General features: G+C 38.8%; 6 protein-coding genes across 8 annotated transcripts in view; 2 read left to right on the top strand and 4 right to left on the bottom strand.

The window, feature by feature from the left end:
- Nucleotides 1-142: 142 nt before the first annotated feature.
- OR10W1 (olfactory receptor family 10 subfamily W member 1) lies at nt 143-5141 on the bottom strand (the record flags this gene model as incomplete). Its single annotated transcript, XM_079709410.1, is given in 5 exon segments — nt 143-244; nt 248-496; nt 500-840; nt 843-1102; nt 5065-5141. Coding segments are annotated over 5 exon segments (1029 nt in total).
- A 13648-nt stretch (nt 5142-18789) lies between these two features.
- On the bottom strand, nt 18790-19733 carry LOC307055736 (olfactory receptor 5B2-like; the record flags this gene model as incomplete). Its single annotated transcript, XM_079707936.1, is given in 2 exon segments — nt 18790-19031; nt 19034-19733. Coding segments are annotated over 2 exon segments (942 nt in total).
- A 21799-nt stretch (nt 19734-41532) lies between these two features.
- LOC307055514 (olfactory receptor 5B21-like) lies at nt 41533-42375 on the bottom strand (the record flags this gene model as incomplete). The annotated part of the gene is given in 2 exon segments (XM_079707749.1): nt 41533-41811; nt 41815-42375. Coding segments are annotated over 2 exon segments (840 nt in total).
- Nucleotides 42376-61546: 19171 nt separating this feature from the next.
- On the bottom strand, nt 61547-106932 carry LPXN (leupaxin; the record flags this gene model as incomplete). 2 transcript variants are annotated; one of them, XM_079707933.1, is made up of 9 exons in its annotated part: nt 61547-61816; nt 62141-62289; nt 71632-71713; nt 71829-72002; nt 72927-73094; nt 76727-76826; nt 92057-92103; nt 97252-97409; nt 106893-106932. In XM_079707933.1, 9 exons carry the CDS (start codon nt 106930-106932, stop codon nt 61547-61549), a joined length of 1188 nt encoding a protein of 395 aa, XP_079564059.1. The 2 variants fall into 2 exon arrangements, with proteins under 2 accessions (XP_079564059.1, XP_079564060.1); XM_079707934.1 differs by lacking the exons at nt 92057-92103; nt 106893-106932.
- ZFP91 (ZFP91 zinc finger protein, atypical E3 ubiquitin ligase) lies at nt 106268-138427 on the top strand. 2 transcript variants are annotated; one of them, XM_079707931.1, is made up of 11 exons: nt 106268-106626; nt 111639-111667; nt 129994-130203; nt 130459-130495; nt 130862-130963; nt 131850-131984; nt 132765-132815; nt 133240-133318; nt 134887-135001; nt 137203-137302; nt 137661-138427. In XM_079707931.1, the coding sequence occupies exons 1-11, from the start codon at nt 106283-106285 to the stop codon at nt 138169-138171; spliced, it is 1713 nt and encodes a 570-aa protein (XP_079564057.1). In that variant the 5' UTR covers nt 106268-106282; the 3' UTR covers nt 138172-138427. The 2 variants fall into 2 exon arrangements, with proteins under 2 accessions (XP_079564057.1, XP_079564056.1); XM_079707930.1 differs by having other exon boundaries at nt 130859-130963; nt 137661-138424.
- A 4845-nt stretch (nt 138428-143272) lies between these two features.
- The window catches only part of CNTF (ciliary neurotrophic factor), a gene marked incomplete at its 5' end in the record, with an annotated part of 1917 nt that continues 1010 nt past the window's right edge, over nt 143273-144179 (top strand). Inside the window, one exon of the mRNA XM_079707940.1 lies at nt 143273-143386. Coding sequence (XP_079564066.1) covers nt 143273-143386 — 114 coding nt within the window. The remainder of the gene's footprint in view (nt 143387-144179) is intronic.

Genomic DNA, 144179 nt, shown 5'->3' with positions numbered 1-144179 from the left:
TCTGGTACACATAGCTAAATAGTATCCACATCATTTATACCATTTTTAAGGTAAGTTTTAACATCCACTGAGAGAAATTCTAGTTGCATGAGAATGTGCACAAGCTGGAACCAAACCCTTGCCTGAGAGGTCATGCCCTCCCCTAGCTTTTCTGGAAGAGGCAATTCCTGGTAAGAACTCCTCCTATGGTCCCCTTCATCCCACTGCTCCTCGGGGTGTAGACAAATGGGTTGAGAACTGGGATTCACAATGTGTACACCAGTGAGACAAACTGATCTCGTTTGGGGTGGTAGCTGGAGCTTGGGCACAGGTACATGAAGGCACAGCAGCCACACTGCAGCAGGACCACAGTGAGGCGGGAAGAGCAGGTGGGGAAAGCCCAGTGGCGGCCAGCTGCTGAGTGAATCCTGAGCACAGCGGCCACAGTGAAGGCGTAGGAGGTGGTGCTAAAGAAGAAAGGCACAGCTATGGCTAGTGTGGCTGCCACCAGCACTGACTACTCACGGATGAGGCTGTTGGCAGAAGCAAGACGCATCACTAGCTGTGTGTCACAAAAGAAGTGCTCTATATTCTGAGCCGGGCAGAATGGCAGAGAGAAGATGAAGACCACTAGCTGTAATGACAGGAATAAGCCAATGACCACAGAGGCCGCAACCAAGCGGACACAAAGAGTTAAAGTCAGGATGAGAGGGTATTGCAAGGGGTGGCAAATGGCAACATACCGGTCATAGGCCATGATAGCCAAGAGGAAGCGATCGGCCCTGCCAAATCCAATGAGAAAAACCAGCTGAGTGGCACAGCCCAGGAGGGTGATGATTTTCACTGACGGTAGGATGTTGCCAGGATGTGGGGCACCGCCACAGCAGTGTAGCATATTTCTACTCCCAGGAGGCTGCTCAGGAAATAGTACATGGGTTTGTGTAGGCAGGCTTCTGTCTGGATGGCCACCAAAATGAGGACATTCCCAATGACGAGCAATGTATAAACCAGGCTGATCCCAAGGAAAGACAAGACATGCAGCTCTGAGTGGGAGGGATAAGCCAGGAACACAAATGCCGTTAACACTGAGCGATTTTCCCAGGTCACTGAGCTAACAGCTTTTCTTTGTCGAGAGTTACAAAGAAAGAGTAAAGAATCAGACTGATAGTAAATTAGTTCATACTTCGAGCTATGATCTAAATCAGGGCTGGAGTTAAAAACTAGAAGAATTAGGACTAATTCTCTTTTTTCATCCCCTTTTACTAAGTTTCTTCATATAAATATCTACAACTTGGGCTTCACTGGTGGCGCAGTGGTTGAGGGTCCGCCTGCCGATGCAGGGGACGCGGGTTCGCGCCCCGGTCCGGGAAGATCCCACATGCTGCGGAGCGGCTGGGCCCGTGAGCCATGGCTGCTGAGCCCGTGCGTCCGGAGCCTGTGCTCCGCAATGGGAGAGGCCACAACGGTGAGAGGCCTGCGTACCGCACAAAAAAAAAAAAAAAATATATATATATATATATATATATATACATATATATATATATATATATATATATATATATATATATATATATGTACAACTTATAGTCTAACTTCCAAAAGTTGGTCTAAATTATATAAGATTTTTTTGAGGAAAAGAGGCAGAGGAAGTTTGTGGAATTCCAAATTTGTGTTTTCAATAGAAGTGGAATGAAAATTAAATTGTTTCAGTAAATTCACAAGAAAGTGTTGAGGAATTCTTGAGAGCAGGGTTGTTAAGTTGAGAGCAGGAAGTTATTCATTTATTCATTCATTCATATATTTATTTACACACAATGCCTCCTGAGGCATTGACTCAGGGATATATGAATGTAACACTGAAATGCTAGTGATATGATGGAAAATGAAGAAAAAAAACCAAACCCTATGCCTGTGGGCAAAGATCTGACATAGGCCTGAGACCCACAATGTCAGGCATAAGCCTCAGAAGGCAAAGCCCTCCCAACTCTTAGTTTCTCTATCCATATCCAATCAGGGAGTTTTATCATCGGCCTCCTCCTGGCTTGTGGTGGTATGGGAACATATGTGATCATAAGCTGTTGGAGAACTAAGAATCCTTTCTGTGAGTTTAGGGATGACTAGGAAAGACCATGGAAAGACTTGGACTGATATGTAACTCTCTGGATGTTAAAACTCTAAACATTTTTTTTTCATTCAGAAAAGCAGAACATTCTCCATCACTTTTTTAACATTGGTCCATAGCTTTAATCTGTTGAGACTGACATTTAAAAAAAATCCTCAGTCTGTGACTCCACATCTTAAGGTATCCTTCCTACAGTCATTCACATTTTTTTTTATTAATTAAGTGCCAAGCCCATATACAATGGTGATCAAAATGGCACAATTGTGTCCATGTGGTTATATATCTTAATGAGTGAGGCAGACACTGTTAAAGAATCTTGCATATACATATATAAAAGTATATATTTACATATTACATGTTATATATATATGCCATATATATCTATATAAATAAAACTGTCATTAAATGTTGTAAAGAAAAATAGTGTGTTATAAGATTGTGCAACCTGGGGCTCTGGCACAGCTGTGATTAAGGGTTTCTTAAAAGGCTTCCTAGAGGAAGTAATATTTAATCTTAGATCTGAAAAAATAGAAATTAAGAGAAGTAGGTAGAGTAGTGGAGTTCATATTGTGGACAGATGAAATAGTGAATTTTGTGGTTCAAAGACAGTGAAATGTATTATATCAACATATCGTCAACTTGCTACTCCAGGTTGAAAGTAAATATATTGCATAGGACAGAGGCAAGATAACAGCACTTTGGCATCATCCCCAGAAGTCTGCCCCAGGCTGGCATCTATTCATTAATCCACACCCATCTCAGGGCCTCCAAGTCACACCCCACATTACATTCTCATCTTCCTTCTTACTTCTTCAGCAAGAGCATCTGGAGTTGGCAGAAGTGTCATGAGAAACGTTGTCTATGTGCATTCTGGAAATACAGAAAATGTAGGCTGGAGCAGCTTTCCAGTTGTCTAGTTAGCACCGTGCAAAAAGTGGTTACTGGATTTAGCAATACCAGACCTGCAGTAGAATCTCCATCTATTATTCTAGCCTGGGCAGCTCATCTTACTTTAATTTCTCTTTTCTCATGTTTAAAAGATGTAAATAATAATACTTACCTAATGGATGAGATAATGTATTTAGAACTCTTGGCTTGGTGTATGAAACCTTTTAAATTGCATAATAAATGTTAATTCTTCTCTCCTTTAAATCTTTTAAGGGGATGGTAATAATAGCTGCTTCATAGCAGGGAATTAAATGAGGTACCTTGTGAGGAAAAGGTTTTTATAAATCCTTAAACCTTAAATGTATATTAGTCATTCCCCCAATATTTCTTGGACTGAGATTAGTAATTATCATTTTAAACAGAAGAATAAGCTTTCCAAGTGAATTCAGAGAAACACTGTTAAGTCATGGGCTGAACTAGTTCTGAAATCCTGAAGTATCTACTTGTAGAGCCATTACGTGCTTTTCTAGCCAGCATCAGCAAGTGCCTGGTATGTTGCAAATCTACAAGGAGGTAGAAAAAGACTTTCCCTTACCTTTAGCATGAGAAGGGAGAGGAGTTTACTGAGCCAGTATTCTTGGTTACATTCATAAAAGACAGGACCTAGCAGGTGATATCTGACCACTCTGATGGATAGAGAAACGAGGACCATGAGCCTGGAGAGACTACCCAGTTGGACTGAGACTTCAGTGACCTTCCTAAATTAAAAACCACGGCAGGAGTAAATTGCTTTGCTATCTAGGGTCTTGTCTCATAAATTCCATCTCCCAGAAGAAGGTGGTGTACTGATTGCTGATCTCCTCCCCTGTTACAAGATAATTAGTCCAACTGAAACTGTCTCTCCACTTGGGATAACCCGGTCAATGGAAGGTCTGGGGTATGTTTGTCATAGTAAGAGCCAGTATTAAACCCTTTGTCAACATTTTCAGTGTTCAAAATAATTTTCTGAGAAATAGGAAGTCACCTAATCAAGGTCATTTGGACATCCTGTTCCAAGAAGTTTATACCTACCAGATGACCAGAGCTAAGTTCAGCTCAAATTATTATCACCCTGGAGAATTGAGACCATATTTTATATTTTATGTGGCTTCCATGCAACCTAGCATAGCGCTATATATTTAATAGATCCTCAGTGAATATTTATCAAATGTTTCACCTTTTCCATGGTATCTTTCTTTGTTTAACTCTCCATGAGTGGCGACATTCCCCTAGGTTGTAGCATATTCCTTGAAAAATTGTTGCCCGGTCATGTGTTTATAGATGTTTATATGTCTGTGTGTGAATGTATGATCCCACGTGCCCCATATATTCAAAGGCAAGTCCTCTGCATGGGTCTAGAGTGATTAATGTAGTACTTTGATGTGTGTGCATGTGCATGTCTTACATTGCACTAACTATATTTCACACACTTTGCATATATTAACTCATTTCGTCCTTACAACCATTCTAAGAAGGAAGTACTATTGGTATCCCATTTACACATTTTATTATTATGTTATTTAATCTTTACAAGAACTCAGCAAAGTGAGAGATCTTTCTATTTACAAGTGTAAGTCAAAGGTAAAAGGTTGATAGAATTTGAATAATTTGACCAAGAATAGATGCAGCAAGTAGCTGAGATGGAGTTTGCTTGACTCTAAAGCATATTCTTATTCCTCTACAGCAAGCTTCATCCAGCCACATTGCTCTCAATTACTTTTTTTTTTTTTTTTGTGGTACGTGGGCCTCTCACTGTTGTGGCCTCTCCCGTTGCGGAGCACAGGCTCTGGATGCGCAGGCTCAGAGGCCATGGCTCACGGGCCCAGCTGCTCCCTGGCATGTAGGACCTTCCCGGACCAGGGCACGAACCCATGTCCCCTGCATCGGCAGGCGGCCTCTCAACCACTGTGCCACCAGGGAAGCCCTCAATTACTTTTTAGTGGAAGTAAAGTCTGGCTCTTTTGTCACAGACGGAATGTAATATTGCTTACAGGTCATATAAAGGCTGAACCTACTAACTTCTATCCCCTTCTTACTTCTTTGCTCCAGAGACCATGTGTTTCTTGCAGTCCCTTCTCACCATCCTTTTTCCCACCACCAGGCCTTTGCACATGTTGTTCACTCTGCTGAGACTGCCCCTCCTCTTTTCTTTTTACCGAAGTAGCTCCTACTTATCCTTTGTCCCGGTTCCATTACAATTTCCTCAGGCAAGTTTTCCCTGACTTTGGTCACGTCAGGGTCAAAAGCACTTTTGGGAACTTTCTTTTTGGAATCTCATGTATCCCTGCATCATTGCAACTGTCGCTGCTGTAATTTTACATGTTTGATTAATTTCCATCTCCATTAGCCATGTGTAAGCTTAGTGAGGACAAAGACTGTCTCCTTCTCTTCAACTTTTATGTATATTGTACGTGTAACAAAAGGTGCTTCCAACTGGGCACTGTTGACATTTGGGGCTGGACAATTCTGTTGTGAGGGGCTGTCCTGCACACTGTAGAATATTTCACAGTATCCTTGATACTACTCACTAGATGACAGTAGCACCAGCTCCTACCCACTGTTTATGATAACCCAAAATTTCTCCAGACATTAAAAATGTTTCCCTGGGAGGCTAAATTCCCCTCAGTTGAGAACCACTGGGCTGGACATATAGAAGTTGCTCAAAACTATTTGTTGAATAATTGAATAAATAGCTTAAGACTCAGGTCTGGAACTCTATGGGAATGAATTATTCAACTCAAGATAAAGATTGAGAAGTTGGTACATGAACACAGAATTGAGGCTAATGGGGCTGTACGTGTTTAAAGCTTCTTTCTATCCATCTAAGGTTGTCTGATGCATTTTCCTCACTGTTGTAAAGATATTTCAGTTAAATGAATTAGGGATGGTTATCTAAAATCAGAGCATCCGTTTCTCTGTTTATTTCTAAGGAAATATCGATTCTTTCTTACCAACTCTTCATTTTGAATAATATAGATTAACTCCTGTCTGAAAGATTTCTTCAGAAGCAAGTTGTCTGTGTGGATCCTTGTTTGGGGGAATGAGGGAACAAGTGAATGGTCCTACATCTAAGAAACCAAGACACATCTGGGGTAACGGGAGCTTGGAAAGGGCACTTATGACTGTGAAAACACACACACACACACACACACACACTTGTTCATGCAAAATAGCTGACCACAGCAAAATAGAAAGTGATTAGACTTTGGGATTGTCTTGACCTGGGTTTGCATCCTGGTTCAGCCATTGGTTGCCTGTAAGAGCATGGGTGCATTGTTAGAGCCACTGTTCCCAATTCCACCTGTATCCCCATTCCCATTCATTATCCCTCAGGGGAAAAATACTTGGAGAATTGGATGAAGGTAACTCAGATATTTGATTAACCAAGAATGTGTTTCTCATGTGCCATATTTTATTTTAAAAACTATTAGGAAATACTGTAGTGATGAACCCAGCACTTCATGGAATGAGTAATTTGTTGCTGCAATAACTCTACTTTTCTTCCCTGATTTACAGGGACTGGATTTAACTAATCCCAAAGGGAATTTGGGTGAAAGAAGTAAAGCCTACTGGCATACTTTCCTTCAAAAAACTATTTTTAAAGAGCAAACTTAAAAACAAAAGAAATTAAAGAATATGAGTGGTAATATCAATTGTCAATGCAGAAAAATTCCTTGTGGAGTTCTTATACATGCCATCTTCTCAGGAGCTTTCATGTCCTAGTTTAGACAAGCACAAAACAAAATAAAGACTTTAGAGAGAGGCTTAGCAGAGGGTCACTGGGGATGTGACCTCAACTGCTGAACCCTAAGGATTATCAACATTCACCGAGGAACATCAGTAAAAATGAAGATAAGTAGGCTCTGGTATCTTAATGTGGGTCAATGTTAAAAGAAGATTTGACTTGCATATCCTTAATATATAAACTTTAGTTTACATAGAGTCACTGGATGTTTGTTTCAAAAGGATATTTCTCCATTCTTCATAGAAGTTCTGGTTGGGTGGTACTGGGTACAGGACCTTGGGAGCAACAATTTCTCCAATTACTGCCGGTGATTCTGATGCAGGAATCCAGCTGGCAGCCCTTACTGCTCTAGAGGAATTCAGGTTTGCACCAGAACCTGTGTTTGCTTATTCCATTATTTTGTATTAGGCATTTTTAGAGCTTTCTGATCACCCAAATACCTGTTCTTATTCTAGGAATTCTCTGTCCAAGACAGCTAATACAGTGGGTACTTTACTGGGACAAGGCAGGACATGTCCATCTATGTATTCCATGCTCACATGGCTCACAAGCAAATTAATATAAGGTATCACATAAATTTTAAAAAATAGTTAAATAATTAGAAGTCTACTCTGTAGTACACTCAGGCATAAATTATATTTATTAAGCTGGCATTCCATAAGATTTTCAGTTCACATTGTTGGGATGTCTATAAGGCCCAAACTGTTAGTTATGCCTCTTACTCTCTTTATGGATCTCTATCTTTATTTCTGTCATCTCTGTATCTCTGTATCTCTATATCTACCTGTTGATCTATCATCTATCATTATCTGTCAGTGTGTGCGTGTGTGTGTGTGTGTGTGTAGTTGGAGAGGTTATTTATCAAATAATTTTATTGGGGGGGAAAATATCTAACTAGAAAATAATGAATTCACATCCTGATAAGACTCTATACACTTTACTGAAGAGTTATCTTACGCCTAATTAAAATACAGACAACATAATATAACATTTTAGAAGGTTTGCTATGAGCTGCCAGTTACTTATTATTAAGTGCATTGATCTGGATACTCAGAGAAGCAGATACCAAGGCAAGATTAGATATGTGAGAGATATTGGGGTAAAAGCTCATCTGAGAAAAGGGGGATGGAGCCAGCAGAGGCAGGGAGAGATGTTGGACTGTGATGTAGATCTGATACTTATGGAGGAGGAAGAGAGGGAAGGAGGGAAGGATGGGCAGAGTCTCAGACTGCAGTGTAGTTCTAAGAGAGTTTTAACCAGGCCAATGTCATCTCCTCAGGCACAGTCCCTAGCCATAGGAGCCCTGCATCTTGCAGGAATAGAGTTGCTTTAGTATTGCTAACACAGTCAAACATTAGCTAAAAGCAGGCTGTGGGCAGTACGGCCATGGCATGGACACAGTGGTGGATTCAACTCAGCATCTTGGGCAATCCTTCCTGAAGGAGGAGATCTGAGTGGCACATTTTTATGGTCACCTAATTAAGAAACACTTACTAGGAGAAAGTTACTACTCTGATCAACAGGTTCCTCTTGTTCTTGCTTTGTGAAGGTTCTAGACTCCAAACCCATTGTTGTTCTGTATGGAATTGGTTACTTCCCGTTTACAGAAAGTTCTTTACTTGGACTTCGATTTCTGTAGGTACAATAGGTTTATCACAATATCTCTAAGGAGAGAAATTTCCTTCAATAAGCTCTGAAATAAGTTGACATTTTCTTGTTTTTATTAATCTGGGAAAGATGCTGGTTTGGTGGTGATAAAGGTGGTAATATCTCTAAATATTTACTGACTACATTTAATTCTTTTTTTAATTTCAAATTTTTATTATCTTAAATTAATTCTTATGGGAGTAGAGTGGATTTACAATGTTGTGTTTGTTTCTGCTGTACAGCAAAGTGAATCAGTTACACATATACATATATCCACTATTTCTTAGATTTTATTCCCATATAGGTCATTACAGAGTACTGGGTAGTGTTCCCTGTGCTATAGAGCAGGGTCTTATTAGTTATCTATATTATATATAGTAGTGTGTATATGTCAAACCCAGTCTCCCAATTTATTCCTGCCCCTTTCCCCCTTGGTAAACACAAGTTTGTTTTCTACATTTGTGACTCTATCTCTGTTTTGTAAATAGGTTCATTTGAACCTTTTTTTTTTTTTTAGATTCCACATATAAGCGATATCTTATGTTATTTGTCTTTCTGTGTCTGACTTACTTCGCTCAGTATGACAATCTCTAGGTCCATCCATGTCACTGCAAATGGCATTATTTGGTTCTTTTTTATGGTTGAGTAATATTCCATTATATGTATGTACCACATACATTTACTTCTATGATGAATGACAGGAACATGCACAACAAACAACTTTAAAAGGAAAGTGTAGGGTGGAAGGGGAAGGCAGCACATCCAAAGGAGGGCCTCGGGAGTGTGGAGTTCTTGGGTTTGGAGCTGTATGGCTGACAGGGTCTTCGTGCTCTGGCTGGGTGTCAGACCTGTGGCTCTGAGGTGGAAGAGCCAAGTGCAGGACATTGATCCACCAGAGACCTCCCGGCTCCATGTAATATCAAATGGTGAAAGGTTTCACAGAGATGTCCATCTCAATGCTAATACCCAGCTCCACTCAATGACCAGCAAGCTACAGTGCTGGACACCCCATGACAAACTACTAGCAAGACAGGAGCACAACCCCACCCATTAGCAGAGAGGCTGACTAAACTCATAATAAGGTCACAGACACCCCAAAACACACCACTGGACGTGGTCCTGCCCACCAGAAAGACAATATCCAGCCTCATCCACCAGAACACAGGCACCAGTCCTCTCCATCAGGAAGGCTACACAACCCACTGAACAAGCCTCACCTACTGGGAGCAGATACAAAAACAATGTGAATTACGAACATGCAGCCTGTGAAAAGGAGACCCCAAACACAGTAAGTTAAGCAAAATGAAAAGACAGAGAAACACACAGCAGATGAAGGAGCAAGGTAAAAGCCCACCAATCCAAACAAATGAAGAGGAAATAGGCAGTCAACCTGAAAAAGAATTCAGAGTAATAATAGTAAAGATGATCAAAATCTTGGAAGTAGAATGGATAAAATACAAGAAACATTTAACAAGGACCAAGAAGAACTAAAGAGCAAACAATGATGAGCAACACACTAAATGAAATCAAAGATTCTCTAGAAGGAATCAATAGCAGAATAACTGAGGCAGAAGAACGGATAAGTGACCTGGAAGATAAAATAGTGGAAATAACTACCACAGAGCAGAATAAAGAAAAAAGAATGAAAAGAATTAATGACAGTCTCAGAAACCTCTGGGACAACATTAAACGCACCAATATTCAAATTATAGGGGTCCCAGAAGAAGAAGAGAAAAAGAAAGGGACTGAGAAAATATTTGAAGAGATTATAGTTGAGAACTTCCTTAATATGGGAAAGGGAATAGTCAATCAAGTCCAGGAAGTGCAGAGAGTCCCATACAGGATAAATCCAAGGAGAAACACGCTAAGACACATATTAATCAAACTATCAAAAAACAAATACAAAGAAAAAATAGTAAAAGCAGCAAGGGAAAATAACAGATAACATACAAAGGAATTACCATAGGGTTAACAGCTGATCTTTCAGCAGAAACTCTGCAAGCCAGAAGGGAATTGCAGGACATATTGACAGTGATGAAAGGGAAAAACTTACAACAAAGATCACTCTACCCAGCAAGGATCTCATTCAGATTCGATGGAGAAATTAAAACCTATACAGACAAGCAAAAGCTAAGAGGATTCAGCACCACCAAACTACCTTTACAACAAATCTTAAAGGAACTTCTCTGGCAGGAAACACAAAAGAAGGAAAAGACCTACAATAACAAACCCAAAACAATTAAGAAAATGGTAATAGGAACATATATATCAAGAACTACATTAAATATAAATGGATTAAATGCTCCAGCCAAAACATGTAGACTGGTTGAGTGGATACAAAAACAAGACCCATATATATGCTGTCTACAAGAGACACACTTCAGAGCTAGGGACACATACAGACTGAAAGTGAGGGGATGGAAAAAGATATTCCATGCAAATGGAAAACAAAAGAAAGCTGGAATAGCAATTCTCATATCAGACAAAATAGACTTTAAAGTAAAGACTATTAAAAGAGACAAAGAAGGACACTACATAATGATCAAGGGATCAATCCAAGATGAAGATATAACAATTGTAAATATTTATGCACCCAACATAGGAGCACCTCAATACATAAGGCAAATGCTAACAGCCATAAAAGGGGAAATCAACAGTCACACAATAATAGTAAGGGACTTTAACACACCACTTTCACCAATGGACAGATGATCCAAAACGAAAATAAATAAGGAAACACAAGCATTAAATGACACATTAAGCAAGATGGACTTAAATGATATTTATAAGACATGCCATCCAAAAACAACAGAATACACTTTCTTCTCAAGTGCTCATGGAACATTCTTCAGGATAGATTATATCTTGGGTCACAAATCAAGCCTTGGTAAATTTAACAAAATTGAAATCATATCAAGTATCTTTTCTGACCACAACACTATGAGACTAGATATCAATTACAGGAAAAAAAATGGTAAAAAATACAAAAATTCAAATGGAAGGTAAAAAATACACCACTAAATAACCAAGAAATCACTGAAGAAATCAAAGAGGAAATCAAAAAATACCTAGAAACAAATGAGAATGAAAACACGACCATGCAAAACCTATGGGATGCAGCAAAAGCAATTCAAAGAGGGAAGTATATAGCAATACAATCCTACCTCAAGAAACAAGAAACACCTCAAAACAACCAAACCTTACACCTAAAGCAATTAGAGAAGAACAAAAAAAAAACCCCCAAAGTTAGCGGAAAGAAGAAATCATAGAGATCAGATCAGAAATAAATTAAAAAGAAATGAAGGAAACAATAGCAGAGATCAATAAAACTAAAAGCTGGTTCCTTGAGAAGATAAACAAAATTGATAAACCATTAGCCAGACTCATCAAGAAAAAAAGGGAGAAGACGCAAGTCAATAGAATTAGAAATGAAAAAGGAGAAGTAACAACTGACGCTGCAGGAATACAATGGTTCATGAGAGATTACTACAAGCAACTATATGCCAATAAAATGGACAACCTGGAAGAAATGGACAAATTCTTAGAAAAGCACAACCTTCCGAGACTGAACCAGGAAGAAATAGAAAATATAAACAGACCAATCACAAGCACTGAAATTGAAGCTGTGATTAAAAATCTTCCAACAAACAAAAGCCCAGGACGAGATGGCTTCACAGGCGAATTCTATCAAACATTTAGAGAAAGGCTAACACCTATCCTTCTCAAACTCTTCCAAAATATAGCAGAGGGAGGAACACTCCCAAACTCATTCTACAAGGCCAACTTCACCCTGATACCAAAACCAGACAAGGATGTCACAAAGAAAGAAAACTACAGGCCAATATCACTGATGAACATAGATGCAAAAATCCTCAACAAAATACTAGCAAACAGAATCCAACAGCATGTTAAAAGGATCATACACCATGATCAAGTGGGTTTATTCCAGGAATGCAAGGATTCTTCAATATACGCAAATCGATCAACGTGATACACCATATTAACAAATTGAAAGAGAAAAACCATATGATCATCTCAATAGATGCAGAGAAAGCTTTCGACAAAATTCAACACCCATTTATGATAAAAACCCTGCAGAAAGTAGGCATAGAGGGAACTTTCCTCAACATAATAAAGGCCATATATGACAAACCCACAGCCAACATCGTCCTCAATGATGAAAAAATGAAACCATTTCCACTAAGGTCAAGAACAAGACAAGGTTGCCCACTCTCACCACTATTATTCAACATAGTTTTGGAAGTTTTAGCCACAGCAATCAGAGAAGAAAAAGTAATAAAAGGAATCCAAATATGAAAAGAAGAAGTAAAGCTGTCACTGTTTGCAGATGACATGATACTCTACATAGAGAATCCTAAAGATGCTACCAGAAAACTACTGGAGCTAATCCATGAATTTGGTAAAGTAGCAGAATACAAAATTAATGCACAGAAATCTGTGGCATTCCTATACACTAAAGATGAAAAATCTGAAAGTGAAATTAAGAAAACACTCCCATTTACCATTGCAGCAAAAACAATAAAATATCTAGGAATAAACCTACCCAAGGAGACAAAAGACCTGTATGCACAAAACTATAAGACACTGATGAAAGAAATTAAAGATGATACAAATAGATGGAGAGATATACCATGTTCTTGGATTGGAAGAATCAACATTGTGAAAATGACTCTACTACCCAAAGCAATCTACAGATTCAATGCAATCCCTATCAAACTACCACTGGCATATTTCACAGAACTAGAACAAAAAATTTCACAATTTGTATGGAAACACAAAAGACCCTGAATAGCCAAAGCAATCTTGAGAACAAAAAACGGAGCTGGAGGAATCAGGCTCCCTGACTTCAGACTATACTACAAAGCTACAGTAATCAAGACAGTATCATACTGGGACAAAAACAGAAATATAGATCAATGGAACAGGATAGAAAGCCCAGAGATAAACCCACGTGCATATGGTCACCTTATCTTTGATAAAGGAGGCAAGAATATACAGTGGAGAAAAGACAGCCTCTTCAATAAGTGGTGCTGGGAAAACTGGACAGGTACATGTAAAAGTATGAAATTAGAACACTCCTAACACCATACACAAAAATAAACTCAAAATGGATTAAAGACCTAAATGTAAGGCCAGACACTATCAAAATCTTAGAGGAAAACATAGGCTGAACACTCTATGACATAAATCACAGCAAGATCCTTTTTGACCCACTTCCTAGAGAAATGGAGATAAAAAGAAAAATAAACAAATGGGACCTAATGAAACTTCAAAGCTTTTGCACAGCAAAGGAAACCATAAACAAGACCAAAAGACAACCCTCAGAATGGGAGAAAATATTTGCAAATGAAGCAACTGACAAAGGATTAATTTCCTAAATTTATAAGCAGCTCATGCAGCTCAATATCCAAAAAGCAAACAACCCAATCCAAAAATGTGCAGAAGACCTAAACAGGCATTTCTCCAAAGAAGATATACAGGTTGCCAACAAACACATGAAAGAATGCTCAACATCATTAATCATTAGAGAAATGCAAATCAAAACTACAACGAGATATCATCTCACAACGGTCAGAATGGCCATCATCAAAAAATCTAGAAACAATAAATGCTGGAGAGGGTGTGGAGAAAAGGGAACCCTCTTGCATTGTTGGTGGCAATGTAAATTGGTACAGCTACTATGGAGAACAGTATGGAGGTTCCTTAAAAAGTAAAAATAGAACTACCAAAAGACCCAGCAATCCCACTACTGGACATATACCCTGAGAAAACCATAATTCAAAAAGAGTCATGTACCAAAATGTTCATTGCAGCTCTATTTACAATAGCCAGGACATGGAAGCAACCTAAGTGTCCATCGACAGATGAATGGATAAAGATGTGGCACATATATACAATGGAATATTACTAAGCCATAAAAAGAAACAAAATTGAGATATTTGTAGTGAGGTAGATGGACCTGGAGTCTGTCATACAGAGTGAAGTAAGTCAGAAAGAGAAAAACAAATACTGTATGCTAGCACATATATATGGAATCTAAGAAGAAGAAGAAAAAAAAGGTCATGAAGAACCTAGGGGTAAGACGGGAATAAAGACACAGACCTACTTGAGAATGGACTTGAGGATATGGGGAGGGGGAAGGGTAAGCTGTGACAAAGTGAGAGAGTGGCATGGACATATATACACTACCAAATGTAAAATGTTAGTGGGAAGCAGCTGCATAGAGCAGGCAGATCAACTCGGTGCTTTTTGACCACTTAGAGGGGTGGGATAGGGAGGGTGGGAGGGAGATGCAAGAGGGAGGAGATATGGGGATATATGTATATGCATAGCTGATTCACTTTGTTATAAAGCAAAAACTAACACACCATTGTAAAGCAATTATACTACAATAAAGATGTAAAAAAACAAAAAATCAGAGCAGAGAAAAGGAAAAGGACAGAAAGAATATTTTAAGAAAATTCACAGTTTTGAATTAAAAATCATGCTTTATACAACCAATGGGTTAAAGAAGAAAACAGAAGAGAAATAAAAAATACATTAAGACAAATATAAATGAAAACACTACACATCAAATATTGAATAGTTAACAAAAACAGTGCTCATAGAGATCCTTACAGCTGTGAGTGTTCATTTTAAAAATGAGGAAAGATCTCAAATCAATAACTAATTTTACACTTTAAGGGAAAAGAAGTGCTCACTAATACCAAAGCTTAAAGATGGAAGGAAATAATACAGATTAGAGTGGAGATAAGTGAAATAGACAATAAAAACAATAGAGGAGACAACAAAGCTAAAGTTGATTCTTTTAAAAAACAACAAAAACTGCAAACCTTTGTAGGCTGACTATGAAAAAAAAGAGCAAAGACTCAAATTACTAAAATGAGAAATAAAAAGCGGGACATTACTACCAGTCTTACAGAAATGAAAAAGATTATAATACTATACTATTAACAACTGTACAACTATCGGTAGTCAAGATGAAATACACAAATTCTTAGAAAAACCCAAATTACCAATATTGTGTCAAAATATAAAATCTGAGCAGTCATATAACAGGAAAAGATTAAATCAATGTGAACTTTTCAACAACAAAAGCAAAAGCAGGAAAAGATGGCATCACTGGTGAATTCCAAAAGTATTTTAAAAACAATAAATATCAGTGTTTCTGAAACTCAGAAAACAGTACAGAAGGGAACTCTTCCTAAGTCATTCTGTGAGGGCAGCATTACCATGATGGCAAAATGTGTCAAAAACATCAGCAAAAAAAACCACCCCAAAAACGCTATAGACCAATATCTTTCATGAATATAGATGCTACAATAGTCAACAAAATGTTAGCAAAATAAATCAGTGAACATATTAAAAAGGTTATAAACCATGACTAAGTAGGATTTATCCCAGGAATGCAAGAATGGTTCAATATATGAAGACCAATAAGTGAAGTAAACCATTTCAATATAATGAAGGATAAACATAATCGTCTTATTGATTCAAAAAAATCATTTAAGGGACTTCCCTGGCTGTCCAATGGTTAAGACCCCATGCTTCCAATGTAGGGGGTGCGAGTTCAATCCCTGGTTGGGGAACTAAGATCCCATATGCCACTCGGCGCGGCCAAAACCAAAAAGCATTTGACAAAATCTTATATGCCTTCATGCAAAATAACACTCAGAAAAGTAGGAATAGAAGTGAACTTCCTCAACCTGACAAAGTGCATTTATGAAAACCCACAACTAACAATTTTCAAAAGTGAAAAACTGTCCCCCCACCTAACATCAGGTACAAGTAGCCTTTTTTTGTGTTCCAAGATGGCTACATAGGAAGATCCTGACCTCACTTACTTCCATGGACACACTGAATCTATGCCTACACATACTACAATTCCCTCTGAAAAAGTTCTGAGAACAGATAATCAGTTCTGCATCAGACAATAGCAGGGTCACACTGAAGTGGATAGGAGAGGATAAGACATAAACCCCACCCCTGGCAGAGCAACCCACAATTGGGAGGGAACTCGTTACTCTGGAGCTTCTCTCTGAGGAAAAAAGTGTTTGTACACCACATCTGGCACCCCACCTCTTTAGACCTGCACCTGAGAGATGCGCCCCCAAAACATCTGGCTTTGAAAACAAATGGGGCTCAAATCTGTGAGCCCCAAAGTGCTATAGCAAACTGAGAAACTGCTCTCAAAGGGCTCATGCACAGATTCCCTCACCCCAGGGTCCAGGGCAGAACCAGCAGTTTGAAAAGCTCCCAGACTCTATGTGGTGGAGGTTTATTTGCTATTCTTAAAGTGTCCACCAGAGGTGCTGGCAGGTGCCATTTTCTTGCTCTCTCTCTACCTTGCTAAAGTATGTAAATTTTTGTTGGTACATTTTATCTATAAACATAGCATTTTCATAGAATTATCATTTATGTTAGCACTGATTTATTTGTTCAAAACAACATGTTCTCATAATAATTTTTTTAAAATGGCAGCGTACAAGAGGAGAGAAAATAAAGGCTGCTTTAATTTATGCACATATTACCACCAACTCTTCACATTGCGTTAAATAAATATAACGAGAATAACAATAATGTTACACGTTGTTCTGTCCTTAAATGCTTTTAAACGGTTATTGCAATTCATTCACTCGTACTTTAGTTGAGTTATATCATTTGTCATCATTCCTCTACTCATTCAGCTAGCTGTATAAACTCTGATTTTTTCTACTCTATGACAATTCAAAACATACTTTTAGCACAGGACATTTTACTACCTGTTTCCTCTACCTAGGATGTCCCCTTATTTCATTATGTGCTTGATTAAATGATACCATATCATAGATACAATCACTTACCTCCTTCATAAAATTCCTCCTTTTCATGCACCCTTATTTATCACTCTGCTTTATTTTACATAGCCTTTATTAACACTCATTGTATATTTATTTATTTATTTTTCCTCCAATGGACTTTTTTTTTTTTTAAATTAATTAATTAATTTATTTATTTTTGTGGTACGCGGGCCTCTCACTGTTGTGGCCTCTCCCGTTGCGGAGCACAGGCTCCGGACATGCAGGCTCAGCGGCCATGGCTCACAGGCCCAGCCGCTCCACAGCATGTGGGATCTTCCCGGACCGGGGCACGAACCTGTGTCCCTTGCATCAGCAGGCAGACTCTCAACCACTGCGCCACCAGGGAAGCCCTGGACTTTTTTTTTTTAACATCTTTATTGGAGTATAATTGCTTTACAATGGTGTGTTAGTTTCTGCTTTACAACAAAGCATTGTATATTTATATGTCCACTTGTAAGTATTTTCCCCCAATTAGAATGTAAACCCCATGAGTGTATTACTGACTTCATCTGCTTTTTTCACAACTCTAGCCTTAGTACCTAAAAGGGAGTCTGGTTCAAAAGTCATATATGGGGCTTCCCTGGTGGCGCAGTGGTTGGGAGTCCGCCTGCCGATGCAGGGGATGCGGGTTCGTGCCCCGGTCTGGGAGGATCCCACATGCCGCGGAGCGGCTGGGCCCGTGAGCCATGGCCGCTGGGCCTGCGCGTCCGGAGCCTGTGCTCCGCAGCGGGAGAGGCTGCAGCAGTGAGAGGCCCGCGTACCGAAAAAAAAAAAAAAAAAAAGTCATATATGAAAAATTGAAATGCTTTTATTTTCCTCCATTTTTTTTTCTATTCTAGCTCTTTCATCCTTTCAAAAAATTTAATGTGAACATTTGGTTCTACAAAATGACTCAGTCAAGACAGAAACATAACTCCATTTAAAAGTAATATTTATGTGTCTTTCCATAATGTGTGCCAATAAAGCACATACTGTCATTTAGAATTACATAATATTTTTTCTAATTAAGACTCTTAGAAGAGATAGTCAACTAAATAAATAAGATTAGACATAAATTTATATTCTAATAACCCAAAAGTTATCTTAAATTATTTTATTAAAAACTACCTACACTTTATTTATTGCTTAAATTTATACCACTGTCATGTGTATGTGACCACATGTCCACATAGAGAACACGTGTGTGTTTCCATTCATAGCCTTGTTTGTTCCACTGATTTACATGTATGTTTCCCCTGGCATGTGGTAGAGAAAATGCCTGTGTAACAAGTGAATAAATCAAATTGCCAGGAGTAATGTTTTTGAGAAGCAGGACGCAAAACATCTTATTCTTTCCTTGAACCATACTAGCCCAAATATTACATGTCTGGACATATTTTATTATCCCTAAATAACATATTTTGAAGTGGTAAGGATAAAACTTTAGGAATTGAATGCATTTTAGGGCTGAAAAAGAGAATGGGATGACCTGAGAGAAATGAAACTAGATTATTGTACATCACACAACATTAAAATCCAAAGGCTAGAGAGAATTTTGCGTTCCCCAAAACCTCCTTGAATGCACCTTTAACCTCTTTGTTCCTCAGGCTGTAGACTATAGGGTTCAGCATGGGAATGACCATAGCATAGAACACAGACGCCACTTTGTCTGTGTCCATGGAATGATTGGAGCTGGGTTGTAAGTACATAAAGACGACTGTCCCATAGAAGATGGAAACTACAGAGAGGTGACTAGCGCAGGTGGACAAACCTTTTGGTATCCCTTAGTTGAGTGCCTCTTCAAGACGGTGATCGATATGAAAAGGTAGGAAATCAATATTACCAGAAGAGCAAAAAAGACATTAAAGCTTGAAATTAAAACAAGAACCACCTCACTAATGTGTTTATTTGAGCAAGAGAGAGCCATGACAGCTGGAATGTCACAGAAAAAGTGCTGGACCACATTGGACTTACAGAAAGAAAGACTGAATGTGCCTCCAACATGGATGGAAGCATTCAAGAAACCACATGCATAGGAGCCTATGGCCAGACATGTACACACACTTGTCGTCATGGTGATGGTGTAATGTAGGGGTTTACAGACTGCTGCATAGTGGTCATAGGCCATTGAGGCTAAGAGGAAATTTTCCACACTGGCAAAGGCTGAAAATAAGTATATCTGAGCAGCACATGCATTGTAGGAGATGACCTTGTCTCCTCTAAGGAACCCAGCCATCACTTTAGGTGTGACAGCTGAGGAGTAGCCAAAGTCCACCAAAGACAGATTAATGATGAAAAGGTACATTGGGGTGTGGAGACAGGAATCCAACAGGATCAATGTGATCATCCCCAGGTTTCCAAAAGCACTGATGAGGAAAATGAGGGTGAACACAATAAAGAAGGGAATCTGAAGTTCTGCGGCATTGGTTAGACCCGCCAGGATAAAATCCGTCTCATTTGTACCATTCTCCATGTGTATTACTAAATTCTCTGTAGTAATGGGAAAGCAAGGAGCATCTGGTAAACAGCAAAGAGATTGCACTGATATTTAAATATATAAACACTCCATTATTTTTCCATTTTACAATGGCAATAAATTATTCTTCATGATTCTCTTATCTAAAGCATTGATTGAAAAAAACCTTAGTAAATAAATTATCTTATAGTTACATACTGTTGAAGCTGAAAGATCCATAAGGATTATATGGCCAACTTCCCATTTGTGCAAATGAATAACCTGAGGTGCAGAAAGAGATTATTATTTGTCTTAGGTCACATATTTGTCATAAATACATGTCCCAAATCAGATCACTTCAATCTATTCACAGCTTACGTTTATACAGTGCTCAGTCCAAGTACACATTTATGTTTAATTTGTTTAAATATGGTTAATCTTCTAACAAATCTACAAAAGGTTAAGTATTTTGAGCAAGTTTACACATGTACCAGCTGACAGAGTCAAGCTTTGGACCCAGGCAGAGTGACTTCCAAGACACATGATCCTAACTGAAGTTTAATTGAATTTATTTTAACTAAATTCATATTTGTTCATTGCATACACTAGACCAAACTCAATGCTTGTGGGTGCACAGTGCAGAAACTAAGATATATATGTAAACTAGATATAGTGGGGAAACTAGCACAGCGGCAGTACAGGCATGTACAACCAGAAAGGCAATTATAAAGAGAAATAGTGTCAGAGCTTGGGCTCTGGAAAGAGGGGCCTATGTGTTCAAAAGCAGCCCCACCATTTACTACCTGGGAGATATTATTACTGAAATAACGTCTTGAGCCTCATTTTCTCTTATCTATAAAATGAAGATAGTAATAGAATCTTTCAAAAGGAATTATTATAATAGGTAAAAGAGATAATCCATTGTTTTAAAAGCACAACTTGGGTGTTAGCACAATCCTGATGAACTGTTATGTTATCGTTAGGATGAAATGATGGTCTCCATCTTGGTTTAGGAAAGGTGGGTGGTGATATGCAGGGCCTCAATGTGTGGGTGAGTTTGAAGTCCTGTACACTCACTTCTCAATTTGCCTTTCCTTACACATTATGTTCATTTAGCCTTTTCTGTGCCCTCCGGGATTTCTAACTCTAAATCAGCCATTCCTTATGAAAATTCAGGGACATTCAGCCTAGCTTGCTTTATTTTCCTTCTGATCCATATGTCAAGGAGTTTTCTTCTCTAAAACTCATTTTTACTCATTTCACTCTCATTCCTTAGCTGAATCACAGAAATAAAGGATTGATAAATCATGGACCAGGAGTTTAATTCTAGCCTGCACATCTGTTCTGGGGCAAGCTCCATGTTTTTATTTCTATTTCTTAACTGGAATTTGGAGCCTTTGGAAGTACATTTATTCTCTGGCATTTACTTTTCTCTAAAATCTTTCTCTTGCCATGCTGCCAGTTCACTTTACATTCCTAGTCTCTAAAGGCATTTGTGTTTAAAAACTTCTGACAAACATGATAAAATAACCTATAACAATTTATAGCATATGCTGTTTCCTATGATCTTTAATAAGAGAATTATATATTCAGATATAGATATGTCTCAATCTTCACAGTAAAAGTTAACACTATTATCAATATTTTTAAATAATTAAACAGACTTTGAGAAGTTATTTCCTAAATTACATGTGTAATATGTAGTAAATTCAAGATTTAAATGAATATATGATTCATTTTACAACCTATGCTCTGAATGACTGCTCTGTCAACTTTTCTAGATGTCGTGAAAAGAGTGAGATTATGAGGTAAAGAATAGTGAATGGGATACAGATCTACATAATCTCATGAGGACCCTTCTGGAATCTAAACAACAGTCAATTCAAACTTTTCTTGTGAGCTTCCCCTACGGTAACAGGGGAAGATAGTAAACAGCATGAAATAACCATCTACTGAATCAGAGAATCCTCTGTCTTATGATTTTGCCCATCCTCTTTAGAAATATAACATAGTGTCTCATAAGTATAACCGAACTTCCTACTAACAGAAGTATTTTGTAATTTGACTCCCAATTTCTTTCAGAAAAATGTTTATGACATTCTATTTTGAGCTCAAACAATTCATAGTATCAGTTTCATGACTGCTTTTACATGTATTACACTTCTCACTCAAAATGTGTATGGAATATAGAAGCTTACCTGTCTCTTGAAAGAAAGTTCTGGAAATCCTCAATTTTTAGTCTGATCTGAAAAATCTGCCAGGGTAGAATGTATAAATTCTGTTGAGGAAGCTCTCTCTGTGGCACTAATCAAAAGTGCCCTTATAGGGCTTCCCTGGTGGTGCAGTGGTTGAGAGTCCGCCTGCCGATGCAGGGGACACGGGTTCATGCCCCGGTCCGGGAAGATCCCACATGCCACGGAGCGGCTGGGCCCGTGAGCCATGGCCACCGAGCCTGCACGTCCGGAGTCTGTGCCCCGCAACGGGAGAGGCCACAACAGTAAGAGGCCCGCGAACCGCGAAAAAAAAAAAAAAAATTTCCGTCCTCCAAAAGAGAAAACTGATATTAAGATAGATTTAACAACTTGTCCAAGTTATGCAATCTCATATGTGGCAAAGCAGGGATTCAAGACCCTCTTGTTCCTTTAATTTTTTTTACTAGATAAATATGTATGTTCCTTAAGAACTTCCACAGTGTTTGTAACATATTCTCTTGTTAAAAGTCACAGACACATAATAACATTCAAAACGTTCAATATTGAGTTAAGTATAAATCAAACGGGAAACTGGAGTCTTGATGTATTTTCCTAGAAAAATCTGTCCCTGCAAATTTATACAGAATGTAGATTGATCAGAGGCGTATCTGGCTCCCTGAACAATGAACAGGAAATTCAGCACATTCACATGTGAGTCTCAAATCAGAAATTCAGTCAGTGGAAGAAAGGAAACATTCTACTGAGATGTTCTTCTAAGTCTTTGATCAAAAGGGAAAAAGTCCTCTGGAGCAAGCTGATATTGAGAAAAAAAAATACTTAATTGCATAGGAAGTAGCTAACATGAATTCTATGGTAAGATCTACTGATCTCTCTTCTCAGATAAGTCACTTAATTGCTTTGAGATTCTATATCTTCGTCTGTAAAATGAAGATATTAGAAAGGTAGCCCCCAGCAACATCCTCCCTAAAAGACTGCCACTGTCATGAGAAAATAAGAGAATCCCTGTAATGTCCTAAGAAAGGGCAATCATCATAATCATAATCAAAGTCTGATTATTTGCAGGTATTTTCCCTGGACATTACTGCAGGCTCTCAGAGAACACCAGTTTGCGGGAAGGCCATTGTAGGTATTACACAACTATTGACAATCGGGTGAATGGATGAACGGTCAAGGGACTCTGGCACTTGGTCTGTTACCTATAATATAAGGTCCAATGGAGTCATATGAGAACTTGAAGAGTGAAAGTGTTACACACCCATGGAACCCCCAGGGGACAAAGCCCCCATGAGAGCAACAACAGGTCTTTATCTCACACTACTGGAGAACAAGCAGTGAATGTGTCTATAGGAATCCAGCTCTGCTTGTTGAGGGAGAACATGAGTGCATTAACATAACTTGTATTAATTCTCTTTGAATGCTAAAATCAAGTTACATCATTACTTCTGAAATTAAGATCGATGTAACAACTGAAGTTAAGGGCCCCATATTGACATAAACACGGAGGAACAGGGACAGAGGTCTGTCATTAAGCCAAATGGATCCCAGAAAGAACTGCATCCCTTAATTCACTTGAAATATTTGTATCATTGATAAGAATTAATTATTCATTCAACTCTTTTTTGATCCCAAATGAGTTCGGCCATAGTCCTGGCCCTGTGGGTACATATCCATGCAAAACAAACATGGTTCTTAGTTTCCTGTTTAAGTTTATATTGGAGAAGACAAACATGAAACAAACACACAAATAAGAATATAATAAAAATAGAACGAGGTGCCTATATGAGAGTGAACAGTAAAAATCTACTTTGAATTGATTGGTCAGAATGCTTTTCTCAGGAGAATTAACACCTTAGCCAATACATAAAAGATGAATAAAGGTAGCATGGATGATTGCCCCAAATGACATGAAGAGTTATGGTAAGACCTCAAGTTGTCAAAGAAGTTGGCAGAATCTAAAGAAGCCAAGTAACTGCAGTAGAGTAAGCAAGACCTCTTCCTTGTGTTCTTTACAGAACAAAATCTGTAAACAAATCCAAACAAACAAAAATGCTCATCCCAAACACAGAAATTATCAGGAGGAATGACTGGTATGTATCATAGGACCAGCACGGACAGCTGGTAAGAATAACTCAAATCTTGTCCTGCCTAAAGCAAAAACCATTGGGACTGGCATTTAGCTTTAGACTGGAGTTCACTTCATTCCAACTGATTTGGGAACCTGCATTATTGTAAGCCAAGTGATAACCTATTTCTCAAGGCGAATCCATCATACCTAAAAAGTATTCCTTACAACCTATGAGCTTTAAAAGCCCCAGTGCAGTAATTCCTAGGATTTACTTTGTGATTTTTGAGTAATTAATGTCTACTATATCAAGGCATGACTGAACGGAATTCTCACACCAAGGTATTTAGACTCTGCATATATCATTAATCACCATCTTATACTGCTAATGTTTTGAGTTTTTTTAAATTTTTTTTTTGCTTGTCCTGGTAGAAACAGCTGCTGCTCTTATTACTGGAAATGCATTAGAATCTTTCTTTCCTCTAAGTTCGTGCTTTTACCAGTATCTATATAGTGTGAGAGATATGCAGACAGACACATCGAGATTTAAATACCAGACTCTCCATTTAGTACTTATGAAACCTTTAGCAAGCACTTGAAATAAGATTGGCATGATGGTACTGTAGACATCATCACATCATAATATAGTTGGAAGGAGATTATATATATATATATATCATATATATATATCATATATATATATTGTAGCCACTATGCCTAAGGTGATAATCACTCAAAAATTTTATTATGATTATTGTTATTCTTTTATTAGTTCACAAACATGTCTTGAGAACACGTGTATTAAACCCTTTTTTTCCCAAGAAATACAGACGCTTAACTTAAAATTGGAATATAAAATATGCACACAAATATTATGCTACAAATAATAAGTGATGATTATGGTCAGTGAAGTACAGGTCAGTTACTATTAGCATTTACAATGACTCTGATGTTAATTTCATTAATAGTATAATGTACATATATAATATATAGATTTATATGTTACACATATAACATATATAGTATAACATATGGCTGCTAAACATGTTATATGCTAGGCACTATCTAATATAGTACTCATAAAAACCCTGTGTAGAGGTTATTACTATTCTCTTTTAAAAATGTAAAAAGAACACACTTGGAGAAAATAAGGAACTTGCAAAGGACACACAGCAGGTATGTGTGAGAATTCAGGCTACAGAAATCCTAAGCATTACATTTAAGTTCTATGCTGTGATGCTAAGAAGGGTGCTACATACACAGTACAGAAGACCTGGTTTATGGTAGAAAGTAGATCACAATAAGGCTGCCTGTCTCAAAAAGTGCTCCACAGAATTCTATTTCCTCAAGATGGTAATATTTATTCAAATATTTGTGATATGCTGCACAACCCTTTCATGGAGATTTACTTATGTGTGAATTTAAAGTTAAATTCATATTTGACAAATCCAGTGTTTCCTCAACTATATTTAATCCTGGACCTACTTTTTTAAGGAAACTCTACTAACTTTTTACAAAAAGGAGTGTGAGTAAAAAAAGTAGTAAAGTCATTCAAACAACTGGCTTGTTCCTCACATTTGGAATCATATTTTAATTTAATGGAAGTCAAAAAGGAAATCTTAAAAGCAGCCAGAGGAAAAAAAGAAGCATTATTTTCAAACTTGCAAAAGTGAGACTGACCAAATTTCTCAAAATAAATAATAAATTCAGGATGGAGTGGAGTGATGTCTTTAAAAGTACTAAGGATAAGTAACTCACAATCTAGAATTTTATAATCAGATATCCTATTTTTCAAAAATGAAACAAAATGATAACCTTTTCAGACAACAGATTAAGGGATCCAGTTGCCCACAAACCTGTACTGAAAGAAATACTAAAGGAGGTTCTTTGAAAAACAACAACAAAAACATCCAAAATGAAAATACAGGAAATTAGAATAAGCTCTGGAAAGACTAATATGTGAGTAATACAAATAAATTTATTAACTTTAAAAAATAATGTTGAAAAAAATCTTCTAAAGTTTAAATTATATTTAAAGTTAGAATATATGACAATAAAAGCAAAAAGGGGTGAGAGGCAATCAGAATCAAAATGTTGTACTGTTCTTTCCTGGTGAGGGAAAAATAAAAATATTAAGGTACAACTTAATAAGTGAAGGATGAAAGTTGCAATAATAGGGGACAAAAAAGCAAAAGTAGTTAATTACTTAATCTGAGATAACCTTATTCCAAAAGGAAGGAAAAAAATGAAACAAAGAACAGGTGGGCTGAATAGAAAACAAGAGGCAGATTGAAACCCAACTGTATCAGTTATTACTTTGAGTGTTAAAGTTCAACAATTTCATGCAAAGATAAAAGCTTTTTGAACTGAAGTATATTGAACTGAATATATGTATTTGAGTATCAAAAATGTGATAATATAAAACACTTGTTTCCTAATTGTTAAGGAAAAAGAAAGACTAGATGGCTTCTGCTACCCTTTAAGTTATGCTAACATCAACATTTCCTAAAGCTGCCCAAAGATGTAATCCCAATTCCTTTTCTACTAATTTTCCCTCTCTGGTTACAGCACCATAACCACCAACATCCTTACAAGATGAAGTCCGATGATAACTTAATAGGAGAAGCAGGTTATGGCTTCCCCTTGGCACTGAGATCTAAATTATCTCTGTTTTTGAGGTATAATTGGCATGTAACAATATGTTAGTTTCGGGTGTACAACACAATGACTTGATATTTGTATGTATTACAAAATGATCACCACACTAAGTCTAGTTAACATCCATTCCCATACATAGTTACAAAAATTTTTCTTGTGATGAGGACTTTTAAGATCTACTCTCTTGGCAACTTTCAAATATGCAATACAGGATTACTAACTATAGTCACCATGCTGTACATTATACCCCCATGACATTCATTGTATAACTGTAAGTTTGTACCTTCTGAATTATCTTATCTCATCCATCTGAATTCAGCTTTTTTTTTTTTTTTTGCGGTAGGTAGGCCTCTCACTGTTGTGGCCTCTCCCGTTGCGGAGCACAGGCTCCAGACGCGCAGGCTAAGCGGCCATGGCTCACGGGCCCAGCCGCTCCACGGCATGTGGGATCCTCCCGGACCGGGGCACGAACCCGCGTCCCCTGCATCGGCAGGAGGACTCTCAACCACTGCGCCACCAGGGAAGCCCTGAATACAGCTTTTTGACCATGAGCGGATTCCTTGGCACTACATGTCAAACCTCAAAAGTCCTAAATACTAGATTTCTCGTTTCAGAGGGGAACAAAATGAATTCCTTCACTTCGCTTAGTCTCACTTTCTACAACTTTTTAATGGAATTACTAATAACCACCCTTGATGTTTTACAGAGTGCTTTGAGGATGAAATAAGACAAAGGATGTGAAATCCTTGGTAAATCACTCAGTCTAGATAAAAGATTCCTCTTGTTATCAGAGGGCTATCCAAGGTCATTCTGACTAATGTATCACAGCAATATCACTGTGAAGGAAACGGCTTCCAGCAGTGAGACCCTGAGGACTCCCTTGTAACAAAATAAAATCAAGTGAACAAGGTTGCTCTGGGCACAGGTTGATCTCACGATAGTGAGTCTGAATAAAGCCAGATTGGGATTTAAGGGTCCAGTGACTGATGTCTTGAAGGGGATTATTCTGACATGAAGCTCTCAGGGAACAAGTACTCCTGTGATCCATCCACAGCTCCATGCCTCATGTACTGAATATTTTAATTAAAATCTTGCCTGTAGGGACCAAGTACTTAGGGAACTTGCTAAGCAAAGTCATGGATGTATGAATTGTTATTTCTTCTCCAGCATACCCATCTGTGCTCAAAAATACAGAAAAAGAGGTTATTAACATTCCTAGAAGCAGCTGATATGGACATCAGAGCAGGAAATGAAACACAGGCTGGGGCATCCAACCAGTCACAAAGACCTCAGACAACATTACTTCCATAAGTCATGTGGGATTTTTTTGCTTTTTTTTCCCTTTGGAAGTAAATATCCTCCTGTGTCTATTGTGCCCCTTGACGTCTGAAGTTATAGCCTGACTGGGAGTAAAATCCAGCAAATGGCTGGTACTCCAACTTTATTCTCTTCCAACACTAATCTTTGTTTCATTTTATAAATCTTGTGATGAAATTTTTATTTCTTGGATTTCTTACAATTAGATATGGGTTGTATGGTTTTGGAAGTGATTTATTTCTAAGTGGTAGAGACCTAAGCTTCTTGCATTTGTAATACTGACATTTGCACAAGTAACTCCAGAGTTTCCTGTGGGTTGGAGGAGAGAGCACAGATAAAAAGAATGAGGAATACATATATATTTTTAAATTTTAGAAGCCACAGCTTAAACTACCATGATAAACTACCTTCTGATTAAATAAGGTAATGCATGTCATAGCAAGCATTCAATATATAAAAATAGGGCTTCCCTGGTGGTGCAGTTGGTTGAGAGTCCGCCTGCCGATGCAGGGGACACGGGTTCGTGCCCCGGTCCGGGAAGATCCCACATGCCGCAGAGCAGCTGGGCCCGTGAGTCATGGCTGCTGAGCATGCGTGTCCAGAGCCTGTGCTCCGCAACGGGAGAGGCCATAACAGTGAGAGGCCCGCGTACCGCAAAAAAACCCCCAAAACAACAAAAACAAACAAACAAACAAAATATATATATATATAATTACTATTATTTGTCTAAGTACTACTTTTGGGCATGCCACACTATTCTTCATGCTTGACTACACTTGAGTATTCTATCTTGTGTCAGAATTTATTTCAGTCCTTGCAGGGTTTTTTTTTTTTTTTTTTTTTTTCCATCTCTGCTGTTATAAAGGCCCAAAATTCTCTTAGGGAACAAGATTTTTCAATTCCTCAGGAGATATATCATCTCTCCAGTATGCTCTGCAAAGTTCAAGCCTCTAGTTTGGGGCCTTTTTCCTCTGTGCATATGCATTCATCAAATTCTGAAAGGAGGTTCATGAACCAAAAAAAGGTTAAGAACCACAGCTCAGACTGTTATGACTGAAGCACAGCTGCTCTATTTATGAGGAGCTGGGGTTTGGCACTTTTCTCCCTAGTCCTAGTTTTGTACGTCCAGTGCCAGATAACACCTAGATTTTCTTTTTGTCAAAGCCCCGTGGAACGCTGGTATCATTCCATAAACCCTACAAATAATTCTGTGTTGTCAAAATTCTTAAAGTTTGGAAACAATTCTTAAAACACCCCCATCCTAGAGATTCAAATGCTCACTAGCCTATTAAAAATGCTGAGAAGTACTGCAGTAAAGAAAGCTGTTTAACTTACCTCCTCGTGGAAATGCTTTCTCCTGTGTAAACCTATTAACTCCCTGACAGCATTAATATCTGGAGAAAAAAAAATTCCTTATTAGACAGAAGTGTGCAATCCATGAAATTCATACAAAGTATCCCCCAGGAGCAACGCATTTCAGAGTTCTACTCTTTGAACATTTCATGCCAGCTTTCGGAAGGACTGTATATAGTTTGCCATGTATAATTCATGATTCTCTCTCATTATGCTGAGCATTTTGTAAGGACTCAGTTTTTGGTCATGCTTACCTTTCAAATGCCATCAAAATGTCTGAAATGTTTTAGTTATCAATAAAAGCTTCATGAATAAATGAATAACTCAGAACATTTTGTTTGTTTCATTGAGGGGGAATTGAGTAACCAATTGTTCCAATTTTCCCAGGACTGAGAGGTTTCCCAAGACTGGAGTCTTTCGGTACTAAAGCTGGAAAGTCCCAGGCAAACTGGAATGAGCTGGTCATGCTAAGTGGTGGTGATTTTTTGTTTTGTTGATTTTTGTTTTCAGTAGTTCTATTTGTGCACTCTGTGTGTGTGTGTGTGTGTGTGTGTGTGTGTGTGTGTGGTATGTGTTGGGAATTGAGCTAAACATTGACCATGAATTTATTGTTGTTGTTTAATCCTCACAACAGTCCCAGGAAATAGGAGGTATTATTTTGTCTCCATTTCAATGACAAGGAAACTAAGACAAAGGTTTCATGCCTGGCTCAAGAATACATAGACTTTCTCTGAAGAAAACCATAATTTGAAAGGATACATGCACCACAATATTCATTGCAGCACTGTTTAGAATAGCTAAGATATGGAAGCAACCTAAATGTCCATCAACAGATGAATGGATAAAGAAGATGTGGTACATATATACACTGGAATATTACTCAGCCATAAAAAAGAATGAAATAATGCCATTTGCAGCAACATGGATAGACCTAGAGATTATCATACTAAGTGAAGTCAAATATCACATGATATTGAGAAAGACAAATATCACATGATATCACTTATATGTGGAATCTAAAAAAAAAGATGCAAATGAACTTATTTATAAAATAGAAACAGACTTACAAACTTCAGAAACACACTTATGGTTCCCAAAGGGGAAATGTGAGGGAGAGAGATAAATTAGGGTTTGGGGATTAACATATACACACTACTATATATAAAATAGATAATCAACAAGGACCTACTGTATAACACAGGGAACTCTACTCAATATTCTGTAATAACCTATATGGGAAAAGAATCTGAAAAAGAATGGATATATATATATATATATATATATATGCATATATAACTGAATTACTGAGCTGTACACCTGAAACACAACATTGTAAATCAACTATACTCCAATATAAAATAAAAATTAAATTAAAAAGAAAAAAGAATACACAGCCTTGACCTCCCTCCAGCCCTGGAGCCTGTGCCCTTAACCACCTCTTTCCTGCGTTCCAAAATGGATTCTGCAGGTACAGTAAAGACAATAAGGTCACAAAATTCCTCTTTGAAAATAAGCACGCAGTGATTCATGTGGAAAATAACGTGGACAAGGATAATCCACTCCCTGCTGGGTGAGATAGAGATGGGAAGAGAAAGAAACCTGGAAAGTCATAATCTTGACATTAATCCAAGAGGCGAGTGAATTTGAATATGAGGTTTTAATATGTTATAAACAGGCCAAGCAAGCTGAGAGCTATTTTTAGCTCTGAGTTATGAAATACAATCACATGGGCAAGTGGCCTACATTTTCAGTTTTATATTTGGTGAGGAGTTTTGCCATCTAAGTGAGAATGACATTTTGCCGACTCCATTTGGAAAAGGCAGCTGGAGTCCTATGGAGGCTGGCGTGCCCAGCGGGGGACCTACTGATGTTGAGTATTGGGAAACAGAAAATCTGGGACCGCTCTCTAGCAGTATGACTGGGGTAGAGCCACTTACAGATTTTGTACCTCAACTTCCTCATCTGAGAAACAGGAGATGGTGGGAAGGTCAAGATAGAGTAGAAGGCATGGAGAGCCAACAAACAGAGTGGATTAGAATCCTGGTTCTACCCCTTAGCACCTGTGTATCTGAACCTCAGTTTCACCATCTGGAAAATGAAAAAGATTAATTCACCTCTCACAGATGTACTGTGAATTTTAAAGAGGTACTGTACATTAAAATATAGAAAACATATCTGGCATGATAAAAGTGATCAATAAAATTATAATTCCCTTTCCTTGAAGGTTTAATCATTAATCCTTTCAGGAAGATGCATTGATTTAGATTCTGCATATAAGCGATATCATACGATATTTCTCTAAAAAAATTTTTTTTTAAATGATGATACACATGAACTTACATAAAAAACAGAAACAGACTCGTGAACTTAGAGAACGAACTTATGGTTACTGTGGGGAAGGGTGTGGGGGAGGGACAGTTAGGGAGTTTGGGATGGACATGTACACACTGCTGTATTTAAAATAGATAACTAATAAGGACCTACTGTATAGCACAGGGAACTCTGCTCAATATTCTGTAACAACCCCATTGGGAAAAGAATTTGAAAAAGAATAGATACATGTATATGTATAACTGAATCACTTTTCTGTACACCTGAAACTAATACAACATTGTTAATCAGTTATACTCCAGTACAAAATTAAAAGTTAAAAAAATAAAAATAAAGGAAGATGCATTGAACACCTGCTACGTGCCAGGTACTAAGTTAGGTGCCAGGGATTCAAAAGTAAAGATGACAGAGTGCCTGTCCTCAAACCACTTACCATTTAGTAGAATATGGTGACACTTCTCCAGCTTTTCGTCCTTCAGGAAGTTACTCCACAGCTCTAAGCCTTGGTTTTATCAATTATAAAACTAGGGGTGGAGTAGGAGTTTGGAGTCAGCAGATGGAAACTATCATATGTAGAATGAATAAACAACAAGGTCCTGCTGTACAGCCCAGAGAACTATATTCAATATCCTATGATAAACCGTAATGGAAAAGAATATGAAAAAGAACATATATATGCATAACTGAATCACTTTGCTGTATAGCAGAAATTAACGTTGTAACAGTGTAAATCAACTATACTTCAATTAAAAAATAAATAAAAATAAATAAAAAATAAAACTAGGATAATAAAGTAAATGCTAATAGAGTAATTGTGAGAAATAAAAGTGTTCAGCAGAGCTTTTAGCACACAGAAAACACTCAGAAAATATTTAAGGAAGTGGGGGTGGTCTCTAAGCCTATTTACATCTGTAGGGTGTATGAGTATTGTGTGCACTAACCTCAGGGCTACTATTTTCTGCTTTCTTCAGAAAACAAGTCTGGAGATTTAGGATTCTATCTCTGCGATTGTTGGCAACAGAAATCACGATCCTGAGGAATGTGAAACAGTATTACTCGACCCTCAGAAACTATCACAGAATTTAGAGTGTGTGAGGAGACTTCTTAGATCATATTTGCTGGGAATGGGCTCTGAGACTGAGATTTGCATGCAGGTGGCTCCCTGGGGAATGTTCTTAGGAACAGCACCTATGAGGGAGAGATGGCAGTGGGACCAGAGCGAGAAGTTGGACTGTGGTGAAGTTGCAACAAAGGCCTCAGCCAATCCCTTGGGGATCTCTGGGGCTGGGATGGCCCTTAGGAAATGTCTCAAGGAGATAAGGGGCCAGGCCTTTGTATCCCTCACTGACCAGTCTTGGATATGGGTTACCTTGAGTGAGGTGTCTCCCTTCAGCTGAAGGCAATTCCTGGAGGGAGTTCAAATACGAGGTCCAATTAGAGAAATGCAAATCAAAACTACAGTGAGGTACCTCCTCACACCGGTCAGAATGGCCATGACTAAAACTCTACAAATAACAAATGCTGGAGAGGGTGTGGAGAAAAGGGAACCCTCCTGCTCTGTTGGTGGGAATGTAAGCTGGTGCAGCCACTATGGAAAACAGCATGGAGGTTCCTCAGAAAACTAAACATCGAGCTACCATATGATCCAGAAATCCCATTCCTGGGCATATATCCAGACAAAACTCTAATTCAAAAAGACACATGCACCCCTATGTTCATAGCAGCACTATTTACAATAGCCAAGACATGGAAACAACCTAAATGTCCATTGACAGAGGAATGGATAAAGAAGATGTGGTACATATATACAATGGAATACCACTCAGACATGAAAATGAACAAAATAATGCCATTTGCAGCTACATGGTTGTAACTAGAATTTATCATACTAAGTAAAATAGGTGAGAAACAGAAAGACAAGTACCATATGATATCACTAAAATATGGCACAAATGAACCTATCCACAAAACAGAAACAGACTCACAGACACAGAAAACAGACCTGTTGCCAAGGGGGAGGGGGGAGGGGGAGGGATAGACTGGGAGTTTGGGTTTGGTAGACGCAAACTATTGCATTTAGAATGGATAAACAACAAGGTCCTACTGTATAGCACAGGGAACTATATCCAATCTCCTGGGATAAACCAAAATGGAAAAAAATATAAAAAAAGCATGCATATATGTGTGTATATATATATATATATATATATATATATATATTTACTATTATTGACATAAGGGGTGCTTGGAACTGAAGAGAGGAAATGTAAAGAGTAGCCAACTAGGGACCCAAAGAGAAGATGCTACTATGAACTTGAAAGGCACAGGTTGGCTCTTGGATATGACTTTCTGTCCAGCTCTAGCCAGGCCCACATGTCATGCAGAAAGTGACATTATCTGAGGAGGGAACCAGTAATGTGTTTATAAGAGCAAAGAGTGATTCTACCAGAAACATCCCAGGAGAAGCAAAAGTGAGTGTTCTCAAGCATAGAGTGGGTTGCAGCCACCAGCCAGGAGCACTGTGGTGTGTGTGGCGTCTGCAGTGATGGAATATGTCACAGGATCTGGCTCTGCCACTTTCTGGATGTGAGACCACTTCCCCTCCCTGGGCCTCAACTTCCTTGTCTAAAACATGCAACGGTGGTATCTTTTATTCCTATGTACCAATAACTCCAGATCTTAATCAACATTGTCAGCATGAAAAATTGGTTAAAAAATGGATGATTTGGTAATTACTTAGCTTTCTGAAGTAAGTTAAATTTTGTGGAATGCTTTCTCGGCATTATTCATTTTCCTAATGAAATGCCCATTGAAGTATTTATGGGCTCATATTATTGAGGGGTTTTTTCCCTATTCTTTTAACATTTTACATTTCTACTCTATTTTTCAATTTCTTGAGGCTGGGAGCTTGTCTCTTGTGCACTGTACAGTCCCTGGAGGAGTGTCTTTCACATGCTAGATATATCAGTTATCTTTTTTTACAGAGACCAACTCAGGCTAATATAAAGGAAAAAATGGGGATGATTGAAAGAATATCAAGACATTCACAGAATCAAAGGGAAACTAGACCAAAGGTAGGAACCAAGGGCATTTCAGAGGCTAAGGAACAGAAGTCAGCAGCCAAGAAACCATGTCCTGGCTAGAATGGCCCAATGAGAATCCCACTAAAGGGGCAAATGCCTCCAAGCCTACATGCTGCCCTTGCATCACTTGCTTCAGATTTAAATGGGGGGAAATGAGAACTTGTTACTGGCTGAGCTTAGGACTCATGCTTGCCTCTCTATATCTCTAATGCATTACAATTCAGGGTTCTCTCTCTAGGGGGGCAGGGAAGGAAAGACTCTCCTTGCCTCAGTTTCCATAAACTTGGGTGGGCACAGGGAATTCTTCCTCCATCAACCCAATAATTAAGAGACCATTCTCCAAGAAAGTCAGAACGTTTTTAAGAAGGAAAGTGGATTCTGGATATATCAAAAAAAAAAAAAAATGACCAATTTCTGTTCCAACACGTGCTGGAATAACTTTTTAGGTGGATATGTGCTCACACATAAAATGCTGAACAATTGCCTAAAGCAAACAAAAGCTTTGTTTGAACACAGTTGCATAAGCAAACCTGTTTTAAATGTTTTCCTACAGTAGTTGGGATTTTGCCTTTAGCTCTGACATCTGCACAATATCTAAACTTTCTTTAGTGGAGTCAGAATCTATAGTATAAACTTGAAAATCTTAATCTGAAAGAGAATAGCCTCTACAGTTGGGCACCAATTTACAGCATCCCAAACTTATTTTCTATTATTTCTCTTCATGAATATTACATTCCAGACAAACAGAATACTGTTTGCTGAATACATCTGCATACCGTCCTTCCCATTTCACTGTATCTCTTGTCCAGAACAAATGTTATGTTCTTCAAGTCCCCACTCCGGGATCTATCCTTCCTTTATTCTACCATAGCATTTTTTTAAAACATCTTTTTTGGAGTATAATTGCTTTACAATGGTGTGTTAGTTTCTGCTTTATAACAAAGTGAATCAGCTATACATACACATATATCCCCATATCTCTTCCCTCTTGCATCTCCCTCCCTCCCACCCTCCGTATCCCACCCCTCTAGGTGGTCACAAACCACTGAGCTGATCTCCCTGTGCTATGCGGCTGCTTCCCACTAGCTATCTATTTTACATTTAGTAGTGTGTATATGTCCATGACACTCTCTCACTTTGTCCCAGCTTACCCTTCCCCCTCCCCGTGTCCTCAAGCCCATTCTCTAGTAGGTCTGCATCTTTATTCCCATCCTGCCCCTAGGTTCTTCATAACCTTTTTTTTTTTTTTTTTTTTTGGATTCCGTATAGTCAGAAAGAGAAAAACAAATACCATAGCATTTTATGTGTATCTCTCGTAGTTGTTTATAATTTTCCACATAGAATTAAAGTTACTTATATGTAGATATTGTCCTCACTTTAGTTTATACTATAAACTTCTTGAATATAGGAGCTCTGTTTGATATACCTTTTTTAACATTTCTATTGTGAAATATATCTTATACAGAAAAGTGCATAACAGAAAAGTACATGAACCCTTTGATTTTAGGAGCTATGTTTGACTTACCTTTTTTAACATTTTTACTGTGAGACAGGCATATATATTTTTAAGTGCATAAAACATCTAGTCTTAGTTTAATAATAACAAATTCCAATATATCCACCACCTAAGTCAAGAATAGAGCAGCAGCCTCTGTACTTCCATTCCCATACATTTGTATCTGTTTGTGGCGTGCTTTCTTTTTACACAACAATAGAAAAATGGCTGAAAGATTTGAAAAAAAAAGAAACATGTGTGTTTAGTTTCATCAGTAATCAAGGAAATGCAAATTAAGACAACAATAAGAAAACACTGACCTCTCTCCAAATTGGCATAATTTAAAACCCAGTTATACCAAGTGTTGGCAGTGGGAATTCACACACTGTTTATGGGAGTATAAATTGGCACAATTACTTTGGAAAATAACACATTTTATTCAGTAAAGTTGAAACTGTATATAGCCTATGATTCAGCAATTACACTTTAAAATAGATACACTCTAGAGAACTGAAGGCATATGTGCACTGACATACATGACAAAAATGTTCACATCAGCCTTATTCATCTTTACCTCAAACCAGAGATAAACCAAATTAACATGAACAATAGACTGGAAAATTAAATTTTGTATTTTTCTATTGGGTTGTCTGACTTTTCTCACTGATTTGTAGAAAGTTTAAAGCAAAAGCATTTTATACAAACACATGCACACTAACTTTTTGCTGATTAAATACACTACAGTAATCTTATCCATCCCCACCCCCCTCAACTAACACACAAACATACCTTGCTTGTGAAATAATCACAGACCAACCACTGAGAAATCCCATGTTATAAACAGGAGGTAGGAATCTAGGGCTTGGATCTGCATAGCTGAGTGGTGGTATCCTACAGAAGTCTCTCTGTAGAAGCATGATTTCTCTGTGGGGACACAGTTGTTCCCATAAGCCCAGGCTCTTCATCCAGTTTGATGGGAAGGAGTCTTAATTGACTAGAAGTAATGGACTGAGGAGTTGGTGATTTACCTACTTCTAATCTGAATAGTTTATTTTCTTACAAGTTCCTGCCAACAGAAGATTCTGCCATATGCAATGCCATCTCCACACCTGAGTTCAGATGGGTCCCTATAGGTCGGGAACTCCCCCATTCAGCTCTGCTTATAATAGAATTACCAGCAGCAATAATGCCCTTAGAACAAGGGTGGCAATTTTTAAAATGCTTTCCTGCCCATTATTTCATTTGACCCTCATAACACCCTTGAGGAAGGCATGGCTGGTGCTTTTATCTCCACTTTGATGAGGAGGAACTTGGCTCAAAGCTAAGTGGCTTATGCCAATCTCAGAACCAGTAAGTGGTAGAGTTTTGACTAGAATCCAGATCTCCTGTCTTGGACTTCTGGACTCTCTGTATCATCTCTTCAGATTCTGGCTCAAGTTCCACCTCCTCCAGGGAGCTTTTTCCACCCACAGGATTCTTTCCCATCTCTGAAGAGTTCAAATCTTATTTTCTATACTACTCACTTGACAATAACCACAAATGCCTTTAGTGGTCATCTATCTTGAAGTATGTGCCTTGTTCCACTGCACTATTTGCAAGCTTCTCCTGAAGCAGGAACAATGTAGTCTATTACTGGTTCCTTCACAAACCTCACACCATGTCTTTCCTGCAGCTTGTGCCCAGTAAGTATTGGCTGGGGCTTGGCTATCGCCGTGGGATGCAGCATTCAAAGAGCCAATTCCGACTCTCAAGTCTGATATGCCCTGATTGATGCATATTTCATAGAATATAGGAAAAATTCCTGCCAACAAAGTTGTTGAACACTGAGTCATGAATCTCAAAGTGCATTACATCGGTCACCATATATGCAGGAAGATGTGCTTTGTTGAAGTAGGAATTATATCTTATATTCTTAAATGTGTTTGTATTCTCCAGCATGCCTTTCCACACAGCAGGGACATATCATGAAAGCCTGTCTTTAAATGATTTATACATCAAATAAGTCGTCTATTGACATTTACTGAAATACAAGGCTACTTTTTTTTCTCAGAGAATTGGGCAGGAAAGCAAGACTTATGTTCAAATCTGGGCTCCTCTTGTTACTGCTAGGCAAGTAAGCTTTTCAAAGAGTTGATTTCTTCAACTGCAAAACTGAAGCACAAAAGTCTGTCTCCTAGTGAACAAATGAAAGTAAAAATGTCTTTTGATACATCAAGAACTTTATAGAAAGTAGAGGATGAATAAGAGTCAAGGAAGATTTGGTTCTTGGGAGGTTAAGCAAGTTAAACTGTGGGAATCAGGGTTTTCAATTGTAAAATGAGAGAAACTGGTATAGATTATTTTTAAAGACTCTTTCGTGGCTAAAGAGTCTATGACCTCTGTAATGTTGGCTTCAATCGTCCAGGACTCTTGATATTTTAATTTTTCTTTCCATATACATAAAAGCTAAACAAATTATTTCATGCACAAAGGGAGACTCCTATTTAAAATAATTCAATCATGAATCCTTTTTCAAAAGGATAATCTACCCTGATGTAAATAATTGTCCTTATATATGTGTTTTCACATTCTGTTTTTGGACGTTTCAGGAAGGAAATCTTCCTGTGCCTTTACTGTGCTAACTTGAGCTTCAGGTCTTACTCACAGTGTCTTTCCTTCATGAGGACATTCATGCAGGGAGAGGGTGGGTGTTGTTAAAAACCAAATGAGCATTTTGTCTCCATTTGAGAGATTTCCCATGTGGACGTGAAAAGTTCCCCATGGTAATCTGTATTCTGTAAATTGATGTCTTACTGGCAACAAGACATCTCCTTCTGAGTAGCTTATGTAAATGAATACTCACGTGATGTCAGATTGAAATGTGTCTGCTGTAAGCCTGGGAGGTTGGAGGACAGGAAATTAAACAATGAATGGACATAAAGGCTTGGACGTGGATGGGGTGGACAGAGTGGGGAGCTCAGGAGCCAAAAGTGGGAAGTACAAGAACAGAGAAGTGAGAGCTATTGCAGGACTCTCAGCTGTATAAATCATGCATGCATTATGACGGGCATGTTTGCATACTTTATTTCATGGTATCTTCACAGTTTATCCTGTATGTTGGGTTCAAAGAGATCAAATGACTTTCTCAAGGTCATACAACTGATAAGAAGGGTAAGAATCTTCATCCAGCTCTTGATACTAGAACTAGGACCTTGATACCCATTTGCAGTCAACTCTAGTGCTAGTTTGAGATGACTTCAATAGAAAATGTAATATGTAGTCATTAGGCCTTTAACTCTTAGAAGATCCACATACTTTTCTGCCTAAACTGGGATATAGAGGCAGAAAGAAACATGCCCAGAAACACACCTTACTAGGTACTGTAACAGTTTTCATATAAAAACTGTAGACTTTAATTTTTCACAGGGATCTAACTGCTTAGTGGTGAGGGAAGTTCTTGCTTGGGCTGAAGATGGAAAGAGGTTGAGGAAAAAAGGAAGAAAAAGAGGAAGAGGAGAAGGGAAAAGAGGAAGCAGGAAAAGAGGAACAGGAAGAAGAGGAAAAGGAGTTAATGATATCTATCAAGTAGGAAAAGAAGCTGAGCTCTGAGTGGAACACACTCAATGCTCGTATAGATGCTTCCCAGACTCATCTCCAAATCTGGGTACCTTGAGCTCTGTAACTTCTATAAGTCACTGAGAAGGACTACTTGGTGAAGTGGATCCTGGCCATTCAAGGTTGTTCTTCTGTGTGTTACTGGAAAATCCTCACTGCTAAGGCAGGGAGGTGGGAGGATGGATGAGGCAAGTCTAGGTTGTCAAGGCCTTGGATCCAGAAGAAGCTCCCAATCCCTTTAGGTGATGGTGACCATGTGCTTGAGAAAGTTTTTCCTACAGGTCAGCCTAATGTCCCTCTTTGCTTCTCTCTCCACAAGACCCATGATCAACCCTCTTCAGACCAAGGCTGTCCTGTGCATAATGGAGTTTGATCATCTCAAAACTAACATGACCTTCTAAGCTCCCTGATTTAGCCCACCAAGATTTCTGGTTTTCACATTTAAGATTTAAAAAAAAATTTTTTTTGGAGATCTTGAAATCATGAAATATGTGGCAGCTTAGACTAATCGTAGCTATAAACGTCAAGCAGTTGATATGTGAGAAGTGAAATTAATCACCGCTCCCTTCCCACCCACACACATCCGCTCACACCAGTTAGCTCAGGAAACAAGACCTGAAGGTAGACTTGTGCTGTGCATCATCAGGCCATTCCCATCTTAAGAAGTACATTAACACAGGCTTTTTAATTTTTGCTGCATCTAATTACAGAACATCTGAATAGAACAGGGATCCAGAGGCAAACTGAATTATTGAAAAAACAGATGCAATGAGGGCACAAAAATCTATTGTGTGAATTCATAATAGATTCACCAAACTTAAGGATGACGAGAAATGCAAGCATTTAATTCAGAAGACAAATATCCCTTCTCAAGGCCCTTGGAAAAAAATTGTTTTCTTTAAACCTTCTGTAAGTTTTGGTTATTATGTTAGATTAGACCAAGGCCAAAAGCATAGAACAGAGTGCAGGAACTCTAAAAAGAGATATACTTATTCAGGTTAAAGTTTAAACAATTTATCTACTGAAACATACATACACAAGGTGGCTTATTGTTTTCTACCAAAGTTGTCCTAACACTTTAACAGAAGGAGATGGAGAATACAAAAGTACACAGTCTATGAGTGAGGATGGGAATGAGAGTGGGCGCAGAAGGATCGGGGTTAGAAGGATTTCATACTGGGTCACCTGACTCTTGGTCCAGTGCCTTGTCCTTTCAGTTACAAGCTTCTTTGAGACGTTATTAAAAATATTGAAACATCCTTTGTCAGCATTAGACACTTTAACTTTCAAACTCATGGATCAAAGAAATGGAAAGCATAAGGCTGTGCCTTCCAGTTGACAACTATTAGTCAATGAAGATGAAGTCCTTACACCACGTTTTAATAACACATGGAAAATTTCTCCCAATTAAAATAGGGAGAGGGAAAGTCAGTGCATTCACTTTATGCTTTGATCTTCTGCTTCAAACCGTGTCGGGAAACTAATGCAGGAAAGATTTTAAACATCCCAGGGTGTTGTTCACTAAATATAAGGTTATTTTTCTGAGTGAGACATTTCAAAGGGCTGCTTTTTTTTTTTTTTTTTTTTACCACTTTTACTAACAGCAGAAGTAACCACTGTTCTTGGAGAAGAAAGAACTGAAATCTGCCAAACCTCAAAAGTTGAGGTGGCATCTAGGTCTGGGGGGAAGGTTTATCCCTTAGTTACCTGCCTACTTCCTACTCACACTTAAAGACAGGGAATTAAGTTTGTTGAGTATTTTCCAGAGAGCATGTTTCACTTCTTTGTCCCTAAGACTGTAGATCAAGAGGTTCAGCATGGGAATCACCACCGTGTAAAACACAGATGCTATTTTGTCCATGTCCATGGACTGGGTGGAGCTGGGCTGTAAGTACATGAAGATGATTGTTCCATAGAAAATGGAGATGGCCGTGAGATGGGACGCGCAGGTGGAGAAGGCTTTCTTCCTTCCTTCCGCAGAATGCCTCCGTCAAACGGCAATGTATGTGAAGAAATAAGAGATGAGGATGACCAGGAGGGTGAAAAAGACATTGAAGCCCACGACAAAGAAGACCACCAGCTTGCTCATGCATGTGTTGGAGCACAAGAGAGCCAGGAGTGGAGGGTCTTCACAGAAAAAGTGATTCATCTCATTTGAACCACAGAAGGAGAGTCTGAAGGTGTCTGCTGTGTGGATGCAGGCATTGAGGAAGCCACGGGCATTGAGGAAGCCACAGACATAGGAGCCCATCATCAGGAGGGCACACACACCTGCTATCATGGTGGTGGTGTAATGAAGGGGCCTACACAGCACTGCATGGCGGTCACAGGCCATGGAGGCCAGGAGGTAGCACTCGACGGTGGCAAAACCCACAGAGAAGAAGGCCTGAGCAGCACATCCATTGTGGGAGATGAGTTTGTTTCCTGAGTGCGGTGCAGCCACCGTCTTGGGTGCTACGGCTGATGAGTAACCCGGATCGACAAAGGAAAGGTTGCTGAGGAAGAAGTACATTGGAGTGTGGAGATGGGAGTCTGAGCAGATGACCAGCATCATCCCCCCGCCATTCCCAACCAAAGTGATGAGGTAGGTGAACAAAAATACCAGGAGAAGGGGAACCTGGAGGTTGGGGTCATCTGTTAATCCCAAGAGGATGAACTCTGTTGCTTCTGTGCTATTCTCCACTGAGGTTAACTTCAATTTAGCCTGGCAATTAAAGAAGAGGAGCCAGTGAAACAGATGAAAGTATAGAGGGATGATATAAAAAAAGAAAACTAATATATATTGAGAAAGTACTCTGTGTAAGGCACCTGCTAGACCCTTCTATTACATTACAGCATTTAATCCCGTGAGATAAGTACTATTATGCCTACTTTCTTGGGAGCTTAATATTGACGAGAATGACCTAATTAGTAGGGGTCAGAGTTAAATTCACATCTTTATACTTCTGAACCCAATGTCCATACACTCAGAGCTTGAGCTAGTCTACCTGTTTACATCATATGAAACAAAATATGATATGTCTTGTAGCCTAACTTTTAAGATTTTGTTTATTCAGTTTTTAAAAAATCAAAAAGAGAATAGTATGAAGTACAAAGTATAAATCCCTCATTCCTTTTTTTTTTATTCCACTCCTAAGAGTATAGCCTCTACAGAGATTTCCTGATGTTTTGTATGCCAATAGAATTATATGGTATTAAGCACAGTAAGAGCTTACTGTATGCCAGGCACTGCTCCAAGAGCTTTCCTTGAAGTTAACTTATTTAATCCTCAAACCAACTCTTTGGGGTTGATCATATTATTTTCCTCATTTTACACAAGGAGAAACTGTATAAATGTGTAAACTGTGCAAAATATACCCAAGGAGTATATATGATAATACTCTTATTTCAAAATGTTCACCTTTTTCAACAATGCTCCATGATATAAAATATGCAAATAGAGCATTTTGCTTTTTACTTAGATTATTTCCAGTTATCAGTATATTTTATACTTGGTCTCTTTTTTCTGGCTACTATCTGCTCCTAAAATCTAGTAGCTTTTAGATAAAGACTGGAGAGCTATTATTATGAAATAATAGTAATAATAAGAAGATGAAGAAGAAGGAGGGGGTGTAGGAGGAGGAAGGGGGGAGGAGGAAGAAGAGGATGAAGGAGAAGAAGAGAAGAAGAGAAAAATATCGCCCAAAGTCACATAACTGGTAAGTCTTGAAAGTGGACTTAAAACCTTGGTCTCTCTGATATCAAATCCAAAGCTCTTAACTACAATTTTAATGTCTTTATAAGTTTATCCCTCAACAGTAATCCAATTGTATTTTATATTTATATACTTAAATTGAGATTATACCTCGCCACTTCCTATCAGAAGTCTTTGTTATTGATCCTGATTACAATTAAGTTCTCCCTTCTCTGCTCTCCCAAAGCACTTGAGACTTGAGTGATTCACACAATTAGTTGAGCAACCACCCAGCCTACCATGAACCCTTGATCACATACCTAAATATTTGGTGAATTAATTAGAACATCAATAGCAAAGTGTTTAAACATTTTTCAGGCTAACTAACCCCACAACAAACAGCTTCTTGTTCTCTAGCTGGGTCCACCTTTTCTGCCAACATATTAGCTAAGACTCGTAGTATAAAAAATATTCAGAATTAACAGTGAGACTGGGGATGGGCAGGCCTGGAGAAAGACTTGTGTCCTAATTCTAGTGACCTGTCTCTCTCTCCTATTGTTTTCCCTCAGTCTGACGTGCTTCTAGGTTTTTCCTGTCCCTGGTGGCAGAATGGGTGGCAACAGGCTCAGACAGAGGAAGAGAGAAAGGGAAAAAGAAGGGATTTAAGGGAGAAAGGGCTTCAGCTCTGCTTGACCTTGGTTATCTGCAACTGCAGTGATCAGATTGGTAAGGAGCCTTTTTTATACCACAAAAGGAGACAGCCCAGCCTGTCCTGTTCAGATGACGATTACACACACGAGTGTCACAGCTGGTATCACAAGGCTGGCTCAGCCAGTTTGGAAATGCTATTGGTCAGGAACCATGATAGAACTCCAGTCCTGGTTTCCACTTTCCACCTTTATAAACAGTGCTCCAGGGAATACCCTTGTAGATGTCCTCTCATGCCCCTTTCTTTTTCCTTAAGATAAATTCCTAGAATTTTATATTTTTATCCTTCTTTTGCTTATTGACAGATTTCCATTCAGTAATGTGTCAATTAACTTTCCAACCAGCAGCACTTTCATTACATTTAGCCAGTCCTTCTTTTTTTCCTTTCGACTTTTGTCATGTGTGTGTACTCTATAATTTAACAGACACAATATCCTATCATCGATGACAGGCAGTTTCCTGATATTATATATTAGGAACCTGGGGCCTCTTAACTGCAATATCTGTACAAAGCCCCAGAGCAGGATCTATCAACCTCATCACTATTAACATTATGTGCTGGATTAAAAAAAGAATGAGGGGCTTCTCTGGTGGCACAGTGGTTGAGAGTCTGCCTGCCGACGCAGGGGACACGGGTTCGTGCCCCGGTCCGGGAGGATCCCACATGCCGCAGAGCGGCTGGGCCCGTGAGCCATGGCCGCTGAGCCTGAGCGTCCGGAGCCTGTGCTCCGCAACAGGAGAGGCCACAACAGTGAGGCCTGCGTACCGCAAAAAAAATAAATAAATAAAAAAGAATGAAATAATGCCATTTGCAGCAACACGGATGGACCTAGAGCTTGTCATACTGAGTGAAGAAAGTCAGACAGAAAAAGACAAATATCATATGGTATTGCTTATATGTGGAATCTTTAAAAACGGTACAAATGAACTTATTTACAAAACAGAATTAGAGTCACAAATGTAGAAAGCAAACTTATGGTTACCAAGGTGGAAACAGGGAGGGGGAGGGATAAATTGGGAGATTGGGATTGACATATACATGCTACTATATATAAAATAGATAACTAAATAAGGACCAACTGTATAACAGGGAACTCTATTCAATACTCTGTAATGACCTATATGAGAAAAGAACCTAAAAAAGAGTGGATATATGTATATGTATAACTGATTCACCTTGCTATACAGCAGAAACTAACACAACATTGTAAATCAACTATACTCCAATAGAAATTAATTTAAAAAAAACATTCTGGGCTGGACAGTTCTTTGGTTGCAGGCGGGGGTGAGGCAGGGGAAAGGCTGTCCAGTGCATTGTAGGAGCTTCAGCAGTATCCCTGGCCTCCATCCACTAGATGCCAGGAGCTTGCTCCCTTCCCCAGCTGTGACAAACGACAATGTCTCCAGGTACTGCCAAATGTCCCAAACATCCACAGGGTCATCCCTGGTGGAGAACCACTGTTCTAGAGATTGTAAAACTCTATTTGTGTTCACAGTTTACTAAATCACAATTCCATGAGTTATGTATATTATATATTTTACAGCATACACATATATTACAGACCCATATTCATGTATAGATGTATATATATGAAGAAGCTGAGACTTGGTGAGATAAAGCAGTTAGTTCAAGATCCAGCACTCCAGCCAAATATTGCTGCTCATTGGTGGGGTAGTCTAGGAAGGGAAGACTGCTTGCCAAGTACTGTGGTCCTTCAACTAAAGAGATACTCACCTTCCTATTTCATAAACCAACCTCTTCCCCAACACAAGGTAGGGTAAACGATGCAGAAAAACTCCAAAAATGAAAGGCAGCTGACTTAGTGTGGATTCTGAATTCTATTCCAAAACACCTTCTCAAATGCTTATTTAATCAATTTTCATGGTTAATACTGACCACCCAATTATACGTACCTAAGCTGTAGGTCTGATTTCTAACAGTTATCATGCACTCGCTATATTGAATTGCCCCAGACTGCCATCTTCATATATTATCAATTAACATTCAAAGTATTTCTATGTTCTCTTGATGGACAACACTTTCTAGTATGCATTATGTCACTATTAATAAATGTGTCTGGATCCAGAGCGGCAAAGAGAATTTGGAGTCAGGGCAGAGAGAGGAAAGCCTTGCTTTGCCCGGCACCATCCCTGAAGGCCTGAATCTAAATCCCATTGCTGCTACTGCTGCTGTGTTCCCTCCCACCAAAGTCCTACAAAGGCCAAGCTTTTCTGCATAGGCCTAAAATAAATATCAGAAGGAGCCTAGGAAAAGTAAGTACATTAAAAAAAATATTTAAAGGTAGCCTGTGATCAACTGCTTTATTTAATAAATAACAAATATGAGGGAATTCCCTGGCGGTTCAGTGGTTAAGACTCTGCACTTTTACTGCTGAGGGCCTGGGTTCGATCCCTGGTCAGGGAATTAAGATCCCACAAGCCTTGTGGCATGGCTAAATAAATAAATAACAAATAAGAAAGTGTGTTGAAAACTGCAAACCATTAAAACTTCAAGGATTAAGGGATTATAAAAGTAGAAACCACCAAGACAAATAATCTGAAAATAAAAGTGTTATCAAAATTGTTTCTAAAGGTGTTTGAAGAATCACCCTCAGCCATCACATCCCACTGGGGGATTTCCAAAAGAAGATTCTCAACGGAAAACCATAAGACTAAATTCCACGAAGAAAGAGACAATAAAGGATTAAGGAAGATAAAATATGAGAAAATCTAGCCACTGTGTGGTCTATGGTGGGTGCTCAATACAAACTAATTTATCTTTTCATTAAACTATCTGTCAATCAATAGAAAACAAACTTATGGTTACCAAAGGGGAAAGGAGGTGGGAGAGGGATAAATTAGGAGTTTGGGATTAACAGATACAAAATATAAAATATTTATCTCTATATAAAATAGATAAATGACAAGGTCATATATATTTATAGGGATTAACAGATACAAAATATAAAATATTTATCTCTATATAAAATAGATAAATGACAAGGTCATGTATATTTATATATTATATATACATCTATAACTGAATCACTTTGCTGTATACCAGAAACTAGCACAACATTGTAAATCAACTATACTTCAACAAAAAAATATTTTGAAAAACTATTGGTCAATCATATGAACTTGAGTCCCAGATTTTATTAACACCAGCTGGTAGCAGCATTCTACCTAGAAATGACTATGTCAGTTTCTGTTTAAGAAAAGATGACCCAAAAATTACCTAGGAGAGGTTCATTGTCTCAGTTTTTCATGTGGCAGAGGAAAGTGGGGAAAATGGATTTGAGTCCTTTTTTTATACCTACTTCTGAGCCCCTTTCTCCTAAAAAAACCCATTATTTTTACCCACAGTACAAAAAATGTTGAAAAAAAAAAGTCAGGGAAAACATACCTAGTTCCTTGGGAATTCTGAGACCTTAATTCAGAACTGCCTTCAACTACAGGGGTTTTTGAAGCCTGCAAAAGAAAAGAAAAGCTGTTCAGTCTCAGAAGACCTCAGATTTCAAAGTGTAAAAGATTTCCTGAGGCTACGAAGTAGGTGTAAAAGCAGTTCAGCTGCGGATGCAGCTTGTTTCAGAGCTTGAGAGGTACTAAACTGTATGAGAGGCCTGGGATCAGCCAGAAGCTGGCATCTATGTAGATGTGGGAGCCTCTGGAGGGACTCAACCCCAATCCAGAGCTCAGTAACATGCAAACGAGTAATCAAAACACCAACACCACTTTCTTAGATTCCATATATATATGTTAGCATACGGTATTTGTTTTTCTCTTTCTGACTTACTGCACTCTGTATGACAGACTCTAGGTCCATCCATCTCATTACAAATAACTCAGTTTCGTTTCTTTTTATGGCTGAGTAATATTGCGCCACATCTTCTTTATCCATTCATCTGTCGATGGACACTTAGGTTGCTTCCACGTCCTGGCTATTGTAAATAGAGCTGCAATGAACATTTTGGTACATGACTCTTTTTGAATTATGGTTTTCTCAGGGTATATGCCTAGTAGTGGGATTGCTGGGTCATATGGTAGTTCTATTTTTAGTTTTTTAAGGAACCTCCATACTGTTCTCCATAGTGGCTGTATCAATTTACATTCCCACCTAGGGGCAAGACTGGAATAAAGATGCAGACCTACTAGAGAATGGACTTGAGGATATGGGGAGGGGGAAGGGTAAGCTGGGAGAAAGTGAGAGAGTGGCATGGACATATATACACTACCAAACGTAAAATAGATACCTAGTGGGAAGCAGCCACATAGCATAGGGAGATACGCTCAGTGCTTTGTGACCACCCAGAGGGGTGGGATAGGGAGGGTGAGAGGGAGGGAGATGCAAGAGGGAGGAGATATGGGGATATATGTATATGTATAATTGTTTCACTTTGTTTTAAAGCAAAAACTAACACACCATTGTAAAGCAATTATACTCCAATAAAGATGTTAAAAAAAAAAGACAACTGAAAAAAACAAACAAACAAAAAAACACCACTTTCCTGAGGGAATGAAAGATTATTGTGATGTGGAAAGGCTTAAAAGCCCAGGGGGAGCTCCAGGCCTTCAAGCAAGGGATAAAATGATTGGTGATCAAGTTCCATCAAAAATGCCTTCAAAGGAGCTGCAGGGTCCAACCATCCCCACTCAGCCTATAGAAGACGTCCTGTGAGAATTTGGGATTTGGCACTTTCTCTAAGACTAAACGGGGAGAAATTTTCATTTTAATTTCATCTTTATTTAAAATTAGAAATTAAAATTTCTAATTTTAAATGTAGATGATAGACTTCATCAAATTTTCCATTTGCCTAAATCCAGCTCTAAGGAACCTCAAGTTACAAGGACTTTTATGGATCAAAACAGTTTCATGAAATTTTTTTCCAATCAATTGATTTTAAATGAGCTTTAGCATGGAGTTTACAGGAAGCAGTCTTCTATTCCAGCCCCTACTGAATGATCACATATTGGATGATTCCTATGTTTCAGGCCCTTGCTAAGTACTATATGAGTGTGTTTTTTCACTTACTGTTCACCCAACTCTACGAGAAATGTATTGATATTATCTTTCCAGTTTTACAGTTGTGAAAACTTCAGTATATACCTAACACCCTAATCTTGGTTTCTAATAATAATCTCCAATAAAAGGAACTCCTTGGAGAACTGACTGATTCCAAGACTAGAGCAAGGGATACAACCCACCAACTTGGAGCAGCTTGTCACTCCAGGAAGTAAGGAGATGCTCAAGTCTGTCTGACTTGAAGTCTACATAGTTTTACACTGTGCTCTACTGCTCCTTTTGGGAATCAGTGTAGAAGAACAGGGCTGCTCTCAGAATCCAGAAAAAGGTCCTGCTTCCCACAGGGACTCACAAATGCATGTTCCAATAGAGTCAGCTACAAAAGTGAAGCTTATTTACATTTTTTTCTTTTCCTTTTATAAAAAAATTTCTGTTAGAATAAATTTAAATTGTTTTGATAAAATAAGAAGTGGTCAAGTAAGTGGCAAGCTAGGTGTTAAGAGGCCAAGGATGTTTTTGCACCACTCTTCAAATTTTGTAGGATCTAATCTTCTGACCCACACATTCAACCTGAAGACTAGATTTTCCTCATTGTTATTTTATTTGATCACTACAACAACCAAAGGGAGGATGGAGAGAGAAAGAGGGAGAGAAAGAGGGAGAGAGATTAAAAAGAGAGAAGAAGAAGAAGAAGAAGAAGAAGAAGAAGAAGAAGAAGAAGAAGAAGAAGAAGAAGGAGAAGAAGGAGAAGAAGGAGAAGAAGGAGAAGAAGGAGAAGAAGGAGAAGAAGGAGAAGAAGGAGAAGAAGGAGAAGAAGGAGAAGAAGGAGAAGAAGGAGAAGAAGGAGAAGAAGAAGAAGAAGAAGAAGAAGAAGAAGAAGAAGAAGAAGAAGAAGAAGAAGAAGAAGAAGAAAGAAGAAGAAGAAGAAGGAAAAGGGAAGAGAAGAGGGAAGGGGATGGGGGAGAAAGGAAAGAGAGGAGGAAAGAGAAAACTTCACCTTGTAGGTCCAACATCTAACAACTGAGACAATCTAGCCAAAACGTCGGACTCTATAAAATAATTTAGTACTCTCCTTTATCTGCGTTTAATATTCTAAAAACATTAAACTGCTTAAAATGAAGACTATTAACATGGTAAAATAGAATAGTACTGGCTCTTGGCGAGTGAGAGACCCAGAATCCGCTGCTTACTAAACGGATAACTCATCATTTCCTCGTGCTCCTGGATTTATCTTCTTCCTCTTCCCTCTCAAAGGCTCTTCATTCTTATGGGGATACTTCTGCTTTGACTTCTGTGGCTCCTTCACTGTCGGGCTCCTCACAAGATCAAGCTGTGACTTCACCTTCAAATAAGTATACTTTGGGGCTTGAGAAAAATAAAGGGGAAGAAAGGGGCCAATTCTGACTTCGGGGTTAGTTCAAGGCCAGGTATCTCTGAGTTAATGCTGCCACCTTGCGGTCATTGCAAGCCTTTCCTGAGAGGATTACAAGAAGAGTGAAGAAGCTACCAGTCCATCTAAAAAAGTTAGTTTTAGGGACACATGGGATGTCAGCACCTTTTAAGACTTAAGAGATTACTAGGTGTTAAGGTACCCAAGACACCATGGCTCAGAGGTGATAAGTACAGTCCCTAGAGCTAGATGCACGGGTTCAAACCCCAGCTCTCCCACCAGTGCCTGGATGGCTCAGACAAGTCACTTAGCCTCTCCATTCCTCTCTTTCTCATTATGGGATCGTTGTGAGAATTAAGTGAACAGATGTAAAGTACTTAGAATACTGAACGCTGTATAACTATGTGTTATCTTGTAAATATCTAACTTTATCGAGGAATAAACAGGTTCATAGAGATGAAGTGATCAGCCTAAAGCCACGCCGCTGATTAACAGCATGATTGAAACCCGTGCTCTAAGACTCCTGACTCATTTCCATCTATCAGTTTCCCCAGAATTTCCCGAGCTTCTCTTGAGTCCTCAGCCCCACTGAGGTATCTGCACTCTCCGCGGATGACATCATCTTCTTTACTAAGTTTGGGGCCAGCTGATGTTAATGTCACATCAGCCACTCCATCTAAATTCAGGCTGTCGGGCTTCCCTGGTGGCGCAGTGGTTGAGTGTCCGCCTGCCGATGCAGGGGACACGGGTCTGTGCCCTGGTCCGGGAAGATCCCACACGCCGTGGAGCGGCTGGGCCCGTGAGCCATGGCCCCTGAGCCTGCGCGTCCGGAGCCTGTGCTCCGCAACGGGAGAGGCCACAACAGTGAGAGGCCCGCGTACCGCAAAAATAAATAAATAAAAAAAAATAAATTCAGGCTGTCTTCTGCCTTCCTAGCTCGGACCGTGCCCTCTTCTTTTCCCACCCCCTCCATCTATACCGTTGATCCAATCTCTACTTACTCTTGTGAGATCTTTACTGTAACAATTAGTCCCATCCTTCATACCTTCTCTTACTTGCTCTTACCCCATGTGTCCACAAGCATGCTTAATTTACCCATCCTTTCCCCAAAACTCTCAAAAGGCTTTCTCCCACCCTAATAGACCTTTATGCTCTATGAATATCTCTCCTTCTACCCTTACCGTTATCATCCACATCATCTCCCATCCTATCCTCAGTCTACTGCACCATAGCCTCAACTATTTCCACCTCCATTCTATTGAAACAATATTCTTAAAGGCCACTCCAGAGCCTGCTTCACAGACATGCATCTAGTGTAGTCACGTGCGGACCCATGCTCAGAAGGGCCCCATCCTTGGGCTTTAATGCTCTGCAGTTGTCATCTTCAAATTATTAATAATTTTCTCTTCAAATATGTATTTTGTAGACAAAATCTGATGGGACAATGGAGCGTGCGTGAGAAGCTTGGAACCTCACCTCATGCGTGGTCCCACCTCCCTCTGCCTTGCACTCTCCCTTCAATCCACCATGTTCAAAACTTCGATGACTTGCATGTTGCCTACAGATTAATGTGCAGCCTCTCCAGCCTGACATTCAAAGCAAACTAGCCCCAACCAACCTTTGCAGTTTTATTTCTCTTCCTTTTTTTAGTTTAATTTTTATTTTATATTGGAGTAGAGTTGATTTAAAATGTTGTGTTAGTTTCAGGTGTACAGCAAAGTGATTCAGTTATAAGTATACATATATTCATTCTTTTTCAGGTTCTTTTCCCATATAGGTTATTACAGAATATTGAGGAGAGTACCCTGTGCTCTACAGTAGGTCCTTGTTGATTATCTGTTTTATATAGAGTAGTGTGATTATGTTCATTCTCTTTATTACTACCAAGTATCCTACTTTATCCGCGCACACCCGGAAAGGCACACCTTAGATCCTCAATAAAGGAGCTCCTTTCTCCACCTACCATATCAGGCACATTTTCCCCTTTGCCTTACTTCATGCTTCTCCGCCCTGCCCCACACCCCTGCCCCAGGTTGGAATGCCCCAGTTTTCTTTTCCTGCTTCCACGTGAAGATTCAAATTAAAGCCTTCTCTACCATGAAGTTTTTCTCTGAGGTTCTGAGAAATATGTGTGCCTCCTTCTCTTTATATCACTTTTCCAAATTGCCTCCTTTTGTTTCCTTTCCCAGAACTGAATACTTCCACGTTTCCCACCTGCAGGTCCTTCGTCTTTCACTGCCCTGACCTCTGCTGCCAAGGAAGAAACCCTCCTGTATGGACAAGCTCGTATTAGGGCTGAATGTGTGGCTCTTCCTAGACTGTAAGCTCCTTGAAGACAGAGACTAAGTCTTACTATCTTAGGTTTTCCCCTGGAACCTAGAACAGTCCTGTAAACAGTAATTGCCTACCAAATTATGCAAGTCCTACCTGATTTTCTATTTAAGAAATTGGACTAGGAACAGGGATGTCATGTGAGGAGCTCACTTAAGGCAAATTTATTTGTCTTTAACTCACCAAGCTAACATTCAGATCACCAGACGTGGTAATGTTAAAAAGCACTGTATGCTTCTCATTAAGAATAAAAATGGAAAGAATACAAATGGAAAATTATCTATTTGTAGATTTGCAAATCCTGAGGGCTTCTTTGTTAGTGAAAAATAAAAAAGAAACAGTTTAAACTGGTGCTTTGAAATATATCTCCCCCTCGCCTATAAAGAGGAAACCAACAGCCATCGGCTGTATCACAGCACATTTGCATATGTAAACTCATAGAAGATGGACCATCCTTATTCCTTAGGATAACACCTCATCTCAGCCTCCATCTCATCTGTCCCCTGTTGTATCTAGTTTGATTACCTTCTTCATCTTAAGACTCCAATATCTCCATCTCTGTGACCTTCGTCCTCTCAGCACACAAACATCCAAAAAATACTTCTCAACTCTGATCATCCTTAGAGCTACCCTTCTAACGCAGTTTTAGTTTCCACAATATATCTCAAGAGAGGTGTTCATGTCCACTGAGTAAATGAACAAAGAGAAGATAAAAAGTCAGATGATATTGCACAAGGTAACAGAACTAGTAAGCAGTAGAGCTGGACAGAAGCCTACACCTGAAGTCAAGACCCACATCATAAAGCTGTCCCCAGGGCTTCCCTGGTGGCACAGTGGTTGAGAGTCCCCCTGCCGATGCAGGGGACACGGGTTCGTGCCCCAGTCTGGGAAGATCCCACATGCCGCGGAGCGTCTGGGCCCGTGAGCCATGGCCGCTGAGCCTGCGCGTCCGGAGCCTGTGTTCCGCAACGGGAGAGGCCACGACAGTGAGAGGCCCGCGTACCGCAAAAAAAAAAAAAAAAAAGAAGAGGCGGAGACACCAGGGAGACACATACACAGAGGAAAGGACACGTGAGGACAACAGAGAGAAGGTGGCCATCAGCAAGACAAGGAACGAGAACTTAGGAGACACCAAACATGTTGACACCTGGATTTTGGACTTCCAGCCTCTAGAACTACAAGAAAATAAATTTCTGCTGTTTCAGTCATCCAGTCTGTGGTGTTTTGGTATAGCACCTCTGGCAAAACTAATACAAGTAATAATGATGCCTGGGAATTTCGCTTGAATTATGGTTAAGCCATTGACAGGCAGTGAACATCATGGCCTTGGAAGGTTCCTGAACTCTTTTCCCTTGGTTCTGCTTCCTTAACCTGGGTTCGCTGTTTTCTATCTAGGGGAAGCAGCTAACTGGATGGATTTCCTGTGCCATGGAAATCATTCTGTCTTGAGCATTACTTTGTCAATATGTTGCTGCAAAGGAAGATTAGCAGCTCACACTTAAGCTCTTCTCCTAATCTCCCAGCATTTTCAATTCCATCAGCTTGCATCCTTATCCCTAAAAAAGATTTCTAAAATCATACAAAAACAACTAAAAGCCTGCCATGGTTTCACAGTCTCCATGGAAATTCTGCAGAAGGAAGCTATACTGACTTCCTTGCATATCTCTTGGACTATTTTGTTAATGCCTTTTTTGTATGGTTCTTGGAGGTTTACAAAGCTCTTTCACACTTATTATCTTGGTTAATCCTCACAGCAAACCCACATGGGAGGTATTATTACCCACACTGAGCATATTATGAAACTGAATTTCGGAGAAGATAAATAGCTTAACTAATGTTTACATAATTTGTAAGTGGTACAATTGGCCTGTGAACTTGGGTCTGTCTGATACCAAGGCTACAGTTCTTGCCACTATACCCCTAAACAACATAGGCTGCACCACTGGATCACCCTGCCCTAGTGCCCTCACTCATCCCTTGAAAATTCACCTCATGGGACATATTTCTTTTTTTTCTTTTTTTTTTTTTAGGAGAGCTGTTTAGGAATTTTTTTTTTTTTTTTTTACATCTTTATTGGAGTATAATTCCTTTACAATGGTGTGTTAGTTTCTGCTTTATAACGAAGTGAATCAGTTATGGGACATATTTCTGAGATGTATTTTACACTGTTGAAGTAAAGCCTAAAAGAAAGTGTCCCAGGCAAGGGCTACTAAACAGACATTGGCCTGGTTCTAGGGCTATCACTAAAATTGAGTGATCTTGGCCTATTCATGTAATTGATCATTTTTCCACAGGTAAAACGGAAATAATAATCCCATTGCCCACTCTCTTCCTCCCTAAATCCCCTCCACCATTACTACACTAGCTGTAAGCTAGTGTAATGCATTAAGCTTTCTAGAACTGGGAACATTTTAAAATTCTGCAAACAAATGGCTTACGACCCATTCCAAATGTGATCATCAGTGGCTCGAAGACCTTTCCAGTGAATTTTTTCTTACATGCTTACCTCCTTATAACTTTCCCCAACAGATGCTCTAAGATTACATATCTGGTGGTACTCATGGCCAGGGGCACGCTGATGCTTCCTACTGCAAGCACCTGTGACTCAGACTAAAGGTTTTCTTTGGTCAGAAGCATGTCCAGCTTGCATAGAGGGAGGCAGAGGAGGGGTGGGGGTGGGGACTGGCTGGCATCCCACGTGGTCTACAATAAACCTCAGAGGTCACGAAGAGTGTTGAGCTCCAACTTCCCCAGCAGCAACCTGTTCATTAACGAATGCTGAATTGGCCCTTTGCTGTCTCATTCCCTCGCCCCCCACCACCTGTACATCCAGCAACACCCTCCTAAATAGACTATTGCACACGAATTCTAGTCTCAGGGTCCACTTCTAGGAAAACCCAAACTAAAAGACACTCCAGGATGAGACGTAGTGTCCCCACTGTTCCTCACAGAGTGTGTTGTATGTCAGCCTTCTTGTTTCCCCATGTTTCCTTCTTTACTGGAAGCTCTGGAAATTTCACCTTGTCCAACTCACAAGTTCTCTTGTATATCCCATAACTTTCTCCCCTCCTTCTTTCCCTCTCTTTCAAAATTTTCAGATTATTTTAGGAAAACCTCTCTCCCTCTAAGCTCCCCCACCTTATTTTTCAGCCTCCGATATTTCTTAACTCATATCTGAAAATGCAAGGGCACCAGACAGGGAAAGTCATATTTTCCCAGTGTCATTGGACATAATGAAAACCATCACCCTCAACCTCCAGAGCACTAAAAAGTATCCCTATAATCTCCTCTCAGCATCACTATAAATGTCTTCTTTCTCTTCCTCAAGACCTTATAAACCCAATTTTCTTCAAGTACCAGCTTTTGGGATAAAGGTAAATATAATTCTCTTATAATTTTCCAATCTTTTTCCCTTTTTGTTTGCAAGTAAGGCATCAAGTTTTTTAAACTATTTTTCACTACAAATACACAGCATTACAGTAACATTAAAGATTTAATCATTTTCTATGCAGGGGCACTAGACAAAGGAGCATATATAACATGATTTTCAACACATTTTTGCATCTCAGAGGATGGCAGCACCCTTCCCTCTTTTTTGCCCCCTTAGTGATATTGATACACATTACTCAACTTTACTAACAAATTGGACAGGAACAAGAAGTTTGTTTTCTAAATATATGAGCTATGCACAGGATGCCTCAGACTTAAAAAATACAGCATTTCACTGTGCTCTAATGTAAAAAGTACTGGGCAGTGAGCAGATAGTTTTTTGGTCTATTTGTTTTTCATGGTGACATGCAGTGTACATTCTGTACCACTATAGAGTTTACTTGTTCATTTATTCATTTTTTCACAATACTTTAAGTTTACAAAAGAAAGAATATGTCTGTTCTGCTTACTCAATTAATTGGTGACACAATTCCAACTCAAATCAGCTGAAGCAAAAAAAGAAAAGTTACAGCTTCCCAGTCTGAAGCTAAGAAGCTGATATGCTAAGACTGAGTGGCTCAAAAAAAAGAAGACATTGCCTCTCCATTACTTATCTCTACCTTCCTCTGTGTAGGCTTCGTTCTCAGGCTCCCCAAGTGATGCTAAAGATACTACTTCTCAGCAGCAAAGGGTTTTAATATCCTCGGAGCCAGAATCCTAAACAAATCAGAGGGCCTCTTTCCCAGTAAGTCCAGGGAGGGTCCTGGGGAGCAATCTGATTGGCTTTGCTAGGGTCACATATCTACCCCTGATCCAATCACCTTGATCCAGAAGAACAAAGAACATTTACTGGTCAGGCCTGAGACTTGGAGCTGAGGGTAAAGTCAGCCCCACCTATGCACATGGACTGAAAAATGGGAGCCATGCAGTTCCTTGTGGAGAAACTAGACTGAAAAAAATGATGCTGAGAAATGTCCTTCCATTCTATTTCATATCCCCAGTTAGTCCTGTCATATAATGCAACATAGCATATCAAAGTCCAAAGGCAATAAAATCCAAAATCAAATTGTCTCACCGACTCTGAGTTAAAGTTTACAGGAAGTAAAGTCCTGTTTGATTTCTTGATTTGTTCATTCTCAGCTATAGGATTTGTATCATTTACACCCGTGATCTGAGATATCTCTCACTGGAATTGGGATAGTTTTCCCAGGCAGAAATGTTATTCCTAGAATGCAATATTTGTTGAGATTTGGTGATACCTAAAATAGGGAGGCAAGATGGATTGCTCTCACCAGGATGCCAGAATGTCTATGCAATTATCAGAATCCATGGCCTGTCAACCTAAATGCAGTTAGGAGATGTCTTTTCACAGGAAGTTAATTTAAACACCATGCATTTACCATAACTGCAGAGGAGGAAACTCCTACATTAACAGTATATTACCGAATAGATTTGAGACATTGCTTCCTCTGGGCAAAATTATACATTTGTAACAAGCACAACTCAAGCACCAGCACTGATCTGAGAATTCTTTCTTCCTCCTCCAGGGGATCCCAGTAGATTTCCATTTCCCCTTTGACCTCTGGGTTCTCAGCACTTACATGCTGCCCTGATGGAGAGTTTTATCTAATAACACAACCTCCACAATATTTTGAGGGTAAGGAGTCACCTTTTTAGTCTCATATTTTAGTGGCTGCCGCCTCTGTCCTTATTAAGGACCTGCTCACACCTGAGACACTTGCCCCTAGAGAGAGTTGTCACTCCTTCTCACCTTTATTTCAGCTAGATCTCCCTTCTCAGATTCTCACACTGAAGCTGCTTTTTGATGTTTCTTAATGCTGTGCCCCACCCCACCCCCCAGGGCCTAGGGAAGATCAGTATCTCTGCCATATGTTGCTTTTAACATCATGTTCCTGGCTCTCCTCTGCTTTTACATCCTGTAAAGTTCTCAGGCATGTTCCCTCAGGGCACTGGAAAGATCTAGTTTACCTCCCATATTATCTTGAAACTCAGAAGCTCTTTAATATTTTTGTTTTTGAACATATAGTCATATAAATTCAAGATTGCCCTCTTTTTACCAGTTCCCAGATTTTTCAATATTCACATCTCCTCCACAGAGCCCTTGTGTTTTTAGAAACTTAGTCCTGCCCCTAACTCTGGAAATGATCTAGTTTGGTTTAAGGCAAGCTGCATGGTACAATTCCCCAGCAAAAATCACTGGTGGGTATGTGACCTAAGCTAGTACAGTTAGGATGATCTCAGGATTTTTGCTTGCAAAGATAGAGAAAATTACTCTCTCTTCTTCTGCTGGTCACAAACAGGGAGACTGTAGCCAGCAGCCATCCTACAAGGTTACGTGCTAGAACTCATATAGAAAAATGATTGCCATCTTTATCGAAGTATCACCTTGGAGGACTCTATACTTATTCCAAAGAATCATTGGCCAAACTGGGGATTTCCTCCTTGAGAATAGAGTTCCCAATCTACGGCACATTCTTTTATAAAAATACATAGCCTCACAGGTGGAGAAAACCAGTCTTTTGAGGGTAGGTTTTACATTTTTCTTTAATTTTTATTGGAGTTTGGTTGCTTTACAATGTTGTGTTAGCCTCCATTGCACAGCAAAATGAATCAGCCATCCACATACAGGTATCCCCTCCCTTTTGGACTTCCCTCCCATTTAGGTTACCACACTGCATTAGGTAGAGTTCCCTGTATTTATGTTTTAAAAGCTATAACTTACTCAGAACCAAGAGTAAACAGGTATATATCAGTGTGAGAATAGTATTTTTTTAAACAGGTGAACTTTAAAATTTTGAGTGGTTTCCTTGTTGCTAAAACCCTGGTCCTGAAGGCAGCATCTCCTTTTGAACAAATATATAAACACTTACTTTCAATATGAAAAGAAAAAGTTTTCACTTCTTAATTTCACCTTAGTTAACTTTGGTTTTTCTTCGAAACTTTAAAATACATAGCTTCTACTGAAATCTCAAAAGAGCTAATCCTTAAAAAAAAAAAAAAGTCAGCACCTGAATGTTCTTTCTTAAGGGTTAAAACCCAAGCTTCCTTTGTCAAATTCCCAAAGCTACCATATGAACATCTGCAAATGACATCACAGAGTCACATGCAGTAAAGAGGATGTTTAGAAATCGAACACACATTTTGCTTAGTCTGGTACTCTCAGCCAGCCAAACAGGACAAAAACCCAGCTGCTGGCTCCCTACCTGGGTGGCCTCCCACATAGTTTGGATGCCTTTGGAGTTCCTACTTTATAGAATTAACTGTTACTACTTCCTTTTAATTTTCAAAAGCCCCTTATCATCCGTTCCAATAAAGGAGACCAAAATGATAAAGTTTAGCAAGAATCATTTAATCCATTTCAGTTCTCCAAGAAATTCTGTGCCCACATTAATAATCTAAAGACATCAAAGTCAGCCCTATTTTTAAAAATACCTCCAGTGAAGGAGTTTTCCTCAGTAATTAAAAAAAACTTTTTAAAATAAATTTATTTATTTTTGGCTGCGTTGTGTCTTCGTTGCTGCATGGGCTTTCTCTAGTTGCTGCTAGTGGTGGCTACTCTTCGTTGTGGTGCACAGGCTTCTCACTGCGGTGGCTTCTCTTGTTGCAGAGCAAGGCTCTAGGCACATGGGCTTCAGTAGTTGTGTCTCGTGGGCTCAGTAGTTGTGGCTCGTGGGCTCTAGAGAGCAGGCTCAGTAGCTGTGGCACACAGGCTTAGTTGCTCCGCAGCATGTGGGATCTTCCTGGACCAGGGCTTGAACCCGTGTCCCCTGCATTGGCAGGTGGATTCTTAACCACTGTGCCACCAGGAAAGTCCCTGAAAATTTTTTAATAACAAATAATGAAACAGTTATTTTTAAGATCATGGTAAGAGAGATATGGTATAGACCTTATTAATATTTGTTTTGAGGAAGCATGACTCCTTCTGAAGCTGACTTGAGATAGGACATGAGAAAGTCAGATTCTTTAATAGCCTGACAATTTTACTTATAATATTTTTCAGAGGAAAAAATAATTAAGTGGAGATTTTTTTTAGGTGGGCCTGGGATTTCCTAATTCTAACTGGAAAATGGTGAAATGAGGTTTTATAGCATCTTTCTTCAGAGATGCTCTAAGAACAGCCATCTTGTTTGTCTTTATGAGACAACTATGAATTAAGGAAGATGCATGTTTCATTTTTTCAAACAGCTTTATTGAGATATAATTGATATCCAAGAAAATTGGACAAATAGATACAAATTTATGAGTTTGGAGATATTCATACATATGCAAATATGAATTTGGAATTGCCTAGAGGAAATCACTTTTTCCATAGGTAAACAAAGTGATGAAAAACTTTTAAGAAGCTTTGCCATCTTTTAATCAATCACCAAAGTGCAAAAAATAAAATAAAGTGAATGTTATGAATCCAAATTAAGAGAAAAGTTAGTGACTAGGAGTCCCCCTTTTAATTTCTTTTGATTTAAACAAAGTGTTTATTGTATGGAAGTAAACAAGGGGTATGATACAAATTTAATTGCACATTGTACCTAGTATATAACATGGGAAGCAGAAAGTTTATTTACCAAAGTAATATGACATTGAGTCATTAAAACCACAAGCTACTTTATCAATGATGTCAGTATTCAAAGTTGTCCAGTTAAAAATCTACTTTCTCTTGAAAAAGAAATACACTGAAGGGAAATGCAAGGAGCTTAAGAGTGATATCATGATTCCTAACAGCAAGAATAAAGTCTGCAGCAGTGATTGTGAGAAAGTGAGTCACAGGGAAATGTGGGTAGCTTAAAAGACCCAGTTATGAGGGCCAGAAAAGAGAATATCTGAGTAGAGTCATCATAGGGGTGAAAATGGAGAAATGTGAGTAAACCAGTGTGGAATGAATGTGTGCATGTGGAAAATACATCTGCAGAGGCACTAGACAGCAGGTCCCAGATCTAAATTCAAGTACCTGATAAAAAAAAAAGTAAGACCTTAAATCAAAACTTAATACCACAAGCCTAGTCATGTAACATCTAGACGTTCCCTTATTAGTTCATCACCTTTGCTTTCTCTGTAAGCCTATTGAGCAGAAGGTCAGTAACTACAAATGTACTCTTTCCTCTCTTGGTTTAAATGTTATAGCAAATCAGAAGAGGGTGTAGGTATAGCTGAGATTACAGTGGGAAGAGCTTATTGAAGCAGGGTTGACAGTAGGTCTTGTCATTCTGCTCTCTGAAGATTCCCTTCGACAGCTGGGTCAGGCAGAAGGCACATACAAAGTGCTCAGGATGGAACTTGTAGCCCATGGCACTGATGCAGCGACCAGTGATGGGCTGCCCACATCCGTGGCAAAGGGTTCCTCGGCGGTGATGGTAGTGGAGTTCACAGAAGGGACGTCCATCCAGTTCAAAGAAGGAGCCAGTAGAAAAACTGCTAAAGCAGTCCTGGGTGGGGTGGTGGAGAGAAGAAAAAGAAAAGGGAGGCAGATGTCAAACAGTAAAATCATCAGCAAAACTTCAGCCTTGAAATCCCTGCCAGTTTCCTGCCGGTGCAGGAATTCACTCGGGTTCTTGACAAATAGAGGCTAGAATATTTCCCATTTGCAAGACAGATAAGCAAATGCCCACAACGGAGGCTGTGTTTTGTGTTTCTTTTAAGAAGGCCCCTGTCAAATTCTCATCCCGAGCTGTGAACCCTCTTACCAGCTGCCTCTCAGAAAGGAGAGTCCTGATTTTCCCTAAATCCAAGAGATAAGTGAGTATACAGACCCCACAGACAAAGCACTCTGGGTGCCAGACAGTGTTCATGGCTGAAAGGTAGTTTTCCAACACTGGGCGGTTGCAGCCACCACACTTGGGTGAGAACATAGCTAAGAAATCCTTCCGGCAATACGGCTTCTTGTCCTTCTCACGAAAGCCTGGAGAGAGAGAAATCAAAGGTTCACTACTGCACTGTGAGACCTTAAACCAAGTTAGAGACTGAGAAGAGGCCAATGATTTAAACTCTCCCAAACTCAGGGTCTTCATATTCAAAGTGGTGCTAATAGATACCTACCTCAAAGGGCTCTTAGAAGAAATATATGAGATAATGCAGGTAAAGTGTTTCCATATTGTGCCTGGTTCACAGTAAGCATTTAATAAGCATTAAGGTCTATTCCTCCTCGATGCCGTTGTACTGAGTATTCCCTCAGCCTGTACAGTTCTGCCCCAGGCCTTGATATGGCTAGCTTCACCTTGTGTTTCAGAAATCAGCTCAAATATCATCTTATCAGAGAGGCATCTCTTTAGCCTGTATATACACTTCATCTTTTGTATTGTCCTTATAACATTTTCCATTATATGAAATTTTGTGGTCTGTCGTCCATCAGTGGAACATTTGCTCTGAAAGAAACCAGATATTGTTGCTCTGGTCACATTATATCCCTAGTGCCTAATATTTAAAAATAAAGTAATATTAAGTAATAATTTCCAAATCAATGCAAGATCTAAATATAATAATGAAACCCTACAAATACTTGAATTAAATATGGATAGGTTCCTCTTTGATCGAGGAATGAGAAAATTGTGATTAAAAACAGCTCACATTTCAAAAGCAAGTTAGAGACTAATAAATTTAGCTACATTAAAAATACATATGAATGACTTATGCATGACGAAAAAATATCATAAGCAAAGACAAAGACAAAGGACAAACTGAGGAAAATATCTGCTAATTATATCTCAGAAAAATATAGCTAATACAAGAGTTCCTAACTGGATGCATGATTTAAAGTATTGTTTTATAAAATTAAAAAATATATAAAATAGGGCTCCCCTGGTGGCGCAGTGGTTGAGAGTCCCCCTGCCGATGCAGGGGATGTGGGTTCGTGCCCCGGTCCGGGAAGATCCCACGTGCCTCGGAGCAGCTGGGCCCGTGAGCCATGGCCGCTGAGCCTGCATGTCCGGAGCCTGTGCTCCGCAACGGGAGAGGCCACAACAGTGAGAGGCCCGCATAACGCAATAAAAAAAAAAGACACATGTACCACAATGTTCACTGCAGCTATTTACAATAGCCAGGCCATGGAACCGACCTAAATGCCCATCAACAGATGAATGGATAAAGAAGACATGGCACATATATACAATGGAATATTTCTCAGCCATAAAAAGAAACGAAATTGAGTTATGTGTAGTGAGGTGGATGGACCTAGAGTCTGTCATACAGAGTGAAGTAAGTCAGAAAGAGAAAACCAAATACTGTATGCTAACACATATATATGGAATCTAAAAAAAAAAATGGTACTGATGAACCTAGTTGCAGGGCAGAAATAAAGAGGTAGACATAGAGAATGGACTTGAGGACATGGGATGGGAGGGCAAAGCTGGGGTGATGTGAGAGTAGCATCGACATACATACACTACCGAATGTAAATAGTTGGTTGCTGGGAAGCAGCAGCATAGGACAGGGAGATCGGTTCAGTGCTTTGCGACGACCTAGAGGGGTGGGATAGGGAGGATGGGAGGGAGGCTCAAGAGGGAGGGGATATGGGGACATGTGTATGCATATGGCTGATTCGCTTTGTTGTGCAACAGACACTAACAGTATTGTGAAGCAATTATACTCCAATAAAGATTAAGAAAAAAAGATTTCTTTTAAATATATAAATATTTCAATCCTGGAAATTAATCCGTACAAATAATTCAAGAGAAGAAAATTCTATGTTTAAAGATAGTCATTACAGGACTTCCCTAGTGGTGCAGTAGTTAAGAATCCACCTGCCAATGCAGGGGACATGGGTTTGAGCCCTGGTCCAGGAAGATCCCACATGCCGTGGAGCAACTAAGCCCGTGTGCCACAACTACTGAGCCTGCACTCTAGAGCCCGTGAGCCACAACTACTGAGCTGTGTGCCACATCTACTGAAGCCCGTGTGCCTAAAGCCCATGCTCTGCAACAAGAGAAGCCACCGCAACGAGAAGCCAAGCGCACCACAACGAAGAGTAGCCCCTGCTTGCCGCAAGTAGAGAAAGCCCGTGTGCAGCAATGAAGAACCAACACAGCCACAAATAAATTAATTAATTAATTAATTTAAAAAAATAGATAGTCATTACAACACTACTAAGACACCAGAAGTAATCTAACTATACTATTACAAGCACATTTATTGCAGTGTTTTCAGTATTTGGAAATATAATGCTTCAATGAACATCTTCAGGCATATAATCCATTATAATTTGTTTACATAAAGAAAGCCCTAATGGAATAACTGATATTATTTAAATTATTATTATAAAATTATGAAACAACATGGAGAAATGCTTAAGTAAAATATAAGGAATTTCAGATACACTATAACTTTTGTATTCATAAATATTAATAAATGTAGAAAAATATTGGTAGGGCAAATTTTGTGTTACATTAGGTTAAGAAGGTAATAGATTGTAAATGAAATTTTATTCAAAGTCTTCTTATTGTCTTTACATTAAAAAAAGAAAAATATAATAAACTAATGCATCCTCAAGCACTTATTCAAGTGATATATTCCCTCTGCTTCAAAAATCACTTCCCAAGATACTCAGATGTTTTGGTTCTTCACTTAACTCAGGAGTCTGCTTAAGAGAACAACTTATCAGATCACCCTATTTCACTCTCCCCACAACCTCTCCTAACACATAGAGCAAGTTAGTTAATTAGTTAGTTGGCTAGTTTGATTATTGTCTGTCTTTCTCACTAGCATATATGCACCATGAAGGCAGGAACTTTGTTTTTTGTTATTGTCTCCCTAGTACCTAGAATAGTAACTGACACATACTTAGTAGCTGCTCAATAAATATTTAATGAATGAGCAGACATGTGAACAATATTACAATAGCAAAATTGAGACCATCAGCTTCAGAAGAGGGTTGCCCCACTTCAAGATTAACTAGAACATGTATAAACAGGTGAAATTTTCTGGAAGAAACTCTCTTTAGCATTTACAAGGAGAGTCTATCTAAAATGAAGAGGACTATTAGCAATCCCATTTGTGCAGGGAAGTACTTTGTACTGGTTCCAACTGAGGGCTCTCCCTACAGTATTAAATCAAAATCAGATTCTTCACAGCATTCCTCCCATTTTACAAGTGATAAAAGGGAAGCTCAAAGAAATTACATATAACCAATGTCAGTGGAAGAGCTCAAATTCAAATCTAGGCCTAACTTCAAAGCCTAACTTGGATGTCACACCCCTAGCTTAAATGCATTCTGACCTTGACCTCTCTGTGGGAACTGAGAGTATTAGCTGAGCCCAAATATCACAACCCACTAACTTTGTAAATATGAGAGCTCTCTAACTGTGCCCCACCAAAATAGCATGTAAGCAAAACACGCACTGTGGATTCGAAAGCAGCCCATCCAAGAAACATTATTTCTAGAAATACGCTTTGATAGTAGCAGCCAGGCCAAAAACAGGCAATAGGAGTAGCCAGGTTTGGGACCCAAATCATGTAGCTGCAGTGGTCTGTTATCTGCGGTCACTTTTTGATATGCCTTACCTTGTTCAACTATGCTTTCTTTGAAAAGCAGACAATTTAATAGACTTCTGAGGTCTCTATATCTAAGAACGTAAACTAATAATTTTATAAGCTGTCCTGTATTCTTCTTTTCTACCCCTGAGACACAGAAGAGCTCACTTTGCTTTTTCACTTTATCGAAGAATGTCTAGAGTCTGATCAAGTACAAAACTGAAAGCAGGCATGGGGGTTCCCTGGTGGCACAGTGGATAAGAATCTGCCTGCCAGTGCGGGGGACACAGGTTCAATCCCTGGTCCAGGAAGATCCCACATGCCGCGGAGCAACTAAGCCCCTAAGTGCCACAACTAAGTGCCACAACTAGGGAGCCTGCACTCTAGAGCCCATGAGCCACAACTACTGAGCCCGTGTGCCACAACTACTGAAGCCCACGTGCCTAGAGCCTGTGTTCCGCAGCAAGAGTAGCCCCCACTCACCGCAACTAAAGAAAGCCCGCGCGCAGTAACGAAGACCCAACGCAGCCATACATGCATACATACATACATAAGTAAGTAAGTAAGTAAGTAAATAAATAAATAAACTGAAAGCAGGCAGTCCTGCTATTTAAGAAAAACAAACCAACACCCACAACCATCTTTCTTGCTTTTGTGTGGCACACAAACTATAACGTGCATCCATCACCTGGAGAGTTTGTCAATATGCTGACTGCTGGGCCCCATCCCACCCAGAGTTTCTGATTCAGTAGGTTTGGGATGGGGCTCGAAAATTTGCATTCTTGACAAGTCCCCAAGGTGATGCTGATGCTTCATAAAGCAAATGGTGTAAAACTGTGCTTGCCTATAAGTAGGTGTTACTTGAGAAAATTATAAGACATTCCGACTGACCTAGGAACGACCCTCATCTAGGCATTTACAGGGCATCTGGTCTCAAGAATGAGACAGCAGAGAAGTAACAGCCTCCGTTTCAACTCAGGTGAGTCTCAGGAGAGGAATCAAAAGCAATCAGCTAAACTTGCTGTGATACCCCTACATTTAGTAATCCAATAAATTGAGGAAGTTTCAGCACTAACTTTCCTGGAGGCTCTCTCTGGGGCCAATTACCTCTGGAGGACAGATGAGAAACACTAACAATTAAAAGTGCCTTAGAGAGAAGGGTGTTTATACTCTGGTGAGGCTCTTAGCCACAGGGGAAATTAGGGAGCACCTGCATGGCCTGGATAATGAACAATGAAAAAGAAAGACATAGGCACTGAGGACCTGGTCCCTACGGGAGGATGCTAAGGCCCAATGTGCTTAGAAACTTGAACCTTAAAGAGGAATTCTCTGAACTGAAACAAAAATGCAGACGAATTTAATTTCCCAGGAGGCTCAGTAGTTAAGCTGTCATTACAGAAACTTTGTGTGTGACTATGTGACTTGGGGCAAGGCAGGATGCCTTGGACTAATTAATGGACTAACCATATGGCAGGAGACCCATTTACAGAAAACAAAGGATGAAAACAAAAATACAACCCAAGAGGAGCTTCTGATTAGTAAATGGCCTTTTTTGTCACTTGATTCAATAAGTATGTTTTAGGTGTGGCTTCATATTTTCATGTAAAGTCATAAATGACCAAATCAGCCTTGTCTGGTTAGAAGGGGTCCAAGTCAAAAACAGTAAGAACTAGCTACCTTCATGGCACTTTCTGATCATCCTATGAATAGGGTATTTTTCTTTTGTATCTAACTTACGTCTCTTCTTGAAATATGTCTGCATCCTGTTATTCTGCTCTCAGGCAACTTCCACATCATAATCAATCTGTGAGCAGTATTCACTTGCTGACTGTTCTACTCAACAAACCCTCAGACTTCTAAGGCTACCAGTGCAATATAAACTGACCATGACTTAGATTAAATCTCAATGAAAAATGCTGCTTAACCAAAGTGCAATCTAAAAATGAAAGACCTAATGATTTGTGAAAAGCATTGAACAAGCTTCAGTGAGCAAGCAAATTACTACAAAGCACTTTGACAATGGATTTTATCAGTGCTACTCTATCCACGTCTGTCTTCAAATAAAGTGTACCGTGTTGGTGCCAAAAAGTAAAGAGACAACAACAGCAGAAGAGGGATTGAGTCTGTCAAGGGGCAGTTATGATGGTGCAGAACAAAACATGGAACTTGCTGAAATGAGACCTGAATTTAAATTCCAATTCTTTGATTTTCTAGTTGCATGACTTAAAAAAAATCACTTTACCATCCTGATGCTCAGTGTTTCCATCTATAGCTTGGTAAAATGTGGGATAAAATTATTCTCTCAAAGTTGTGGTGGGGATTAAATGAATAATAGTTAGGAATATACATAATAACCTGCCTGATATTTAGGACCTGACCTCCAGGAGAACGGCACAACACACAGGTTTATCTTCACGCCTTCTTGAAACATCACCACAATAGTTAAAGAATTATTTAAAACAGAAAGACTCATAGGAAAAAAGAGAAAAGGAAAGGACATGCCACAGATGAGATATCAATAAAATTCTCCAAAATTTAAAGTAGGTATTAGAGTGGCATGTAGCTTGGCAGAAAGAAAAAACAAACTGAAACCTAAATCTCTGAAGAGGAGAGGTGCCAATAAAACTCAAGCCATCCTGAGCTCCAAAACATCAAAGGGGCTCAGGAACTGAATGCATAAAATAGTCTTCAAGGCTGAAAACAGGATTGGTTGAAAGTCTAAAGAGCTGTCAGAAAATCAGATCTCTCATCTTACCATAATATGCAGTGGTTATTTCTATAAATTTCAAACCAGAGGGTCTCATTGATCAGGGATACTGGACATCATAAGAAAAGAAGTCAAGCTTTCTACTAAAAATTGAGAATTAAATAAAAGTTGGCATGCTGAATGGTGAAAACCCCATCCCCCAATCTCTTTTACTAACTTTTGTAATGTCAACAAAGGAGAGTAACTCTTTGGTAAAATTTATTCAAGATGAAAGACCTAAAATATTAATAGTCAGGGGTCCCGCAGCAAAATGGCCAGAGCACCCTACCTGAGTACCATACAGTTGAGTCCACCAGTCAACACGTGCTGCCTTACCCACAGAGCTTCCAGTTAGCATTTTAGTGTCTCATTCATTCTTAAATAAAAAATGGGCAACCAAAGGTCAGCAGCATTTGGCAAAGACCATTGTAACAAGATATAAGGCATCAAGGTGTCATAGACATCAAAGTTCAAAGTGGGCTGCAAGACATCCCTCAAAGTAGATAGCCACGGACTATTTGCACAAATCTTGAACTCCTCACTCACACCTAGGATATAAAACAGGTAAAGAGAAGGGGAAATTGAGAGAGGGATTTCTCTGGAGAAAACTGTGCTATGTGTGCTCCACCACCACCACCAAGAAGCATGTGGTATGGTTCCGGCTAGCCTCAAGTCAAGAGAGGGAACTCAGTGGGGTCACTCAGAGAGCTGGGTATGTGTCCCCTGCCATTAGCGGGATGCAGTTGATGGTACTTGATTCATCCCAGGTGAGCATCTGGCTGAAGGGGCTTATGGCAGCTGAATAGAGTGACATGCCTCAAATTAACTGCAGTCCCCACTGACTGCAAGAGAAATATGCAAGTTTCCCATGGTCCATATTTGAAACTATGAGTGAAAGAGTTAATCTGGAACCATTATAATCATTTCTAAGTGATCACCTTGAGGGAACAATGAAAATCCTGCAGAAAAGAGTCTCTGTGCAATGGATCCTCAAAGATCCATGTACTTAGGGGAGAACGGCCAGCCAAGACATGTAAAGGGCCACCAAGAATTTGTAATTGGATCCGGACTGAATCCACAAAAACATCCAAGTAAAAAAAGAAAGTCAGAGTTAAATATCTGCCAGGCCCGGAGAGCACAAAGCAAATTAGACAAGTTAGAACTTTCCTGCCCTGCAGTCTCACCTCTTCCACCCCTGTTTCAACCCTGGAGGGGTCAGCTATCAAGATTAGCAATGGGTATGAGAGTGGAAGCAAGAAAGGACCAATGAAAGGCCACAACCCCCTTCCCTGGCCTCCTGCAGCTTAAAGGCCCCATCAGGGGAGAGAGTAGCTGTCACTTTAAAGTTGGAAAGCTTTAGCTCTTACACAGACTGAATTACCTAAGGACTTAGATTTGTGTAGATTTGTGTTTTGTGTCTTAAATTGATTTTCTATTTAGAAGAGTTTGTTAAGAACAATAAAAAAGACATGGGACTGCCCAAATCTTTATTTAGAAGAAAACTTTTCCCACTGAGTTAATTCTAAAAGGACAGGAACAGAAAAAATAAAGAAGCTTTCTGATTCCATGCATGAATCATATTTGTTCAAAAGAAACATGAAAAGAAGTCAGAAGAAAATCAAGAAAATTCAGAAAACAGAAGGAAAAAAAGCTTGCAAAAGGGGAAAAACAGGTCACATAGAAAGGATCAGGAACAAGAACAAAATTTTAAGAAAAAACTTCTCAACCATGGAAGCTGGAAGACAGTGAAGCAATGTCTTCAGAATGATGAAGGGAAATAGTTTCCACCTAGAATTCTATGTCTGGGCAACTTAAGGTAGAAAAATATTTTCAGATATTCAAGGTTTCAAAACTTTTACCTCCTATTCATTCTTTCTCAGAAGCTACTGGAGGTGTGCTCCACCAAAATAAAGGCAATAATATGTATTGAAAGATAGAGGGAAATAGTAAAAATAATTCCCAAGATAACGGCCCAGAATAACAGCTTCTCAGCAGGCCTGAGGAGAAACCGTTTTAGGCAGGAGCAGATGGGTCAAAGCATCCTGGACAGATGTCTCCAAGAAGAGAACACATGGAACTGACATATTACCAGATGTGGCTGGCCCTTTTGAGAAGGGTTTCACAGCTCTGTCAGATAAATTAGTGATAAGTACAATGAGAATTAATGAAAAAGGGATCCAAATATTAACTTCAGGAAAAAACAAATGTATATGAAAAGGACACCATGATAATGATAATCATCATCATTACCAGTCTCCATGTGCCAGGCACTGTTGTAAACGCTATACTGATACTGTCTCTTAAAATCTGCATAATGACCCTAGAAGGTAAGCATTATTATTAGGCCCATTTTACTCATGAGGAGAGCGAGGTACAAAGAGGTTAAATGATTTGAACAACATCCCATAGCTGATAAATACCACAGCCCAGATTTGAACCAGACGGTCTAACCCCAAAATCCATGCTCTACTATATCAGTTTGTTACGTGGCTCAGCTGTGAGCAATATTTATGTGACTGTCAACATATACACACTGAATACTGATCTGGCCTATAATTATGACCTAATTATAACTGAGAGAATGGGCGAGGAATTATGTTGGGGGTAGGTGGGGTAGTAATAAAATTTCTAAATCCTCATTTCTCCTGGTAGAAAGTTAATACATAATGGTTAAAACTGGGGGAAAAAAATCAGTACATAGTAATATATTATTTAAAACATACAAAGAAATAATAGAAGAAGCTAAAAAATTTACAGAAGAGAACTGGATTTGGCAGTGGAAAAAGGAAAAGCAAGGGACTGTTCTTTTCAATATTACTCTTGAAGTAATATTTGCATTTTTAAACTATGCATTTGTATTTCTTTGATTAAAAAAGTCAATTTAAACAAAATTCATCAACGTTGGAAAAAGGTAGGGAGGGATGGCATTTGGTACTGAAATGGGCACTTGGATGGTAGAGGCAAGAACCAGGACCAGCAAAGCAGATCAGGGAAAAGCTCTGCTGGTCTTCTTGTAACCACCCTGGGCCATACCTTCTTCACCAAACACCTCTCCACAGTGAGCGCAGAAGAAGTGCTCTGGGTGCCAGGTTTGGTTCATGGCCGTCAGCACTTTCTGGAAAAGAAACACACCGGAGAGATTAAAATGCTACAGAGCTGTAAAACATGACCCCAGCGCTAAGTGAGGAGTAAAAGCTACATGAAAGCAGGGGGAAGGGCGGTTTACTTACATCCAGGATGGGAGCAGCACAGTAAGCACAGCGTGGAGAAAAAAGTTGGTGGTAGTCCTTGGGGCAGTAGGCCAAGCCACTCCGTTCAAAGAAGGGACTGGAGCCAATCTCTTTTTTGCAGTGAGCGCAGACAAAGTGCTCTGGATGCCAGGCTTTCCCTAGAGCATGGATCACCTGGAGAGCAAAACAAAGCCTGGCAAGTGGGGGCCCAGTTGAGGGCTCTAGGGTCCATAGGGGGCACGACTCTGGAGGGCGCTCTTCCAACAGTATTCCATGTAAACGACTACCCCTGGAGTTACACAACACTGAGGCCTAGACCTAGGTTCTACCCATGTGGTCTCTTGTCTGTACTTTATGGATAGTAAAACAGTGCCCAACTTTCCTGAGTGATCACACTGAGAAAAGCCTATAAATGATCATTTCCACTATACTGCCCCAGAGGATGGGAGAAACAAAATAGAGCATGGTAGTGATGGACAAGAGATAACTAACTATATCTTGGCATGGAAGGGATCCCTGGAAGAGGAGAAGGCCAGTGACAGTTTTTATTCCTCTGATCTGAACACCTCATCTCACACCCCATGCAAAATCAGGTCTCAAAGCCCTTTATTATGGTTTTGGTGAAGGATGATGCCCGAGCAGGAGTTTGTGGTCATGATATGGAGCCGAGTGCAGCTAAAAATCGAAATCAATTGATTTACACCCAGAATGTTTGAACAGAGGGAGCAGTGAGAAAGTTCCTCTGGGTGAAGGCAGTACAAGAAAATGGTTAAGAGCTCAAACTCGGGAGTCAGACTCTCCTGGGTTTGGATCTTACCTCTACCTCCTACTAGACCTTGGACATGTCAGTTAATGACCCTGAGTCCTCGGGTTCCTCATCTTTATAAGGGGCTTGTGACCACTGAAGGGCTAATGTGACCATTAAATAAAGGAATACTTGTAAAGTGCTTTGTTCAGTGCCTGGAGCACTGTAAGGGATCAGTAACTATTACTAAACTGTCTTAGAATATAAGGAGAAAGAGCAATCCTTAGTGGGATGGAGACAGACATACACACAGACATAGACGGCTGTAGGATCAACGACTTGGCCTAGCCCACCTTTCCAGCAATCGGTTTCCAGCAGGAGACACAATGGCCCTTGGGCACTGTCGCAATTCCAAGGTCCTGCAGTTCCTGCTCCAAACCCCCCAGCATTGAGTCCAGAGAGGCCTTGTGATCCTGCTTGTCTGGTAAGTGTTTCTTGCTGGTATCTGCTTTCATTGTAACCTGTATCAAGAAGAGAACCATAAAGAGAATCATCCTCACTGGCATCTTCTGCATGATCTCTTGGTCTTTCGCTAACCTTCCTCCAAGGCACTGGGAGAATCTAACATTGTAACACCAATAAAAATGCTTTCATTTCCTTTTCATTCTAAGTTCCTCAGGGCAAATGAAATCTGACTAATCTTCCCCTGTTTGCAAATCTTTTCTGGCGATAGGAAATTGAATACATGAAGATGATACTTTATTTCTTATGATGACCACAGGCCAACAATTAACCTTATCTTCTTTTTATTCGTTTATTTTGCAATATGTATTGGGCACCTGGTTTGTGCCAGTCACTGCTCTAGGCTCTTGGTATAGAACAATGTACAAGACCAACCAAGTGTCTGCCGTCATGCAGTTTACATTCTCTGGGTAATAGACAATAAGCAATTAAAGAAATAAATATATGATGTATATCTCGGGTGGAGATAAGATATAAGTTATATATTGAGGCAAATGACAGAGGGTGAAATGGAGAGGAAAAACTGATTTAGATGAGGGTGATCAGAGAAGGCTCCCTGAGGAGGTGATATTTGAGCAGATATTTGAGTGATGCACTGACATCTAGAAATATTGATATTTGTGGGAAAAGCATTCCAGAGGGAAGGAAGGCCCAGAGGAAGGAAACAGTCTGACACATAAAAAGAAAAGTAAAAAAGGTCAGTAGGGCTAGAGCAGAGGGAATGAGACAGGAAAAAATGATGGAAAAAGAGGCAAAGATCACATAGGGCCCTCAGGATAAAAGCCACAGTTTTATTCCAAGGGTGATGGAACCATTTTGTTTCAAGCATGAGAGTGAAAGAATCTGATTTACAAGATCCTTGTGGTAGCCGAGTGAGGAATTAGGTGTAGGCAAGCCAGAGTGGAATTAGAGGCACTCGTTAGGCAGGAGACCATTATAACAGCTCAAACTAGAAATGACTTGGACCAGTGTCAGTGGAGAAGACGGTGAGAAGTTGTCAGATAAGACTTGCTGATGGATTGGATTTATTAAAGCAAAACTCCAAAACAGCGATTATAAAACGTTCAAAGGAAAAACCTCAAATTACAAAACAGAACAAATTACAAATTGCCCAACTTATCCTTTGTCAACTCTTGTCCTGAGATCCCATCTCTCTCAACTCCTTTCCAACCGGGCTACTGCAACCATCTATCTAATACTTCCTGATCAGAGAACTACAATGATTCTCCATTGCTTCCAGCATGGAATTTGCAGCACCAGATGGACATTCAAAGTCTCCCATCCACTGCCCTCACTTTACCTTTCCAATCTCATCTTTTATTCCTCAGTAAAAGGCTCCATTGTTTAAAGCCAGCGAGGTTCCCTGCAGTCTTCTGAATGTGATCTGTTACTGTCTGCCTTCAGGCCTCTACTTATCCACTTTTTACTGCCTGGAATAACCTCACGTTATCTCACTAATCCAAAATGCTCATTTCCCTTCAAGCATCTTATCATATGACACATTTCCTTCCTCCTCTATTATATAATGTTAGTTAATGCTGAAGAGAGTAGTGTTCAAAAGGTTAACATGGAAAAGGCCTGAAAGTACCTAAGTAAAAACACAATAACGTATCTATAGCTACATGTCGTACATTTACATCTATAGCTATTTGCTGGTATATTCCAGAATACTTTTGAAAGCGTACGTAAAAAGTAGAAAATACTGACTACCTCCAAGGGGCAGAACTGGATGGCTGGGAACAGCTCAGTGTAAACTTTTGTACTTTTGATTTTTGTACAGTGTAAAGGTATTCAAAAAATAAACAGATATTTTTTGAACACATAAATCAACCAAGACACGTGCTAAACCAATTTAAAAACACCACACAATTAAAACTCCTAGTGCAGGGACTTCCCTGGCAGTCCAGCGGTTAAGTCTCTGCACTTCCAATTCAGGGGATGCGGGTTCGATCCCTGGTCGGGGAACTAAGATCCCACATACAGAGTGGCATGGCCAAAAAAAAAAAATTCCTAATGTAGATTTTTTTCTAGTCTTTTCAGATATACAGTGCAATGAGGAATGCACCCAGCTTTACTGTAGACATTAAAGAAACCTTGTTTCTGATATTTATTCATTTGTCCCTCTAATAAGTATGCATTATTCATAATGTATCAGGAACAGTGCTGGGCATTGGAAGTCCAAAGGTGAGCCTCAGAGATAAGCTTCCTGCCCTTCCAATCACACACATTTTTATACACTGCCCTGAAATTATTTCATAGTCATTTCATGGGTGCATATCATATCCCCCAACCAATTCAGAATGGATGGATTCTCTACCTTAGGAATTCTAGCTCAATATTCTGTAATAACCTAAATGGGAAAAGCATTTGAAAAGGAATATATACCTGTATATGTATAAGTGAATCACTTTGTTGTACATCTGAAACTAACACAACACTGTTAATCAACTATACTCCAACATAAAATAGTTTAAAAAAAGAATGAATTCTAGATGATAATTCCCTTAATAAATTCTTAGGTCCATTTATGTGAGTTCCATTCCCTGCCAGGTCAGTGAGCTTGCCACCCATGCTCTGGAGACTAGAACAAGGGGCCAGATTTTATCTCAGTATGAATTTAGGACTCATCCTTCCTACTGTCAAAGCCACACTTTGCTCTCCTTTGCCCTGACCCAGCTTGCCCACGGGTCTCCTCCATCCCACTCAGGGGGTTCTCTTTAACAGCCCTTCCACACTTTATCCAGCTTTAATGGCAAACGATCTGTCTTTTATTCTATAAGTGTCACAGAGTCTTATGCCTCATCTTATCAAGCACACTCCAAGCCCCTTGAGATCAGAACCCCTATCACAGTTTCTTTTATGTCCAGATAATACACCTTAAAAAAGCTGATACAGGGCTTCCCTGGTGGTGCAGTGGTTGAGAGTCCGCCTGCCGATGCAGGGGACACGGGTTCGTGCCCCGCTCCGGGAGGATCCCACATGCCGCGGAGCGGCTGGGCCCGTGAGCCATGGCCGTTGAGCCTGCACGTCCGGAGCCTGTGCTCCGCAACGGGAGAGGCCACAACAGTGAGAGGTCCACGTACCGCAAAAAAAAAAAAAAAAAAAAAAAAAAAAAAACACCTGATACAAATGAACTTATATACAAAACAGAAATGGACCCACAGACATAAAAAACAAACTTATGGTTACTAAAGGGGTAAAGGGGTGGCGGGGGGTAAATTAGGAGTTTGGAATTAACAATATACACACTACTATATATAAAATAGATAACCAACAAGGACCTGCTGGATAGCACAGGGAACTATACTCAATATTTTGTAATAACCTATAAGGGAAAAGAATCAGTTATATTATATATATATATATATATACACACACACACACACACACACACACACACACACACACACAACTGAATCACTTTGCTGTACACCTGAAACTAATACAACACATTGTAAATCAAGTATACTTCAATTAAAAAAAATACATAGTACAAATTTGAGTTCATCCATTGAATTAAATTTAGTACGGGAAAATGAATAATGACTTAGGAGAGTTTCTCAAGGGGGAATGCAGAGCTGAGTTCACAGAGATACGACCCTGAAGGCTGTATTGCAGGGACTGTGCTCACCTGAGTCTGCATTTCACACAGGTGGGCCATCAGCTCCTCCAACTGCACAGCTGCTGAGGTTTTAGGAGGTGGTGGTGATTCCTTTGGCTCCTGGACCTCACTATAGGGAGAAAACAAAAAGTCATACCAACACATCAAACTCAAATAAATGTTAGACCATGCATAAAATACCAGAAAATGCAGTTTTAACTATTAACCCCTTAGATATGACTAAAACTAGAGACAGAGACTATTTTTCAAAAATAGGTACCAAACATCTGAACAAGGTCTTTGTCTCCATGTCTCCCTCTGGTCGTCTCAAAAACTGACTATTGTTCTCAAGTGCATGAAGAAAAGTGCCGGACCTGTAGCTGGGTGGTCATTCTCCCCCAACAACCAGGAAAAAAGCAGCCTCTGAAAAGAGTTTGAAGACCACTGTCCAATGTGTATTTTTTATTTTAACAGTATTCTTTTTAAAATTATAAAGTATTATATCTTCTTTCAGTTACTGTCAAGTGAAAGACAAAAAATAAATATATAATATATATACTATATATTTATATGTTTAATATATATTTATATAACATATAATAACATTTATATAATATATAAAATACATAAAAATAAATAAATACAGAGAAGACATTGGTCCATGGGCCCCAGAAAGAGTAAACAGATTTTTATTCAAATACCTGAATAATCATTAGTAAAATGAACCATGTGTGAGGACACAAAATAGAGTCTAATAAATTCTAAGAAGTAAATCATACAGACCATATTCTATCTACTTAGGTAAAAATAAAGTAATTCTAAGTAATTCTTGGGAGGAAAAAAAATTAACAATTTTCAAACTATTTAGAAATAGCTATAAAATCACACATGCTCTTCAGAGTTGAAAGCAAAATGTTATTGAAAGGAAAAATATAAATAGACTTAGGTGCAATATTGAAAAATAAAAAAGACCAGAAGCAAATGAAACATCCAACTCAAGACTCTCAAAAAATAAAAAATAAAATAAAAAGTAAACAGAAGGAATAAAAGCATAAATCAATTAAACAGAAAACAAACCAAAAAAACTAACAGCTTTTTGGGAGCGTTGTATAAATTACCAAGTACATAATAAAATATGGAAAAATCACCCAGTAGGTTCAATGAATATCCCAGAAACTTGGTACTAAAACCAAAGACAGAATGGTGTACGTGTGTGTGTGTGTGTGTGTGTGTGTGTGGTAGTGTGCACACCAGTCATCCAAGAATGGTTCAACATTACAAAAAGGATTATTATTAATTCACTATACTAACAGAAAAAGAGAAAATCTTTATAAACATATTGAGAAGTACTGAAAAGCAACTGAAAACAAATTTAACCACCATTCCTGTTGTTGAAGATCGAGGAGAAGAAGAAAAATTCCAACCTGACAAAATATGTCTATAAAAATCTATAACAAGCCTCATATTTAATAGTCAAATACTAAACACATTTCTAATTAAGGGAAGAGGAGGACAAGGCTCCTACTATCATTGCTAGTCTCCAATATTATTCCAGAATGCATTAGCAAATGCATTTAAAAGTAAAAATAAGAGATTTATATATTTTAAAGAAAAACGTAAAGCACTCTCACTCTTTTTAAATATATAATAATATTCCTAGAAAATGACAGATAAATGATATAACAACTATTATAATGAATTTTTAAAAATCAGGATGGCTACAAGATACAAGAATAAAATGAAATAATTAGTGTCTCTCCTATAGACCAGGGGTAACTGATTTGAAAATCCAATGAGGAGAAAAATGTGTTCACAATACCAAGAAAAAAAATATTAAGTATTAAAGAATAAATCTAACAAGAAATGTGTAAGATTTCTATGAAGAAAAATCACTAAAAAGAAGACCCACCTAAATAAAGATGTATAATATTATGTCAGTTTCTCCCAATTAAACTATAAATTCAATGTAATCCATACAAAAATTATAATCGAATTATTCAAGTTAATAGGCTGATGCTAAAATTCAATACAAGTGAGAACACTCAAGGCAATTTTGAAGAAAAAAAAAAAAACAGGGATAACTTGTCCCAGTAGATGCGGTATCCTACAGAGTGATAATAATTTAATTTGTGTGATATTGGTAAAGAAACAGACAAGTAGATCAAAAGTAGGGTAGACTAGAAAACCCAGAAACAGACTCTGGTACCTATGAGCACTTTGCATATGGTAAACATGGCATTTCAAATAATCAGAAACAGACTATTAGAATCAAGGTACATGATAACCTATTTGGAACACAATAAATTTAGATCCCTAACACACTGTACACACAAATGTGTTTTTAATGAATTCAAGATATAAATGTTTAAACAAAAATACTAGAAGAAAATGGAGGATTTTTAAAATAATTTGGAGTGATAAAGACTTTCCTAAGAAAGGCATAAAATTCTGAAGTGATGTCAAAAAAGAAAAAAATATTGATAAAGATAGTATTTAAAACTTTAACATGAATAAATATTTAAAACATAAACAATATTCAAATATTTAAAAGTTGATTAATCAATAGTAAAAATATAACCCAAGAGAAACCTGAGCTAAGGATTTTTAAAAAAGTAAGTTTCAGAAAAAGAAATTTGAATGTTTACTACATAAAAATATACTCAATCTCAATCTTTAATATGGAAATTAAATGGTGAGATACCATTCTTTTCCCGTGAATCAAAGTTTTGAAAGATTGACAATATGCAGTGTTGGCAAAAGTCAGGGTTATATCTACACATATACATTTACATATATTATAGGTAGCTACATAAATTATAAAACCCTTTGCAAGGCAGCATCTATCAATATTTCAAATGCATATGCCCTTGGATGCAGCAATTTCACTTCTAAGACTCTATCCTACAGAAAAATTGGACATATCTGTAAAGATATACATACAAGGACATTCCTTAAAACACAAAAACAGAATAGTTTTTATGAGCAATTTGAAATTAGACTAAATGAAAATATAGTCAAATAAATTATGGTCCACCCATGCTATAGAATAACCCTGCAGCTGCCAAAAAGAATGCCAACATAGAATTTTATGAACTAAGGAAGACTTCTAAGTTATATTGTTAACTTAAAAAAGCAAGGCCCAGAACAGTATGAAAAATATCCTTCCATTTATGTAATTTTAAAAGCACAGATACAGACCCTGGGGGCTTGTAAATTTCAGGGGCTGGAGGGGGATGAGGAAGAACCAGCAAGGTGATGGAGAAGGAGAAGCCATTTGGGGAGCAGGAAAGCTGATATCTTCTCCCATTTACTGATCAATCCGTCTCAGGAAAGGCAGATTTACAAAGGTCTTAAGACTGAGGGTATTGGACTCAGTTGGATCTGGATTCAAATCTCCATCACAAACAAAAATTTTAGAAATAAAGTTTGCAGCTAAAGATGTCCTTCGTGAGCCGGAGAAAGATGGCGGAAGAGTAAGACGCGGAGATCACCTTCCTCCCCACAGATACATCAGAAATTCATCTACACGTGGAACAACTCCAACAGAACACCTACTGAACGCTGACAGAAGACCTCAGACCCCCCAAAAGGCAAGAAACTCCCCACATACCTGGGTAGGTCAAAAGAAAAAAAGAATAAACAGAGACAATAGGATATGGACGGGACCTGCACCAGTGGGAGGGAGCCGTGAAGGAGGGAAGGTTTCTACACACTACAAGCCCCTTCGAGGGTGGAGACTGCAGGTGGCGGAGGGGGAAAGCTTCGGAGTAGCGGAGGAGAGCACAGCAACAGGGGTGTGGAGGGCAAAGCAGAGAGATTTTGGCACAGAGGATCGGTGCCCTCAGGCACACACCAGCCCGAGAGACTTGTCTGCTCGGCCGCCAGGGCGGGCGGGGCTGGGAGCTGAGGCTCGGGTATCGGCTTTCAGTCGGAGCGCAGGGAGAGGTCTGGGGCTGGCGGCAGGAAGAGACCCTGAAGGGGTTAGTGCTAGCCCGGAGGGAGTCCGGGGAAAGGGTCTGGAGCTACCGGAGAGGCAAGAGACTTTTTTCCCTTTTGTTGCCTGCTGCGCGAGGAGAGGGCATTCCCCTCCCTCCCCTCTGCCTGAGTGAGCCAGAGCCCCCGAATCAGCGGCTCCTTTAAACCCGTCCTGTCTGAGCGAAGAACGGACGCCCTCCGGCGACCTACGCGCAGAGGCGGGGCCAGGTCCAAGGCTGAGACCCGGGAGCTGTGAGAGCAGAGACACGGAAATCTCTCTGTGCAGCCTCCGAGGCAGCGGATTAAAGCTCCACGGTCCATTTGATGTGCCCTGCGTCTGTGGAGTGCATGAATGGACAGCGAATCATCCCAAATTGAGGAAGTGGACTTTGAGGACAAGATTTAAGACTTTCCCCCCCTTTTTTTTTCCCTCTTTTTACAACGAATTATCTCAAATTAAGGAGGTGGACTTAGCAAGATTTCAGACTTTTCGCCCTTTTCCTCTTTTTACAACGAATTATCCCAAATCGAGGAGGTGGACTTGGAGAGCAAGATTTTTGATTTTTCCCCCTGCTCTCTTTTTGTGAATGTGTATGTGTAATCTTCTGTGTAAGATTCTCTCTGTATAGCTTTGCTTCCACCATATGTCCCAGGGTTCTTTCGGTCCGTGTTTTTTTTCAATAATTACTTTTTAATTTTAATAACGCTACTATATTTCATACTTTATTCTATTTTACTTTACCTGCTCTTTCTTTTTTTCCTCCCTTCCCTTCCTCCCTCCCTCCCTCCGCTCCTCCTTTCCTTCTTTCTTTTTCTTTCCTCCATCCCTCCCTCCCTCCCACCCTTCTTCTTTCCACTTTCTTTTTCTTTCCTTCCTCCCTCCCTCCCTCCCTCCTGTCTTTCTTTCTTTCTTTCCTTCCTCCCTCCCGCCCTCTCTTCTTCCATTCACTCTTCCTTTTGCTTTCATTCCTCCCTCCCTCCCTCCTTTCTTTCCTTTCTTTCCATCCTTCCTCGCTCCCTCCTTTCTTTCTTTCTTCCTTCCTTCCTTCCTTACTTCCCTTCTTCCTTTCTTTCAATCTCTCTTTCTTTCTTCTACTAATTATTTCTTTCTACTTTTTCTCACTGTTATTCTGAGCCGGGTGGATGAAAGGCTCTTGGTGCTGCAGCCAGGAGTTAGTGCTGTGCCTCTGAAGTGGGAGAGCCAACTTCAGGACACGGGTCCACAAGAGACCTCCCAGCTCCACAAAATATCAAGCAGCGAAAATCTCCCAGGGATCTCCATCTCAACACCAGCACCCAGCTTCAGTCAACGACCAGCAAGCTACAGTGCTGGTCACCCTATGCCAAGCAACTAGCAAGGCAGGAACACAACCCCACCCATTAGCAGAGAGGATACCTAAAAACATAATAAGGCCACAGGCACCCCAAAACACACCACCAGACGTGGACCTGTCCACCAGAAAGACAAGATCGAGCTTCAACCACCAGAACACAGGCATTAGTCCCCCCCACCAGGAAGCCTACACAACCTACTGAAACAACCTTAGCCACGGGGGACAGACACCAAAAACAACGGGAACTACGAATCTGCAGCCTGCAAAAAGGAGACCCCAAACACAGTAACATAAGCAAAATGAGAAAGCAGAAAAACACACAGCAGGTGAAGGAGCAAGATAAAAACCTACCAGACCTAACAAATGAAGAGGTAATAGGCAGTCTACCTGAAAAAGAATTCAGAATAATGATAGTAAAGCTGATCCAAGATTCTATTTCCCAGATCCAAAATCTTGGAAATAGAATAGACAATATGCAAGAAACAGTTAACAAGGACCTAGAAGAACTAAAGATGAATCAAGCATCGATTAAAAACACAATACATGAAATGAAAAATACTCTAGATGGGATCAATAGCAGAATAACTGAGGCAGAAGAACGGATAAGTGAGGTGGAAGATAAAATAGTGGAAATAACTGATGCAGAGAAAAATAAAGAAAAAAGAATGAAAAGAACAGAGGACAGTCTCAGAGACCTCTGGGACAACATTAAACGCACCAAGATTCGAATTATAGGGGTTCCAGAAGAAGAAGAGAAAAAGAAAGGGACTGAGAAAATATTTGAAGAGATTATAGTTGAAAACTTCCCTAATATGGGAAAGGAAATAGTTAATCAAGTCCAGGAGGCACAGAGAGTCCCATACAGAATAAATCCAAGAAGAAATACGCCAAGACACATATTAATCAAACTGTCAAAAATTAAACACAAAGAAATCATATTAAAAGCAGCAAGGGAAAAACAACAAATAACACACAAGGGAATCCCCATCAGGTTAACAGCTGATCTCTCAGCAGAAACTCTACAAGCCAGAAGGGAGTGGCAGGACATAATTAAAGTGATGAAGGAGAGAAACCTGCAACCAAGATTACTCTACCCAGCAAGGATCTCATTCAGATTTGATGGAGAAATTAAAACGTTTACAGACAAGCAAAAGCTGAGAGAGTTCAGCACCACCAAACCAGCTTTACAACAAATGCTAAAGGAACTTCTCTAGGCAAGAAACACAACAGAAGGACTATACCTACAATAACGAACCCAAAGCCATTAAGGAAATGGGAATAGGAACATACATATCAATAATTACCTTAAATGTAAATGGACTAAATGCTCCCACCAAAAGACACAGAGTGGCTGAATGGATACAAAAACAAGACCCATATATATGCTGTCTACAAGAGACCCACTTCAGACCTAGAGACACATACAGATTGAAAGTAATGGGATGGAAAAAGATATTCCATGCAAATGGAAATCAAAAGAAAGCTGGAGTAGCAATTCTTATATCAGACAAAATAGACATTAAAATAAAGACTATTAGAAGAGACAAAGAAGGACACTACATAACGATAAAGGGATCGATCCAAGAAGAAGATATAACAATTGTAAATATTTATGCACCCAACATAGGAGCACCTCAATACATAAGGCAAATACTAACAGCCATAAAAGGGGAAATCGACAGTAACACAATCATAGTAGGGGACTTTAACACCCCACTTTCACCAATGGACAGATCATCCAAAATGAAATTAAATAAGGAAACACAAGCTTTAAATGATACATTAAACAAGATGGACTTAATTGATATTTATAGGACATTCCACCCAAAAAAAACAGAATACACATTTTTCTCAAGTGCTCATGGAACATTCTCCAGGATAGATCATATCTTGGGTCACAAATCAAGCCTTGGTAAATTTAAGAAAATTGAAATTGTATCAAGTATCTTTTCCGACCACAATGCTATGAGACTAGACATCAATTACAGGAAAAGATCTGTAAAAAATACAAACACATGGAGGCTAAACAATACACTACTCAATAATGAAGTGATCACTGAAGAAATCAAAGAGGAAATTAAGAAATACTTAGAAACAAATGACAATGGAGACACGACGACCCAAAACCTATGGGACGCAGCAAAAGCAGTTCTAAGGGGGAAGTTTATAGCAATACAATCCCACCTTAAGAAACAGGAAACATTTCGAGTAAACAACCTGACCCTGCACCTAAAGCAATTAGAGAAAGAAGAACAAAAAACCCCCAAAGTTAGCAGAAGGAAAGAAATCATAAAGATCAGATCAGAAATAAATGAAAAAGAAATGAAGGAAACGATAGCAAAGATCAACCAAACTAAAAGCTGGTTCTTTGAGAAGATAAACAAAATTGACAAACCATTAGCCAGACTCATCAAGAAAAGAAGGGAGAAGACTCAAATCAGTAGAATTAGAAATGAAAAAGGAGAAGTAACAACTGACACTGCAGAAATACAAAAGATCATGAGAGATTACTATAAGCAACTCTATGCCAATAAAATGGACAACCTGGAAGAAATGGACAAATTCTTAGAAATGCACAACCTACCAAGACTGACTCAGGAAGAAATACAAAATATGAATAGACCAATCACAAGCACTGAAATTGAAACTGTGATTAAAAATCTTCCATCAAACAAAAGCCCAGGACCAGATGGCTTCACAGGCGAATTCTATCAAACATTTAGAGAAGAGCTAACACCCATCCTTCTCAAACTCTTCCAAACAATATCAGAGGAAGGAACACTCCCAAACTCATTCTACGAGGCCACCATCACCTTGATACCAAAACCAGGCAAGGATGTCACAAAGAAAGAAAACTACAGGCCAATATCACTGATGAAGATAGATGCAAAAATCCTCAACAAAATACTAGCAAACAGAATCCAACAGCACATTAAAAGGATCATACACCATGATCAAGTGGGGTTTATTCCAGGAATGCAAGGATTCTTCAATATACGCAAATCAATCAATGTGATACACCATATTAACAAGTTGAAGGAGAAAAACCATATGATCATCTCAATAGATGCAGAGAAAGCTTTCGACAAAATTCAACACCCATTTATGATAAAATCCCTGCAGAAAGTAGGCATAGAGGGAACTTTCCTCAACATAATAAAGGCCATATATGACAAACCCACAGCCAACATTATCCTCAATGGTGAAAAACTGAAACCATTTCCACTAAGATCAGGAACAAGACAAGGCTGCCCACTCTCACCACTCTTATTCAACCTAGTTTTGGAAGTTTTAGCCACAGCAATCAGAGAAGAAAAGGAAATAAAAGGAATCCAAATTGGAAAAGAAGAAGTAAAGCTGTCACTGTTTGCAGATGACATGATACTATACATAGAGAATCCTAAAGATGCTACCGAAAAACTACTAGAGCTAATCAATGAATTTGGTAAAGTAGCAGGATACAAAATTAATGCACAGAAATCTCTGGCATTCCTGTACACTAATGATGAAAAATCTGAAAATGAAATCAAGAAAACACTCCCATTTACCATTGCAACAAAAAGAATAAAATATCTAGGAATAAACCTACCTAAGGAGACAAAAGACCTGTATGCAGAAAATTATAAGACACTGATGAAAGAAATTAAAGATGATATAAATAGATGGAGAGATATACCATGCTCCTGGATTGGAAGAATCAATATTGTGAAAATGACTCTACTACCCAAAGCAATCTACAGATTCAATGCAATCCCTATCAAACTACCACTGGCATTTTTCACAGAAGTAGAACAAAAAATTTCAAAATTTGTTTGGAAAAACAAAAGACCCCGAATAGCCAAAGCAGTCTTGAGAACGAAAAACGGAGCTGGAGGAATCAGGCTGCCTGACTTCAGACTATACTACAAAGCTACAGTAATTAAGACAGTGTGGTACTGGCATAAAAACAGAAAGATAGATCAGTGGATCAGGATAGAAAGCCCAGAGATAAACCCACGCACATATGGCCAACTTATCTTTGATAAAGGAGGCAGGAATGTACAGTGGAGAAAGGACAGCCTCTTCAATAAGTGGTGCTGGGAAAACTGGACAGGGACATGTAAAAGTATGAGATTAGATCATTCCCTAACACCATACACAAAAATAAGCTCAAAATGGATTAAAGACCTAAATGTAAGGCCAGAAACTATCAAACTCTTAGAGGAAAACATAGGTAGAACACTCTATGACATAAATCACAGCAAGATCCTTTTGGACCCACCTCCTAGAGAAATGGAAATAAAAACAAAGATAAACAAATGGGACCTAATGAAACTTCAAAGCTTTTGCACAGCAAAGGAAACCATAAACAAGACCAAAAGACAACCCTCAGAATGGGAGAAAATATTTGCAAATGAAGCAACGGACAAAGGATTAATCTCCAAAATTTATAAACAGCTCATGCAGCTCAATAGCAAAAAAACAAACAACCCAATCCAAAAATGGGCAGAAGACTTAAATAGGCATTTCTCCAAAGAAGATATACAGACTGCCAACAAACACATGAAAGAATGCTCAACATCATTAATCATTAGAGAAATGCAAATCAAAACTACAATGAGATATCATCTCACACCAGTCAGAATGGCCATCATCAAGAAATCTAGAAACAATAAATGCTGGAGAGGGTGTGGAGAAAATGGAACACTCTTGCACTGCTGGTGGGAATGTGAATTGGTACAGCCACTATGGAGAACAGTATGGAGGTTCCTTAAAAAACTAAAAATAGAACTACCATATGACCCAGCAATCCCACTACTAGGCATATACCCTGAGAAAACCATAATTCAAAAAGAGACATGTACCAAAATGTTCATTGCAGCTCTAATTCACAATAGCCCGGAGCTGGAAACAACCTAAGTGTCCATCATCGGATGAATGGATAAAGAAGATGTGGCACATATATACAATGGAATATTACTCAGCCATAAAAAGAAACGAAACTGAGCTATTTGTAATGAGGTGGATAGACCTAGAGTCTGTCATACAGAGTGAAGTAAGTCAGAAAGAGAAAGACAAATACCGTATGCTAACACATATATATGGAATTTAAAAAAAAAAATGTCATGAAGAACCTAGGGGTAAAACGGGAATAAAGACACAGACCTACTTGAGAATGGACTTGAGGATATGGGGAAGGGGAAGGGTAAGCTGTGACAAAGGGAAAGAGAGGCATGGACATATATACACTACCAAACGTAAGGTAGATAGATAGTGGGAAGCAGCCGCAGAGCACAGGGAGATCAGCTCGGTGCTTTGTGACCGCCTGGAGGGGTGGGATGGGGAGGGTGGGAGGGAGGGAGATGCATGAGGGAGGGGATGTGGGAACAGATGTATATGTATGACTGATTCACTTTGTTATAAAGCAGAAACTAATAAAAAAAGAAAAAAAAAAAAAAAAAGAGCACAGATACATAAGTATGAATATGCATACACAAAGGTCTGTAAGAAGACATACCTACTGGCACAGTTACCTAAGGAGCTGGTAATTAGGTGGTGGGAGGAAAGACTCTACTGGAGGTGGTCTCACATCTTACCCTGTATATCTCGCATTTCTTTGACTTTTTTTTTTTTGGTGGTGCCAGCGTGGCTTGCGGGATCTTAGTTCCCCAACCAGGGATTGAACTCGGACCCAGCAGTAAAAGCGTGGAGTCCTAATCACTAGACCACCAGGGAGGTCCCTTCTTTGACTTTTTTTAAAGACTATTTTTTAGGGCAGTTTTAGGTTTACAGCAATATTAAGCAGAAGGTACCTCTCTGACTTTTTATATACGTGAGTTTATAAAATAATTGTGTACATAAAGTTGTATTTTCAAAACAAAGGTCCTCTATACTAGAAAAGAAATGATGAAAACAGATGAGGCGGTAGGGGTGGCAGATGGGGCATCAGCAGTACAATTCTCACGTATATCTTAGTTATACACACATGCACACATTCATAAATAACGATTCCATAAACAACCTTCCGTATACTACATTAATACAGTTACACTGTTGTGAGTCCTACTAAAATTATTTTTAAATATAAAATTAATATGTTAAATGTAGAACATTTTAAAACTGCAGAGGAATACAAAGAAAAAACTAAACCACACATACTCTTCCTTTTGAGAGGCAGTTAATACTCTAGACATGCTGGCTTCTACTTTTACACTCTTCTATGATTGTGTATGATTTTAGAAAATTTGAATATTACTGTTTTTTTCATGTTTAAAGTTAACATTTTTCCATATCCTTATGCACATCCTTATCTTTGCAAACGTAATAGTTAACATTTATTGAGTGTGTATACTACACCAGGCTCTCTGTAAAGGGTTTTACACATGTTCTCTTTAAATCCTCATAAAAACCTTAAAGGTAAGTTTTATCACTCCCAGATGAAAAAACTGGGGCCTAGAGAAGTTAAAAACTTTGCTCTACCCAATACAGATGTCAAATAACAGAGTTCGGGCCTGCAGACTGTGAAGCTTGTGTTTTCTATCACTAAATTATCTTTTAAAATGATATATAAAAGCTATATAGTTTTCAAATGCATAATGTGCCATAATTTATTAAATCAATCACTTATTGTTAGACACCTAGATTGCTTCTGATTTTCACTGTTATAATCAATACTGCTACATAAATATTTGATATTTATTTCCATAGAGTACACTCTGAGAAGTGGAATCACTGGGTTATATAGGTAACTGACTCTGGAATAATGTTTGCAATCAACATTAACCAAGAAGCTTAGCTAACAACCCACCAAACTGTGTGTGTGTGTGACAGAGACACACACACACACACACACAAAGCAATAAATAAAACCAAATATTCTACGTCTTTCACTAAATATATTTTCAAAAATGACAACAAAGTCTTACGACTTTACTTATTTTTATGTATTTATGAGCTAGGGAAAAATTAGAAGGAAGATGCTTATCTTCCTCTCTTAAGAAAAAAAGACTATCTCTTGGGTACAACATGTCCTGCTACTGACTCAGTTTGAGTATTTAACAAGGAAAATTTAGGAGGAAGTGGATCTCTTCCCTTCTTAAAAGACTTTGTCTTTTTTTTTTTTTTTTTGTGGTATGTGGGCCTCTCACTGTTGTGGCCTCTCCCGTTGCGGAGCACAGGCTCCAGATGCGCAGGCTCAACGGCCATGGCTCACGGGCCCAGCCGCTCCGCGGCATATGGGATCTTCCTGGACTGGGGCACGAACCCATGTCCCCTGCCTCGGCAGGTGGACTCTCAACCACTGCGCCACCAGGGAAGCCCAAGACTTTGTCTTTTAGGTACAACATGGCCTCCTGCCCCACATAAGTTTGGGTTTTTTTGGGGGGGAGTAGGGGTGTTTAATCTAAGAACAAAAACGGTCAGGTGACTGATTACAAGAGACTGATTTAGTTCTTGGAGGCTTCCAACAATGTACAGAGGAGCTCTCTCTCACAGCTCTTTTCAGTCATAATCCCTTAGTAATTGCTGCCACAGGCATGTGTCTTAGAAATACAAAAGGCAGCAGGACTGGGAACACATTCTTCTGCCCTGTGCCCCAGTGTAGAATAAATGTAGTTTCTTATATGGGTCTGTATAATCCTAAAAGCCTGTCCATCTTACAGGTGGGGTATACTTGTGCTTATTGAAAGAACTCTTACTGGTTTCTAACCAGACTCCTAGTGCAGTGTATAAAGAGAAATAGATCATTGCCAAAATACCCTAAGAGTAATTGAGTCAACAATATAAACTTCTAAATAAGAAACGAGAGACCTTGAAGAGTTGATGTTTGCCTCACTACAGGAAATGTTTGTGAAAAGAGAGAAACCTCAAATCAGAGCTCCTTTGATTTGTCCCCAGACCTACTGAAGATGATACAGGCGCTTAGCATGCCATCAGCAACAACTTCATTACTCAGAGGTTTTAGTAATACAAATACAAGAGATGCATTTAAAAAAATCCAGACTTCTCAAGTGAGGGGCTTCATTTTTTTCCCCATTCATTCCTCTGCAATATTTTTATGAAGTCTCCCTCCCTATTCTTACCAAAATTATTTCTGTTCATATAAAAGATACTTTTCTAAATACTATCATATTGTTATATTCACGACTAATATTTCAAGGTATTGGTACTTTTAAAGTTGAAACTAATGTTTGGTTAATTTAAGCAAGCCAGAGGAAATGGTGGAAACAATGCAGGAATCTTGTTTCTGTGTCTCATGCTCCATCTGTACATGTGAGCCTTGTTGGCTCTGAATTATACCAGCCTCGGGTTTGTATCAGTCCATTACATATTTACTAGGCCACCTGGATTTCATATCACTCTCCCACTCAGATCTACACAATAAGTATCATTCAGTAATGGTTAAGTACATCGATCAAGGTCCACTCAGGAAAATACAAACACTAGGAGTAAGAAGAAGGAATTTAATCCAGAAATTTGATTACACAGGTGATGGGAGAGCTAAGAAGCAAACAGAAAACACTGAGGGAACCCAGAGATTAGCTACAGCAGGAAGCCATGAGGCCAAAGGGACAAAGCAAAGAGGCAAAGTTACCAGAGCCCAGGAGCCCAGGTTAACAGGCATAAACTGGAACCACAGCAGACCTGTTTTTCTCCAGCTGAAGCCATAAAAGTAGATATAACTGCTGACAGAGACACTGTGGAGAGAGAGATTGGGGGAGCAAAGGCCCTAAATTTCCCTGCCTTTCACCCTCCAGTCTCTTCACAGTGCCTCCCATTGGATGAAACCAGTAAAAGCCTACAGACCTTGGAGCCTGGAAAACCCAACCTGCAGGGTTCAGCTCCCCTGGAGTACAGAGCAGAGCAAGAGAAGAGGGAGAAAGGGGTCTGATGGGAAATAGATCACAGATTTGTACTACAGAGGAGGGGGTGTCAATAAGTTACCATTGGCATGCCATCAACTGATCACAATGCCAGATACACAGGAAAATGGCTGTTGGTTGGGCTGGTTCTCATCGTATACGTTCCTGGGTTTATTAGTATTTCCATTAAAGACTTGGTTTTCTCAATTTAAAAAAAAAATCAATATTAACTGAGAGCCTATTTTGTACCAGGTACTGTTTTGTTGTTGTTGCTGTTTTGCTTTGTTTTCATTTTTTTACAAGGGGGAGAGACAGGAAGGCCTAGGAGACACGCCCACCAGGCAGCTTCCTAGAACTGGAATAAGCTGGCATATGTATTAGTAAACTGGCTTCACTCCCATCAAAGTAGAAAGTGCCTTAAAGTGGGGAGTTGTAAAAATACTTCAAAAGATAGCACAGGTCCTTCCCTTATTTTTACACCGTGTGTGCACTATTGGTTGCAATTCTGAAACCAAATAATATGTGGTGTAGTACTCTTCACCAAGCATGGACCTTTACTATCTACATTTTAAACCCTTTGTTTCCCAGAATGTTGTCTCACTTTTTTTAAAAAATTGCAAGCTATAACTGAAGAGAGAACAGGAAAAGTGGCCTTTTAATTTTATTAGACTGTCAATTCTGCTTTGGCCGGAAGAGATAATTTAGTAAGTGGATCTGTTTCAATGTGTAACTTTTATTAAAAGGAAATCCCTCCACCACTAAATAAATTTTGAGCAAATATGGAAAGAAGTATATATTCATTAATCTTCCATGGAGACACACTGTTTTAGTGCAGCCCTGATCCTAGGTCTGATTTTGTCGGCATCCTGCTGAAATTTCTTTAGGTGTTTTCTCTTTTGTGAACTGAAGCATGATATCTGAAATGGCTGGGCCAAAACATCTGTGGTGACTTGGACTATTTACACTTTTTCAGGTGGTAAAGGAAATAGCAGAGCCCACCAGCCTGGACAACCCATCTAAAAGCCAGGCTCCTTGAGAAACTGCCAAGTCAGCTGGGCAGAAATCCACCTCTGCTCACAGATCATGGAACAAGGGGGAGGGTAGTAGGAATTCTAGTAATAAACACCTGCAAAGCAAATTATGGTCCAAACACAGGTGATAACAATTATCTCATAAACTTAATTTTTTAAATATTTAATTTTAAAAAATACCTGTGGGCATGGGGCTCCTGGATTTTGGTAGTACACACGAGCTGCACCTAAGACATACAAGTGAAAGAGAAGAAAGAATGAATTTCTGTTGGATGCTGGATAAACAACAAGGTCCTACTGTATAGCACAGAGAACTATATTCAATACCCTGTGATACTAACACACCACTGTAAAGCAATTATACTCCAATAAAGATGTTAAAAAAATATACTGTGATAAACCATAATGGAAAAGAATACGAAAAAGAATACATATATATATGTATACCTGAATCACTTTGCTATACAGCAGAAATTAACACAACTATACCTCAATAAAATAATTTTTTTAATAAAAAAAAATGTTGGTACTTATCTACACCCAGAGTTAGAAGATGTTTTTAGCTTCTAAAGGGGACAATAACTAGCCTATCTCTGAAATCTCCTTTCACAAGGCAGAGGAGTACCAGCCATCCCACACAGAAAGGCCAAATTCTAAGCACAGTAGCTGGCATGTGAACAAATACGGTGTCCCTCTCCCTGCCCTAAAAGCACTGACATAGAGAAGTCATCGGACTCAGAAAAGAACCATAAAACAAACAAAATGAGTCAGAGCAAAGCTCCTTTAACTAGACAGGATGGTGTCTAGGGGAAGACTATAACACAATTAAATTTAACATACCAAAAGAAATAATGAGTGACTCTAAAGGGTAGTTGGCCAGTAGTTTATTTCACGAACAAATATTTACTGAGTGCCTGTCATGTGCCAGGGCTGGGGATGCAGGAGTCAACAAACAAAACAAAACAAAGGAACATAAATGGTTCCTGAGCCTTACATTATGGTGGTGGGAAACAGATAATAAATTAATATGTAAAAAAAAATAAAAATTAATGAAGGGTAGGAGATAAGAAATGGGGGAGGGATGGCATTTATAAATATATTGGTTGGAGAAGGACTCACTGAGAAAGGGGCACTTGGACAAGGGCTTATACGGGGTGAGGGAAGCATGCAGATATCAAGGGTAACATGATCCAGATAGACAGCACCCTGCAGCATCTATGGAACAGATAGGAGGCGAGTGAACCAGTGAGACAGGGGCAAAGAGTATAAGGGGCCAAGTCATGCAAGTAGGGTGACCATATAATTCCTTATTCAAACTGGGGCACCTTTGAGAGTGAAAGAGGGGACTAAAAAATAATTAATATTACATTAATTTTTTAAATATGTATTTATGGACCAAAAATTTTATTTTATTATATTGGTGGACCAATAAACAAATTCTATTCAAAATAAAATTTTCTAGAATATTTTTAAATGACACACAGCTATGAACATGAAAGCAAAAAAATTTGAAACCTTTCATATTGATTATTGAAACATTTAAAAATAGCATAAGTAAATAATTATTCTTGAGATATAGATATATTTATATATACCTTAATTGGCTACTTAGCCATTGTTGCCTTTAACATTGTGATGTGAAAATTTTTCTGAAAAATGTCTTTCTTTTCAATATGATCTTATTTATTTTTATATTTTTTATAAAATTGCAATCTTCTACAAAGCTTCATTTTATGGTTAGTATATTTGAAATTGTTGACACTGCTTCTCCATAGCCCATAATAGTTTTAACTGAGAAAATACTCTCTCTCCAGATGCTGATGAAGCTGTAAGTTCAGAGCAGATTCTGCTAAACGGAAGATATTCTGAATTCTATTTTTTATATTAAAATGTGTAATTATTTCAGCTCCAATATTTTCACATGGGCTGTATTTCTGCCTCCATTCGGCCCACCTTTCTTCAATAATATTTTTATAGGACAGAGCTCTTAAATTGTCTCTATTTGTGATGCCTTTTAACACTTCATCAAATGTAGATACTGCAAAATCACAGGCCTTTACAATTTCATCCCATTCTGGTGGGAATATAAATTTATCCACTTAAAATCAGGAGGTCCGTCAAAGTCAAGATGTTTCCAAAGCACCGATTTTCAAGTCAGGTAATTAAACCATTTGAACTCTCATCTTTTGATTTGTTGAATTCCTCCCAGGCTTTGGTAGGGAGAAATCTGAGCTTCTTCCTTTTTGTAAGCTTTGTTTCACATAATTGCAACTTGTTAAAAACTTCAAAAGCTGACTTTTCATGATACATTCATTGAATAATTTGATTAAATATTTCCAACTGATTTTGCACATAATGTGGCCTAAATGTAGGTTGCTTTACAAAGTGGTTTTTCAAAGGCTCAGGCTCACAGGCAATGAAGAGAGAAAATACATACAGCCATGCTAATATATTTTTACGTTCAACAAGAGCTTCTGTCACAGAAGTTTTGTAGATGAGCTATATATATACTCTGATTGTGTACAAATATACACACATATATAATTTGTAAATTTTAACAATTGCAGTTTCTATTTTGACTGGAGGAATACTAAAGCTTATTTGGATGCAGTCATGAATTTTGTGCGTATCACAACCAATTTCAACTACATATCTGCTCCCTAGGCTTTTAAGTATGTAAGAACATTGATTTTACCACTATACTCTGCTCCACCAAAATCTGTATTAGTATTATCACCCCCCAAAACAACATTTTATCTCCACTGTTGAACTTTTCAACTAAATTTACAATGGCATTAACAATCGCATTTTAGACAAAAGAATGAACTTCTAAATATTTTGCTTTGATTCTTTGAATTGGATGTAAAAATTAAACCATTTTGAAATTAAATTTTCTAATTGCAGTCTCTAATTGATTTAATCTGGTATTATTTGATGACTTGCAAAGGGAATCAATTAATTAATCATCACCGATTCACTTTACTGACAAGCACAATAAAACTTGGAATTGAAAATGAGCAAAATTAATTTGGAAGAGTAATTTGATCCAAATGGAAAGGTGTGCTTTTCAATGACATGTAAACACACCTCCTGCAGCTTCACATATTGAATTATCATCTGCTGGCCCATTCTTCTTAAATCAGACATTAATTTTTGAAGTAGATCCTGATGCTTCTTCCCCATATTTGTGTCTTGTGGTTTTCAAATGGACAGTGATAATTCTATTCCCCCCACAGTGGATGGTAAATGTTAACAAATACTTAGATTACACATCCATTATCAACTTTATTTTATTTTATTATTTTTTTAATTTGTTGCTCTGGGTCTTAGTTGTGGCAGATGGGCTCCTGAGTTGCAGCATGCGAGCTCTTAGTTGTGGCATGCATGTGGGATCTAGTTCCCTGACCAGGGGTCGAACCCAGGCCCCCTGCATTGGGAGTGCAGAGTCTAAACTACTGCACCACCAGGGAAGTCCCATCATCAAGTTTCTTGAGACAATTAAATGTGCAGTTTTCGTTTTGGTTTGAGCCAAATGCTGCTGAAAGCGTTTGTTGCAAAATTTAAAAGCATTACCAAATAATAAAACTAACAGTTATAGCTTTAATATACAATTAGTGACAAAACTGATTTAACAAGAACATTTAGATTATACTGTACTCTATGGCAAGAATGCTCAGCCTCTATTTCCTAGACACAACTTGTATGACCTTAAGTCACAATTTCCCATATTTCTTTCTGACCCTGAAGAGGCTCCCTGCATCTCACAGACCACCACATGGACCACAGCACAGCATGAGTGGTGCTATACCAAGTGGCCATCAGGGGGAAAGAAAAACCTCAAGGATTTTCCTGCCACCACCTAAGACCAGAGGAGTTAGCTGCCCTTGCCCCTGTGCTTGAACTCTTAGCTTTAACAGCCAGCACCTTGCATATTATCCTTCCAAGGGAGCTGTCAGTTAGATTTTGTCTTATCAGGATCAGGAAATGGGAGACAAGTGGTCATTAGTCTTTTAGATCCAGCTACAATAAAATAAGAACTCTGTTCACTGCACGTGTGTTTTATATGCCACTACGTGAGACTGTGAGAGAAGTCAGAAGAACCAAATGGAGGTCTATTAATCCATGCTGGTATACTTTAATGCAAATACTAATTTTAAAAATTTCACACACACAAAAAGTGGAAAATCTGGGGTAAAAGGTAAAGTCAGTAATAGGATGTCAAGAAAATAAGCATAAACCCAGGCTCTTCCAAGGGAACCAAGACGTAGGTCACCCCATAAAGTCAGTGTAAAGACTGTGGCTTTTATTCCAAATGAGATGAGAATTCATCTTGGGGTTCTGAGTAGAAGAATAAGATGATCTGATTTAAGTTTTACAGGATTATCCTGGCTGCTTTTTGGAGAATAAATTGCAGGGGGGCGGTCAGGATAGGGGATCAGTTAGGAATCTATGGCTATAATCTCACAGTGAGAACAAAGACAATAGCTCCTTAGTAGAGAGATAAATGTGTATCCTTAAAACTGTATGTATGTAGCTGGAGGGAAGAACCGTTAAAAGGCAAACCTACCCATAGGCTCAAACTTCAAGTCTGTGCTACTAGTGATTTCCTTTAGTGTACAAGGATGAATCAGAATATCATAGTTGAGAAACACCAGATATGAAGAGCACTTACTTAATTCCTCTTACACTAATCCATTCTCATCAAGTAACCTTCTAATCATAAAGTAGATGCATGTAGACTTATCCATAGGAAGGGAATACATATATCAGCAAATACTAGTATCTGTTCTACTTGATAGTTTAAACTCTAACCAGAAATTAATAAATTGGATTTCTGGGGGTTTTTTATACATAATCTTTTATGAGTTTAGTTTGTTTGTGTTGGTTCCCTAGAGCTTCGTCATCTCTGGATATACTAATTGAATTTCCTAATATATTCAGCAGAAAATAAGAGATGGAAAGTGGCGATCCTAAAAAATCATCCTGAGAAGATCTGGCTGAGCTGCTGCCTGGCCTTTGCTCAAGTGACCTCTGGCCTTACTGAGTGCCATTCCAGTCAAACTGCAACATGTATCTCTGATACCCAGATGGTGATATCAGAATATCCCAAGTGAATTAGGGAATACTCTGCCTGTTACCAGGCCCTCAGGAAAAAAAAAAAAAAAAGTTCTCAAAGGTTTATTCTTTTCTGATGATTTTTCTCCATTCTCCTCTTCTTTCTGAAAACAACCACCTTTAAGTTATCATTGAGTAATTCTTTTCTCTTTCTTGGATATATGATTTTTCTTTTGCATCATTTTATGTAAGATACAATTAATTTTCAGAAATGCACTCAAGTATCTATATTCAAGGTACTCCAATAAATGAAAAGTTACCGGAAAGGGACTTGAGTCATCCGGAATGGAAGGGGCATTTGAGGTCTCAGCATGGTTACTCTCCTTTCTGGAATGCTGATCCAGGGGAGGAGAAGCTGTGTTGGAGTATTCATCACTCTCCTGGAGGGTGGAGTGTTCCAGTTCCTCCAGCAAGGCATCTATATCAAAAGATACAAGGGAATCATGACATAGAATATGTACGTTTTCTGGAACAATTATCCTCTTAAATATCCCCCCTGTGCCTCCATTCATCTCCCTCTTCTCTTGGGTCTTAAGAGAAGGCTAAATTCAAACAGCCTCCTTTACTCCTTATTTGACTTCAAGAATATGGTCTAGGGGCTTCCCTGGTGGCGCAGTGGTTGAGAGTCTGCCTGCTAATGCAGGGGACACGGGTTCGAGCCCTGGTCTGGGAGGATCCCACATGCCGCGGGGCGGCTGGGCCCGTGAGCCACAACTACTGAGCCTGCGCATCTGTAGCCTGTGCTCCGCAACAAGAGAGGCCGCGATAGTGAGAGGCCCGTGCACCGCGATGAAGAGAGGCCCCCGCTTGCCACAACTAGAGAAAGCCCTCTCACAGAAACGAAGACCCAACACAGCAAAAATAAAATAAAATAAATTAATAAACTCCTACCCCCAACATCTTCTTTAAAAAAAAAAAAAAAAAAAGAATATGGTCTATTCTACCAGGAGATGTTTAATGCCCTCTGCATACTGTAGCCTGCTCCTTATTTCCTATGGTTGCATTCAATTTCATAGTCTTATTCTACAATTTGACTTTTTATATTGCAGCATATTCATTTTATCATTTATTTAGAGTGGATCACCCATGAAGATCTCCAATTAGAAAAATGTAAATGCTACATATTTTTCCCATCAGAAAAATATATGCAATTATAGTACAGTTTTCCAAAACATACCAGTACAGTAAAACTTATTCTTAATCCTGATAATTTGTTTTCTTATATCCCCAGCACATAACAAAATTCTCAAAGAAAAGTATAAGTATTCTGTCATTTAAGGTGTGGCGAGAAAAAGGGATTGGAGGGGAAACAGATGTTGCAAAGTCAAGCAAGATGCTGCAATCCAAACAGCTGAGATTGGTTTCTCTTGTAGTTTTCTTGGGAAAAACCAATGGACTTTATTGTATGAGTTACCTTTCTGTTTTGAGGAAATTAATGTTAATAATAAAATTAACACAGGACAGGCATTGTGCTCAGGAGTGTATATACTTCTTATATATTTAATTATATATTTATATATTTAGTCATCCTAATGCTTTGAGGCAAGTGATAGCATTGTCCTTATTTTGTAGATTAAGAAAGAGACAAATGCCTTGTTTAAGGTCACACTGCTACTGAGTGCAGAACCTGGCTGATCCTGGGCTATCTGTCTGATCCCTGGTCCCTGCAAGTCAGAAATTCCAGACCCCATTCCCACGTGGATTCTCTGGATCATCTTGGCATGACACTTTCTTTTCTGAAGCTGTTTCCTCATCTACATAATAAAGCAATTGTATCACAACAGTATTTTTTTAAATTGTGGACCGAGACCCACTAGTAGATCTCCGGTGGATTTCTTACCACAGATTGTAGTTTTTCAACTTTGCAAAATACTGGATTAATTATTTCTAAGGATCTGCCCAGCTCTAAAGCCTTCAGATGAGGAAAATGAACTTTACAGGTCATTAAAAAAAGATTTTATTTCAGATATTCAGGGATAGGTATTTCTTAATGGCATAAGAAAAGATCTAAACATTTCTTACAAATGAAATCCTCTACAGATCTTTCTCAAGAATCCAGCTCACAAATATAATGAATTTTATGCACCATTTTAGAGATAAGCAAACTGAGCTAAACTCTTCAGGGCAAATGATCCTTCAACAAATAAACTGTAATGGAAAAGAAGAGATAGAGGGGGAACCAATAGGTTAAAAGAGACATAAGAGACTTACAACTGATTTTAATGTATGACTCTTAAATAAACAAGCAAAAACCAACCAAACAAAGAAACAATTAGTAATACTGAACAGTGACTGAAAATTCAATAAGTAGTAAGTACTGTTAACTTATTTTAGTTGTGATAGGATATTTGATAATATTAGGTAACTTCTGTTAATATATTAGGTGTGATAATGGTATTTCATGACATTAAGAAATTACTATTAAGGATAGTATGGATATGATAATGGTATTATGGTTATTTGTATAAATGTATATATATATTTATGCTGAAATATTTACATATGAAATGATACAATGTGTGAAATCACTTTAAAATAATCTAGGAATGGAAGGAATGGGTGGATGTATACATGAAATAAAATTAACCAAGAGTTGATAATTGTTTAAGGTGATTGATGGGTACATCAGATTTCTTTAACTATTTTCTTTCCTTTTGTAAATTTTAAAATTCTCTATAATAAAAGGTTTTTAAAAAGAAGAGGAAAGAAAAGAAAAAGTAAGGTAGAAATAGAAAGTAAAACTTTTTCTCTCAGGACTTTACTAGCCAAACTGAATGCCAAATCTCTGAGTTCCAAATTTTTACTCTATAGCCCTCGATTAAGATATAGCTTCTTTCTTTTCTATTTCCTAAGCTTTGCTCCAAACAGAAGTCATGGTTCCTCTTGGATTCAAAATAAAAAATAGGGACTTCCCTGGTGGCGCAGCAGATAAGAATCTGCCTGCCAATGCAGGGGACACGGATTCAATCCCTAGTCCAGGAAGATCCCACATGCCGCAAAGCAACTAAGCCTGTGCACCACAACTATTGAGCCTGCGTGCCTAGAGCCCACGCACCACAACTAAGAGTAGCCCCTTCTGGCCACAACTAGAGAAAGCCTGAGCACAGCAATGAAGACCCAACGCAGCCAAAAATAAATAAAATTAAAAATTTTTTTTAAAAAGGCATTTACAATAAAGATGAGGGGAGAGGGAAGACCCTCTACAAGAGAAGCAAACCATACCACTAAGAGTAGAAGGTTACCCTTAGAAGCGCCAGCTAACCAGAGTTACTAAAACTCCTTTCTGGGTCATGAGTTAACAGGCCTTTCTCTTCCTGTTTCCTATGAGTGTACATATCACCAACACTCCGAGATTATCTCCCTTTTGGCCAGATGCTGTAATTTGAAGATGACTAATGTCAGCATGACAAATACGGGATTACTGGTGCAGGGTGAGGGGTATCAGACTGAACACGCTGCAGTCCATTTTCATAGCGCCTCATCTGTGGAAATCAAACAGTGTCAACATTCACAGGAAGGGAAGTAAGTGAGGTGTCTTGAGGGTCTCACTAGACTGTAACGACTTCATTCAGAGCCATTGTCTGCTCCCTCTTCCCCTTTATCTAGCATCCCCATGTAATGAGGATTTAGGTAAGACTTTCTGGGTGGATATAAACTACTAACCTTGGGGGCCGTACTGCAGAGAGGAAATATTGGCCCACCTGGGCTGACTTGTCCTCCATGCTATTTCTCCACATTGGAGAAGAAACACCCACCCTAGGTCTTTTGGGTAGTTATTGAGCTGATGACAATTTGAAGAAGCGATTGAGGTGTAGCTATTAACAGCCTAATGAGGTTTAGCCACCTGGATAACATACATGAATGTTACCTTCCAGGCCACTTGGCATACATGAATGTTACCTTCCAGGCCACTTGGTACTTTCCACATTCCTGGACCAAATTTCTCTACCATTCATCCTGCTGAGGAAATGCAAAACTGCGCAAATCTACTTTTAAAAAAATTTTAAAATTATCTGGGTTATCCTATTGGCTGGAACACCAGAGCCAACAAACTGCTAAAAAGGGAGAACACCTTGTCACTTAATCGGTTTTGGTGTCAGATGCTCCTATGAGTGACATTGAACAAGTTATTTTGTTTTTCTTAGTTTTCTCATTTGAAAAAAAAACAGTGGATAAAACCTATCTCAGAAGGTTGCTTGGAACACTAAAATGATTAACATATGTACAAATGTAGCTTAAGTCACTGAATAAGCATTACTTCCCTTGCCGATTACCTACATTAAAGCCATGAGGTATCCCTAAAATAAAAAAGCAGAACTGGACTCTGGAGCAACTCGTACAGAAATGTGAACTTCCCCAACCTTCACATAGGATAAGAACTGGGAGTCTACCCCAAATCCAAAATATATTCTACTCCAACTATCAAAATAGACTTTATTTCCAGAACAGTTCAATATTTATTAAACATTAAATACCCTTCTCCTTTTCATTAACATCTCTTCCCTCCTGTAATTTGCCTTCCTTCCTTCCTCTACTCCTCCAGCTCTCAAAATACATTTTTTTAAAAAAACAACATGCAAGATGTTTTTTGTTGCTGTCATTTGCACTTTTGACATACCCCAAACATACAAAAACCCAGGACACTGTGTAATTATGCAGCGTGAACATTGGGTAAAGGTGATTCAGTGTTAGTAAGGATGACAGCAACAAAAGTTGGCAAAAGATATGGAATGAGTCCCAAGGATGACAGACTTTACATTACTCCAAAGGTTTGAAATCAGGGATCTCTCTGAGCAGTGTGGCCAATGGCTTCACTGCTGGTTTCAGTTGCTTTGGAGTGGAAGGAGTTATCATATTTGCAGGCCATGGTAATCTGTTCCTTCAGAATTGCTCTCAATAAAAATCTTAGCAATGAAAGCACTGAAGTAATAGTGCTGTGTCTTATTTAATACTAAACCATGGAACAAATGAAACCGCTCTGGCCTTTCTCCAACCTTTGAGAATCCCTCATTCTTGTACTTCTATTCCATTTCTTCTCAGAACACCCTTTAAGCCCCCTGCTTTTTCTTTCTTTTTCCCCCCAAATCACATCTCTGAACTTGCCAACTCTGTGACCACCCTATGATCTCCAGCAGCCCCCAAGAGGCAAAATGCCCATAATAAAATGACAATTTCAATCACAATTCAGCCCAAAAGTAATTGTGCAGCGTTTACTCTGTGGTTAGCACCAAATTCTCTGCCTATTGTGCCTCTGCAAACAGCAAACCCATAGTTCCCCAAAATAATGTAGTTCCTCATGCTTCACTCTTGGTTGGCCTGAGGTCAGGAAAGAAGTGAAAATAAAATCTTCCAACACTATCCTCCATCTGGCTAGAAGTATACCCTACCACACATGGAGATGGCAGCCAAGTCTTCATTCCCTCAGTTTCTCCTCCAAGAAGCTCCTCACTCACCCAACTCTTCCATTGTCACACACCCAAGATGCTCTGGTACCACAGGTTGTGAGGAACTGTTTTGGCATGTGTTGAAGAAGAGGACCGAAAAGGAACTGAACGAGCCAGCGTGAAGCAGCCTCTATAACCCTTTTTGGTTCCTGTATTTGCTTAGCACTTCCTCTCTTTTGATTTGGTGAGTTTCTTTCTTTTTTTTTTTCTTTTTGTAGGTCAGGGTTCTAAAAAATGAGCCTGACATAAAAGGTGAGTAATTGGATTTGAGTTCTGGCTGTGCATTGGCCAGGGTGATAAAGAGTCAAAACTAATTTTGAAAAATTTGGGAACCTACTATGTGCCTGGATTCATCTTGAATTCATGGGAATGGCAGATTTGCACTTGTGTTTTTGCCCAGTGTGGGTATCCTGCTGTAACTGTGCATGATGGAATCTGATTTTTTTTTTTCCCCTGAGGGACCACGGAAGCATAATCTCCTTCATAAATTTCCATCAGAGTTAACTAGCACCCAATTCATTTTGCTTAATTATCCAGAAATTGTGCTTACCTGGTTTTCTGAATAGATCATCAACCCATTAAAGGCAGAAAAAAAAAGAGATACAAATGAACTTATTTATAAAATAGAAGCAGACTCACAGACTTAGAGAACTGAATTTATGATTACCAGAGGGGTAGTGGGGGGTAGGGATAGTTAGGGAGTGTGGGATGGACACACTGCTATATTTAAAATGGATAACCAACAAGGACCTACTGTACAGCACAGGAAACTCTGCTCAATATTCTGTAACAACCTCATTGGGAAAAGAATTTGAAAAAGAATAGATACATGTATATGTATAACTGAATCACTTTGTTATATACCTGAAACTAATACAACATTGTTAATCAACTATACTCCAATATAAAATTAAAAGATTTTTTAAAAAAGGCAGAACAGGATTCTCAGGACCAGGTTCACATTTGGATTCTCAGGGCCAAGTTTATTTCAGTGGTTCAAAATGCAAACAACTAGGGCTTCCCTGGTGGCGTAGTGGTTGAGAGTCCACCTGCCGATGCAGGGGACACGGGTTCGTGCCCCGGTCCGGGAAGATCCCACAGGCCGCGGAGCAGCTGGGCCCGTGAGCCATGGCCGCTGAGCCTGCGCGTCCGGAGCCTGTGCTCCGCAACGGGAGAGGCCACAACAGTGAGAGGCCCGCGTACCGGGAAAAAAAAAAAAAGGCAAACAACTATAGGGGTCATGAAGAATGAAACTGGAAGATTTAAGACACCAGGTTCTAAACTGCAGACATCTCGATTAAGCACAATTCCTGCCTAGTTATATTGTCTTAGTTTCTCTAAAAAGTGACACTGAGGTTAACTTTCACTTTTTTTTTTACCACTGTGATTTTATTCACCTTGAATAAAATAAAACAATTACAAAAGGCCTACTATGAGAAGGCAGTACATAAAGAACTAAAATTACGGTCCTGTGAAATAGATATTATCCCCATTTTTACCAGTGGTGAAATAGATACAAGGAATAGAAACTTGCTAAAGATAATTAGTAGGTGGCTTTGTTACTTACTATAACAGATTTAACTTCAAAGCCTGTAATCTTTCCTCTACAACAGTGGTCTTTTTAAGGATGATCTAAAGGAATCGTTCATTCTCCATTCCATTGTGACTCTAAGACTTAAAAAAAATTTTTTTAATGTAAAGGAGATCCCACCTCTGCATTACTTTGAGCAGCCATTGGATGTCAGTGCCATTCTAAAAGTCTGCTCACTGCAAACATAGGTTTCAAAAATTCCCATCCACACTATGCTAAACAGTTTTTACAACTGAAATGCCATTGCCCGCATGAAAGTGCAAAACACTCAACAGAGAATACGAACATTTGCCCAATCTGAAGTGGTAACTGAGCCAAAATACTGGAAGGAAAAATGCTCTTCAGCATTTGTCTTGCAGATATTGGACTCCATCTGCAGTTTAACTGAATGATTAATGTGAAATTTAGAACTGGATTCCGAGATCTTGTTTCCATTCACTTACGTTGGAGATTTTAACCCCGGATGCTTTAGTTTCCAGGGGTAAGAACTGTTCCTGCAAATCGCTCCTCGATTATAATGGATGAAAGGAAAAAGGAAGCAACGCAAAAAGCTCACAGCCATCACCAAATGCAACTTGGAGATAAGCAAACGGAAACTTCCGTTTGATGCGTTAGGGCAATTTAGTTTCACATGCTAGCTGAGAGAAAAGTAATTTCTGACAAAGTTGCTATTCTGACCATGCTTCCTGTGCAGCAGAAACATTTAGAAACCGCAGAAGCAGATGGTTTCAGGGTGGGGAGTGTGAGGGAGGCCTTCAGTTTTCCGGGTAGGTCACGCTAACAACCCTTCACCTCCCTTCCTTCCAGCCCAGGGACCACAGCCAAGTTAAGCAGCCGATACCAGTTCCTTGGCCCCGACAACATCTAGTAAAAAAGCAATTCTACAATTATTTCTACAAACTTTTATTAAGAATCAAATGAGTGGTAGGAATTGTGCTAGCCCCCCCAGGATCCAACGGAACCAGATTCAATCCGTGACCTCCAGACGCTTACAGGTTAGTGGGTCAGACACAGAAGACGAATATGGCACATATAAACGCTAACCGGTCCCAGATGAGGTGCCACCTAACCAAACAAAGATGAGTGCTATTACGTGTCCACCCTACAAATGGTTCGCCAACACCAAGTACGAAACTACGGAAAACCCTGCCAGGTAATAAACCCCACCAGCTACTGGGCCCACAGTTGTGGTCAGCTCTGCGCAGGCGTTGAGGCCTAACCCGGAAACACTGCCTCCCCGGAAGAGTAAATTCGAAACGCGGAAGGAGTAAACTACCTTTCCCATCGTGCATCAGTCAAACACTCCCAGCATCCTCTCCGCCTCTGGCTTCGTATCTTTTTTCCTAAGGCGTAGGATAAGTTGAACTTCATTTCCCAGGATGCCCCTGGGCAAGTTAACCATGCTCATGCGCCAAAAGGCGGGTCCTCCTTGCCCTCACGACCCCGCCTCTGTCCTACCGCCGCCATTTTTTCAGAGACTTTCATCCGGCAGCCGACGGGGCTTTTTTTCTTAAAGGAGAAGCGACAGCTCAAAAAAACTTCCCCCTTCTCCCCGCAAGACCTGGCGGCGCTGGGGACAGAAAGGCTACAGACAGGAAAGTGGGATCGGGGTGGGGGCAGAAGAACGCCGAGGCTACTTCCGCGGCTTAAGGAAGAAGGATAGAAAGAGCCCTTGTGGCATTAGCGGCTCCTTAGGGAGGCAGGTGCGCGCGCAGCCATTCCAGGGTGCGCGCAAGGCGGGGAAAGAGGTGCGTTTTTTTCCCACCAACCTCCTCGCGAGACCTGCCCCTCCCACTGCCCTTAGCGCGCATTGAGCTCCGGAGGTGGGGGAGAAAGGTCACTTTGGCATTGTCGCGAGACGCAGCCGTTTAACGGTGAGAACGGGTGCGCGGGGAAGAAAACCTCGCGCGCTCCCTTGGAGCCGTTTCCTGATTGGTTGAAGGGAGGGGTGGGGGAGGGAACCGGTACGCCGCTGCGTGAGAGACCGCGGGGGGCGGGGCGAAGAAGCCGTTCCTCCTCTCCGATTGGTCCGCTGAGCGTCTGTGGCGGGCGCGCGCGCGCCGCCTGCGGTAGAAGGCCTTGAGTGGCAGGGGGTGGGGGGGGCGCCCTCGGAGCCGGGCGGAGGGGAGGGGGGAACGAGGAGCGCCGAGTGAGAGTGAGCCGGTCGCTCCGGGGGGCGGGGGGAGCAGCGCCGCGGCCGCCGCCGCCTCCGCCTCCGCCGCCTGGGACTAGGGGGTGGGGGGCGGACGAGTCCCGATGCCGGGGGAGACGGAAGAGCCGAGACCCCCGGAGCAGCAGGATCAGGAAGGGGGAGAGGCGGCGGCGGCCAAGGCGGCTCCGGAGGAGCCCCAACAACAGCCCTCTGAAGCGGCGGCGGCGGCCCCTGGGGGGACCACTAGCAGCCGCGTGCTGAGGGGAGGTCGGGACCGGGGCCGGGCCGCTGCGGCCGCCGCCGCCGCTGTGTCCCGCCGGAGGAAGGCCGAGTATCCCCGCCGGCGGAGGAGCAGCCCCAGCGCCAGGCCTCCCGACGCCCCAGGGCAGCAGTCCCAGGCCGCGAAGCCCCCGTCTCCAGCTCAGGGCAAGAAGAGTCCGCGACTCCTGTGAGTAACGCAGTCTTTCAGGCGGTGGGAAAGACCCCCCTCCACCCGCACGCAACCCTCTCGGCTCCCGTAGCGATCACTCCACGTGACATCCTGCTTGCTCTGCCCCCTGCCGGCTCGCATGGCAGATGTCACGCCGCTTCCCTGGCCGTCTTATCACTTCTCTCTGGCTTCCTCCGCCCCCCTTGCCTGTCTTTCCGGCCACTTCCCCGCTCCCTGAAGGCGTTCTTTGTAGGATACACTTCTTCTGCTCCTAAGTGACCCACCTCTTCCCTGCCGCCTCAGGCTTCTCCCGCACTCTGGCATCTGCGCTCCCTTTGTCAGCCTATCCCTTTCCCGCTTAGGGCGGCTCTCCAGTATTACATCACATCCCCATTAGGAAATCTACAGCATGAGCTTAAATTTTAGCCTTCAAAATTGTGTCGTCTCCCTCACCCCCCCCCGTCCCATTAATTAGCTCAAGAGCCAGTTGTACTAGTATCGTTATGTAGCTTTTTTCACTCTACTGAATTTTCACATCATTTTTCACTCATTTTAAAAACCTGGGACTTAGTAGTCGGATAAAACCTGGCTTGCCAATTTTAAGTGTAGAGTCTTTCATGTAACAAGATGAGATGCGTTTTCTTTCATTTTTTTTGACAAGTAGCTTATGTGTTTGTTTTTGCATATGTTTTAACGTAGGAACTTCGTCCTTAAAAATTAGAATAATCTGAAAGTAATTTCTTTATTACCTAGAGATCATAGAGAAACTAAGATGACCAGAAATATAAATATTTTAAGTTGTTTATTAAAATGTTTCTATGCTGAAAATACTGAAGCACACGTGTTTGTGAATTCTAGAAATTAATCACATTAGCCGTTGAATTCGTTACTGAAGGCATTTGTGTCTTTTGACTTTAAAGTGAAAAAAATTAGTAAAAGCAGAGAAAGTTGAAGGTGGGGGGAGAAAACAGTTTTAAATGTCCCCCGACCTCCACCACCACCCTACCTCCCCAGCAGAGAGCATGGCAATATTTTGCTTGTACAGACCGGATAGATTTAGAACACTCCTGTTCTGAAATTAAGAGTGAAGTCTGTGACCTTGGCATGCTTGTCTTAGAAGACTGTCAGAAAGAGAAATAAAATTCAAAGGTATATTGTGTATTATATGTGCTTTCAAATTATTAAATGTTATTTAAATTAACATAATTTAGAGAATTGTGTAAACTAAATTTCTGTGGACAACAAAAATATGTACTTAAAATGGTTCAGCTGCAAGTAGGATTCTAATTGCTGTAAATGAATTTCATGGTCACAGAAAATTTAAGCTTCTGTGTTTAATCATAAATTTGAAGAAATTAGCCTTATTTGGATATAAATTCCTTGGACAAATTAAACTGCTTGTGCCTCAATTTTATTATCTATAGGAGATAATGTTAATCTCAGTGAGCTGCGTTTGTGAGACTTAAGTACACCGTGTGAAACACTTAACACAAAGCATGATATGTAGGAAATATTTACTAAAAATTACTGTTTTGAGCAGTGATGTCTTTGGTAGAGGTAAAACTAGTGTGTAGTGGTCTTTTTCATGTAAATTCTGTGAAATTGGATTTTTAATTCTTTTTCTGTTACCATACACAGGAAGGTTAATAACTTAATATATATTTTTAAAATTCCCTTGTATTTTCACCTACCCATTTGAAAGTTAAATATACCTATATCTCCTTGCCACATTTCCCTCCCACTGATCCACCAGTTTTACTTATAGAAATGATCTCTTACGATAATTATACCTAGAGTGGTAGTTTTACCGGCTGTCATGGTTTATTACGTTCCCTAGCTCTTGGCAAAAAAGTACTAATGAGTCTTTTTTTATTTCCACATTATAAATGTTACAGTAGTTGAACTTGGATGAAGATGACTTAATTAAACCCCTTCAGTTTTTTTCTTCACAATATTCCTTGTGGGGAGGGAAGAATAGTCTTAATTCTTAAAGTCCCTTTCTCTCTCATCCAACATCATAAAAGATAGTAGTGTTCTTTTACCTTCGGTTAGCCTCAGAACTCTCTCTTAATTATATATATATATACACACCAGTTTTGATTGGATTGTTACATTACATTTTCATTGTAATAATTTTTTTGTTACACATTTTCAATTTACTGCATGCCCTGGAAATCAAAGAACTAAAGCATTTCAGCTCAAACCTTGATTGAGCAGTAACTGGTCCTGGTACTGTGTTGACCCAGGGTTTATAAAGGAAAATGAGACATGGTCTTTATCCTCAAGGACTTTGCAGTAAAGGAGGAAGATGCATTGATTAGTGGAGTTTTGTCAAATGTGTACATGGTTTACAGGTTTTCAGAATGATAAATTTTAAAACTAATTAAGTGAGAAACAATCCTTTAAGACATTTCAGTTTACTGAACCGTAGTCAAGTGCCTTCTCACCTTGATTCAGCCCTACTTTCCAAATAACATTTCCCCCAATAAATTCCCAGTCATCAGCTGTTTAACCTAAATTTGTTTCTCTTGATAGAAGAGACAGCAGAGTGTACAGTAGCTTAATAATGTCCGTAAATACAGAGACTTGGATTGATTGTAACCTCTTTTCCTCTTACAAGGCACAATAACAGAGGAAAAAACATTGCTTTCTACTGCTTACTAAGTGACCTTGGGCAAGTCACTTAAGCTCCTTAAATATGCTTCTTCATCTTTAGTTGATAATTTATGATTTGTGAAATGAGCTTTATAGTTAGATGACAATTACCGTTTTTAGAAACTTTCCTAAGCTTGTAACAACTTTTCTATTTGCGTTGAAATGTTCAGAAATTAATGAAAAGAGTAGGAACTCTTGTGAAGGGAAATAAAAAATTTTTCAGTGAATGTGCTCAAGAAAAAGGCATGAAGTTAAATCTATAATCATTATAAATTAAAACTTAAAGGCTAATAGTAAGGAAAGATAAACCAAATTTGAAGAAAGATTATATATCAGTACTAAGAATTAGGCTTTTCATTTGCTGTATTTTAGCCAATAAATTCCAGAGTTAAGATTCTTATGTTTCAAATACAGATGTTTATATACTTATCTAACTTAAAAATGTATATGTGTGTGTGTGTGTGTGTGTGTATATATATATATATATATATATATACACACACACACGTATGTATGTATATGGGAATTTATATATATACACACACACCCACACAGTCCAGCTTATTTCTGATTCATAAGTTAAAACCTTCTTGCTTTCTGCTAATACGGAAACAATATAATTGTTAAAATAAGACTACTTTAAATGCAAAAGGCTTATTTTCTTTTTCCCATGTGATAATAAGTCCTTTAGTTATCTAATGCATTTCAGAATTTAACACTTAAATACTTTTTTTTTTAATTTCTCATTTAGCTGTTGAGGAAAGGTGTTTTTTCCTCACCACAGGGAATATAGGCTAAAACTGAATATTACTAGAGGTAAACCTACAGGCTCAGATGGGTTACAAATGAAGGAAAGAAATACTGCTCTGTTTTCTGGTATATGGAGTTCCATTTTGGGTTTATTTTCTTGCTGAAAGTAAAATGGTAGTAAACCTTAGCACGATACCTTCTTGCTGCTTTTGTAAGGAAAAAGCAATGGTCATAATAGTGAGAATGAAGAGGCAGTAATATTCTGAATTGGAAAAACTTTTATGACTCTTTGGAGAAGGCTTCAATTGTATTTAAGCCTGAAATCCTGAGTTTTCCTCTTAACAGTGATCAGTGTGGTAAAAGAAACATTGAACCATTCCAGAAGGTTTTCAGAAAGTTAATTGTATAGTGTTTCAAGATCTAACAATTGTTTCTGTACTTTTCATTTAGAGTTAACATGATTAGCAGTATTCTTGTGTTAGTTGTTAATTGGGACATTAATAACATAATTTAAAATTATTATACCAAGCTTTTTTTAAAAAAAAATGGGATGAGAAAATGATATCTAGTCTTTCTAAAGAGAACAGAATATTTATATTATGCTATGGCTTCTGTATTTGCTTAGATATTCTTTTGTAACATAAGAGTCTTCATTTGTGTTAGGTTTGCTTTCAGAGAAAAAGAGAAAACTGTACTGCTCAGAGATGCTGTGTGGCATCTTTATGGTAAATATCCAAGACATGTCAACTTTGAATGTGGGTAATGGCTATGAGGGGATTCATTGTACCGTACTCAACAGTTATGTGTGATAGAAATTTTCCTGAATTAAAAACATGGGGATGACTTTTTTTTTAGCCAGTAGTAAACACATTAGCCTCTTTACTGTTCCTATCCAATTTGTAAAGTGCAAGTTACATTTATTTCTGAGGTCCAGTCTGTTGCCTTTTTAGAAATAGATTTTGACTTGGGTTTAACAAATGAATAATTTTAGGGTTTTCTTTTAGGTTCATTAAATTTTTATTGTCAAAATTGTCAAATAAACACAAAGTAGAGAAATAGTATAATGAAACCCCAGTATTTATCACCTAAATTTAACAATTGAGATTTTGCCATGCTTGCTACCTTTATCCCCCTTCCCCCTCTTTTTCTTTCGGTAGAAGTGTTTTAGAGGAAATCTCAAACATTATTTCATTTCACCCCAAGTTACTGCATTTGTGTAGAATAAGGACATTTTTCTCTTATGACCATTTAATACAACAAAATTAGCAATATTTTCTTTGTATTAATATCTTTTTACAGTTAAAAACAACTTTTGAATGATACTCTAGCTGTGTGCTGTCAAATATGATAGCTACTTTTGGCTATTTAAATTTACGTTAATCAGAACTGAAAATTCAGTTCCTCAGTTACATAGCTATTTTAGGCACTCAGTAGCCACATGGCAACTACCGTATTGGACAGTGCAGATGTAGAATATTTTCATCACTCCAGAAAGTTCTGTTGGACAGTACTACTCTAGATGTTTTCTGCATCACTCTGGAGATGAACCTGAAAGAGGTAAATATTTGTGTTTTGAGAAAGTGTGCAAGGTTATTCATTTAATATTTGATTCTCTTTTCTTTCAGATGCACAGAAAAAGTATCATCTGACAAAGGTAAGACTGAGTCATTGTTACCTCATGTACATTATATGACTGCTTTATAATCTGATAGAAATTAGAATGAGCTTCAGCCTAATAATTCAAATTGTTCCTATTTAAAAGTGACTTTTATTTAGTAAAGAATTACTGGAGTAGATAGAACCAATTTAAGTTAACAGCAGGTTTGGGCAAGTGGAACATTTTGGCATTATTTAGAAACCTGGTAATGGGAAATCAGATTATTTGATGTCACTTTATTGCAATTTTTAAAACTATTTGGTTTTTCAGTAAAGTAACAGAGGAATGATATAGACAGAGTATATATAGACTGTATATATACAGAGTATAGAGAGTAAAGTATAGACAAACTCTTGATGCTTGTAGAGACTCATGTTATAAATGCAGTTTGAAGAATGTGAAGAGAAAAGTTTTCTACGATTTTAGCCTGGTGAATAATTAAATCGGGTCATTAGGTCTTTCAAATAGCAAACCAAATATATGTATTAAATGTACTCTTCTGCTTATCTGGATTATGAAGGGAAGCTGATGTTCACTTTATCCTTTTAAATGCTTTTTTAAAAAGACTATTCTGGCTTTGCAGATTGGGTTATTAAAATTGCCCCTGTCATATTGGGCCAGTTGTTCATTTATTAAATTTTTCTCCCCTAGTTATTGGCTGTGTTCCTTGATGCTGCATTCAGATACACAGTGTCCTTCTTAAAACTGGAACAAAGATACTTTTAAGCATATTTCATTTACAGTGTCTGATCTTGGTCCAGTCCTAAAGGATTGATCAGTTAATTCATTATGTATATATATATATAACATAAATACTTATTATTCTTACTGTAGACTTTTCTCTTACAAAGAATGCTTTGCAAATATGTATAAGGCAAGTGTAAAACCTGAATTTATGCCATTGAGAAGAATGACAGTGTGGTTAGGAACCAGTAACTTGAATTGGTGGCTGCTTTGTAAATAATTAGACGTCAGTGACCAGGTTTCTTTTTTCTCTGAATTTTAGAATCTAAAGCTAATATTTGATAGTATACCAGGCGTAAGTATTTTGTACTAAGCAAGTTTTTTGTGTAGAAAGTTGTGCATGACTATTTTGTTTAGCAAGTTTTGGATTTTGTTGCTGTTGATACTTAGAAATTAGAATATGTCTGCCAAGAATGGAAAGTCTTGTGTTCCTTACTCAGAGATCATTTTGGAAATTTTAGGATGAGGGGGAAATGTAGAGACAGGTGGCAGTCAAGTACCAGAGCAGTTTCTATTAAGACAAAAACCAAAAACCGCAACCTGCCTTTATCAGAGCTAAAATTACCTCCTGTGTCTAAAGACTACGTCTAAAGAAATTATTTTGGGTTGTCTTGAGGTGAGCTCACAGAATGCGGTGGAAATTTTGAACCCTGCTGGAGATAAATTAATCACTCTTTGTGTCAGTTTCTTAAACCAGAGGTAGGCGTGTTATGTACAGTTTTGCAGTTGAGGAGAGATTAAAACTGCATTGTGGTTAATTCAGTCTCAATCAATCCCACTTTAATTCACTAGTTAAATACTCTGGATCTAGACTTAGAGCTCAGGGTTTGAATTCAAGTTCTTCCTTTTATTGCAAATAATCCAGTACACTGAATCCAGTAAGGACTCAATAAAAGGTAGCTGTTGTTAAGTTTGTAAAATTTCAAAGAAATACTCTCCAACCCCCATCTCAGCCTCTGCATTAGTTTACTTGTTACAGTAGCTGTTCAACTCTATGAACAGTATATATAGGTACATAAGTATATCTTATCTTATACAACTAGGTCAGTGAATAAAGAAATGGAGGTTGATTTTCTAAAGGTACAGCTATCTTTTTGTTTTCTTAACATTGAAAAGATGTTTTCAGGATTGTTTTTACTCTTATTTACTCCAAACAACTTGAAATTATGTGCTGTCCTTCAACTAAAGATAAGAACTTTCGACATGTTAGAATAAATGACTTGGCACACACAAAAAAACAGCTTGCTGTTGTTTCTGAATTATTAAATTGCAAAATGCCATGTTCATTTTTCAAGCTGAAATAATAGTAAAGAAACATATTAGTATAGGTCCCTGTTACTACTACATTTACTTAACCCTGATGGGTATATGTAAAAGAATGGAAAGTTGCTTTGCGAATAGTGTTTATTAATTCATTCACGAAGTGATTGCTTAAAACATGAAAGCTTCAGAAGCAGCGGATTAAAGCTCCACAATCAACTTGATGTACCCTGCATCTGTGGAATACATGAATAGACAACGAATCATCCCAAATTGAGGAGCCAGGAGTCAGTGCTGTGCCTCTGAGGTGGGAGAGCCAACTTCAGGACACTGGTCCACAAGAGACCTCCCAGCTCCACATAATATCAAACGGCGAAAATCTTCCAGAGATCTCCATCTCAACACCAGCACCCAGCTTCACTCAACGACCAGCAAGCTACAGTGCTGGACACCCTATGCCAAACAACTAGCAAGACAGGAACACAACGCCACCCATTAGCAGAGAGGCTGCCTAAAATCATAAAAAGTCCACAGACACCCCAAAATACACCACCAGACGTGGACCTGTCCACCAGAAAGATAAGATACAGCCTCATCCACCAGAACACAGGCACTAGTCCCCTCCACCAGGAAGCCTACCCAACCCACTTAACCAACCTTAGCCACTGGGGACAGACACCAAAAACAGTGGGAACTACAAACCTGCAGCCTATGAAAAGGAGACCACAAACACAGTGAGTTAAACAAAATGAGAAGACAGAGAAATACACAGCAGATGAAGGAGCAAGATAAAAACCCACCAGACCTAACAAATGAAGAGGAAATAGGCAGTCTACCTGAAAAAGAATTCAGACTACTGATAGTAAAGATGATCCAAAATATTGGAAATAGAATAGACAAAATGCAAGAAGCAGTTAACAAGGACCTAGCAGAACTAAAGATGAGTCAAGCATTGATTAAAAACAATAAATGAAATGAAAAATACTCTAGATGGGATCAATAGCAGAATAACTGAGGCAGAAGAACGGATAAGTGAGGTGGAAGATAAAATAGTGGAAATAACTGATGCAGAGAAAAATAAAGAAAAAAGAATGAAAAGAACAGAGGACAGTCTCAGAGACCTCTGGGACAACATTAAACGCACCAACATTCGAATTATAGGGGTTCCAGAAGAAGAAGAGAAAAAGAAAGGGACTGAGAAAATATTTGAAGAGATTATAGTTGAAAACTTCCCTAATATGGGAAAGGAAATAGTTAATCAAGTCCAGGAGGCACAGAGAGTCCCATACAGAATAAATCCAAGAAGAAATACGCCAAGACACATATTAATCAAACTGTCAAAAATTAAACACAAAGAAATCATATTAAAAGCAGCAAGGGAAAAACAACAAATAACACACAAGGGAATCCCCATCAGGTTAACAGCTGATCTCTCAGCAGAAACTCTACAAGCCAGAAGGGAGTGGCAGGACATAGTTAAAGTGGTGAATGAGAAAAACCTGCAACCAAGACTACTCTACCCAGCAAGGATCTCATTCAGATTTGATGGAGAAATTAAAACGTTTACAGACAAGCAAAAGCTGAGAGAGTTCAGCACCACCAAACCAGCTTTACAACAAATGCTAAAGGAACTTCTCTAGGCAAGAAACACAACAGAAGCAAAATACCTACAATAACGAACCCAAAACAATTAAGGAAATGGGAATAGGAACATACATATCAATAATTACCTTAAATGTAAATGGACTAAATGCTCCCACCAAAAGACACAGATTGGCTGAATGGATACAGAAACAAGACCCATACATATGCTGTCTACAAGAGACCCACTTCAGACCTAGAGACACATACAGACTGAAAGTAAGGGGATGGAAAAAGATATTGAAAAAGATATTCCATGCAAATGGAAACCAAAAGAAAGCTGGAGTAGCAATTCTCATATCAGACAAAATAGACTTTAAAATAAAGACTATTAGAAGAGACAAAGAAGGACACTACATAATGATCAAGGGATCCATCCAAGAAGAAGACATAACAATTGTAAATATTTATGCACCCAACATAGGAGCACCTCAGTACATAAGACAAATACTAACAGCCATAAAAGGGGAAATCGACAGTAACACACTCATAGTAGGGGACTTTAACACCCCACTTTCACCAATGGACAGATCATCCAAAATGAAAATAAATAAGGAAACACAAGCTTTAAATGATACATTAAACAAGATGGACTTAATTGATATTTATAGGACATTCCATCCAAAAACAACAGAATACACATTTTTCTCAAGTGCTCATGGAACATTCTCCAGGATAGATCATACCTTGGGTCACAAATCAAGCCTTGGTAAATTTAAGAAAATGGAAATTCTATCAAGTATCTTTTCCGACCACAGTGCTATGAGACTAGACATCAATTACAGGAAAAGATCTGTAAAAAATACAAACACATGGAGGCTAAACAATACACTACTCAATAGCGAAGTGATCACTGAAGAAATGAAAGAGGAAATAAAAAAATACCTAGAAACAAATGACAGTGGAGACACGACGACCCAAAACCTATGGGACGCAGCAAAAGCAGTTCTAAGGGGGAAGTTTATAGCAATACAATCCCACCTTAAGAAACAGGAAACATCTCGAGTAAACAACCTGACCCTGCACCTAAAGCAATTAGAGAAAGAAGAACAAAAAACCCCCAAAGTTAGCAGAAGGAAAGAAATCATAAAGATCAGATCAGAAATAAATGAAAAAGAAATGAAGGAAACGATAGCAAAGATCAATAAAACTAAAAGCTGGGGCTTCCCTGGTGGCGCAGTGGTTGAGAGTCTGCCTGCCAATGCAGGGGACACGGGTTCGAGCCCTGGTCTGGGAAGGTCCCACATGCCACGGAGCAACTAAGCCCGTGAGCCACAGCTACTGAGCCTGCGCATCTGGAGCCTGTGCTCCACAACGAGAGGCCCGCGTACCGCGATGAAGAGTGGCCCCTGCTCGCCGCAACTGAAGAAAGCCCACGCACAGAAACGAATACCCAACGCAGCCAGAAATAAATAAATAAATTTATTAAAAAAATAAAAATAAAAATAAAAGCTGGTTCTTTGAGAAGATAAACAAAATTGAAAAACCATTAGCCAGACTCATCAAGAAAAAAAGGGAGAAGACTCAAATCAATAGAATTAGAAATGAAAAAGGAGAAGTAACAACTGACACTGCAGAAATACAAAGGATCATGAGAGATTACTACAAGCAACTCTATGCCAATAAAATGGACAACCTGGAAGAAATGGACAAATTCTTAGAAATGCACAACCTGCCAAGACTGACTCAGGAAGAAGTAGAAAATATGAATAGACCAATCACAAGCACTGAAATTGAAACTGTGATTAAAAATCTTCCAACAGGGCTTCCCTGGTGGCGCAGTGGTTGGGAGTCCGCCTGCCGATGCAGGGGACACGGGTTCGTGCCCCGGTCTGGGAGAATCCCACATGCCGCGGAGCGGCTGGGCCCGTGAGCCATGGCCGTTGAGCCTGCGCGTCCGGAGCCTGTGCTCAGCAACGGGAGAGGCCACAACAGTGAGAGGCCCACATACCGCAAAAAAAAAAAAAAAAAAAAAAAAAAAAAAAAAAAAAAAAAAAAAAAAATCTTCCAACAAACAAAAGCCCAGGACCAGATGGCTTCACAGGCGAATTCTATCAAACATTTAGAGAAGAGCTAACACCTATCCTTCTCAAACTCTTCCAAAATATAGCAGACGGAGGAGCACTCTCAAACTCATTCTACGAGGCCACCATCACCTTGATACCAAAACCAGACAAGGATGTCACAAAGAAAGAAAACTACAGGCCAATATCACTGATGAACATAGATGCAAAAATCCTCAGCAAAATACTAGCAAACAGAATCCAACAGCACATTAAAAGGATCATACACCATGATCAAGTGGGGTTTATTCCAGGAATGCAAGGATTCTTCAATATACGCAAATCAATCAATGTGATACACCATATTAACAAATTGAAGGAGAAAAACCATATGATCATCTCAATAGATGCAGAGAAAGCTTTCGACAAAATTCAACACCCATTTATGATAAAAACCCTGCAGAAAGTAGGCATAGAGGGAACTTTCCTCAACATAATAAAGGCCATATATGACAAACCCACAGCCAATATCGTCCTCAATGGTGAAAAACTGAGACCATTTCCACTAAGATCAGGAACAAGACAAGGCTGCCCACTCTCACCACTCTTATTCAACTTAGTTTTGGAAGTTTTAGCCACAGCAATCAGAGAAGAAAAGGAAATAAAAGGAATCCAAATTGGAAAAGAAGAAGTAAAGCTGTCACTGTTTGCAGATGACATGTTACTATACATAGAGAATCCTAAAGATGCTGCCAGAAAACTACTAGAGCTAATCCATGAATTTGGTAAAGTAGCAGGATACAAAATTAATGCACAGAAATCTCTGGCATTCCTGTACACTAATGATGAAAAATCTGAAAGTGAAATCAAGAAAACACTCCCATTTACCATTGCAACAAAAAGAATAAAATATCGAGGAATAAACCTACCTAAGGAGACAAAAGACCTGTATGCAGAAAATTATAAGACACTGATGAAAGAAATTAAAGATGATACAAACAGATGGAGAGATATACCATGCTCCTGGATTGGAAGAATCAATATTGTGAAAATGACTCTACTATCGAAAGCAATCTACAGATTCAGTGCAATCCCTATCAAACTACTACTGGTATTTTTCACAGAACTAGAACAAAAAATTTCAAAATTTGTTTGGAAAAACAAAAGACCCCGAATAGCCAAAGCAATCTTGAGAACGAAAAACGGAGCTGGAGGAATCAGGGTCCCTGACTTCAGACTATATTACAAAGCTACAGTAATCAAGACAGTGTGGTACTGGCACAAAAACAGAAAGATAGATCAATGGAACAGGATAGAAAGCCCAGAGATAAACCCACGCACATATGGTCACCTTATCTTTGATAAAGGAGGCAGGAATGTACAGTGGAGAAAGGACAGCCTCTTCAATAAGTGGTGCTGGGAAAACTGGACAGGGACATGTAAAAGTATGAGATTAGATCATTCCCTAACACCATACACAAAAATAAGCTCAAAATGGATTAAAGACCTAAATGTAAGGCCAGAAACTATCAAACTCTTAGAGGAAAACATAGGCAGAACACTCTATGACATAAATCGCAGCAAGGTCCTTTTGGACCCACCTCCTAGAGAAATGGAAATAAAAACAAAGATAAACAAATGGGACCTAATGAAACTTCAAAGCTTTTGCACAGCAAAGGAAACCATAAACAAGACCAAAAGACAACCCTCAGAATGGGAGAAAATATTTGCAAATGAAGCAACTGACAAAGGATTAATCTCCAAAATTTATAAGCAGCTCATGCAGCTCAATAGCAAAAAAACAAACAACCCAATCCAAAAATGGGCAGAAGACTTAAATAGGCATTTCTCCAAAGAAGATATACAGACTGCCCACAAACACATGAAAGAATGCTCAACATCATTAATCATTAGAGAAATGCAAATCAAAACTACAATGAGATATCATCTCACACCAGTCAGAATGGCCATCATCAAGAAATCTAGAAACAATAAATGCTGGAGAGGGTGTGGAGAAAATGGAACACTCTTGCACTGCTGGTGGGAATGTGAATTGGTACAGCCACTATGGAGAACAGTATGGAGGTTCCTTAAAAAACTAAAAATAGAACTACCATATGACCCAGCAATCCCACTACTAGGCATATACCCTGAGAAAACCATAATTCAAAAAGAGACATGTACCAAAATGTTCATTGCAGCTCTATTCACAATAGCCCGGAGCTGGAAACAACCTAAGTGTCCATCATCGGATGAATGGATAAAGAAGATGTGGCACATATATACAATGGAATATTACTCAGCCATAAAAAGAAACAAAACTGAGCTATTTGTAATGAGGTGGATGGACCTAGAGTCTGTCATACAGAGTGAAGTAAGTCAGAAAGAGAAAGACAAATACCGTATGCTAACACATATATATGGAATTTAAGAAAAAAAATGTCATGAAGAACCTAGGGGTAAAACAGGAATAATGACACAGACCTACTTGAGAATTGACTTGAGGATATGGGGAGGGGGAAGGGTAAGCTGTGACAAAGCGAAAGAGAGGCATGGACATAGATACACTACCAAACGTAAGGTAGATAGATAGTGGGAAGCAGCCGCATAGCACAGGGAGATCAGCTCAGTGCTTTGTGACCGCCTGGAGGGGTGGGATAGGGAGGGTGGAAGGGAGGGAGGCGCAAGAGGGAAGGGATGGGGGAACAGATGTATATGTATGACTGATTCACTTTGTTATAAAGCAGAAACTAATAAAAAAAAAAAAATGAAAGCTTGGTTTACCACTGCCAGAGATTATCATCATCATTGTGGAGCTTCCAAGAATGTTAGCAGAAATTCTGAGGGATGGAGCCTGGCTAATGCCTTTTTAACTTGGCTTTATGTTTTCATTCTGGTCTCTGTTTTGAACCAGTGTTATACTTAAGGTAATGAAATAAAGGAGTGGTTTGACTAAATGTAATTATTAATAATCCCAGTGTTATTTTGTCTGCTAATTTTAATTTCTTTCACTTTTCAAACCTCCAACCAGAACTGCCCAAGCTAAATCGTAAAAAAGGAGACAGTAGTATCTTAATCTTTATTAAATGTTTCAAGAGTTTCATGGAATAATAACAAATATTACAGAGTCAAATAAATGTGGGCAGTGTTTGAGTCATCAAAGTTATTTATTGCAGGACTTCTCAGAGACTTTGATTTCGGGTTCTATGCAATGTAAATACCAAAATATACAGCAATTACCTATAAGACACCCCCTCCCTTTTTTTTTTTTTTTTTTCCTCCCTTTAAAGAATAGCTCATGAAATTGGAGCTTATGGGAAACAGCTTGGAATCCTGGGTGCTTGAAAATTTGATTGTATAAAAGTTTGGGTCTCATCTTTTATTCAAAATCATTTTACTGTTTTTAGTTACTCTTCCTGTTACGGAGTAGTGATGTTTGGAAAAGATTGCCTAGACAGAATCACCAAATGAGTTCATAACAGATCTGTGAATTTACTTAGATTGTTTAAAGTTTTGACTATTTGCCTTATCTAGTTAATAACTTTCATAGCTTTAATTTCATCAGAGTGTTTCTGTTTTCCTGAGTTGGAATACCTTTGATTATTTCTTATCCTCTCATTTCCAGTACTTTTAAACAATATTTGTGTCATCTTTTAATATATAGAACAGGAATTCCCATCTTTTTTTCCCCACTCTAATGAGAAAAATCTAACTTAATTTTTACCATTTGAGTTTCTGTGCAAAGGATGTACAGAACATTGTCTTCACAGTTCTTTCTTGAAACATTTTGAGTTTCTTTGTTGATAACCTGGTTTCCTAGTGAAAATAAAATACTGTAAGTTTTGAATAGAAAAGAACTCTGGAAGAAAAATCTCTAAGTTAAAAAAGGCACGTATACTTCCATTCTTAACCCTCAGGTATGCTGTCAGATTTAGCTAAAAGACTCTACTTCACGTATTAATGATACTCTTCTAAAGTTGGCTTAAATATAAGTTTTTTTTAAAAGGACTCGCTTTCACTGACTTCTTTTAATATTGCTGAGATTGGCTAATATTTCAAAATGGGCTTTACTAATTATTTATGGAAAACAAAGTAGAGCTAATTATCGAAATACACAGAGAGTAGTACAGTCAGGTTTCCGAAACCCAAGTTCTGACTATTATAATGCTTACGTCTCAAGAGGCTGACAGTACTTTAGATAGGCATTTTATCTATCCTATTTCCTTCCTAGCCCTTTATCTTAAGGTAACAGGAACCATATTATTTCTCTCAGTATGAGAATGATCAGCTCAGCATCTTGTTCCATGTTGGCAGTGCCCCATAACCTTTAAACCATTTTTCTAATTCAAACATCCAGACCTCCTGTGGTTCTTCCTGAAGTGCAGACATACCTCATTTATGGTTAGTGTGGATTGTGACATAGGCTTAGAAAGCCTTGATTATCAGCTCCTTTCAGTTATGGGATGTTTCATCACTCAGGTAAATGAGTCTTTCTGTTCCTTACATATAAAAAAATAACTTTATAACGATTTGCTGATTATGATTCAACATATCTGAACCATCTCAACATAGTTTATTCTGTTATATGTAATAATGATTTTATATTGAGATTCCTTTCCCTGCCAGAACCAATTGAGAGTTGCAACAGAATACCCTGGTAGAAGAAAACTGAAGCAGAAGAAGCCTAAGGTCCTGAGTGGGCAAGCCTACACTCGGCATATAAGAATCTGAAACCCCTGAAGAGACACCCGTCTCTACATGCAAGCATAACATTATCCTCACACTGAGATCATGGGTGGATGAGAACCTCTGACAAAAAGAAATTAGCTCTGATTTAATGACCCCTGACCTTTTAAATCCAAGAAGGATCAAGCTCCTCTGAATTAAAACTAACCAGGTTGATCTAACTACATCCAGGCAAATACCCCCTTAGCTTCAGTGCAGTTAATTCCCTTAGAGGTAACTGAGGTTCTGTCTTTTGCCTGCCTGCTTCCTTGCATGTGGCTTACTTCTTGGATCCTGAACTCCCAACTTACATCCTGCCTTCTTATTGACTGATTCTGTTTGTAACTTACCTCTTTGAGAATTTCTAAACCCCATTTTCTTTACTGTGACTCTAAACTCTTATGCATTGTTGTATAACAAACCATTCAAAAACTTAGTGGTTTAAGATACAAAAATTTGTTATTTCTCAGTTGTCCCTCTCCTCAATGGCCTTTCAGTTCAGACATTTTCATGTCATGGTAGGTGCAGGTCAATGGTCCAAAAGCTGCAAGGCCTCTTGAAGTCACCCCACAGGATATAAGATCAACATACAAAAATCAATTGTATTTCTGTGTATTAGCAACAAAAAATTGAAATTATAAAGTTTTAAAAATATCTTTTACAATAGTATCAAAAGTACAAAATACTTAGGGATGAATCTGATAAAAGATGTGAAGTATACCTATACACTGAAAAGTATAAAACATTGCTGAGTGAAATTAAAAACCTAAATAAATGGAGTGATGTGCCTTGTTCATGAGTTTGAAGATTCAATATTGTTAAGATGTTATTTCTCCCCATATCGATCTATAAATGCAGTATAATCCAAATCAAAATCACATGAGGTTTTTTTGTGAAGAATTTTGACCTTGAAAACTTCTTGAAAGGGTATTGGGGACCCATAGGAGGTTGCAAACTACACTTTCAAAACCATTAGCTTACCCTCTTTTTAATAGTGGATTTGGTTCTTTAAGGAGAGAGGAAGAGATGAATTAGATACTTGGTGGGCATCCAACCATGACTACTACACATGTATGTTCTGTGTTTATTTAACTATTACTTGATTGAAGGACATTTGATATTTCTCAGGTGTCCCCCCCATTACAGGTGATTTTATTTACTGATTGATTGGCTGCTCAAGACATACCATACGTATACAAAGGTACACTTACTGGAAGTGTACTGCTTCATGAATATTCACAAAGCAAGTCCAGTCATGTAACCATTACCCAGCTCAAGAAACAGAACATGATCAACCACACCTATGTGTAACCACCATTCTGACTTTGAACAGCACAAACTAGTTGTGCAAGTTTTTGAATTTTATATAAATGGAATAATACATTATGTTCTCTTTTTGTAGGGCCTCTTTAGCTCACTGTATGTGACATTCTTCTATGTTGTATTTGTTATAGATTTTTTATTTTCATTGCTATGTAGTGTTCCATTGGGGGGGAATGTATCACAATTTATCCATTTTACTATTGATGGGCATTTGGGTAGTTTTCAGTTATTGGCCTTTATGACTAGTGCTGCAGTGCATATTTTATTAATATTTATTGAGGCATAATTTACATACCTTAAAATTCACACATTTTTCAGTGTGTAATTCAGTCTATATAGATTTGTCTTTTTTGACATCTTATATATAGACTTGTACATACAATATGTGAGGTTTTTTGTTTTGAGTCTGGCTTCTTTCACTTAGCATAAGATTTTTGAGGTTAATCCATGTTGTAGCATGTATAAATATTTTCATTCCTTTGTATGGAAATACTCCATTTGGAATTGCCAGATAGTATGGTAATTCTATGTTTATTTTTTTTTGAGGAACTACCAGATATTTTCCACAGTGGCTGCACCATTTTACACTCCCACCAGCAATGTACAAGTTCCAATTTCTCCACATTCTCTCCTACACTTGTTATTTCTCATTTTTAAAATTATTATTGTAGCCATCCTAGTGTGTATGAAGTGGTAATCTCATTGTGGTTTTGATTTGCATTTCACTAATGACTTATATTGAGCATCTTTTTTTGTGACTTTTGGCCATTTGTATATCTTCTTCAGAGAAATAACTGTTCAACTTCTTTGCCCATTTTTTAATTGGATGGTTTGTCTTTTGTTGTTAAATTGAGAGTTTTTTATATTCTGGATATCAGACTCTAGATGTATGACCTGCAAATATTTTTTTCCATTCTGTAGATTTTCTTCATTTCTAAGAGTTACTTAGTGTTAGCTCTTACAATTAGGTCTTTGATCCATTTTGAGTTAATTTTTGTGTATAGTATAAGGTAAGGGTCCAGCTTCATTCTTTGCATGTAGATATCCATTTGTTGAAGAAGCTATTCTTTCCCTGTTAATGATCTTGGCAACCACGTCGAAAATTATTTGACCATAGACATATGGGTTTATATCTGGACTCTCAGTACAATTCCATTGGTCTTTATGTCCATCCGTATGCCAGTCCCACACTGTAGTACTGATTGATTACTGTAGCTTTGTAGTAAGTTTTGAGATTGGACGAAGTGAGTCCTCCAATTCACTTTTAAGATTGTTGCGGCTAATGTAGGCGCCTTGCATTTTCATATGAATTTCAGGATCACATTTTCAATTTCTGTGAAAAAGGAAGCTGAGATTTTGATAGGGATTATATTCAATTTGTAGATCTATTTGGGGAATATTGCCATTTTAGCAATATTTAAGTAGTTTTTTTCTTTTTGATTGAATTGTAAATGGAATCATTTTCTTAACTCCCTTTTTGGATTGCTCATTGCTGGTATGGTTAAAGTAATTTTTGTCTGTTCATCTTGTATTCTGCAACTTTGCTAAATTTGTGTATTACCTTTAATAGTTTGGTTTTTTTTTTGCAGATTCATTAGAAATAAGGTCATTTCATTTGCAAATAGAGGAGTTTTACTTCCTCCTCCTATTTATGTGCCCTTTTTCTCTCTTGCCTAATGCTCTGACTGGAACTTCAGTACAGTGTTAAATAGAAGTGGAGGGAAAGGGCATCCTTATTTTGTTTCTGATCTTAGGGAAAGAGTTTTCAGTCTTTTGCCAGTGAGTTTATTAGCTCTAGGGGTTTGATAAATGCCTTTTATCAGGTTGAGGAAGTTCTAGTCTATTCCTAGTTTATTGTGCATTTTTTTTTTTTTTTTTTTTTTTTTGCGGTACGCAGGCCTCTCACTGTTGTGGCCTCTCCTGTTGCGGAGCACAGGCTCCGGACGTGCAGGCCCAGCAGTCATGGCTCACGGGCCTAGCCACTCCACGGCACGTGGGATCTTCCCAGATCGGGGCACGAACCCGTGTCCCCTGCATCGGCAGGCGGACTCTCAACCACTGCGCCACCAGGGAAGCCCTATTGTGCATTCTTATCTTGAAAGTTTGTTGATTTTGTCAAATGCTTTTTCTGCATCAATTGAGATGATCGTGTGGGTTCTTTTTTCCTTCATTCTATTAATGTGGTATATTACATCAACTGATTTTTGTGTGTTGAACCGCTCTCATAATCCTGGGATGCATCCCACTTGATCGTAGTTTTAATGTGCTGCATAGTCTTAGTATGTGCTGGATTTGGTTTGCAGGAATATTGGTCTGTAGTTTTCTTGTGATGTCTTTGGCTCTGGTATCAGAGTTATGCTGGCCTTACAGAATGAGTTGGGAAGTGGTTCCTCCTGGCCTTTTCTTTCACTGCGAGGTTTCTGATTACTAACTAATTCAGTGTCTTCACTTCTTATAAGTGTGTTCAGATTTTTGGTAATTTGAGCCTCCTCTTTTTTTCCCCTCCATCTAGCTAAAGGTTTGTCAATTTTGTTGATCTTCTCAAAGAACTTTTGGTTTCATTGATTTTTCTCTGTTGGTCTACTATTTTCTTAGATATCTCTGCTCTACTCTTTATTTCCTTCGTTTTGCTAGCTTTGGGTTGGTTTGCTCCTTTCTGCCCCCTTTTTCTTTAAGGTGTGAAGTTAGGTTATTGATTAGACATGTGGGGTTTTTTTCTATTTTAATGTAGCCATTGATGTCTATAAATTTCCCTCAGAACACTGCTTTTGCTGCAGCCCATGTTTTATGATATGTTGTTCTTTTGTTTTGTGGTTGTGGTGGTGGTGGTTGGCCACACGCCATGGCAGGCAGGATCTTAGTTCCCGACCAGAGATCGAACCCTTGCACCCTGCAGTGGAAGCACAGTGTCAGGGAAGTCCCTCAATCTTTTTAAATTACTTGAGTGGCTTAATATATGGTCTACTCTGGAGAATCTTCTGTGTGTACTTGGGAAAATGGTGTGTTCTGTTGTTTTTGTGTGAAGTATTATATATCTGTTAGGTTTAATTTTTTTTTAATAGTGTTGCTCAGGTCCTCTGTTTCCTATTTGAATTTCTGAGTAGTTATTTTATTCATTACTGAAAGTAAGATATTGAAGTTTCCAAATTATTTTAGTAATACCTATTTTTCCCTTCAATTCTGTAATTTTTTGCTTCATATATTAGGTATGTATAGGTTTATAATTCTTATATCTTATTGATTGATTGGCTCTTTTATTAATATACAGTGTCCTTCTTTGACTCTTTGCGGTATGCGGGCCTCTCACTGTTGTGGCCTCTCCCATTGCGCAGCACAGGCTCCGGACGCGCAGGCTCAGCGGCCATGGCTCACGGGCCCAGCCGCTCCGGGGCATGTGGGATCTTCCCGGACCAGGGCATGAACCCGTGTCTCCTGCATCGGCAGGCGGACTCTCAACCACTGCGCCACCAGGGAAGCCCCCTTCTTTGACTCTTATAACAGTGTTTTGGCTTGAAGTCTGTTTTGTCTGATATTGATGGAGCCACTTGCTATCAGTTTGTTTCCCCCCAAAAGATGTTGAGTACCTGTGAATGTAACATTACTTGGAAGTAGGATCGTTGAGTTTCTTGTCTGTGTAGATTTGTGTCTTTTTTTAGATTTGGGGGCGTTTTTGTCCTTTATTTCTCCAAGTATTCTTTCTGCTCCATTCTCTGCTCTCCTTCTGGGACTCTGTATGTTGATTTCCTTAATGGTCCCCCACAGGTCTCTTAGTCTCTGTTAATTTTTCTTCATTTTTTTCTTTCTATTCTTCGGACTAGATTCTGTAGTTGTGACCTATCTTAAAGTTTGCTGATTTGTCTCCTTTCTCAAATCTGCTGTTTAATGAAACCCTTCAATCAATTTTTCATTTCAGATATTATACTTTTCAGCCCTAGAATTTCTGTTTTGTTCCTTTTTATAATTAGTCTTTTTGTTGGCACTTTTCTATTTGTTGAGACATCATTCTTCTGATTTCCTTTAGCCCTTTGTCAGTGACTTCCTTTAGCTGTTTGAGCATATTTTTAAAAATCATATTCTTTGTCATGTGTGGTCTCTCTAAAGGCTCTGTTTGGTTAAGCTTGTGCCCAATGTGTGATTTGACAGAGATTTCCTTACATGGCTTGTTTAACTTTTTTCTTGCTTCAGTGTTTACTTGGTTGCTGTAAACCTATGACTATATCCCAGAGTTCTTACAAAGTTGATTGTGGCAGGTGTGTGGTGTGTGTGTGTGTTCCTGACAAGGGACATTTTTGCTGATGTCCCTCTCTGACAATGCTTTTTTTTTAAAGTATAGAGTTTTACAGAATGGGTATGTTATTCAATAAAATAGGCTATTATGCTTTATAAGGATAAGCAGTTCTCATCAAATTGCTGTTATTTGTCCAGTGGATAATATCCACAGTATGATAAGATGTGGGCATACAGTCCTTTCATCATGAAGTATAAAAGAGCTTTATTGAGTATAGGAAGTTATGAAATAGGTTTAAAGTCCAAATTAGCATAGCTGGGTTGAGTAAAAGAAATAATTTTCTCTTCATTATTTAATGTTCAGTACTTTATGGAGGGTATTGAATTGCTCCCTTTGAAGAAATTTTCTTAAAAGCACCCATGACCTACATGTAAAAGTCCTTGATTACTAGTCTCAAGACAGGATTTTTAAATCCAGGTCTGCTTAGATAACTTTGTAATCTTGAACAAGTTGTCTTCATTGGCATTCCAGTTACTTTAAGGGGAAAATTCATTGGATTGTACTTAGACTAGTTAATCTTTAAGATATTTTCAACTGTAAACTTTTTATTATTATTATTATTATTTTGATACTTGAAGTAGCTCAGATAGTAGAAAGGTAAGAAAGGCATTTTAATGGTGAAAGGAAAATCAAAGGAAACATATATCTGATTTAATAATTATGTCTGTTTTTTTAAAGTTCCCACTGCTATTCATATCTGCATTTCAAATGAATGTTATTTCATTACCTTAATATGTTCTCATAAAACTTTCAAACAATGTAGTTAAAGCTGAAATATCCCCCAGTCACCACCTTGTTCCACAGTGGAAGAAACTATAGTTTTTCAGATCATTTTTTTAAAGGTTAAGCAAAAAAAATTACCATACTATATGTGTGTGTGTGTATGAAGTTTTATTTTTTCCATTTAACAACATTTTTGCCAGTAATTCCATGTCATTCTTTACAGATACCTCCATATGTTTTATTCTATCTTGATGATATATCATGGTTTATTTAATAAACAGTGGCTCCTTAATGTGGAGAGTTAAGTTGTTTCCATCTCTTGGCTATTATAAACATGTTATAGTGAACCTCCATGTGCCAGTTTATTTTCCTAGGGTAGATACTTTGAGGTGGAATTACTGGAAGTATTTTTGGACCTTCCCTGGAAGGTGACCAGTATTTATCTCAGTTTTTTGAAATCTGTCCAGAAGTGTTGTGATATATAGATATAAATAGATAGATTGATTTATTTATACCACGGGTATACACACATATATATAAATATTTGGACATTTTATGGATGTGGGTTTTATAAGTGTGATTATAGTTTTGTAGGATAAATTCCTAGTAGTTGAAATTAATGTGAAAAGGTATATGTACTTATAATTTTGATAGATGTTGCCAAATTGTCCTTTATAGAAAGGTTTTGCTGGTGTTCACATTGTTATCTCTATTAAGAGTTCCTATTTTCCTACAGCCTTGCCAATACAAACATCTGGATCATTGCCAATATGCTAGGGGAACAATACTACAGCAATATGATTTTCATTTGAGTTTCTCTTGTTATGAGTGGATTGAGCTTTGTTGTCAATTGTTTTTGTTTCTTCATATATCTGAAAACCATATGTTTTTACTGAGTTGCCATTTCTCTGTTGGGCTGTTAGACTTTGCTTATAGAGGAATTTGCCATGCAGAAAACTTTATGTTTATATAGTCAGATGTATCAGTCTTAAGACCTAAAATTCTGTGCTATTCTTAGAAAGGACTTCCATTCTGAGATTATTGAAAGGATCTTCCATGGTCAATATAGGCTCACTTTTACTAAGTAAAATTATTGAATAGAATCAAGGGAAGGCATTCCTACCATGGAATTCCTCTTCATGGAATTCCCCTTCAGTACTTACTTGAAGCGTTATTTGATTATTAAATCGTCTAGACATATGCTTCTTTCTTATAGTAGATCTGGTCATCTTTTTGGGACCACTCACTCAATTTAGTTTCTTCTGTCTTAGATCTAAAGGTTAAAATATAGAACAAAAGGTTAGATCTTAGGTATATTTCTCTTAGCGTTATTTTTTAGTATATATATAAAATATACTATAAACGTAAAGTGACTACTTTGCAACATACAGAGTTTTTTCTTTAGACTGATGACAATAAGGATAAGTTTTATCAAATTTTCCTCTCATCTTGTTGTTTCTATTATATCAGTAAAATTCTGAGGTTCCCCCCCCCGGGGCGGGGGGAGAAAAAAACATTTATCATCTTTCCATTGACTATATTTATAATAGTAGATATACAGAGATTGTTATTGGTTAACTATAAACTTTAAAAGAATGGTGTATGTTTTCATTTAGATCCCAAGGAAGAGAAAGAGGAAGAAGGTTCTACCATCCCTCAGGAAGTTTCCATTGCTGCAACTAAGCCTAGCCGGGGCTGGCGTAGCAGTACCAGGACATCTGCCTCTCGGCATCGTGACACAGAGAACACCCGAAGCTCTAGGTCCAAGACTGGTTCATTGCAACTCATCTGCAAGTCAGAACCAAATACAGATCAGCTTGATTATGGTACAGTGAATATAGAGTATGGTTATTTAATAACCAGTTGCCTGTTGATTTTAAATGTAGTGTTGAACATTTACCAGAACAGCTTAACTTTCAGGGGTAAGTGTGGTGTTACAGGAAGGATTCCTTTTTGATATTTTGCAGATAATTCTCCTTTTGTATAATTACCCTAGGCAGTAATTTGGTTTGAGTCTCTTGGCTGCAGAGAGAAAATATTTATACCTACATAGATAAAGTTTTGTTTTGGACTTTTTCTAGATGTTGCAGAAGAGCATCAGTCTCCAGGTGGCATTAGGTAAGAAACTTTTCATATTTAAACCCTTGGGGCCATAGAACACAGTCACTCATATCACATGACTCAGAAGTTGTTTTCTACTTGAAACAATTGTCAATTGTTTTTAACTCTTAGTGTCACTGAGCTATCATTGCCTTGCCTTTATTTAATGAAGTGATAGCATGTCTAGGATTTATGTATTTTTTGTTCCAAGTATTCTTTAGGATAAAGCAGCTAGATTGCAGTCCAACTACACCATAAGAATGAAAATCCTAGATAACTTACTGTAAATCTTCAGCTACCTCTAAATAAATTACTGAATAAAATCAAGTCAGATATAATTCGTACAGCTGGAATTTCTAATCTCTGTTTGCTTCTTTTTAGCAGTGATGAGGAGGAAGAGGAGGAAGAAGAGATGTTGATCAGTGAAGAAGAAATACCATTCAAAGATGATCCAAGAGATGAGACCTACAAACCCCACTTAGAAAGGTATGTCTCAGATTTGTCAGTGAAAAATAAGTTAGGAAAGCATTGTTGCATGCTTTTATTTCACCTTGTTGCCAAACTAATGGATATGGACTTAATTTTAAATGAGTAATTAATTAGGCACTTGTTTTGCGAATCTAACATTATCTTATTACTCCCTCATACTGCCCTCTCTTCCATTTATAGAACTTTGTTTTGATCATATTCAAATTATTATGATGTCTGCCTGTTTTATCTTAAGGTATCATGAATTTCCTGAATACTTAGAATTTTTTACTTTTGTTTCTCTTTACAGCTATAGTGGGATTTGATTCTAAGGCATTGTTAGCTTGCGGAGGGGATGGGTCGTCTCATAGGCTCTAAATATATGTATGATGTACATATGAGGAATAGCTGGCTGGAAACCACATTTCATGGACTGAGGAGCATAATTTTATTTTATTTTTTAAAATTTTTTAAATTTTGCATTTATTCATTTTATATATTATGAAGATATTCTTTTTTTTAAATTTATTTAATTTATTTATTTTTGGTTGCGTTGGGTCTTCATTGCTGTGCGTGGGCTTTCTCTAGTTGTGGCAAGCAGGGGCTACTCTTTGTTACGGTGCACGGGCTTCTCATTGCAGTGGCTTCTCTTGTTGCGGAGCGTGGGCTGTAGGCTTGTGGGCTTTAGTAGTTGCGGCGTGCGGGCTTAGTTGCTCCGCAGCATGTGGGATCTTCCCGGACCAGAATTGGCAGGCAATTCTTAACCACCGTGCCACCAGGGAAGCCTGAGGAGCATAATTTTATAATAAATCATTGATAACTCCTGGCTTTACCCTTTTGTCACAGTTGTCCTTGAAAGGGTCCTTTGCTGGATACCAGTATTGAAATGTATTTGTATTTTCAGGGAAACCCCAAAGCCACGGAGAAAATCAGGGAAGGTGAAAGAAGAGAAAGAGAAGAAAGAAATAAAAGTGGAAGTAGAGGTAGAGGTGAAAGAAGAAGAGAATGAAATTAGAGAAGATGAGGAGCCTCCTAGGAAGTGAGTAGGCAATTCCTACAAAAAATGGAAATTTAACAGATTTTCAAGCCACTAATGGAAAAAGGGTAGGAGTGTGAGGAATGATATTGACATATACATAATTGCTGTCTCAAGCAGCTGACAATTTCATTGGAAAGACTCTGCTCAAAAGCTTCAAAAGTTTAATTCAAAGCAATACTTAAGAGACGTTCAGTTGAGTGGGTAGGACAATAATAGCTATAGGGATGCTGAGGAGGTAGAGGTAGCAAGAAAAGTATGGCAAATACGGATCCTCAGAAGAGGGGCAATAAAGCAAATGATGTAATAAGCTTGATCAGGTGAAAACTTTTGGCTAGCAATTATTTCCTGTTGCAGAAATAGCTTTTTTTAAGTGTGTAGGCTTTTGTCTCTATTGCAAGGAGAGTATAGTTTATGTTCTTAGGGTTTTTAGATAATAGACTCATTTATTCTACTTTTCAAATTGATTAAATATAAGTGATAGACTTTTCACTGAAACAAGTCTTCAAGTAGTAACCTTGAGGTTTATCCAAATCTTCCATTAGAAATGTGTAGTTTATGAAAGGTATATATTTTAACTTGTGGTGCAGACTTACTTGTGAGTGAAATTGCTTCAGAGTGAAATCTTTGGTTTGCCAGATATGTCTTTGGCTTTATGTATTCTGGGTTATCCTATGTTTCTGCCACCTGCTCTTTGGACTTGAGGGTATGTCCTCAGCTCTCCTTTACTATATAAGCTTCAATCTGAAATATGTGGACAGTTACTCTGCTCTTTAATTATAGGAGAGGAAGAAGGCGAAAAGATGACAAAAGTCCACGATTACCCAAAAGGAGGTGAGTAATTTATACTCATGCTGTGTTGTGCCTTCTTTCTGGTGGTGGGCACTTCACTCACATGTTCAGCCCTCATAATTATCCTGTGGGAATGGCTAGTTAAAAATTTCACAAAAGCAACTTCATTAGTGTCCTTGATGCAGAGTTACTATGTTTTTATTTCCATTGCAGGATCTTAAAGTTTCTAAAAATTTTAACACTTCGTTGCCTTTTGGGGAGTTACTAGTTTGTTTTGTGCTCTTTTTCAAAAACTCTAAACATCTGGCAATTTTTGGTTACTTCTAACATAAATTCTGTGCAAGCTATAAACTTAGAGATTTTAATTCTTCAAACTGTAAAATACCTATTCCCTATAGTGCAGTTTGGCCACTGTGCAGACTGCCTCTTTTCTGTTGCTAACTTTTCTCCTACATATTGCTAATAGAAAAAAGCCTCCAATCCAGTATGTCCGTTGTGAGATGGAAGGATGTGGAACTGTTCTTGCTCACCCTCGCTATTTGCAGGTCAGTGAAGTTGTTAAATAAGGCAGCCTTGCAGGTTACGTTCCATTACCAGTTCTCATTCTTCATGAGAGTTTACAATTTGTGGACTTGTGTAGGCTTTTTCATTAAATGTGTAATGTCAAGGAAAATCTTTTTGTAAACATCAAATTACTTCAGTTGAGTTTCTGTTGTTTTTTTTTTTTAAGTGATTTAGAACCTGAGCTTAAATATTTCCTTGGGATCTTGGAATCTTGGAATATTCCAGTGTTTTTCATGGTGTAAATACTCCTGATACAAGAAATGATTGCATAACAACACACCAAGACACAGTGGAACAGATTTTATTTTAATGTGTATTTTTAAAGAATAAAATTAGCAACTAAAACCAGTGACTTTTTGAATCCTATTTAGAATAAATTCTAAAATGTTTAGTTTTTAGGTTTTTTGTTTTTTTAAGTGAGCAGGGTTTTTAAAAAGTAATTTTATATAAATTGCTGTGCATTCTGCATGTTTTAAATTTTTTATTTTATTTTATTTATTTTTGGCTGCTTTGGGTCTTCGTTGCTGCGTGCGAGTTTTCTCTAGTTGTGGCGAGCGGGGGCTACTCTTTGTTGTGGTGCGCAGGCTTCTCACTGCGGTGGCTTCTCTTGTTGCGGAGCACGGGTTCTAGGCGTGCGGGCTTCAGTAGTTGTGGCTCGCGGGCTCTAGAGCACAGGCTCAGTAGTTGTGGTGCATGGGCTTAGTTGCTCCATGTCATGTGGGATCTTCCCGGACCAGAACTCGAACCCATGTCCCCTGCATTGGCAGGCGGATTCTTAACCACTGTGCCACCAGGGAAGTCCCATATTTTTTTTAATGAGTAAAGATACAGCTTGTACTTAGGTCTGGCAGAAAACATGAAGGTGAAATACTAATTACTAAAGCTTAGGAAGTGTTTGATCTTTATTTAGCAGCAAGTATAACATAAGACTAAGGCCTTACTTTCTGATTCTGGTTCTATTATAATAATGATAGCTACGCTTCTTTTGTCATGTACTATTTGCTGCACTAAGCACCGTACAATATATGATCTCTGTATTCCCACAACAACACTACAACACAGTTATCATTACCTCCATATAATACTTCCATATGGAAGTATTAATAGTCTAAGATCATGCCGCTAGTGAATGACAGACCCAGACTGGAATCACCATCTATCTGTTTCTGTAGCCTATGTTCGTAATCTTTTTTTTTTTTTTTTTTTTTTTGCTGTACGCGGGCCTCTCACTGCTGTGGTGTCTCCCGTTGCGGAGCACAGGCTCCGGACACGCAGGCTCAGTGTCCATGGCTCACGGGCCCAGCCGCTCCGCGGCATGTGGGATCTTCCCGGACCAGGGCACGAACCCGTGTCTCCTGCATCGGCAGGCGGACTCTCAACCACTGCACCACCAGGGAAGCCCTGTAATCATTTTATTATACTGGTTCCTGTTCATATACAGAGTATTTGGTGTTCCTTCAGCACTTTTGACTTAGCAAAGGAATGAGCTAAGCTAAGCTTTCTGGAATCCTTAATTTTTATCCCCCTTCACTTTCTTTTACTGTTTTAGCACCACATTAAATATCAGCATTTGCTGAAGAAGAAATACGTATGTCCCCATCCCTCCTGTGGACGACTCTTCAGGCTCCAGAAGCAACTTCTACGACATGCCAAACATCATACAGGTATTTTTTAAATAAAATGTTTATCAAGTAGCTAAATTCACTGATTCAGCATCACCAAGTTTGTTTTACAGCTAAGAAACCAGAGTCTGAGCAACATTAGGTAACTTGCCTGTGGTCACACAGCTAGTTTTTAGCAGAACTGGGGTTTTCTAATTCTGCCTCAGGTAAATAGATACTCGTAGTAACTACCTGGACTGAAAATGAGGAGTATGTGGAGAAAGCTGAAACGGGAAGGAGGTCTGCTCAGAGTTCATGTTACCTACTGAGAAGCTCCCGACTTCTGCTCCTGTTGGAATCGTAAAGGCTAGCTACTGAATTCACATGTAACCTCCTGTCGGAGCTATTGACTCAAAAAGAGAAACTGAATGTCTTTGTAATACATGTTATAGAATGGATTCAGACCTCATTCATTTTATCCACTTGACAGTCTCAGTGCAGTGTAGCTAATAGGAACAAATTGGGCTGGGTATTGGTGGTAATTGAGCACATGCCAGACACTTGATTATTTGTTATATGTTATATTCTTAATAATCCTTGGAGGGTAAGACTAGGAATTCCAGTAGCAGAGATTTCATGTCTCTTGCACAAGGTCATATGGTCAGTGTCATATATATACCCTTTCCATCATTTACTAAATGTGTGACTTAGGAACGTTACTTAATTTCTTCTCACTTTTCCTCATTTGTAAAATAAAGCTAATAATGTTACCAATAACACTGAGTTATTACAAGGATGAAATGAGATAACCTATAAAGTGCTGTTTACTGCACAGGGCCGGGCACCTGATAGCACCACAATTTAAACTCAGGTCTTAATCACTCCAAAGTCTACTGTCTTTGCATTACACTATGTTTCTTCAGAGAGTATGCTGTCTCCACTGTTTCTTGATAGAAGCTGCCATTTCTCCACTCCTTCTCCCTGCTACACTGTTTTATCCTATAGAAGAGTAATTTCTGAAAACCAGTTTAGACTGTTTTAGTTAAATATTACAAGCCTACTATGACAAACAGTGTTTTAGAAATTCAGTCCATTCTAGATATTTATATTTGGTTGATACAGTTTTATGATGTCAGTGTTAGAGAGTTTTCCTTTTCCAAATTAGTGTTTACTGGCTCCCTTGAAAATATAATTTATTTAAGCAAGTGGAATGCCCCACATGGGTTTGTCATGCGACTGTGGAGCTGGAAAAGTGAACAAGACCTGAGAGATACTAAGAAATTGTCCCTGAGTTAGAAGTATGCATTTTTAGACCCTACCACTCATTATGTAGAACATAGACAAGCAAACATTGGCACCACTTTAGCTCCATTTAGAGATGGAGAATCTCAGGCCTTGCCTTAGACCAACTGAATCAGCATCTGCATCTAATAAGATCCCCAGGTGAGTTCTCAGTACATTCAAGTTTGAGAAAAACTTGACTCTTCTCCCACACTTGGTTTTAGAACTGTTTGGGATGGAATGTAAGATTAAATTGGATACTGTTTGCCTTTTAACTTATCCTTGTGTTTTTACTGTGACTATTTCTAGTAATTTTTAAGTGAAAGGCGTAGAAAATGGGTAGTGGCCATTTATTCAACAAATGTATGTTGAGCATCTGTTTGTCAAATTTCTCCCCAACCAGTTGATAAGAAATTAAGTCCAGTGTTCCTTTGCCCCATAGAATTTTTAAGAGAAGTTTAAATTGTTTATCTTGGGTAACTTTTTAAAAAATCTGAAATAGAAGATATGAGTAGCACTTTATATGTGGGTCACTTTTCTTTAGGGAATGCCAGCTTCTTTTGTTGTTGTTGTTGAACGCCAGATTCTTTATATATAAGCATTCAGCTTTCACAGTCTGTGAAAAAAGCTGTTTTAAGAATAAAAGCTGTGTAAAATACAGTTGTTTACTTGCTAACCAATTTATCCAAGGTCTGGATTACTGGTAAAATTGGATTCCAGTTCTCATATTTCTGTCTAGCTGTGTTTTTTATTTTTGTTTTTTAAAATAGGTTCATATGCTACTGAATGAATGGACTAAAAAGAGATAAAAATGATATTATTTAAAGTTTTGTTTATCCAAAGTGGTTATACATTAAAAACAGTATTGCTTTTCCTCGAAATTCACCTGCCTGATCATCTGCTTACTTGTTGTAAGTTAGGAAAAAATACTTAAGACGGATTCTAAATGGAACACTAAATAACCACATTATTTTTCTTCTTAGATCAACGAGATTATATCTGTGAATACTGTGCTCGAGCCTTCAAGAGTTCCCACAATCTGGCAGTGCACCGGATGATTCACACTGGCGAGAAGCCATTACAGTGAGTACTTATTTACTGGTGAACATCTGGGGTCTAAGTGCCTATACCCCACTTGAGGGTTAGACCCTTTACAGACATTTCAGCTGGCACTGCTATTTTACTTTTACCAAATTAAAGAGTGGGTATTGATTAGGGGAGCTACTTAGTCACGTTTTTCTTTTATTTTCCTCTTTTTTCAAACAAACCGGAAAAGATCAGATTAGTTTTCTATCTATTAACTTTTCCTAATCTTTCACATGAAGTATATATTACTGACTGTTGCTTACAAATGTGACCTCTAAATTCTCACCCTGACGCTAAATGAGAGGTTTCTTTATTTCTCTATTTGATCAGCCATTTCCTTTTTCACTCTCCTTAGATGCGAGATCTGTGGATTTACTTGTCGGCAAAAGGCATCCCTTAATTGGCACATGAAGAAGCACGATGCAGACTCCTTCTACCAGTTTTCTTGCAATATCTGTGGCAAAAAATTTGAGAAGAAGGACAGCGTAGTGGCTCACAAAGCAAAAAGCCACCCTGAGGTGCTGATTGCCGAGGCTCTGGCTGCCAATGCAGGCGCCCTCATCACCAGCACAGATATCTTGGGCACTAATCCAGAGTCCCTGACACAACCTGCAGACGGTCAGGGTCTTCCTCTTCTTCCTGAGCCCTTGGGAAACTCCACTTCTGGAGAGTGCCTCCTGCTAGAAGCTGAAGGGATGTCAAAGTCATATTGTAGTGGGACGGAACGGGTGAGCCTGATGGCTGATGGGAAGATCTTTGTGGGAAGTGGCAGCAGTGGGGGCACTGAAGGGCTGGTCATGAACTCGGATATACTCGGTGCTACCACAGAGGTTCTGATTGAAGATTCAGACTCTACTGGACCTTAGAGGAAGGGAAGACTTGGGGCACTGGGACAGCTGAGACTTTGTATTTAAAAGACAAAAAGGACAAAAAAAAAATTTAAAGCATTTAAAATCTAGTAAAATAACTGAAGGGCCTGCTCTTTCCATTGTGGATCACAGCACACGTGCGCACACACACGCACATCCCCTCTTCTCCCTCTGTTGTCCCCTTTATAAAATTGATGTTGCCTTTACCAGAAAGCTAGACAAAGAAAAAGCAGCAGCAGCTCTTAAAGTAACGGTTATTCTTATACTCAGTTCCAGCCAGGCAGACTTCCTGCTCATCAGCAGAACTCCCTTTTCAGCCTGTAACTATGATGTGCTCTGGATCAGCTTTTAACTCTTAATAATATATTAATATTCTCTAAACCCCTTCTCCTCCTCTACTGCTTCCCTATGGTTCTGGCTTCTATCCCCTGCAGCACATTTATCTTCAAAGTATCATATAATTCTAATCTCTGGAGGCTGGCAGCTTGACTTGGCACTTTAGGGCCCCTTAGAGGGTGAGCTGTTAAAACAGCACACATCTCTCACCCCCTTTCCCTCCATTCCCCCTGGGTTTAGGAAAGGAAGGATACATGGGGACCACCTCCTGCCTCTTCACCTCATCACCTTCCTCAGTCCCCCTCTCAACACCTCCATAAGGTTCTCACTGGTGCTCACTTGCTTTGCAAGCAGGCTCCCAACAGGGAGGGAGCTACCGTCTACATGGTCTCTCTGACCATAAGACAGGGTTCTATATCAGTGAGACAGAAAAGTCCCAGACTAGTGGCAGAAATTTGCACTTTGAACATGTGTGTTTTTGTGTTGTGGAACCTGAGATTCCTTATTTATTAACAAAGTCTGATTTCTCTTTTTTTTTTTTTTTTTTTTTGGTCGCTATATTTTGTGGGGCTGGGAGAGATTAGATTATTCTGACATGGGGTCCTTTGCATAAGAGGTACTTGTAGAAGGCAAGATATAGGGTTGAAGAAGCACAGCCAGCCTCTAAAATCATAGCTTTCTAGTGGCCTTTAAAGAAAGCTGGTCCTCAGCACTAACAAAATCACTACAGTAGCCTAGTGCTTTTCCGGAAACCTCTTTAAGGAAGTATGTTAGGTTTGTGGTAATTAGTGGTCTGAGTTTTTAGAGCATCAAGATTTAGGAATTTTGAGGGGGTCAGGAAGGTTGTTCAGGGTCTGAATTACAGATAAAAGGTTTTCTCTTGTGAATTTGTTGATTTTCTTTTTTGTCCCCATCATTTCTTTATACAGACCTCCCTATTATCCCAGCTCTGGCCCCTTGCTTTGCTTTTGCTTTTGCTTTTGCTTTTGCTTTGCTTTGCTTTGCTTTATCATTGGTTCATTCCCGCTCCCAATTAGTGAAGGACATTGCCATCAGTGAAGGAATAGTCTGAGTCATACAGTTGTAAGTAAAAGAAAATTGCTCTGTTTTGTTTCCCTTTTAATAACACTTCAGAAGAAGAAAGGCCTCAACAAAGTTAATAATCTGTATAATGCTTTGGCTTTTACCTGAAATTGTAGGAATTATTTCCCTCGAGGTAGGGATTTTCATGGGGTGGATTACTTACTGCTGTCCATGGGAGAGGCAGTTTTGTACAACTTCATAACTTCCAGAAGACTAAAAACATATTTTGGCTCATTTTTAGAGAATTAGAAGGGCAGTCTATCCTACGTACCTCAGAAACTGGAATTAAAGGCTTGCCCTATTGTTTGTCAGAAATGTGTGACGGCTGTTGGAAAGAATGAAGTTTTGCTGAGAACAAAATAAGGAGCAGCTTGTTTTTCACAAACACTAAAACTACAAAGTTTATCAGTTTTCTCTTTTGATTTTTTTTTCCCCAAAAAGAAGGGTAACAAAACGTCGTCTCTGAAAGAGGCTTACTTTACACCCACTGGTGTCAGTGGTTGGGATGCCAGGGAATAGGGAGTGAAACACCTACAGTGAGCAGTCTTAAAGGTACTGTTGTTTCTTTTCGGTGTTGCAGATTTGCCATCCCCTTCAGTGTGAGGGTAGAAAATGGAACAAGGTTAGGAGGGATATAGAGTATGCTTTCCTGCCCACAGTAAGGATTTGGAGTTGACTTTGGTATGTTGAGTAAATTTGAAAATATAAGATTGACTGGATGGGTCTACAACAAAGTTCCACTCCCGTATTAAGTCCATTTTGTACTGTTTCACTAGCTAGCATCTATACCCCACCTTGCTTTTTGTCTTCGTCACATTTATCTTATCCTTTGTTTCCATAAATTACATTTGCAGTTGTTAGTCATCAGATGTTTTAGCCACCTACACAAAAGCAAACTGCATTAAAAAAAAAAAAAACTTTATGAGATAGAGGGAAAATATATTCTTCCCTGTGTCGCACTCCTCCCCACCAAAAGCAGCTAGTTAGTTCTCATAATTAGAAACTTTCTCCTTTCTCCCTTTTTTACTCATCTTCATTTGCCTGTAATTTGCTTCAATAAATTATAGCAGTTTGCGATAAATTTTAAAATATTTTTCATGGACTTAAGATTTTTTCCTTTTGAGAAAAGGGGTGCTAGCAAAGTAAAGAGTTGGTTAAAGTAAACTATCTTATACTAGATTCTTTTCCCTTTTCCTTTCTGCTCCTCATACGTTTACTTCATTGTCCTTCTAAGGAACTCTTAAAATTCTACATTTCCTACTCTTAATCGAATTCTGCTACCTTTTTAATAACTCTTCCCACAGCATATTCTCCATCTTGAATCAGCGATTCTAAATTCTGAAAATGTACTTGATACAAATATTATTTCTACAAGATACAGAAATACATCTTGTAGAAATACATCTTTCCCCTTGTTTATGGTTGCCCAGGGTTATTTTGCAAAATTGAGACTTAATATGCTTCAGAGAATTTAGATAAACACTGGCCAAGATTACTGGGAGTAAAAAATAGATACATTGAGGTATGGAAAAGCATTCACATAGAGCACTTGAACTTCCTTAGAACCTGTTTGGAGAAAAAAATATAAAGACTGTACTAAACCTAACTAAGGTTATTACAGTCTGGCTGTTCGAAGCACCATTTTTCCCTCCTGTCTTTTTCCCACTTTCCAGTGTACTCAAGAAAATTGAAAAATTGTAATGAATCAGTTTAAAATATTTTATTTCCTAGAAGCCTTTTTTGCCTATTGTAATATGCAGGACCCTTCTCCTTTGGTGGGAGAGACAGGTAGTTACCTGAATCTAGGTTGAAAAGGTTATGTAAAAAGAAATTATAATAAAAGGGATACTCTGCTTTTCAAATCCTTGTTTTCTCTTAATCTAGGTAAGGCATATCCAAAATAAATATGTAAAGAAGAAAAATAAAAGTTGTCTTCATGGAAGCAACTGGTCTTCCTTGGTTGTACTGAGTTGCAGTTATCCTGGGGTGAAATAATTGATGCTGCCAAATAAGAAAAACAAGTGCCCTCAGAGCAGGTTTTATGTGGCAGATACTGTTGTTTGCTCTTGTTGAGAATCAGGTAGTTAGCTTTTGACTTAGTTCAGTTCTTGATTTCTAATGCTGAGATGCCATATGATTCTATGATCATTTGACAAAGTTGGAAATCCTTTCCATGTTTCAACCTTAGGAAAGGTGGATTCTTAATCTAGTAAAGAGAACGTTAGGGAAGCTGTGGGGTTAATTTTGCTCTGATAATGACAAAACCTTGATAGCATTTAATATCGGTGCTTCTTCACAAAACTCAATGTCCATACAAAGTTTAAAAAAAAAAAAAAAAGAATCCTCCTCCCTTAAAAAGCCTACTGTGACAGCCACCCCGGCCTCATTTCTTTCTCCCCTGTGTCCCTTGATTATTGTTTATGTATGGAAATTTCCCCCTGAGAAGGCATGTGTTTCAGTTTAGAGGTAATGTCCATGATACAAAATAGTGAAAACTGATTCATTTGGGGATGAAACTTGTAACTCTTACCCAATTGGTATCGTCCTCTAACCTACAGAGTTAAATGCAATAGAACAACAACTCTCCAAGTGCTTTTAAACTCTGCCTTCATTTCACAGTCCAGCTCATTCTCTTATTTTGTTAAGAAGCAATGTGGTATGACTGGGATAAGGAAGAAAAAGAAAAGCATGTTGTCACTTGAGTGAGACTGCCTCAGAAATGTTACCAAGTCAGGGTTGGGTGTTTCCTGTCCTTTGGAAGAGAACAGGCCTAAAACTACCTTCCTTATCCTATAGCTACAAGGAAGGCACCATGATTGAGATTACAGATGCTTCCTTAGCTGATTTTTAATCAAGTGTAAATTTAACTTTAAATACTCGGCAAAAGGATGGGAGTGAAAAAAATGCTGTATTTTTACAGGATCTATTTCATGTAAACTTTGTGTCTTGGAACAAAATATGAACTACCTAAAGAATGATATTGGAAACTCAGTGGGAGGAACAGTTCTAGAATCAAAGACCTATATTTAAATTTTGAACCTAGTTATTGGATTTTGTGCACATTATTTAATTTCTTTAAGCCTCCATTTCTTATGTAAAATGAGGAAACTATCTTGTAGAATTATTCTAAAGATCAAATAAAGGCTTTAAAGCCGTTAGCAGTGTCTGGCCTAGGGTAGATGCTTAATGAATGGCAGCTGTATCAATAATAATACCTTAATATTATTGAATAATTTACCAGGCCAAGAAAGAAAAGGACATGGGGAGCACAGGGAGGGTGATAATAAAATGAACTGATTATAAGTGTATATAAATAGATTCCATCAGGCAGGGGTGTCATGAGGATCAGTGTGATAATGACCTTGTCGCCAAGTGCAAAAGCAAAACAATGACATGAAAACAAGTACACTAGGCCCTGAGTGGAGGAGAGAATTGGAGGCAGACGCTGCAGGACAGAAAGCTGAGTGAAAGGGGGCCTTTGATTCCACAGGCGCAGAAATCCACAGCCAGGAATTTGCTGCCACCTCTGAGTCAGGCGGGGTGGGGGTGGGGGGGTGCCGAATTCCATTAGTAGGGAAATGCCCAGTGGATTTAGCCCGAGAGTCACATTTCTTATTTGGACCAGTATAGACAGAAACAAACCCAGCTCACTTATTTTCCGGGACAGTTGAGTTAGGGGATGGCTTTCACAGAGCATTCACCGCTGACCCCTCACCGCCGGGACCTCTGTAGCCGCTCTGTCTGGCTAGCAAGGAAGATCCGTTCAGACCTGACTGCTCTTATGGAATCTTATGTAAGTTGCCTATTTTGCTGTTGTCTATTTTCACTTCATCTCTTCTGATCCAGCCCTTAACCATCATATTCCAGCCCCGTTATCAGTTACAAAAGCCCTAATCATATAGTCATTTATATATTGGGCACCTGTCAATTGACATGGCCCCTTCCCTTAAGGAAAGTCATATGACCTTTTCTTTCTCTAGGCTATTCAGGAGACATGTTCCTTGAATAAGAAAATATACATGGGGTTCTATGTAGAATTGGCTTTATGTCCTGGAGGCTGTTCCTAATTTGATTACTTGTCTGAATTCTGCCAGAATAGATTAATCATGAGGCCTCTAAGCTTGGGTTCTTCATGTACATTGTTCTGATTTTTTGAACTTAGAAACGAAAGATGGAGTTAGGTTTATAGGATTGGGAGAAGAACAGTATAAACCAACCAGTTTCTCCTATTACATTATTAGCCACCCTATACAATCAAAAGTGTTCCTGTGTCTAAATAGAAAGGTCACCTACACTATCAAAAAAGTCTCATAGAAGAATCACTGGGGACCTGGGGAAGTGTCTGATTCTTAGGGAGCTAACCATGGATCTCAGGTTTTCTGATAGAGGAAGATCCCCCTCGGTCTTCATCTAAGGCCTGCTGTGGAAACACTCCAGGCCCCCGTGGAGAGTTCTGAATTTAAGTTCTCTTGAGTATTGGTTTATCTTCATAAAACTCCAGCAGTCAGAAATCAGATTCTTTGAAATACCAATTTGTTAAAAAATAATTGCCATTGACTCCTCTTATAAAGGACTGTCCTCACCAT

Source organism: Hyperoodon ampullatus, assembly GCF_949752795.1.
Source record: "Hyperoodon ampullatus genome assembly, chromosome: 7".
In the NCBI taxonomy this organism is placed as follows: Eukaryota; Metazoa; Chordata; class Mammalia; order Artiodactyla; family Ziphiidae; genus Hyperoodon; species Hyperoodon ampullatus.
Note: the sequence above shows the minus strand (reverse complement) of the source record. Positions and strands in the feature narration are given on the sequence as shown.

What these genes read in the sequence shown, in the direction of transcription:
- ZFP91 (XM_079707930.1), top strand. Translation starts at nt 106,283, where the DNA reads ATGCCGGGGGAGACGGAAGAGCCGAGACCCCCGGAGCAGCAGGATCAG. An exon ending in CAGTCTCCAGGTGGCATTAG is followed by an intron (nt 130,496 to 130,858) that starts GTAAGAAACTTT and finishes GCTTCTTTTTAG; the next exon opens with CAGTGATGAGGAGGAAGAGG. An exon ending in ACATGCCAAACATCATACAG is followed by an intron (nt 135,002 to 137,202) that starts GTATTTTTTAAA and finishes TTTTCTTCTTAG; the next exon opens with ATCAACGAGATTATATCTGT.